At 35.9% G+C, this 122,207-nt stretch overlaps 10 protein-coding genes across 10 annotated transcripts; 4 read left to right on the forward strand and 6 right to left on the reverse strand.

Annotated features, from left to right (window-relative positions):
- Window positions 1-64: 64 nt before the first annotated feature.
- Window positions 65-3,648, reverse strand: LOC144452880 (uncharacterized). Its single transcript, XM_078144079.1, has one exon. It carries the CDS (start codon window positions 3,237-3,239, stop codon window positions 1,785-1,787), a length of 1,455 nt encoding a protein of 484 aa, XP_078000205.1. The 5' UTR covers window positions 3,240-3,648; the 3' UTR covers window positions 65-1,784.
- An 11,707-nt stretch (window positions 3,649-15,355) lies between these two features.
- On the reverse strand, window positions 15,356-17,833 carry LOC144452593 (uncharacterized). Its single transcript, XM_078143715.1, has 4 exons — window positions 17,748-17,833; window positions 17,027-17,209; window positions 16,610-16,810; window positions 15,356-15,521 (listed from the first exon to the last, which is right to left on the reverse strand). Exons 1-4 carry the CDS (start codon window positions 17,818-17,820, stop codon window positions 15,484-15,486), a joined length of 495 nt encoding a protein of 164 aa, XP_077999841.1. The 5' UTR covers window positions 17,821-17,833; the 3' UTR covers window positions 15,356-15,483.
- A 6,652-nt stretch (window positions 17,834-24,485) lies between these two features.
- On the forward strand, window positions 24,486-28,109 carry LOC144453150 (gamma-butyrobetaine dioxygenase-like). Its single transcript, XM_078144428.1, has 5 exons — window positions 24,486-25,195; window positions 25,772-25,877; window positions 26,255-26,451; window positions 26,976-27,142; window positions 27,867-28,109. The coding sequence occupies exons 1-5, from the start codon at window positions 24,486-24,488 to the stop codon at window positions 28,034-28,036; spliced, it is 1,350 nt and encodes a 449-aa protein (XP_078000554.1). The 3' UTR covers window positions 28,037-28,109.
- A 156-nt stretch (window positions 28,110-28,265) lies between these two features.
- On the reverse strand, window positions 28,266-33,613 carry LOC144452963 (putative oxidoreductase ORF334). Its single transcript, XM_078144199.1, has 5 exons — window positions 33,490-33,613; window positions 31,730-32,032; window positions 31,453-31,570; window positions 30,297-30,492; window positions 28,266-29,488 (listed from the first exon to the last, which is right to left on the reverse strand). The coding sequence occupies exons 2-5, from the start codon at window positions 32,030-32,032 to the stop codon at window positions 29,092-29,094; spliced, it is 1,014 nt and encodes a 337-aa protein (XP_078000325.1). The 5' UTR covers window positions 33,490-33,613; the 3' UTR covers window positions 28,266-29,091.
- Window positions 33,614-35,461: 1,848 nt separating this feature from the next.
- On the reverse strand, window positions 35,462-37,691 carry LOC144453151 (putative oxidoreductase ORF334). The gene is made up of 4 exons (XM_078144429.1): window positions 37,395-37,691; window positions 36,960-37,077; window positions 36,266-36,464; window positions 35,462-35,852 (listed from the first exon to the last, which is right to left on the reverse strand). The coding sequence occupies exons 1-4, from the start codon at window positions 37,689-37,691 to the stop codon at window positions 35,462-35,464; spliced, it is 1,005 nt and encodes a 334-aa protein (XP_078000555.1).
- A 24,664-nt stretch (window positions 37,692-62,355) lies between these two features.
- On the forward strand, window positions 62,356-69,201 carry LOC144453057 (putative neutral sphingomyelinase). The gene is made up of 8 exons (XM_078144330.1): window positions 62,356-62,483; window positions 64,023-64,125; window positions 64,519-64,595; window positions 65,199-65,382; window positions 65,904-66,119; window positions 66,813-67,050; window positions 67,290-67,293; window positions 68,508-69,201. The coding sequence occupies exons 1-8, from the start codon at window positions 62,434-62,436 to the stop codon at window positions 68,824-68,826; spliced, it is 1,191 nt and encodes a 396-aa protein (XP_078000456.1). The 5' UTR covers window positions 62,356-62,433; the 3' UTR covers window positions 68,827-69,201.
- Window positions 69,202-71,839: 2,638 nt separating this feature from the next.
- LOC144452629 (26S proteasome non-ATPase regulatory subunit 13-like) lies at window positions 71,840-81,752 on the forward strand. Its single transcript, XM_078143755.1, has 11 exons — window positions 71,840-71,977; window positions 73,041-73,119; window positions 74,127-74,217; window positions 75,134-75,177; window positions 76,622-76,708; window positions 77,103-77,274; window positions 78,182-78,261; window positions 78,634-78,759; window positions 79,856-79,999; window positions 80,517-80,633; window positions 80,908-81,752. The coding sequence occupies exons 1-11, from the start codon at window positions 71,880-71,882 to the stop codon at window positions 81,001-81,003; spliced, it is 1,134 nt and encodes a 377-aa protein (XP_077999881.1). The 5' UTR covers window positions 71,840-71,879; the 3' UTR covers window positions 81,004-81,752.
- A 1,117-nt stretch (window positions 81,753-82,869) lies between these two features.
- LOC144452846 (uncharacterized) lies at window positions 82,870-88,897 on the reverse strand. The gene is made up of 4 exons (XM_078144024.1): window positions 88,410-88,897; window positions 86,626-86,956; window positions 85,615-85,822; window positions 82,870-84,875 (listed from the first exon to the last, which is right to left on the reverse strand). Exons 1-4 carry the CDS (start codon window positions 88,631-88,633, stop codon window positions 84,667-84,669), a joined length of 972 nt encoding a protein of 323 aa, XP_078000150.1. The 5' UTR covers window positions 88,634-88,897; the 3' UTR covers window positions 82,870-84,666.
- Window positions 88,898-89,173: 276 nt separating this feature from the next.
- Window positions 89,174-95,965, forward strand: LOC144452922 (transmembrane protein 19-like). The gene is made up of 6 exons (XM_078144134.1): window positions 89,174-89,413; window positions 90,914-91,027; window positions 91,433-91,570; window positions 92,299-92,553; window positions 93,412-93,627; window positions 94,315-95,965. Exons 1-6 carry the CDS (start codon window positions 89,290-89,292, stop codon window positions 94,476-94,478), a joined length of 1,011 nt encoding a protein of 336 aa, XP_078000260.1. The 5' UTR covers window positions 89,174-89,289; the 3' UTR covers window positions 94,479-95,965.
- Window positions 95,966-98,108: 2,143 nt separating this feature from the next.
- Window positions 98,109-113,257, reverse strand: LOC144452859 (YEATS domain-containing protein 2-like). Its single transcript, XM_078144044.1, has 18 exons — window positions 113,146-113,257; window positions 111,428-111,543; window positions 109,372-109,469; window positions 108,974-109,066; window positions 108,468-108,677; window positions 108,020-108,129; window positions 107,413-107,491; window positions 107,103-107,185; window positions 106,367-106,478; window positions 105,961-106,005; window positions 103,067-105,264; window positions 102,348-102,424; window positions 101,618-101,836; window positions 100,978-101,256; window positions 99,899-100,131; window positions 99,507-99,581; window positions 98,875-98,948; window positions 98,109-98,414 (listed from the first exon to the last, which is right to left on the reverse strand). The coding sequence occupies exons 2-18, from the start codon at window positions 111,516-111,518 to the stop codon at window positions 98,282-98,284; spliced, it is 4,209 nt and encodes a 1,402-aa protein (XP_078000170.1). The 5' UTR covers window positions 111,519-111,543; window positions 113,146-113,257; the 3' UTR covers window positions 98,109-98,281.
- Between the last annotated feature and the right edge of the window lie 8,950 nt (window positions 113,258-122,207).

Consider the following 122,207-nt stretch of genomic DNA (forward strand, 5'->3'; position numbering starts at 1 on the left):
TACTAAAATTAGCATAATATATTCTTAGAAAGTAATTAAATCTTATTAAAATATGACGTAGGAATTTCTCTCATTTCTTTATTTACCTTCCCTTCTCAAATGTTAACGTTTGTTTTCGATTTAGTTGTTCGGGGAGTGGGCACCTTTCCAACACCTTCCCACGTCGTAAAGGCGCTCACTCCCCCATGTCCCCCGAACAATAAAATAAAAACAAACTATATAACGATGGGAATAGCGGTAAATAAAGAAATCGAGCCGTATTCCTACATCAGATTTTAATTAAATGTGCTTTGTGCAAATACTTATTTCATTTTTATGCAAAAATATGCAAATCAGTGCAATCATAATAGCAAAAGCGAATTTGAGTTGACGTTTCTGGATGCCCAGATCCGCACGTACAAGTTTTCTTTCGGCTTGTTCAACTAATTATATATGCATATATGTCACGTGATGTGACAAACCAGGGTTGTCTTTCATATTGCAAAGAATGGTGTGGATATTTACGGGAAGACAAATGCGGAATGTTACGTAAGAACAATGACCATTAATTTACATAATCTATGTTTTATATATATATATATATATTCATATAGATGCTCATGGTGTTTTAATTTTGTATTTACAACATCGTTGGGACGTGAACTTGTTGCCCGTATTTGGTCAATATCAAAGGGTGAAAGGTCGTAACACATGCCCAGTAACTGTAACAATATGGCAGTCAAACTGACTCCACTAAAAAATTTTCAAACATTGCTACTCTTACGAATTATCAAATTTACGGTAAATAATAAACATATACTCCGAAATTCAACTACGTCTATAATAATTTATGTCATGTGTGGGTAATAAAGCATGAAACTACGACAAAACAAGACATTTTATTCTGCAAACTTGTCGTCTGCAACCAGTCTCCCGCCTAAATTAAAATGTGTGAGATGGGTCGGTCGCATCAATGTATTTACCAAAAGTCATGCATTTTTCATGTTTTGTCTTTCCTCGATCCCAGAATCGAGCAAAAATTTGACGACACAAAAAAAAATATGAGTTTACATCTAACAGTATTTTTCTAACAAAATAACCCCCCTAACTATAGTGTGACTATAATGCATTTATTGTACACAAAACTCCACTGGATACTCACTCTAGCTATAGAAAAAACAAGTACATGCCACAAGTTACAGTTACTGGGACTTGGCACACAGTCACTTGTGGGCTGTGATTATATTATTGAACAGTCTTGCAGCCGAAAGTTGGCCTTCATCATGATATGATGATCTATGTGTACTCCTGTAAATCTCGCTCGTGACATGTAAATGCCTAACGAGATCTCACGACTTACAGGCGCACGATTTATACGTCGAATAGACATAACAATAAATCATCAACACAATAGCTGTTCAATACTGACAATATACATACTGTGAACGTATTTATTTTGGCAGACAACTTGTGACACTTTTAGCGCATGGACATTTTTTCCATTTAGGCGCCACTTTATTTTGGCGGATAAACACTTTTTGACGACAATATAATGCATTTAAAATATCGTTACTTTTGTGAGTACATGTACAGGTGGCTATTACTATTGTGAGTAAATATTGATTCAAAATTAATATGTATCTTTTAATAGCTAATTAGTCAAAGTGGTTCCCCTTTTAAGCTAACAGTTTGCTTCAAACACAGTTTCAGTTAAAATAATTTCGAGCCAAGAAACATACGTTCACAGTATAATCACTACCCACAGGGGATTGTGGGCTTAAGTTGTAATAATTCAAGTCCTCGCGTCATCCACATCCTTTCATCTTGCAATCAGTTGGCACATATTCATCACAATCTCCTTCCATGCATTTTAGTATTTTCAACGCCTCTCTTTTGCCAGAGAACAGTCCGGCTTCAATATAACCGTTCCATTCCGGGTCTGTCGCTTCACCGCCGAAATACAACCTTCCTAAATTAGCTTGCAACCGTTTGTGGCATTCCGTGGACACTTCAACTGGCCAGTTACTGTAAGCCCCAAAATACAACGGATCACGTGACCAACGATGTAACTTGATGTCTTCCGGGTCGGGGATGTCGTCACCGTAGAAATGACGTAAGACGGACATAGTTTCGAAGCGGATGACGTCATCGGTTTCGTACTCTATGCGTTTCGATTCTTCACCAGTTACTGTAACGAGGAGAAGGTTTGTACCGGCGTCGAACAAACCTGGAGCTTCCAGATTCTGCCAGATGGGATAAAATCCACGTCGTGGATGGGAGTGAAGGATAAATTCTTTGTCATCCCAAAATCGCTTTGAGCCGTTTGGAAATTTTAAGAATATTTTCGTATATTGGGCCATATCAAACTGCTCGATTTCCAACATTTTCCATGCCGGTATGCGTGGGGAGAATTTTACAACGTCACTTTGCAAAACACCGATGCTAAAAGTTATCAATGCAAATGGGGCGGTGTACGAGGTGTCGTCATTGCAATATACGGTGACTCTTTTCTTGTTCCAGACGACGCGAGTAACGACCTTCTTAAGAAGCAAACGCGGGTCTTCCTTGCGCAGAAACTCACCCGCGAGGGACTTCAGCAAGAAGCTGAAGCCGCGCTGATCCGTTACGAAGTACGCCTTTCCATTGTTGACAACAGCGGACGATTTCAATGACGTAACATATGGAATACCCCCATACTCAAAATCCACATGGAGATATTCCAATATTTTATCCAGGGGTGTTCGAGGGTTCCACCCGCCAAGTCGAAGAGCTGCACGAAACGATATATCGGATTTGTTATTGCGCAAAAGTTCTTGGGCCAGTGCGTGGGAGTATTCCATCGCTTGCAGCAAACCCTTTTCTTTGTCGCTACCCATCTTTGTTACGTCGACGCCATTAACATCTCTAATTATACGACTTGCCCAATCTGACACTTTCCCTTGGAGTTTGTATTTCCGAGCCAATTCCACCAACGGGTTTACCTTCGGATCTCCTGGTTGCACCCAGTTTGCACCAACTTCCAAAACTTTTCCACCAAACTCGACTTCCATGACTCTTCCTCCTATACGATTTGACCCTTCTAAAATAAGGAAATTTTTCATTCCATTTTTCTGCAGCGTTTTGGCTGCAGCTATCCCGGTCGCTCCAGCACCTAGAATCAGTACATCTGCATCATACTTGGGCTTGCTAGCATCTGTTCCCCTTGTAGTCCGAAAATAGCAAGCAATAAACAAAATAACTGTAAACGTTTGTATATACATATTTTCACAGTGGCTACTTTCACGGGTCAATATCGGTATGATTTATATTATTAATATCCTTTGCAACATTTAAATAACTGAATTTGGGTTCACAGGGTGGTTAAAATGACCTTGTTTCCGTCTCTGGATCAGTGTATATAAAAAGGTCTAAAAAGCGTGTGAGAACACATTCAAAAGTAATATCTCCCGGTATCATAACAGCGCTGCGTAGTTGTATACGTAAAAGGTATTCTTATTTCCATGAGACAATAACACAATTTGTACCAGACCAGACCACGCACACGGAGCCTGTTTCCCGTTGACCGTTGTTGATGTTGTGGAGCGAAGCAGTGTCCAGACGTTGACTGACCTTTGCTACGTTCACCAGGTTGTTACCAACTGTTGTGACACTGCTGTCAAAGTAACAGTAAGAGGAAATGCTTGGGTGCTGAATGCAACACGACCGGCACAATCCGGTCAGCTAATTTTAACTGCGCATATTACCATTGTGTATTCGTGCCAATGATTTGTTTACATCACAGCGCCATCTAACGACAAATTGGAAAGATCACGTGAAGGTCATGCGACAGTAAATATTGGATGAGAGAAATTAAAACGGGGCTCCCCTTAGTGATTCCACATATTTTTGTCTCAACTTTTTAGAGAAACGTCAACAAGGCAAGGGAATTCTTTATCTATATCTCTCCGTTCTAATTTCACCCTTGAAATATTAAATTTTGTATGGTCACTTGATATATTTTGATCGATACAAAGGCCGGATAACGTAATATGCAAATGAGCCAACATCTGTTGTCTGCGTATGATCAGGACATGTATATATTTACGGGCGTGAGGCCTTGAAAGTGGGTCACGTTTTCTGACAGCTACGGGGGATTTATTAGAATTATCATAAACACTATTAAAGATACGACTTGTAAAGGAATATGATACATGCAAAGACAAAGTATGTATATAATAATCCTATAAGTCATTGAGGCATGTGAAGCTAAAATTAGCAAATATTTAGATATTTGGATTGAAAACAAACGAGGAGACATCCGTATGTACATATATTCTCGAAGAACACACACAGTTGTGATGGTTCGAATACTTTGGCTAGCCTAGATATTTGACTGTCTTGCTTTAAATCATTGCTTGCCTACGTGTTCGAGTGGAGGACATTTCAAGTCAAGCCGGATAGCAAAGTCCCTGGGTTATTGTTTGGGTAGACATGTAATCTTTGGCCGTAAACTTTGTTCAACAAAACTGGTCGATACTACCTTTAAACTTGTCTGTTTTATCCCTTCCTTATAAATATTTCATTTAACGACTTAACGGAAGGTAACATGCCACTACTGATAATTATTGTGAGTTGGAATTCCTTCCATTATACTATGATTTATTAGTTTGTACTAAGAATACATTGGTAATGATGTAACCCTGATACAAGAAGGTCATATTTTGCATCGTCTGACCGCATGGGGGCGTCATATAGATAAAATCAAATACACCATGACGCGTGACGATCACAAAAGTTTTACGTCGTGTCAAAATTCTACTTCGGAACAGGTATTAAAGTGGGGTGACAAGACAGATGACATCGATACGCACGTATGCGCGCACACACACACACACACACACACCGAGCACACACGTTAGGAAGCCTTCAGTATTTACAGGGGGAAGGCCGGAGGAATTGGGGGGGGGGGGTCACATTTTACAAACCTATTCACATTTTACAATCCGTAGTTTTGTGACCAAATTGAAGATTTAATGATTGTCAATTTGTTTTGTGTGTTTTGAGATGTAAAAGTGAGATGAGCACTCAACATTTATTTTTACGACTACTTTACATGCCAAAGTACAAATACATATATAGTAAGAAAACTGTTTAATAAAACAAGTACATTTTATTGAGTGTACCATCTCACCTTATCACTCACATTGTCCGTGAATGTTGCTGTTAAAATATCTACATGATGATGATGATGATGATGATGATGATGATGATGATGATGATGATGATGATGACAATGTTATCAGGGAACTTTTACAAGTGATCAGATCAGGCAGAGTATGAACAACATGGAAAGCACGTTTTAGATACTAACTAGATTGTGTATGATGATAGAGAAGGGTAACTGGCCAGTCTTTTACTGTTTGTCACTTTATATGTACACATATTGCTTTCTAATACAGAAGCAAAATAAAATAATTTAATTTGTATGCATACATGGGAATATTGATTAACGTTCAATATATGCAATTGTCATGGGGAGGGTCATGTTTTACAAAATGGGACAAAGGGGGGGGGGGTCACTTACTGAAGGCTCCCTTATCCTCTCCCTACAGACTCAGATGAAAGTTCGCCATCAACGTTAGAAAGTTCGTATAAAAGCCGTAGCAGTGAGAATGGGAGGTCTACTATTCTATAGTCTATCTGCTAGACCCCGGATATTCTTCCGATACAATACGACACACGACCGAACATCGCTATCGGGGATGGAACATCCGAGTTCGGGCAAGCCCTTACTGTTCGCTTATCGTATCGGAAGAAAGTCCGAACGTCTCAGCAACAAGACTAACTATTCTACCGCCTTTGATGGCATCGTATGCTACGCGTACACAAGTCTGTAAAGAGCATATGTCTGGGGAAGATATTATTTTACCAGAAATGCGCATCTTACCTCAGACCACCGAACAAAAGGTATATAAGAAGAAAGCCCGAACGTCTCAGCAATCACTCTATCCTTCTTTCTAAACTTTCTCATATTGGTGTTAGAGGCACTCCTCAAATGGTTCGAAAGTTATCTCTCCAATAGACGCCATTATATATCTGCTGCAGCACACAACTCCTCTATTTTACAAAGTAAGTATGGGGTTCCTCAAGGATCTATTCTTGGCCCCCTATTGTTTCTAACTTACATAAACGACCTTCCAAACTGTTCAAACTTCTTTAACTTTAAACTTTTTGCCGACGATTCCAATCTTTTCCATGCCTACGAGAATAATTTTTTTTAACGCAACAGAGGCCAACGTCCATCTCACAAATTTTGAAAAATGGTGCAATGCAAACAAACTCACAATAAACTATTCCAAAACAAATTATATGCTTCTTTCACCTCATCATAAACATATCAATCACCATGATGATCTCTACATTAATAATGAAATACTGATTGAACATGGATTATTGTCATGGATTATGAATTACTTATGGCTTATGACACTGCGGTATAGAGCACTGTCTTAGCAGATTGATACTCACCGAGTTATATATATATATATATATATATATATATAGAGAGAGAGAGAGAGAGAGAGAGAGAGAGAGAGAGAGAGAGAGAGAGAGAGAGAGATTATCGTGTATAGATTATATGTTATATAGATTATGATTTATGGTTTATGGAGTATTGATTATGGATTACATTGTCTGCCCGAGTTACATGGTCAGTCACATTGAATAAGAATAGTAGGTGATGTAATGGTTTTCAAATTATTCAAACTATTTTACAAATCTAATAATCATGTGGGAAACTTGTGACCATGTTTGATTCAAATATAAACACCGTAAGACTTACTGTCACGATCTACTTTTCAAGGCCTGTGAAAAGACATTTAGCATTTTATCATTTTAATCAAATAAATCATTAAAAGACAACTTTTTATTTTTGGCGTGAGTCACATGTACATCACGTGACTGGTATGTGATACATATCACGTGTCTGCTATAGAGTCCTACTTTATCGGTATCCCTAACAAACCGTAAGAAGAGACTTAACACAGTGGCACAGAAATAATAATAATTATTATTATTAGTTTAATAAATATTATCATTTCTAAATTTCATATTATTAGGTCTGTCACTTCCTCTGTTACTGTAATTCTTTAAAATAAAAACAGCAACTATTTTCACAAAACTCATGATGGAGGGCGAGAGTCATAACAGTTGCCATTCAATGCAGAATTAATTAATTTGTTTATAAGCGGTTTCACAAACCCATGCTAGGGGGCATGAGTCTTTACTTTACCATTCAATGCACATATGCATGATATCCATTTGGTGTTCACCTCCCAGGCGCCCCGTTGTAAAGTCGATACATTTGTTTGCATTTCTTTATCAGGATATAATTCAAGTGTTCGTCTCATCATTGGTAGGGTAGGTACACATGAAATGATATATCAATAACATGGACGTCGTAGTTTCAACCATGGAAGTAAAGACAAATTTCACACTGTGGGTTCTACTTCAATGGATAAATTGACAGGTCTTTGGTGGACACACCTTTACTTCTTCGTACGTTTACTTAGATGGTTTTCTGGACACAGGGTCAAAAGCCTATATACAGGGGTAGGTAACAAATATTAGTCTAGAGCACGATCGATATAGTGACAAGTACAAATATAAAAGTTGCGGGAAAATTCTACATAGTACCTGGTACAAGTCGTTTAGTTACAAGTAAAGTCTATATTGCGACGAGTACAAAGTCCTGATTTTCCCACCGTCCATTGCGTATTCAACATGGCGGCAAGTAACATCGACAATCCTGATGGTAAGAATCAGTCGATTTCTACTACTAAAAATCGAAAATACGTATTCCTATACTATAGCGTGCGTTCTGGGAAGAATTGGTTGGAGGAACAACAGGGAAAATTTCATTGATCGATTCCACCATTTGTGGGAGGAGTTAGCGAAAAACTTTTTCTACCGACGGATGTCCTATTCTAAACACACGTCCCTACCCCTGATATATCCAAATCAGTTTGTTCTACAATCCTAATGTGCTTAAAACTTGGCTTGTAGTTAAATTGAATGTAATGACCCTTTTCCAGAAGTTGTCAACGGGGCTAGTTGCAAATACGATGGCTTGGAGGTACGACCAGTTAACGATGTACACGTATTTCAACAGCCCAGTGAACAGGCTAGATCCGTATATGTAGTAGTGGCTATCAAAGCTCCAAATGATATTAGTATTTAGTGTTTACCTCTCTATACGACTTATTGATTATCCCAACTGGAAATTAAAAACGTCCACTGATGATGTCTTCTGTGCAAAACATATGGCTCACATGCTCCCATTTTCGTTTGATCTAGGGTGATCTAATTTGCACGTACAGATATCAAAGTCTGACAGGATGCTTCGTCTCTCAGGTAATTCATTATATTCATAATTTAAAAATCAATAACGAGATAAATAAATCCAACAACAACAACAACATTAGTTTTATTCCAAATTCCTAGATCACATGGTCACACGAGTGGAGTTGGTAGTAAACATTGTTTCCATAACAACTGTCTGAATAAAGTAACCAATTAAGTACAAGCACTTGTCAGTGTGATGGATCAATATTACCACTGACATGCGCTGTTCATCCTTTGCACACCAAGAGAACTAACTAGATGTTTGATAGATGCTTTGTCTGACTACATGTAGAGAAACAGAAATCATACAGAATGACTAAACATAGAGTAATTAGACGTGATGAAAACTTGCAGTGAGCGTCGCATATCGTCTGTACGTACAGACGATGACGCTCATTGCAAGTATTGATGTATACTAAGTATCCAGCTCTTGCACCATATTTCACATTCCATTACGTTTACACGAACTGAGAAACTAACATAGAGACCCTCTCTGCAGACCCGCTGGCCTGGGACCAGTTGATTTTGGAATAACCACTTCTTGCTGATTTCATCAAAAACTGTTTTGAATAAATCATAAATGTGTAGATGTTGGCGATATTTTCATTTTAGAACCATACTTTAGCTGTCAGAATGACATTGACCTGTTTATAGTGCTGAATGACTTGCTCCAATAACACTTGGAATAAGATGGGTACTATAGCATTCGGTCATTAAGCGCCGTTAACAGGCTATAATGACTTGGAGATAACAATTAAAGTCAGAAGAAAACTTTGAATCATTTGTTTTATTATTAAAAGCAGCAGCTGCAACTGGAATCATTTGTTTTCTTAAAGTAGCACTACCTGCAACTGGAATATTCGGTAATTCTGACAAATCAAATTGATTTGAACCCAAAATCAGCGCCCCAAACGATGATTGTGATTTCATCCTGCTTATGGATAATATCGGTTAACAATGTACAATGTGCAATTATTGGTATTGGTTGGGTATTTTAACAGTTTCAGTGAATATGCTGTGGTTCTCTGATCAAAAAATGAGACTCAAGTTACAACTTATACAGTTTGACATGGTGACAAATTCAACACCAAACTTTCGCTCAAGATTTACACTTGCCACTACACTACCTACAGATAATATTGACCACTAATTAACAAATCCAATATAATTTTATAAGAATGCTAGAGAAAATATCTTTGGTGAAAGAAAGAAATATTCCAGTTGCAGCTAGTGCAGGTTTCCAAATCTCAACAATAAATTTGATAGTTTGGCTAAGATAAACACTCGTAGGGTTGCCATCTTATCAGTCAGTGACACGATCTCTCTCTCTCTCTCTCTCTCTCTCTCTCTCTCTCTCTCTCTCTCTCTCTCTCTCTCTCTCTCTCTCTCTCTCTCTCTCTCTCTCTCTCTCTCTCTCTTGTTTTAAATCCTACCGTAGATGGCGTCCACTTTTGTATCATTTAGCCAGATGGAAGAAATGTGAGGTCGGTCGGGTCATGAGAAATGGCCATACTTTTGACTGAACTTTTACTTCTCTTTCCTGTTTTATTGCAGGCTTACAATTGCACAAGATTCCAATAGGGTGTAAGGCCATAGGTCTGGCATGTGGTGTCGGTATTGGTCTTCTAGCAGTACGAGCACTACACCAAAAAGTTCCCCAATCAAAAACAGAGAATAAGGCTAGTTTGGTTCCTGGTGGACGGGAAATGTCGGCTGAAGAGTGGATAGCAGCTAGACTTCTAGATTTAGGGATATTGTCAAACTGTTATGTGCATTTTATAGAGTCCAAGCAACCAGTTACCATAGCAATTATAACAAGAGCTACGCAGATGATCAGAGCTAGACACCCATTACTACGCATGCGTATTGGTGACGTCATCGATGACCGTGGGAAGGCGAGGCATTACTTCATACCATTGGAGGAAGAAGTACTTGATATTGAATTGATTGCCAAGGATGACTGGCAAGAAGTACACACAGCTGAATTACTACACAATATCAATTCAAAGACGGGACCACTATGGAGTATAAAGATCATGCCAAATAATGAAGAAAATGGACTGTACCAAACGATATTATTTGTCACATTTTCCCATGCTATTATCGATGGCAATATCATGATGCATTTTATCGACGAGCTTCTCTCTAACATGTCATTGGTGGCTGAGGGTAAGGGAGATCTTCCAGTTAGTTTGCCAATAGTACCTCATGAGCTTGATACATTTGGTATACAAAGAATAACCTGGTGGGAGTGGTTTAAGTATAAATTCATACTCTTTTACCGAAATTTGCACCATCCCGTTAATCTTTACCTTGCCAAACTTGGCGCCGAAATCACTCGAAACCCAAACGCTAAAAAGGAAACCCGTATTATACCTCTAGAGTTTTCTCGACAAAAAACCAGTAAGATACTTGAAAAGAGTCGTTGTCATAAGGCTACTGTAAGTGGTACGTTGGCAGCAGCAGCGGCTGTAGCAATTTCTCAGATTATGCAAGATGGCGTCCTGAAATCACCGCTAACTGTCCCAACAGGTTATGCAGTCGATACAAGACGAATATGTAAGCCACCTTTGGAAGCAGCGAAAACCTTTGCATTGTATTCACCAATATTCGATAACAAAATAGAGATGAAAGTGGAAGCTGGTGCAAGAAACCCAGACAAGTTTTGGAGACTGGCCAAAGATTATACCAAGGAGAGTCATTCAATGGTAAGGGAGGGATGGGCACAGACATTTATGAAAACCGCGTTATTCTTACAAAACCAAGGGTTTTCAGTGGATGAGTTCGTTCTACCGACCGTGAAGGATGATAAAAATGGCAATAGACATGGAGATGGTATCTTCTTCTTTTCAAATTTAGGAAATCTTTCTTATTTCACAAGGGAAACTCCTCGCATTTTCGAATTGACCAGTCGACATTGTGCTTGCGAAAAGTCCAAATTCGGGCCTATCTTCAGTCATTACATTTGCACATTTCATGGCCGTTTATTTTGGAGCCTGGCCTACTACAGCCATGTCACTACCAGAGAACGAGCCCAGGAGTATGCCAACCTCATTGCTGACATCTTAGCAGAAATGTGTGGATTTTAAAAAAAATGTATTGGCTACCAGATATCACTGCAAGTTGCATCCTGGGAGGCAACATAGAAAATGGTCAACAACAGATGTATGTGACCGAATGGATGGAGTTTAGTTAACTAAATATGCCAGGCTTGTGTATGACAGGAGGGAGTGAAAAATCCGGACTGTCAACTTCCGACACCAAAACTGAACTGAACTAAATTCAGTGCCAACTACATGTTCTGATGTTTTAATGACAACAGTTGAACAAGAACACAGCTAGCAATTGCATATCACACTTTTCAAATTTAACATAAGAGTGGTAAGGTTTGAAATCAGAAGTACAGAGTTTTCTTAATGAGTAAGGAAGGCAGATATTTCCCGCCGTTTAAATTGATTCTATATATTTAATCTTCAATTTGTTGGATACTATATATCAGAATTCGCATTGGTGAAATAATAATGGGATATATTGTGTACCAATGATTACATTAAAATTTATGCTGATGAAGTAATTGTTAATTATAGTTTATAGTTATGGATTATGGTGTATGAATTTTTGTCATGGATTATGAATTATGTATTGATAATGATTTATGGATTATTGTATATGGACCATGTTGTCTGGATTATGGTGTATAGTTTATGGATATGGTTTATGGATTATCATCATGGATTATGAATTACTTATGGCTTATGACATAGATTATCGTGTATAGATTATATGTTATATAGATTATGATTTATGGTTTATGGGGTATTGATTATGGATTACATTGTCTGCCCGAGTTACATGATCAGTCACATTGAATAAGAAGAGTAGGTAATGTAATGTTTCTCAAATTATTCAGACTATTTACAAATCTAATAATCATGTGAGAAAATTGTGACACTGATTCACTTGTACTGTCATGTTTGCCTGTGAAAAGACATGTAGCATTTTATCATTTTAATCAAATAAATCATTAAAAGACCACTTTTGATTTTTGGCGTGAGTCACATGTACATCACGTGACTGGTATGTGATACATATCACGTGTCTGCTATGGAGTCTTACTTTATCGGTATCCCTAACAAACCGTAAGAAGAGACTTAACACAGTGGCACAGAAATAAAAATTATTATTATTTGTTTAATAAATATTATCATTTCTAAATTTCATATTATTAGGTCTGCCACTTCCAGCAACGATTTTCACAAACTCATGATAGAGGGCGTGAGTCATTACCATTGCCATTCAAGGCAGAATTAATGAATTTGTTTATAAGCGGTTTCACAAACCCATGCTAGGAGGCATGAGTCTTTACTTTACCATTCAATGCACATATGCATGATATCCATTTGGTGTTCACCTCCCAGGCGCCCCGTTGTAAAGTCGATACATTTGTTTGCATTTCTTTATCAGGATATAATCCAAGGGTTCGTCTCACCATTTGTAGGGTAAGTACACATGAAATGATATATTAATAACATATCCGTCGTAGTGTCAACCATGGAAGTACAGTGAAACCCACTGTGGGTTCTACTTCCATAGATAAATTGACATGTCAAGGGTCTTTGGTGGACACACCTTTACTTTCTACGTACAAGTGCTACTTATCATGATTTATCATATCAACCGTTTCCACTTAGCCTTGATAACCTAAAATATAATCAAAACATTAACGGGAATGACAAAGACATTTTTTCTTAAATCGATGCCTACAATACTGTGAAACCTCAATATCTCCCTCATCTATGCCCCCTCCCCTAGCCTGCCTTGATTGTTACTTTGTGCCAAAGTCTTTGCGATTAAAGTAATTGATATTAAATGCTAAGTAGGTTCAGTAAAATGATAACATTCGTCAGGAAAAATACTGTAAATTTAATTACTTTATACACCCCACAAAGTAGGATTCACAGTGTGAAATCTTTATTGCTGAGAACTATCAACAAATGCTTCCTTTCCTAAATGATATGGAATACCCTGATAACATAATTATTTAACCAAGCAAGTAAGAATAACTATTTTATAATGTTTATCTGTTGATGGAAATCTGAAACGTAAAGCTTGGAGAGACAATCCAGTTTCTGTTTGTTTGTGTGTATGTGTGTGTGTGTGTGTGTGTGTGTGTGTGTGTGTGTATAACTGTCTTACTTTTTGTACATGTGTGTGTATGTATGTATGTATGTATGTATGTATGTGTATGTATGTATGTATGTATGTATGTATGTATGTATGTATGTATGTATGTAAATGGATTTATTTAATAAATACATATCTATATTATAATCTATATATATCAATATTTGTGCATCTAATAAGAAATCACAATATACAACCAAAAGTGAATAGTTTCATGACGAAATAATTATATGCAAATAACATGAAAGTGCAAAGTCCTTTAAGTAATTAAAAACCAAGGATCTTTCCTATATTATTGTCTAATGAATATAGTATATGTACTACTTAAATTGTTAAGCCTGTGTATTCAAAACCAAAATTAAAAAAAAATATCCATAATAAATGATAACTACTTCACATCACTTACTTTTCATAACTACTACATTATATTCAAAATGACTAGAATGATAACCTTGAGTACTCTTGAACACTTCGCAGATCTAGAGTTAACTTAGTCTGGTTTGAGTCACAATCCAAGTGTTAAGGTTAATGGAGTGATACGACACTGGTAATCCAGCCTCCGGTTTACTAAGATAGATGCAAACTAAATATATTGTGCTTGAACAATGTAGTAGATTACACAAGTTGGTGATAACAGTTCCTCTGTTGTGCGATTCTAATCACTCTGTGATCACCATAGTATCAATATTGGAAGTCCCAAAGTAGCACCACAAGTTCAAGGACCTCTAACCAAACTAGTTTTCAGAGACTATAATTAAATCGATGTCCATTCAATAGTTTATCACTTTTGTATCAACCTGTTGCGACATTAGTTTTAGTTGTGTCTATCTTAGAAAACCAAAGGCTCAACTACCAGGGTAATATCTATCTTAGAAAACCAAAGGTTCAACTACCAGGGTAATATCTATCTTAGAAAACCAAAGGCTCAACTACCAGTGTAATATCTATCTTAGAAAACCAAAGGCTCAACTACCAGGGTAATATCTATCTTAGAAAACCAAAGGTTCAACTACCAGGGTAATATCTATCTTAGAAAACCAAAGGTTCAACTACCAGGGTAATATCTATCTTAGAAAACCAAAGGCTCGACTACCAGGGTAATATCTATCTTAGAAAACCAAAGGTTCAACTACCAGTGTAATATCTATCTTAGAAAACCAAAGGCTCAACTACCAGTGTAATATCTATCTTAGAAAACCAAAGGCTCAACTACCAGTGTAATATCTATCTTAGAAAACCAAAGGCTCAACTACCAGTGTAATATCTATCTTAGAAAACCAAAGGCTCAACTACCAGTGTAATATCTATCTTAGAAAACCAAAGACTCAACTACCAGTGTAATATCTATCTTAGAAAACCAAAGGCTCAACTACCAGTGTAATATCTATCTTAGAAAACCGAAGGCTCAACTACCAGTGTAATATCTATCTTAGAAAACCGAAGGCTCGACTACCAGGGTAATATATATCTTAGAAAACCGAAGGCTCGACTACCAGGGTAATATATATCTTAGAAAACCGAAGGCTCGACTACCAGGGTAATATATATCTTAGAAAACCGAAGGCTCAACTACCAGGGTAATATATATCTTAGAAAACCGAAGGCTCGACTACCAGGGTAATATATATCTTAGAAAACCGAAGGCTCGACTACCAGGGTAATATATATCTTAGAAAACCGAAGGCTCAACTACCAGGGTAATATATATCTTAGAAAACCGAAGGCTCAACTACCAGGGTAATAACGGAATTACTGAAGTTATATATACCTTCTTATATAATCAATAATCATAAAATCTATGTACCCATGATTCTGCATTGCATACACACATATTATGAGAATATAAGCGTTGTTTATAATAAGGATGTTATCAGAATAAAGTTTCTGGTATGGTTACACAATGTGTAAGCATAGATATTATCTGCAAACATTATCTTTCTAAGCTCCAACTGTTTCCCCTTCTTCAGGCTCCTCAACTAGTAAACAACAACAAAAAACAAGGAAGGATCAATGCATATGTTAATCAATTTTATCAAGAACGACAGAGAACGTATGTATTGTGTATTGTTTGAACCTTAACTTCATTACAGTACGTTATTTTGTCCCCAGCTTCTTGGGGACAAAATAACAGACATTTGCCCAAGACATATCCTTTTAATCCATTAAACAGACACGGAGCCGTACTAAAGCTGTCAGATATATCTACTTAACCCTTTCAGGACTAGAAACTTTCCCGCCAAAATTTTTGTACAAAAATTCTTGTTTCTCTGTAATTTTTGGAAAAAGATCAACTTTATTTTAGATCAGAATCCAAGAAATATTACTTCCCAATGAAGTAATATTCTTAAATTTTAGAAAATGTTCTTACAATCAAGTTTCTATTTATTCCAATGTCGTCTCTAGGAATGAAAGGGTTAAATGGTGAAGGTGAACTCCCTTAGTCGTGAACAAGAATGTCAAAGTAGTCATTATTAATAGGAGATTCAAACATAATTCCATTGTAATTAATCTCATTCTAAGTTATATTTAGATAGAGTATAGATTACTTGTTGTGAATAATTCCTTCCTGATATGTTTAGAGTATAGAATGTTGCAAAGTAAAAGGTAATTAAAATATACAATGTAATTATATAAGGCGCTAGAAACAATGGAACGTGACAAAGTGAATTATATAGAGAGGTATGCCACTATGTGAGTTTTAATATTGACTTTGATTGCGTGTGTGTATGCAAGTGGATTGGCCCTCACTGACGCCATGATGCTCTGTTATCAGGGCAAAAGCTAGTCAGAACTTTTGGAAACCCTATGAGTTATGACTAGTTTCGTTAAGACTATACAGTTTTTCCATATTATATATATATATATATATATATATATATATATATATATATATATATATATATATATTCACCTGCCTGTTTGTCTATACCTATATGTCTATATATACCCGTCTGGCTGGTTGTCTGTCTGTCTATATATCTGTCTGTCTATCTATCTTTCTGCGTCTATGTCTTTGTGTCTGTAATACAAATAAGTAAATCTAGTTCGTATGCCTCCAACTTACTGTTAGCGATAACTTTCCAATCACAGATACTGAGGATACTTGATTTCTTCTGTTTATTTATAAATACATATCTTGCTGTAACACCACCACAAGTCTTTACCAATCTTTCCTTAACTGCCTCTTCATTGGCTATGAAGCATCGCTTGGTGTGTGTCATGTCTCTGTTGTTGCCAGCACGAACGATCATTTTCTTGAATCCGCCTATTTTAACCAAACGATCAATTGTTAAGTATACAACAAGTTAGAAAATGTACTCAAATTTACTTAGGATTTTTGGAGCAGGAATTGAACAACTGTTAAGGAAAAGACATACATACATACATACATACATACATACATACATACATACATACATACATACATACATACATACATACATACATACATAGGGTTTTTGTTTCACAATGATTAACTTACTAGATAGATCACTGCCTACTTTTATTTTGATCTTTTTGATGAAGTATTCTGCACCAAGGTCCATGCCAATGTATGTTTCTCCAGTACCATGACAAGTTTTTTTATCATCATCAGCGACTGCTGAAAAGTCATGATCAAATAAAGTTCCAGGGGTAAAGACTTCTTTACCAATCGAAACGTCAACTGCAAAAGAAAGCATGTGTTTGCTACCTCTAGTGTATATCAAAGCACAGACGAATGCACCCACTGTACATAGCATTTTACTCCAACCAGATTTGTTCTTTTTATTTAATGTTACGTTAGCTGACATTAAAGTCTAAAATATTTGGTAAGATCTTTACGTGTTACGTGCAGCATAATATTATTGGAAATATCTTTGCCAGTCACCTTTGAACCCTAAGGCTTATAAAGCTCACGTGTCGGTAATGTCACGTGTTACGAATAATGGGTCAATCAAAGACGAAGTACAGAGTCGACAATAAAACAAACAAACAAACAAACAAACAAACAAACAAACAAACAAACGGACGGTCGGACGGACAGAAATTGACAGACAGACAGACAAACAGACAGACAGACAGACAGACAGACAGACAGACAGACAGACAGACAGACAGACAGACAGACAAATTAAACTGACTACTGAATGAGAAGCGGATTTCGCTATTTTTTTCTCGTTTTGATTGTATATCATGAAGGACTGTAGATTGACGTAACTTACCATATCTCCCCCATACAGTTGGCATCCATATGACCCCAAAAATGGTAACGATTGTAAATATCTTCATTGCCATCCTTTTTAATTTCTCCACCCATTTTTGAAAATGAAGTAGTAGAAGATTCGACATTAATCAGGTACAAAAATGTAAATCAAATTTAGCACATCAACACTCTTATATTTTCAGAGTTGAGAGCATTGTATATTTTTTCGTATCAACATTTTTTACCTGAAATGGCCAGGATTAAATCACTACAATGGAAGTAAACGAACAACTAGATGTGTATGTAAATGTATTTCCTATTTTGGGAGGTGTTTTGCCTTGAGAACTATTTGCACAATATTTTAGGAACGTGTCATTCGAAGACACTTCACATGTATTAAATATTTGATTCTAGCAATACATGACTCATGGCTAAATGAGGGCACCATTTGCTGCATAATATGTACAATTCTTGCATTACGATAACTTTCGATAAGCATGACTGCATTCAATCGATACATCAATCGTAGTCATGTCTCAAAATACGATAAATAAATCCCCCTTTGCTCTTTGTTTACTTTGGATATCAATGGGCTTATGCGATTCGTTGCCATTTTTACTCTGGAAAGCGGAATTCATTTTAACAAGACTAAGGTGCGCCCCAACAGCGGTATTCATCACATTCCAGCTTTATCTGGCAACCCCCCCCCCCCCCACCTCCCAGCACATATCCGGGATCTACTACAAAACAACCTGAAAACAAGAATGGTCTCATAGTCTCATCATCACGTCACTTCCGGTCCCTTTTCTGCATTATTATCACCTCATGTCTCTAATATTTTAATCAGGAAATCCATTTCCGCTTGTATCTCAAGTTGGCGATACTATACGAATTCACAGCTGCCATCGCAAACATGTCCAAAAGAGTTTCTCCCAGTCTATTGTTTAGGCAACATATTTCACCCAAGCTGTTGTTTAAGGTCAATAACTACAGATTCTGTACTGCTACTTTTCACTAATTATATAAGCTGTTAACAGTTTATCTTTTTTAATATTCAATGACAAAAGATGATCTACTGTCACATTTGACTTCACTGTTGACATTTGATCTGTTTAAGTGCACCGAGTACAGCTTATCCAGTGTAACTATAACTATAATTAGGATTCCATACAAATCGCCAGGCTGTGTCCCTAACAGCTCTTTTGATAAGTCGTCAAATATGTAATCGCCTGCAAATATGTGTCTCTGTACTTTTGTCGGTTTATATACATATATGTACATTGATAGCCAAAAGTCCAGTCGTGTGGATGATTTTTATCTCATGCTTAGGGGAAAAACGAAAACCAAACTCTACACAACTGGATTGTAAGCATTGAAAAGTTATCTGAGATGTCTACAAAGTAACTGTTGTTGTATTTATAGTCACTTATTAATGAAACAACTGTACTGGTCTTCTTTATCTGAGCTATCATCATCATCATCATCATCATCATCATCATCATCATCATCATCATCATCAACAACAACAACAACAACAACACCAACAACAACAACACCACCACCACCATCATCATCATCATCATCATCATCATCATCATCATCATCATCATCCGATCGAGCTAAAGCGGGCACTTTTGACAATTTCTCTCCATTGCTCTTATCCTGAAACCTAATTTCTAATTTCCGAATTCGATTTTAAAGCATGCAATCGTTTAATTGAATATTTCAACAAAGCATTCTTTGGAAGTGCAATCCGTTGTGCTTGAATAAGTATTGGTCAGGTTAAACATATGCATTACATCAAAGTTCAGCAGTTAGCTTTGTTCCTGTAAGAGGTAGGATTCGCATTAATTGTAATGTCCCCTTTTTAGATAGTTATATTCCTCTCTGATTCACCCTCATTAATGTTTCAAATGGGCTCTCAATCCCATTTAATATTAAGGGGACACTTTTCAGTTAACGGGACACTTTTTATACAACGAAATTGTCCTCAAACTCTTTAACCACGAATAAAACTGTCTGCATTGTTGTTAACTATTTCAATTTGACACTTTCTCCACCTTGTCATCTGTTGCAACCAACCCGTAAACACATGTGCTGCCACGCCTCAGACAGCACATGTTATTCAATAAAGTGTGTGTAAAAATAGTCTCAAGCTGGATCAGGTCTCGAACACAGTATGTCTAGCTCTAACGACTAAATGGACTCGTACCGGTACTAGAACTATCAAATATATCGTAAATTTATACTAAAAATATAACAATCACATGAAGATGGATGTTGTAAATCATGTGGACAACATGGTAGTTTTAATAATCAAAAACCCCATTAAACGAACACAGGTGGGAAAGATTTATGGAATGTTTGTTATACTGTGGAAGGTTCCTATTATAAACCAATTGTTGGTAAGGGGCTAATGTTTAACTGGCTGGGGAGACAGTGTTACTCCCGGGGGAGGGAGTCATGTCTAAAACCACCGCTTAAAGTGAGGGGGTCATAAGGAAGTAATGATTTATTATTTATTAAACACATATGGTAATGTTTTTTTATTCATTTCCAAAAGTTATTTGCAATATAGAAATATAGATTAAATAAATCACGATTGTACGATTGTACATATTATATACTGTTATTCCTAGCGGTCTTCAACATTAATTATTCATCGGTATATCTCTGGAAATTTGAATATCATTATAGAAGCACAAGCCGAGTTTATACATGTATACGCGTCGTGTGTAATGCATATTTAAAAGGTACTCACATTATTATACCTATTGAAGAAACACTTGCAATTAACTGAACTCAAACCCGGTATTAAGATATAACTTATAAACAATCTAATGACGTCATTTATTGTACTTACGTATAAAAATGTTCAGGAAATCCCTACTATGCAATCAACTGTTCTAACAATGCCAGAAGACAATTGTATTGTTATAGAAGACATGCATTTATATTAACATTATACTGGAATAGTTATAATCAAGGTTTGTGTAAGTATTTTGATTTGAGTAAAAAGCTTATAAACTCAGCTTGACCCTCTTTGAATATAAAAGTTTGTATCTTCCTTTCTCAATAATGTATTACCTCTTTGTTTTTCTAGATTGTTTTCCAAGCTATTTTCTAACTCTACCAAGGGCAGTATTTGTATAAACAATAAATGTGTGTTGTAAATAAACCGACAGATGCCAGTAATTACTCATGGACACGTATCACGGTTTGGTGAACACACGGTGCACATTTCCGTAGCCTTAACATAGGTTGCCCGTTGGATACTGTGCCAGCTTATATATATTAACAATTTGAATTAATATTAATAGTGCCAAATCAGCTGGAGAAATTATATAATAATATAACAACTTTTGTTGCCCTCATGCCCCCTGCCCAAATCACACATTTTACAAATACAAAAATATGTTACGGGACACAAAAAGAATAAACGATAAAGAGGAAGAATATATGAATATATTAAACGAATTCTTTTTCGTAATGTGGATCCTTTGTACACAAATATTGCCATGTTAAAGAATTCTTACTGTATAACATGACATGAGATATTAAAATTTGTATATCAGTGGATCACTGTACAACCATTTCGGTATTTATTGTCCTTAAATTGTGGTACAGGAGGCTGAAATAAGTAAAATTCAGCCTCGCCCTCTGTTGTATCTTCAGAATGAAAAAAAAAGATATTGGGAATAATGTATTTATACCTCCTCAAGTATTATTCTTGAATTATCAGGAAAAATAATGTAACTTTTAACTTATATTTCAACAACCGTGGACAAAATGACAGTTTCCTGCGACATTTTGTCTAAATAAAATGGACTAATCTGCCACCATACAGACATCAAATGCAGATATCAAAACATTGGCGCCGGCATGTCTGTGTCTGATTGCAGTACGGTTAAATAGTTATTATCATTTAGACAAAATGTAGCAAGAAATTGCAATCTTGCTATCTTTTAGTGTAGCATGTAAGTAGGTAAGTACGTACGTAAGTAAGTAAGTAAGTAAGTAAGTAAGTAAGTACGTAATTTTATTATAGTGACATGAGGTAATAAAATACCTCCCAGCCCATCGGGCTTATAAATCACCTTGAACATAAAAAAGGATACATTGACAATATAGAGAGGTTATAGTGAAAAAAGGAAAAGAAGTAACTGTACATACAGTTTGAGAATTTTTTTTTAGCATGTGTAGTTTCTGATTGGTTTCTGCGTCGCTGTATTAAACAGAGCCACTGAACACCAACATTTAAAAGGCACTACGACCGCAGACAGCACGAAACAGATGCGACGGATATACATACATGTACTGGGAAACTTCTTGAGATAATTGCTTTAAAAAACGAAGTCTCAATTTCTAACACTCTGTTAATAATGATTTTAAATCTAGAAATGCATGGTTTTCAAAAGAAGGACGTTTTTGTGGAACTGGGCTTAACCTTTTCCTTCAGGGCCGGCAAGATTCTTGCAACATTTTGCCTACAAAATTCGAATACTTACTCAAAATTAATTTTCTTTTGATGGATTAAAAACAGCAGTAGATTGACTACGCCACAAGTAAAATCACATTCAATGACATGAAATGATTGATATATCTAAAGAAATATCTAAATGTATCCTTACCTGGGATATGGTCCGTACAAGTTCGTGTTTTAAAAAAACGTTAAGCGTGGTATAGATGGGTAAAGGTATTCATTAACATATGCTAATTGGGTAAGCGACTTTCTATTGGTGGAAGCTGTTTTTGAAATGGATTCGTATTAGTAAGTCACGGAAATAGTGTATACATGCCCACAATAGACATGTATGTTATTTTTGTATTGGTATTAGAATTAAATGATTCATAGCTTTAGAATTATTTGAAGGTTAGGACTTCATCAAAATCTATCAATATATATTTCTTATACTGTTACATTTGTAGCTTATCATTACACTTTGTGTGTGAAGAGCCAGCCAGCGCAGAAAGACTGCCTGCCTTCCTTCCTGACTAACTGACTGACTGACTGACTGACTGACTGATTAAGAGCTGACTGACTGACTGACTGACTGACTGACTGACTTACTTACTTACTTACTGACTGACTGACTGACTGATAGATAGACAGACAGACAGACAGACAGACAGACAGACAATGTGATTTTGAGTTTTTAAGATGACGTCATAGCACAGATACAACAACGTAAAAGTTATCATATATGCAAATGGACGTTATTAATCGCTATATTGATGTGATGCTACCTATGTAAACGGGAAACATGTGTCGGATTTATCAATGATTTAAGTCTACAACATGTGCTATCACATGACTAACTCCAATGTATGGTATTTAGGCTATTTTCAGGACAAAATGGTACTTTAGCTTTCATAAACGTGTATAATTTTACACAGGTTGTATTGTCATCATTGGACGATAACACGTGACAGTACTCTTCATGTGAAAATGCAATATGTATGTCTGTATGTATGTATGTATGTATGTATGTATGTATGTCTGTATGTCTGTATGTATGTATGTATGTATGTATGTATGTATGTATGTATGTAACATGTATGTATGTATGTATGTATGTATGTATGTATGTATGCAGGGTATGTTTGTACGTATGTATGAATGTATGTATGTATGTATGTATGTATGTATGTATGTACGTACGTATGTTTGTATGTATGTATGTATGTATGTATGTATGTATGTATGTATGTATGTATGAATGTATGTATGTATATATATATTTATATATATATATATATATATATATATATATGTGTGTGTGTGTGTGTGTGTGTGTGTGTGTGTGTGTGTGTGTATGTGTGTGTGTTTGTGTACATGTTTGCGTATGTGCATGTGTGTGTGTTTGATACATTCCAGACCTTTGATTGAAAGCTAGCCATATTGGTGAGAAATGGGTATCTATGTTGGGTTTTTTATTTAAATAAAATCAACAAAAGACGCATGCGCTGAATGGACATGTCGCATTTCTTTAACAATATGCTTCACTATTTGCTTTGCTTCAATTTTTGTATTTGTAAACTTGACTTTTATTTCTTTACTTATTTCTACGTGCTGTGAGACAGCCAAGACGTTTTAATTATTCTTTTAACTTCCACCAATGTCATGATAAAACAATTCGCAGCCTCCCCCTCAAGCCGCTTCGATCATCACAAAATGGCAAGCCCCCTTCATTCTCCAGTTTTCACATACCACCTCCCTCGACACACATTTTTCCCAAGCCCCCTCTCTGCCGTAAACTAAACAGGGTTGGTTAGGCAAGTAGATGTATATAACCAACAAATGAATACATTGTCTACCTGGCAGCAAGACCACACCTATAGCAATAACCAAATGATGTGTATATGGCAAAAATAGCAGGGGTAGTTGGGCAAGAAGATGACTATTTATTTGTTAATGACATATATATATAATCACCCAGCTACAAAGACACTACATATAACAACACTAACAAAATGGTTCACATCGCATGGGTGACAACAAGGATGGATTTGCATGTAGATAAACATTTCTTAAAATTTTTAACAAACTTTACAGTTCCGCTACATTGCCATTGGCGCTAATGTCCTGTCTGATATGCACCGTTCATTACTATGCACACAAACAATTGTCCTTGTCTCCTTGTCCGTGTTATGTATGTTATGTTGATTTGACCTCGAAATGTACGTAAACAAGTAGAGATGGGCGGTACATGTGAACAATATACGTATACTGTTGTTGGACACATGAAGGGACATAATGTTTGCTGCTATTACACGGTTCGTTTTTCGTTGTAGGCCAATATTTTCAAATGCTTTGGTTCAAACTACACGAAATAGTACTTGGTGTACGATACACCTTTTCAAAAGAACGTCTGACAGCATTGGAACGGAAACACAAGTAAAAGCTATTGTAAGGTCACTCCACTTACAACGGGGTTCGCCATTAACTACGTGTGTCGCCAAAGCAGTGAGAACATGCGATTCTGAAAAGGTGGTCGAGTTAACATGGGAAGATGCTGTTGTGTTGAAATACCCATATGTATGGCTGAGAGTCAATTGTAGGTGTACGCAATGCTACCACAGTGCTTCGGGAAGTAAAATAGCATCGATCGAGGACCTTGACGTAGACATAGCACCAAGGAGAGTGTATTTATCGGAAAATAAGCACCAGTTGAACATTGTATGGGCGGACGACCACTACTCCTGCTTTGAAGTTTCGTTTTTAAGGAATTTTCAGTCTAAGAGCAGGGGGCGTAGTAAGGACGTTCGGTTGTGGGGTTCAGAACTTACAGACAAAATACCAACTTTCGAGTTTCAAAGTCTCCTAAACGACGATGGACATTTGTTGAGTTACCTTGAAGAATTACGAGACGGTGGACTGACCTTAACAAAAGGTTTACCTGTCAAAGAGGGACATGTAGAGAAAATCGCAAATCGCATTTCTTTTATAAAACAAACCTCTTATGGGTAAGTATTCTTCATTCCATAAAACCACTTCTTTAACTTCGTATAATATAGAATTAGTATTCAAACAATAAGCAATACTATATATATTGGTGAAAATTCTGTATTCATCGGTGTCGGTGATACCATGGATCTATTCATAATAGATCCATGGTAGTAAAAACACACATGATCGAAGCCATTGACATCCGAGCATACAAACCATCACTAAACAGAGAGAGGGCGATAAAACTTCCTATGACCCAATAAATAAATAAATTTCTTCCTTGTCTGTGGTGCAAGTAACTACCACAATTTTTTTAATTAACTCAACAAGTTGAATACACAAAGACACCATTTACATGTTTATACCCCAAAGATCAGCTTTCTTTTTGTACCTTGACCTTTGACTTTGACCTCCATATTCAAGGTCAAATAGCAAGTTTTGTATCTACAGACACCATTTGAATTCGCACAATAACATTGGCATAATTTCTTCTTCTTGGGGCAATTTCTTTTCTCTTTTTTGGTATTTTTTAACAATCATTGACTGTGATATACATGTGAAAGTATCTCCTGTTGGACTTCTTCATTTAATAGGTCAACAGTTTCACTGAAATGTGACGTCACAGCAGACTATCTTGGAAATACTGCACATAGACTTAGTTTGCATACGGACATTGCATACCAAAAATATACACCTGGGGTAAGTATCAGTGTAATAAAACGTATTGCGTTTGTATCAAATCTAATTAAATATTTTCATAGAGACGTCGTACAATGTATTCATATATATATATATATATATATATATATATATATATATATATATATATATATATATATATATATATATATATATATAATTGACTGGGTGTTGATAAAACCACATAAAAGTGCTCAATACGGTTGAGAGCGAATTATATACAGGTTTTGTAAATTTGAACAAAATTACATGCTATTGACCCTACAGAACTGTTTCGTGAGGTGTGTATTCCTCACATCAGGGGTAGAATTGAATATATATATATATATATACCTGTTTCAGAAGTACGAATATAACGACTAACCTCACTCTCATAGGTGATATTATTACACTGTATACAACAATGCGACAGTGGAGGTGAGAGCATATATGCTGATGGTTTCAAGACCGTCCTACAATTACAAGAAGAAAACCCCCAGGATTTCGCTACACTTTGCAACACTCACTGTGACTTTGTCCACAAAGGTGGCGGTATGGACGGGTATTACCATAAATGGTCATCGCCAACATTTAGGTAATGAATGCACAGTGTTATTCAAAAAGTTATGTTTGAAATATGAATAGCCAATAAGAAGCTTGTGTATGTGAATGTACTGTCACATGGTATTCAACAATCTGTGTTACAATACGGCTAAATCCACTCTGCAACAAAAAACCCAGATTTGCAGTATATTATCTGGACACCCAATCCATTCTTACTATAGCATAAAGTATACGCATTTCAAGCAACAACGAGCAGAAAACATTTGCAATATTTTAAGGGGAGTTGCTGCTCAAACACTCAACGTCAAAGTTGGCAAATAACTTGTCAAAGACCTATTTGAAAAGCTAAAAATAAAATGACATTTGCCGTTTTCTTCAGTGATTTACTGATTTCTGTACAAACATCATTTCATGTCAACTTGTAAACTTTTAAAGGAACTCATGATGTTACCACAGATATACAGGACGATTGTTTAAAGGAATAAATTAAACAGTAGAAACACAAGTAAGTGAAAGCTTCAAAATAACCCTGTTATTCCTGATTTCTCTGTTAAGTTTTGATAGACATGGAGATCTGGCTGAGGTACGCTATAGCAATGCCCTGCACGATGTAAGGCTACATATGCCACTTGAGAATGTATATCCTTTCTACAAAGCCATCAAAACGTATGACAACATACTCCATAGCCCAGATAATATGGTTATATACAAAATGGAACCAGGTATGTATGTATGTATGTATGTATGTATGTATGTAGGTACTTAGGTAGGTAGGTAGGTAGGTAGGTAGGTGTGTGTGTGTGTGTGTGTGTGTGTGTGTGTGTGTGAGTGCATGCGTATGTATGCGTGTGTTCATGTATGTATGTATGTATGTATGTATGTATGTATGTATGTATGTATGTATGTCTTTGGAACAAATTGCCACTGGAGCTTCGACAGACACCCACAGTCAAAGCCTTAAGGGAGAACCTTAAAATATACTTGTTTGCGAAAGTATTCAATAGTTAACTGTACAGCGCCCCAGAACTCTATACTACTTCGTATTCGATACAGACGCTTTATAAATTTTCAGAAGTATGTATGTATGTATGTATGTATGTATGTATGTATGTATGTATGTATGTATGTATGTATGCAGCGTGCATGTAATTTATGTATGTACGTGTATGTTGAAAGGTTATTGTATTGTATTGCAGTTATTGTATTATATTATGTCATGTCGTGTCTTGTTGTATTGCACTGTATTACATTGCATTGTTACTTTTATTGTATTGTATTGTATTGTATTGTATTGTATTGTATTGTATTGTATTGTGTAAACATGTATGCTAACAAACACATAGACATACATACAGTAATATTGTGCATATATCTATCAGTATTTGTTTACCCATAAATATTGAACATTAATTATTGAAAATCCACACGATCTGTTTTTCTTGGCAGGTGACCTGATTATGCTTGACAATACAAGGGTATTACATGGTAGAATGGGTATACACGTGACTGAAAATGCAATACGACACCTTGTACTTGCCTACATGGATTGGGACAATATATCGTCAAAAATGAGAACTTTACGTGAGAAGTTAGAATTGCCATTTCACGATTATTGAAATGTATTTATTGGGCTATATTTTGTACTGAGACACATAGATTAATAAACTACTAAAGATGATTAGTTTTCACACAGACCTATGGCCTTATTGGCATACATATCTTATTTCAAATTTGGGGTGAATCTATCCCACACCAGCACATGGACAAAGTCTCTCCCGAACACACACACACACACACACACACACACACACACACACACACACACACACACACCTCCTCTGGAGGCGATCAGGCTAAAAACGTAAACATCTACTACGAAGGTCAATTCAAGCTAAGTAACGATGGTAAGATAGCAATGCACGATTAGCCGACATCTACATCGGATTTTAATCAGATTGAACAGAATCAAGAGTTTGTACTGTGTGAAACTGATGGTGGTTGGTATTTGCAATTTTTGTGTTTCCCTCCTTTCATTTTTTCCTTACTTATATTATATTTCATTATATCTTTATATGGTTATGTCAGTACAATTTTATTCTCAATAAATTGGAATGTGATGAAACATGTTTTAGAGCTGTCTTTCCTAAAATCTAAAATTGCATTACAAGGGAGGACATGACGATTATCCGGTGACTATATATTTACCAGCCAACAATTTCAACCATGTACAAAGAGACGCATTCATGGACCAACTGGTAAAACTAACAAGTGTGCAATCGTCGTAAATTAGAGGTGTTCATTCTTGTAGCTGTCATCTGGAGTTTTTTGTAAGGACTTGGCAGACTTCGCATATGCACAGATGTCCAACATCATAATTGAACTTATGTTCTAAATTGCACCGTAATAAGCAAGCGAGACAATCGTTTATTGTTGTTAGTAGTCAAACTTCTAGTTACATTATTACAATTTGATTTCAACTGGCACACCATTTTGATTGACTGGTTTAAAGGGTACATCATCATTTTGATTGGCTGATTTCAACGAACACCATTTTGATTGGTTGATTTCAAATGGTACATCATTTTGATTGGCTGATTTCAACTGGAACACCATTTTGATTGGCTGATTTCTACTGGTACATAATTTTGATTGGCTGATTTCTTCTGGTACATCATTTTGATTGGCTGATTTCAACTGGAATACCATTTTGATTGGCTGATTCATGAAAGGCAATAATTGTTGCAATGACCTTTTTACTCAAATCTAATGACAGCCTTTGAGGTTTACCATCCAATACTGTGTCTTCAAATGCCACTATTTCTGATTTGAAGGGATTTATATTTTGGACAGTAATTTCTTGCACTGGTTGGCCCTCTATCTGTAATTCAAATGAGTTGGCTATGTCTCCTGTGTCTGGATGGTAACAGAGTGGTCTGTTTGACTTAATTCTTCCCTTTGTTCCAGCAATCTCAAAGGATGTTGACGTTGGGGAAATGATGCTTGAAGTTACACTTCCCTGTACTCCACTATCATACTGCATTAGTCCATGGAATAGTGCATCAACACCACTGGAATACAAGAAAATTTTGTCATACAAATATTAATATATTAAAGGAAATGAAATGAGTAGTATTTACGGTGGGGGGGGGGGGGCATAGAATAGTATGGGGTGCAAAGGGGCCTTAAACACACACACACACACACACACACACACACACACACACACACATACATACATACATACATACATACATACATACATACATATCAAATTCTTTTATTTCCAACTTACATGAGCATAGCATGTACAGGTAAAGTATTTACATAATTCCTTTATAGAATACACACACAATACCTTGCAGGAAATCATACTGACTAGTGAACGAGTTTCTCTTGGTCACTTATGACAAACGTTCACGTGATATCTGGTTGTTATAGTACCTACATCTCAATCTCTAAATTTTGTAAGAACCTATTATTGAGCTTACACTACAATATTTGGTGATGGATTTGGAATTCCTTCTATTTAAACCAGCTTTGATCAAACCACTTGTGGTTTTATGATGTACATTTCCGAGACTTCCAATGACAATAACTATTATTTCTGAACGAAAGCCTATAGTGTTTATTTCTAGGGAGAGTGGAAAATATTTGTCGAACTTCTTCTGAAAACACAATGAAATATGTGCATCAAAGGGTACGGACACTTCAACTAATATTGCATGTTTGTTCTGAAAGTTTTAGTGTTAATGCCATACTGAATAGAAGTATCTACATCTTACAAGCGTTATTTCTCATGTCATAAAGTAATGAAGTTGAAGTCCTCCCAATCTTTTTGTGATGCAAAGGAGTAGTGTGTGGAAAATATGATCTCACCTTTTGGTTGTCTGTTTAAAAGCAGTGACTGTTTGTGGAGCTGAGTCCATCAATGCCAACATAAACATTACTGGATAGCAGCCTACACTCCATAGAGAACCTCCATACAACTCTGGTCTGTTTATGATTGCATCAGAAGAACCAACAAATCGAAAGTCATATCCACCACTCATATGGACTATTTCACCTATAATGCCTGGATAACAAGAATATTTACACAATTAATACATTTAATGTTCTCTAGCTAGTTTGATGAGACTTATACCATGGAGTGAAATATGTGGCAGATTTAATTCATAATGAGTGAAAAGAAATTCAATGTTTTTAAAAAATATTTTGTACACAGTTTGTAAATTTTGATGAAACGTGGTGTAAACTAATGAATCCGATATGAAAATTATGCATGTCTGCGTGTATGTATGTATGTATGTATGCATGTATGCATGTCTATGCATGTATGTCTATGCATGTATGTCTAAGTATGTATGTATGTATGTCTGCGTGTATGTATGTATGTATGTATGTATGTATGTATGTATGTATGTATGTATGTCTGCGTGTATGTATGTATGTATGTATGTATGTATGTATGTATGTATGTATGTATGCATGCATGCATGCATGCATGTGTGTATGTATGTATGTATGTATGTATGTATGTATGTATGTTTGTATGTATGTATGTATGTATGTATGTATGTATGTATGTATGTATGTATGTGTGTATGTGTATGTGTGTCTGTGTATGTATGTATGTATGTATGTATGTATGTATGTATGTATGTATGTATGTATGTATGTATGTATGTATGTATGTCTGTCTGCGTGTATGTATGTATGTATGTATGTATGTATGTATGTATGTATGTATGTATGTATGTATGTATGTATGTATGTATGCATGCATGCATGCGTGTATGTATGTATGTATGTATGTATGTATGTATGTATGTGTGTATGTGTATGTGTATGTGTGTCTGTGTATGTATGTATGCATGTATGTATGTATGTATGTATGTATGTATGTATGTATGTATGTATGTATATATGTGTATATGTGTGTGTACGTAGGTGGGTGGGTAGGTAGGTAGGTAGGTAGGTATGTGGGATGGATTGTTTAAATGGATGGATCAATTACATAACAGAATCCACCTACCTGATTGTAACTTATCCTTAATTGCAAGGAATTGTGGGTGATGTGGATGAACTTGTGCTTCAACAATGGTTACTTTGTTTTCCTTTGCTGCTGACTGTAACAACTCAACATCAGACACCTACAGAAAGAGAAAAACAATCAACGAACACGTGACTTGTTAAAAAGACATATAGGTACAAGTACAAATATACAACAGTAGAAAGTCTGTTGTCTCATCAAAGCTGTGTTAACCAGTATGTACATGTATTTAAGTGGAGATTCAAAGTGTACAACTTACCTTAGTAACTAGTGGTTTTTCTACTAGGCAATGTTTACCACTCTGTGCAGCTTTGACAGTCCACTCAGCATGCATTGAGTTTGGTAATGGAATGTAGACAACATTAATCTCCTTATCATTCAACAAATCTTGATAACTGCCATAAGCTTTAGGAATATGATATTCCTTAGCATGACTCTGTGCCTTCTGTATATCTCGACTTGCAATGGCCACCAATTCACTTCTAGCACATTGTTTCAATGCAGGAATGAATCTTTTGTTGATATTTGAACACGACAGAACACCCCACTTCAACATTGCCATCTGTTAAACAAAGTGTAAGATTATGAGGTTAGGGAAATGTGTGACAAAAGGCCTTCATAGAAGACATATACCCCAACTGGTTTGCTGTATGACAATGTTATAGTGCAAATTTATATTTGACCAAAGTCAAAAGTAAATGTCTGAATCTTGAAGTTTACCTCTAGCAATGTGGATGTACACTTAAATGGAGGTGGCTTTATAAAACTTCTAAAGTTATTATTATTATTATCATATATATATATATTTATAATATACCTAGTGATAACGCTGTGCCATGATTCGCTAGAATCAGTCACGTGATAGGAAAATAGAATGACTACTTCCCTCGGGAAATAGTCCCATCAATTTTTACATGGTCACGTGACCACCGCGCGTTCACAGCAGGTCAAAATGGCAGCTTCTGACGATGTCGTCTGCCACCGCGAGTTCACAGCATGAGGTATATTATAAAACACATATTGCCTGGCCTATATTCGGGCTATAGCACCCGTTCATTACCCCCTCGTGACTGTGAGTTACCAGAATCACATGCTATTTCCCTCGGCCTTTGGCCTTGGGAAATAGCATGTGATTCTGGTAACTCACAGTCCCTCGGGTGTAATAAACGGGTGCTATAGCCCTCATGGCCAGGCAATATGTGTTCAATATATATATATTGGGTATACTTATATGTGCCGCCCTTTGAGAGCTAATGAGTCTAAAATGGGGTCCACATTTCACAACTTTTTATTTTGTTTGGTCTAACATGGGGTCCTGGAAGGAGCTCCTTAATAAATTCTCAAAGAGTTCAGGATTTTCCCTAGTCTATCAGCTAGCCCTCGGATGTTCTTCCGATAAAATACGACACACAGCCGAACAACGCTATCGAGGGGTGTTCGGGCAGGCCCTCACATGCGAACTTCGTTCGCTTATAGTTATAGCATCGAAAGAAAGCCCGAACGTTTAGCAGCAAGACTAGATTTTCCCCTGCTAATTCACTGGTTGAGATAGCATAGCATGTACACCCCTTGAAACGCTTGATATCGCCCCATAATGCATTGTTACGCTTGATATCGCCCCATAATGCATTGTTACGTTAACTGCGCATGTGCAACATTGCATCCATCGTTCAATCATGTGTTCAACATACGTAAGTTGGTTTAAAATGGGGTCTTCTAAAAAGTTGACGGTCTAAAACGGGGTATTGGTTTTGGGTCAAAATTGATGTAAAATGGGGTCTGGGGTTGACAGCATTGAAATTGGCCACACACCCCTACCAGACCTGGCCAGTAAACCCACTGCACTGACTACTGCCTCACGTTTTGTCCAGTGTATGTACATCGCATTGTCAGGAGAAGCTAAAACAGATACACAATCTCAAACGGTACATATTTTTTACCGGTTACGAGTTACTGTGCCTCTTGTCCCCATATGTGGTGGGGGAAACAAGTATCACAAATATAGAAAGCCATATTTACCTTGTGATAAAGTTCACTTCGATACTTGTGGTGTACATTAATCAGGTGGTGATGGCGGCCATGTCGAGATATGCCTGAATGCTGTTTTGAGTCAAAGGTCACGGTCACGCGATCGCCTGTCAAAATGCGTAGGTACAAATGTACATATTCTAGACTGTTCACTAACACGGAGCCCGGGAACCGTATAAAAACAAACAAACAAACAGACAGGCAGACAGACAGACAGACAGACAGATAGATAGATAGACAGATAGATAGATAGATAGATAGGTAGGTAGGTAGATAGAGATAGACAGACAGATAGATAGAGATAGATAGATAGATAAACTCAAATAAACAAAATATGCATGAGTAAATGAAAAAAAACAATACTTATACATGTATATTAAAGCTTACAGGACGCTATAAGCCCGGGAACCGTATAAAAACAAACAAACAAACAGACAGGCAGACAGACAGACAGACAGATAGATAGACAGATAGATAGATAGACAGATAGATAGATAGATAGGTAGGTAGGTAGGTAGATAGAGATAGACAGACAGATAGATAGATAGATAGATAGAGACAGATAGATAGATAGATAAACTCAAATAAACAAAATATGCATGAGTAAATGAAAAAAAACAATACTTATACATGTATATTAAAGCTTACAGGACGCTATAAATGTTTTTTTTTTAAATCAGCTTGTACTACTTGATGCAACACATCATATCTTGTTATAAAACGCAAGCTATATAAAATATTTTCGCCCAGCAAATATAAGAATAGGAGGAAGTAAGCGTGAGGGAGGACCTCGGGATCAGGGGGGAGTAAAGGTGTTAGGTAAATAAAATAATAGTGTTTCCGGTGGGACAAAAATAAAAAAATGTTTCTTTCCGATTATACATGACCAGAAAATAGGGTAGGAAGGTCGGAATTTTATTTTACTTTTATTTTATATTTCATTTTTTCTTCTTTTTCTTTCTTTCTTTCTTTCTTTCTTTCTTTCTTTCTTTCTTTCTTTCTTTCTTTCTTTACTTTGATGTATTATGTATTATTTTTTTATTAAACTTATTTATTTATTTGCTGACTATACTCTTTAAATTTAATATACAAAAGTCTTAAAAGACATGGAATATGATTTTAAAGAAAAATGTACATGGAAATAGAAGTAAATTATCACTGTTAACGTTTTATCTTTTTCAATGTGAAAGGTTTTTGAAATTTACATGGAAATAAAACAAAATATAGAGCAAACACAGGTCAAAGTGAAAGAGAGATACGATAAAAAAAAGTTCGTGGAACGTATTTGAAGTCGTAGAGGTTTGTATATTTGCATAATCTAGCTATTATGCCAGGCAGCAGCAAAAAATTGATGCATTGATTGAAAGTATCTTATTTTTCCTTCAAATAGAAATCTAAATTACTAGTATAGACAACTCATCGATAGGTTGACAGTGGCCTGTACTTTGCAAACTAATTTGTCCATGTTGTCTTCGGCTATATGTGAAAATCAAGAACGGATTTCATCCACAAGAGTACTAAAATGTCTTCAATGATATCACCAGTGTATATGGATACACCCTGATGGGGTCCTATTTAAACTGCTTAAAATAAGTTCCAGAACATCTTTTCTTCTGGCAAACTTTGAAAATGACATCCCAAAGAAAAATTTATTTTTAATGGGAATAATGAGAATAATATAATTCTACCTTTTTACATAATTTATGATAGAAATTAGGAAGAAGTGATGGAGAATTGGAACGTTTTGACCCATATATTTCGAGCACTGCAGTGACATAGACATGGGTTGTCTTGACTTTAAATGATCTGGATATATATTGTATATTTTTTGTTCAAAAGACAATAACTTGGCTTGTGTATATGGTGAGTAGGAAGAAATAAAATCGATTCTTATCTAATGTTAGATCATTAAACTACACTATCTTCATTCTTCTTATCACGTGCTTTACATTTTGTAACATTGTTACAATTTAACTTCAATGGGCAGACCATTTTGATTGGCTGATTCATGCAATGCAACAATTGTTGCACAAACTCTTTTGCTCAAATCTAGTGGTAGCTTTTCAGGTTTTCCATCTAGAACCGTGTCTTCAAATGCCATAATTTCTGATACGTAAGGATTTATATTTTGAACCATGATTTCTTTCATTGGTTGGCCCTCTACGTGTAGTTCAAAAGAGTTGGCTCTGCCATCTATGTCTGGATGGTAACCTAAATATCCATTTGATTTTATTCTTCCCTTTGTTCCTGCAATCTCAAAGAATGTTGAAGTTGGGGAAACAATGCTTGCAGCTATGCTTCCTTGTTCTCCACCAGCAAACTGCATCAAGCCATGCACTACTACATCAGAACCACTGAAATAAAAAAGAATTTAAAAAATAAATAAATAAATAAACAAATAAACAAATAAATAAATAAATTTTAAAAAACAGTCATCGAAAACTTTGCAAATCAACAGTCATTCATCAATTAAGTCTTTCAGTTAAATGTCAATAGCTGATAGATAGGTGTTTCTATCTGGTTGGGTTGGGTTGGGTTGGGTTGGGTTGGGTTGGGTTGTGTTGTGTTGGGTTGGGTTGGGTTGGGTTGCGTTGGGTTGGGTTGGGTTGCGTTGGGTTGGGTTGGGTTGGGTTGGGTTGTGTTGGGTTGTGTTGCGTTGGGTTGGATGGGTTGGGTTGGGTTGGGTTGTGTTGGGATGGGATGGGTTGGGATGCGTTGGGTTGAGTTGGGTTGGGTTGGGCTTCAAAACAAACTAAAAACCACCTACTACTGTGCAGTTGTCTTTTGAAATGCAGTGACCGTTTGAGGCGCTGTCCCTATCAATGATACTATAAACATGGCTGGATAGAACCCTAAGTTCCACAGAGCACCTCCATCAAATTCTCGTTTCCAAATAGTGTGAGGAAGATCTTCTGGAAGGTGATAATCAAATCCCGCATTCATGTAAACTGTTTCACCAATCATACCTGCAGTAATAGTATTTTTACAAACAAATTTCTCATTGACAAGTGTTCATTGGTACTGAGTTTGAACATTTTGATTAAAGGGAAATTGAACAGGAATAAAGATATTTTCATAAACTTTGGCTTTGCCTTCTGGAGAATCATTTCATTAATACACATCACATATATGTCACTTGATTGCCAAGAAACACCAAAATGGAACCATTTCACATATATTGTTCTTTCAGTGCTATACTTTTAAAAACATGAATATGGATTAGGTGAACAATGAATATTCATGATTCCAAAGTGCTGATTTCCTTCAGATAAACAACTAGATGTTCGTTCAGGCAAGGAAAATACGACTGACCTAAGGGGTCTTTTTTAAATTTGAATAAACCAAAACATTTTAACGATATTCAGTCAATGTATGGCTGTCTGGTCGATAAATAATACTCCAGTTACACTTAGACCAGTTTAAGTTAAACACTTTGTACGAGTACACACCTATACACCTACCTGATTTTAATATATCCTGAACTGCAAGGAATTGTGGGTGATGTTGATAAACATTTCCTTCAACGATGGTAACGTTGTTTTCCTTTGCAACCGACTGTAACAACTCAACATCAGAAACCTACATCAACACAGTATAATACTGGTATATTAGATGACCTGTTAAAGCAGCTAAGGATATTTAAATCATACAAGATATTTGTAACGTGAAAAACAATGCATGTACATGCATGCATGCATGCATGCATGCATGCATGCATACATACATACATACATACATACATACATACATACATACATACATACATGCATACATACATACATACATACATACATACATACATACATACATACATACATACATACATGTATACTTGAATAAATGCGCGCGTATGCTTACATGCATGTACGCATGTACTTTATAAGTGTACAACTTACCTTAGTAACTAGTGGTTTTTCTACTAGGCAATGTTTACCACTCTGTGCAGCTTTGACAGTCCACTCAGCATGCATTGAGTTTGGTAATGGAATGTAGACAACATTAATCTCATTATTATCCAACAAATCTTGATAACTTCCATAAGCTTTCGGAATATTATATTCCTTAGCAGATCTCTGTGCTTTCTGTATATCTCGACTTGCAATGGCTACCAGTTCACTTCTAGCACATTGTTTTAATGCAGGGATCAATCTTCTATTGACAGTGGCACAGCACATAGCACCCCACTTCAACATTTTCGTTCAGTAATACGATGTATGATGAATTGGTTTAAACCTTTGAGCACTGAAGGAAAGATAAAGTGTCATATTTACGTTCAGCTGGTCAAGCTTTACGCAGGCGCAGACGGTGGGCCTGCAAATGTAGGTCGTCCATGTAAACAGTGAAAAGGTTTAAGGGAGCCTCCAGGAATTTCGCTAGGGAATGTGGAGGGGGTTCATAATTTACAAAGTTGCAAATCAGATCAAAATAATGTTGAATGAATGCAGTTACTTCATACAAATTCACCACGGTGATAGTAGTGGGAAACAACCAATATCTTTGAAATTATCGATGTGTTGGCTGTGGTGAGATATGTCCTTACTGTTGATTCTGGATTCGTTTTCTGTTTGTACCTAACCTTCAACACTGGTGAGATGTAAATGTCATAATCCAAAGTTTGATTGTCTTAAACAAACAACTATTTAGATATATGTGTAGTTGTTTTTGAATGTTTGAACTGTGTTCGTTTTTTCTAAATCTACCAACAAACCTACTCGCACGCAGACGACAAACAAAGACTTTAAATGATGATCGAATAAGCTGTTGCAGGGCGCTGAGGAGAAATCATTGGACCATCAAAATTCTGATAGTCTGAAAGGGGGACGCGAAATGTTTTGCTCATTATTTGTGATTTTTGGAACCAAATTAAACTTCAGGAGAATTCATTTACCAACTGTGCATCTGCGAAATATCTTGCAGCTTTGTCACAACAAAATACACACTCCATAGCCAGAGTATTGTAAGACTTTAAATTATGTCTTGGTGATCGTAGAAAAAGTCAACAGGTATAGGATCTAGACTAACTTGTCTCTCTGGCGATGATCGTGACCTTGTGAGACTTGTATTTTTACAGACCCGCTTATTCATCGTAATTATACAAAATGTGTTACTATGCAACGGGTACAATGGCGTGCCCATTGCAGTTTGCCCATTGCCCATTTAACAAGGTGAAAACACGGTCAAAGCTACTAATAATAGTACAGTAACGTCAAAACATATTCGTGCCATAATTCTGTTACATATTTTCAGGTAGAATTAAACAAACAAAGTCGTGGAAAATTACGTAAAAGGTAATCCTTACTTTGCAGACATGAACCTTCGGGTTGCGTATCTCATAGGGGTGTGTTCGGGTCACGCACGGGTGTTGGCAGTACGATGTTGAAACAACTGATAACGTCTGTGACATACTAGTAAACCAACTATAAACTACCGATAACCTCAAACCACCAAACTTTGACCTGAGTAATGACACAGTAAAACATACTATGGTGTATCGATAACGTGATAACATTTTCTAACGTAAAAATGTAGTAAAACAGTCGATAATTTAAGCGAACACGTAGTAACATTTTCTAACCGATAATGCAGTAAAAATCTAACGATAACGTAGCGAACAAATACCCTTTCACCAGTATGCGATTTTCAGTATTTCAATTACTATATTGATATAATGGAGAACAAATATTCTGTTAACACAGAATAGTTTTCATGGTAGAAATAAAGGCAAATATTGTAGCCTAAGATATTTGATTATCAGTATTTCTGTTTCAATCTGTGTATAACGTTGCAAGTACAAAATATCCAGAAAAATATCATGACCATAAGAAGTTCTTTACAACGAGGAGCGTGAGCGTGAGCGCCGAATTCTATATCTTACTAATACCACGGGCCCTTTGTGGTAATGACTTGATGATATTCTTTATACAATTGACAGCTGCATCCTCATCTCTTATTCTCTCATATACACTCTCATCACATTAACACTCATTCACAATCAAACCAGTAACATTGATCGGTTGCCAGGGGCAACGTGGCATTGCTTAAATAATATGCCCGATACAGTTTCATAGATTTCTTAAATATCTCCCATCATGGTATAAGCTTCTATATTATATGGTATATTTTTAAAGACCAGGAACTTCTTTAGTGACAAACAAACAAACAAACAAACAAACTAACTAACTAACTAACTAACTAACTAACTAACTAACTAACTGAATATCACAAACACATGAATAATCAGCTATATATGTGTATGTAGACAGGCCTGTATACTGTTAAGGAAATGAGCAAAATTTACGGCAGGGACCTCAGGAGAAAATATTTTTGCGACCCCCTCCCTTTCGTGCTCTCAAATAGGTGCACCCCCATCGCGAAATATGAACACAAGAATTTCCGTTGCCCCAAAGGCTACACAGAGATTTCTATAACGCGGTGGTTCAGGGGCTAGTTGGCCTTGCACAAAGTCGAAGATCAAGGTCTCATAAGCAAGCTCTTTTTGGATAACATGGATTAGTGGGCGCATGTTAAATTTTATGATGAATATGTCCACTATTTGGACATTGTTGCGAAGGTCATTAAACAATTTGGTGTGCCTATGCACCAAGGTGACAAAATTGAAGTCACATACATATGCTCAATATAGTTGCACACAGTTTTGCAAAGTTCATTTTAAATCGGCTGGTGCATTTCAGAGATACAAGTGGACAAGGATGCACACATGCATGCAAGGACGCACGGTCGGACGGATGGACAGAGAGACGGATGGACCCAATACAATAGTCCTCCTTGGGTTTTGCCAGTTGAGGACTAAAAACTTCCGACCTACCTACCCCATCTTACCCAAAGTAATTTTTATCTTAAACCGTTTTTTTTGTTGCCATATTACAGATTTTTCATTTGCTCGCTATCGACTCTTACAACAGAAATTTTAAGAAAACTATCATGACAAATAAGTGTAACATTTTTTTCTTTATTTCTGATGCATTTGTAGTTGTAGATGCGAATTGATCGAAAGTCTCTTATTTTCCCTTCAAATACAAATTATAGAAATCTAACTTCAGTGGCAAACATAATGACGAGACTATTGCAGTTTGTCCACTGCTAGTCAAAACAAGGTGAAAACACTGCCGAAGCTACTATTAGTAAGTTACAGTAACGCAAATCATACATGTGCCATAATTATGTTACATTTTTCAGGTAGAATTAAACAAACGAAGACGTGGAAAATTACATGAAAGATAATCCTTACTTTGCAGACAGGAACCTCGGTGGATAGATACTGCAGGTTAAGCATTTGATAGGGGTGTGTTCGGGTCACGCACGGTTAACAGTACTGTTGTGACTGGAACAACTGATAACGTCTGTGAAGTAGTAAATCAACAAACAACGTATTGCCGTGTATTTATGTATGTATATATATATATATATATATATATATATATATATATATATATATATATATATATATATATATATATATATATATATATATATATCGCTCTACTACCCGTATTGAGCACTTTTATGTGGTTTTATCTACATCCAGTCAATTATATATATATATATATATATATATATATATATATATATATATATATATACCTAGATTCAACCATAGGGGGAAATGCCAAAAAAGTCAACCATAGGGGGAAATTTTATTTATTTGCTTGTAAAATCATAAGGAAAAGAATAATTCATAATGTTACTGTTCAGTTAACTAACATTTAGGTAGTCATTACAGATATCGACATTTATATAATATTTAAATAAATAACAAAAGATATATACTTTCTAGCCCTCCAAAAATTTCCCCTTAAGGTATTTTAACCCCAGGAGCTACAATAGGGGGAAGGTCCTTAAGGGAACTACATGTGCTCAATTTTCCCCCTAGGAATGGGTGAAAATATTTGACTTTATATGCCCTTAGGGGGAAATTTTGAAGATTTACTGAGAATATCCATAATTCTTTTTAGTGATCACAGACACATTTAATTTACCATAAATTGTTTTTGTTTATAAAATTCTGGGTGTGCGCAACCCCATATTAAATCATATGAGAACAACAAATAATAGCAACCTCCACTTAGAATAACTAGAGAGTTGATTTGTTGGCAAAATATATCTAGACATAGTAATACCCATATTTTCTCTGTTTTGTCGTGATTTTGTTCATTCTCACACGTTACCATAATACATGTATCCTTTGTGGAAAGGTTATGTTAGATAATTACTGTCTTTAAGAAATACTATGGCATGCACACACACACACACACACACACACGCATGCATGCACACACGCACAGACAAGTACTGTCTTTAAGAAATACTACGCACACACACAAGACATGCACACATGAACACAATATTTCAAAATTTCTGACAACAGTATGGGAAATTCTTTTCATTTATTATTCATTTTATTTTAACAACTTGCTGTCCATTATTAAGGCAACTACAACAATAAGAAAAAGCCTGGCTTTGGGCCAACAACCCTGAAAAAAACAATTGACAAAAATTAGACATTATGTTATTTTCACTGAATTTGAAACTTGTTTTAAAATTGTTGTACTCCTTTCCAACTCATCGCCATTGTTTCAACTGTGCTCCTAATTTCATTTAGCGGACACTTTTTTAGTTAATCGTACACTTTTTTTAGTTAATTGTACACTTTTTTTCAGTTAATTGTACACTATTTTTAGTTAATCGTACACTTTAAGTTAATTGAACACTTTTTTTTTAGTTAATCATACATTTCTTTTAGTTAATCGGACACTATGTTTATTTAATCAGACACAAAGGAAGTATCCGCATACCGTTAATCCATGAATGTAACTGGCTATGGCCCACTCCCTACCTTGTCACTGTTCAAATGCAATCAACATGTGCTACCGCACCTAATTTTGCACCTGTCTCTCAGTAAAGTGTTTGTAAAAAATCGACTTTACCTAAATGGGTCTCAAACACAGTACCTCTAGTTATGTACCTATTCATCTATCCAAAGGTACGTTCTCTAACTACTTCACTACAAAGTGAGATAGATATCATCTCCAGATATCATTTGTTCATTGACTTGACAATGCGTATGTTTACAGGGTTAATAAGAACTGTGGATGAGGAAAATGGAAATACTGCTTGATTTGGGACTGTCGTTTTGATACAGAACGAATCCTTCTGGGTTCATGGATTTCACGCTAAACGTTTGGGGGAAATTCAGATTATTTAGCCGAGAAATGCTGGATGGGATTTCTATAGCGAATTTTGTAATTAACATAACAATGGTGAGAGGTTACATAACAGAGCTCAGATACCTAGGTTGACTTTCTGGTGAAAAACCTAAAAACTCGTCAAACTCTAAGTATAACGTCGTTATAGTACACGTCCTCGGACATTAACAGTTTTTATTCAAACAGTTTTGGTTAACCCATCAGTTATTTAGTCCTCAGCTGTGCCTCGGACAAAATAACAGACAGGTTAACCAAAACTGTCCAAATAAAAACAGTAAATGTTCTCTGATGTGTACTATAACTATCAGTTATCCACTCAAATTCCTCCACTCAGGATCGAAACAGGTCGTTTTAGAGGTGAGGTGTTTCAAGCTCGCCGCTGTGTGTTTTGTAATACAGATTAAAATTGAGGACGAATCCCACTTTTTATTTCACTGTTGATTCTACTAGGTATTCAATTTTATAGTGACTAATAAGCCCGATGGGCTAGGTGATGTATTAACTCTCTGATATTGTTATTGGCAATTTTTAAATGTATATCACATGTCAACATCTCTTACTATCAGTGATATGCAAATGAGGGCTTGGGTAGTGACACTGGAACTTGGTGAGATGTTTCTAGAAGTGTTATTTTGCAGATGTTGTTCAAATTTTTTATAATTGGCACTGGCAACCATGACCATGCCAATGGCAACTTCTAAATGGGAGTACACTTTGGTCAAATAATGATATTCTGTGGGCAATTGAATACAAATTCATTAAAAATATTCAAATACCATGGCAACCATGACCACGTCCACAGCAACATCCAAACAGAGCTGTATTTCACAAAGATAGACAAGTGAACAAACATTCAAAAAGTGTATGCAAATATGCCTTAGCAACAACAAAATGGGAGTACATTTTGGCCAATAGCAACAGCTAAATGGTACCATATCTCATAAAGATAACATCGCAAATTCTTACACCAATGAATACACATTTCAAACATTGATAAAAATAGACAAGTGAACAAAGATTAATAATGTGTTTGCAAATATACCTAGCAACAATGACCACACCCATAGCAAAAACATTGGAGTACATTTTGGTCAAATAACAATATCATCTTGTAGGCTATTCAGTAAACATAAAAAAATTCATGCAAATATCCCTATCGACCTTGACCCACCAATAGAAAATGATGTGATGCCAATAAATTGACGATCAATTCAAATAAGACAAAATATACAATCTTAAGTATTGATTGGTTCCCTTGAATTTAAGGGGGTCTCACTAGATGAAGTTAAAAGTTCACCTTTTGTTGGGGTCAACATTGACAATACGCTGTCTTGGAAGCAGCATATAGCTGAGGTGAAAAAGAAAATTAGTAGAATGACATGTAGAATGAATGTGTGTTTTATAAGTTATGTCACACGGTTCCAGAATATGTACTTGTACTATTGTATAATGCTTTTGTTCTGCCCCATATCACCTACGGTCTCGAAGTGTGGGGTAACACGTGTCCGACATACCTGAATGAAATATTTTTAATTCAAAAAAGAATAGTGCGCACCATAACAGATAGTCATTGATGTGCTCACTCGGGGCCATTATTTAAAAGGTTGAATATTCTTGACATTTTCAAACAGCACAAAATACAGCTTGTCGTTATCATTCATGACGTTTTGCAACTCAGATTACCGGATACCTTTCAGGATTTTTTCACTCCCATTAAACACTCCTTCACAACACAACAGAGCGCCAGAAACGACCTTACCATCCCAAAAGCAAACCATAGGACTGGTCAGTTCACTGTCAAGTATTCAGGTGCTAAACTATGGAATTGTGTCCCTTACAACATTCGCAACATAAATAGCAGAAGTAATTTTCAAACAGAGTTCCAAAACTATCTCCAATCATTGTAAACTAGTTATACTTCATATTCATAGAGAATGATTACCGTTTGTCTGTATATTTAAGTAGGTCATTTGTTGTTTCTTTATATTTGTTTGTTTGGTTGTTGTTGTTTTTTTGTCCACCTATATTTATACAATGTATGATTGTTTTCTATTCTGTGAATATTGCAATATACTCAATTTGACCAGCAGCCCCAGTAATTAGTAATTCCTAATCCCTAAGATTGTAAAAGGGGACGGACTCGACTAGTTGCAAAGACAACTATTTTTCGTCTCCCTTTCCCAAGTTGAATACTTCATATATTGTAGAATTGTTATATATTTCTGGGAATAAAGATTATTATTATTATTAATAACAACAGCTAAATGGTAGCATATTTCATAAAGATAACATCGCAAATTCTTACACCAATGAACAAACATTTGAAATATTAATGAAAATAGACAAGTTAACAAACGTTCAAATAGTGTATGCAAGTATGCCTAGCAACCATGACCACGCCCTTAGAAACAATAAAATGGGAGTACATTTGGTCAAATAATGATATCATCTTGTAAGTAATTGAGTAAACATTCAAAAATAAATGCAAATATGACCCCACCCATAGCAATAGCTAAATGCAGGGCTTAAAACTCGGGTAGTCTCACATCCACAGACTACCAATGTGCATCTCTGGGCTACCAAATTATGGTGGTAGCCAAATTGGGCAACAAAGTTTTTAATGAAACTATGACAACTTGACTATAGGACCTGTGAGAGGTCACACTTAACATCTTATTTGATGCCATACTTGACGAAGGGAACCGAGATGAACATTTTTGGATGTATGGGTCACTATAGGGACACATGCATATGGGCTACCAACCATTGCTCTTGGGCTACCAATCTCAGATGATGGTAGCCCACCTGGGCTACCAAGAAACAAATCATTGACAATGACATAGTCCCAGCTCTGATTGGATTTAATGAACAGGCAGTTTATGTTGTCATTTTCTTGATATCAAGCATCAACACTTGTGAACCTAAATCAAACAGACTTAGATATGCGGCGGTAAGTTGCAGACGGTGACTTTTTAATGATTGACAAACCCGTACATCTGTAATACTACTATTATTACTAGGTTTTTTTTCGTTCGGTGGCAGTAGTAGCAGTATCATGACAACAATGAATAAGCACATGTATGTCATAGAACACTGTCCTAATACAAACTTAGAATAAGATCTGTGCAAGCACGTCTTGAGTTATGGATTTGGACATGGAAAAATCACAAACAATATGGCTGCCAGGCAGCCATATTGGATAGTATCATGATGAAAATAATTATGCACATGTATGTCATAGAACACTGTCCTAATACCAATATTGAATGAGATCTATTCAAGCATGTCTGAGTTATGGCTTTGGACATGGAAAATTTGCAAACAAAATAGCTGTTAGGCAGCCATATTGGATTGTAGCATGAAACAAATTAACATGCATATGTATGCCATTGTATGTTGCCCCTGTACCAAGTTTGAAAAAAAAACAGTCCAGGCATCTCGAAGAAACAGCTCTGGACGGACGGACGGATGGATGGACCCCAATCCATAAGTTCCCGTCCCGGACTGCGTCCAGCAGGGACTAAAAACACGAATTTTGAGCTCTGAAATGATAGCATATTTCATAAAGATAACGTCGCAAATTGTTACACTAATGAATAAACATTCGAAACATTGATGAAAATATATGCCAAGCAACAAGACCACACCCATAATACAAGACCACATCAATAATAAAAGTCAAATGAATTGCATAGATTACAACTATGTTGGATAGGCAACTCGATAGTCATTCAGGAAATGAAAACATATAACCTAACATGGCTCATGTATGAATAGATGTTTTAAAAAACAATACAGTTGTGCTTCAACACCATTGGCGCTATTTTCCTTCATCCAAATTTGAGAGAATTCAGTCTACTTATGTCCATGGTCAGACAATGTTAGTCCCACTGCTTTTTGTTTCAGTCTTTTTTCATCATTTTTTTCCTTTTCTTATCTCATTCATCAGCTTGGTAGAGGTTGTTGGTAAATCATGCCCAAAGTCTGTGTTCGCATTCAAACATTCACGAACTTGTCCTCTTCCTGTAAATAATAATGAGAAGAAACAATATCCTGTTTAAGTGTTATATATATATAGATATATATATATATGGACTTCTGCTCTTAACAGAAAAACTAAACAAAAAAAGAGTTATTGCAAATGGTGGCTATGTACTTTTTAACCCAGTGCGAATAAGAAATTGATTGGGGATATTCCATTATTAATTAAACCTTGTGACACCGTGAGGTCGTCAATGGCAGGTCGCGCGATCCTGCCGATGACAAACCACAGATGCCAATGCTGTATGATCCATCACTCCTACGTGTTGGTTTACATGAACTGATAAAGACGTTATGGCAGGATAATGTGGCAGGATCTACATCATTGTCTTTCGTCAGATTTCTTTAAACAAACGAAGTATTTGATATAGTCGTCTGTGAGACGTATCATTATGCTGCCAGACTCACATGTATGCAGTATTTGTGTATGCAAATTTGTTTGTATTTACTGTAAACATGATAAATATTTTACCCAACACCTATACTATTTGTCTATTAATTTTTACAGCTAATTTCCAATTGTAAATGTAATCCTTGTATTTATCAAAAAAATAAATTTCACATGCTTTTTTGACCAAAAATGTGTTTCATACCAATTTTCCCCAATTTCTTGGTAAAGTTACTGATCATACATTCATGTAAGTTAAAATTCAATATTTCATAATTATATACTTGTAGATGAGACCATATCCCACCTGTTTTGGTGTAAAATGATCACTATCAAAACATTGTGTACAATTGTGTGCAACCTAAAAAGTCCTAGGGGGGTCATTTGCATGGAATGTCTATGGCATCTTTAGGTAGTCCCACATCTAAAAACTACCAATGTTTGACTTTGAACCACTAAATAATGCAAATGGTAGCCCAATTTGGCTACAAAGTTATGAATTGAACAGTGACACTGTGTGGCACATTAAAAAAATAATGTCCCCAGTTTGGTATTATTTTGTGTTGATGGTATGTACCAAAACAAACCATTGTAAACATACTGGCATATACATAATGGCAGTAGATTCAAATCTTCATTCAACGCACATATCTTTCAACACTGACAGGACACACTATTGGACTTACTTCAACTAATCAGGTAACAAATTTAGAGCTCTACTATAGATCTGATGATTGATTTTTGTAGTGATCTCTGATGCAAAAAAAAAAATTCTTTTTGTGTTAAAACTGTCCTTGTCTTTCTATATATAGTTTGAAAAAAATTGTAACTTTCCTGAGAAAACTAAGCAAATGCTGACTAAAAAAAATGATTTGCAAAAGATTAGAGTTATAAATTTGCAGAGAAAGAACACTGGGCTCTAACTTAGTTTACTGCATGACAGCAGGTTTTTTTGTTTTTGTTGTGTTTATTTATGTTATTTTTCCTGTTTTCTTGTTTATTTGCTGTTTGTTTCTAACATGGTTCATGGGCTCCCTGCGGTTCAACAAACATCTCCTTTGCATATGAAAAGTAATCTTGTTCTGACTGGTAATGTAGTTGGTTATCACGGTTTTTAATGCATACCACATCTTAATTGCACATATCCACTGTAGTGTAGCTAATAGAAGGGGTGGCTAAAATAATTCTAGGGTTTCATTTGGAGGGTCTTAACATTTCAAGAGGAGCTACACAATTAGTTTAACAGTAAATTTGCGTTCATTTCCAAACTGTACAACTGGAAATTTATTGATATTTCAAGTGATAAAATTAAAATGAGTGAATAAAATCAACTTGGATTTTTTTCCTATATCATGATTACTATTTTTTTTTAAAATTGACCTACCTGCCCAATATGTTGGGTTTAGTTGCCCGTTGAGCATTTTTGTTTTTGCCATAAAGGAATATATTTGCTTATCAAATACCTAGTTAACTTGCTAATGTTATGAACCCATATTTACTTAGTACGCAAATACATACTAAATTAAATGTTAAAATCTGAGTAGTTTCGATTAATGTCAGCAGCAATGCATTACTCATTACCGGTAAACACAAAAAGAAAAAAAAAATAATTGTCCTTACCAGCATTTGTCTTGAAAGTATGATATTTGGGCTGTTCATTATTGGTTTTATTAGAAGCACCAAGATCCCCAACTGCAATAAAGGTAAAGTAATTATAATTGCATTATTGACTAGAATTTCACATGTATTCTGCAGGTGGTAATTTCAAAACTTCCCCAAAGTATTATAGCTAAGGTACATATTTCTACTACCACTTATTAAAGTCAAGAAGTCATTGGGCCAATTGTTTTGATAGTTGGTGAGGACATCACTTATGGTTTCTAGTTGATCACATTACATGTATGGGATATGGGTTAAAAAATAAGATTTTTGTTACAAAAAGATCAACTGATCTTGCTTACACTTGCTGTTGATATTTCTAGTGAATGTGAAAAACCAAAATATATTAGGTCTTGAAATATGCTTTTGGGGTTAGAAGTCTCAAATAAAAATTACCTGGGCATATTAAGCTGAAATATTTTGAAGGTATGTTCATGTGGTTTGGATATGAAGAAAAATGGTGATACACTGGCCTATCTGGTATAAAAATTAGCATAATACATTTTTCTAAAAATCAAAACTCAAAAACTACTAGACCGATTAAACTAAAATTCAGTGAGGGTATGTTTTAGGAATGTGAACGTTGTGATGAGTGATATTCACATTCTGTCTAAAATTTGCATTTCTGTCTAAAGTCTGAAATGTAAACTGTGGTGGGTTTGTTCTCTTGGGTGTGGATATGAAGACTTATCATATGTCTATGTCAATATCTCCCCATTACATGATATGGGAAATTAAAAGTCATTACATTCACATTATATGTCACCGGGAAGTGTCTCCTTAGTGAATAAGATATGGCGCTACCAAATGTAAAGAAACAAAATGGGGATCAATGTGCACAATTGATGTCACTATAAATTATTGCAAAAAATAAGATATGTTCCAGAACTGCTGTAGTAGTATAGAATGGATAATACAGACATGTATGAGCAGAATTTTTCCATGTTCCCTTAAATGTGGAAATTATTGTAAAATTGTGAATTTAAGGATAAGCTTTAAATTTTCAGAAATATTGCAACATATCAGTAAATTCAATTGTGCATTGAGGTAATTTGTCATATTGTGTATAAACTATAACCCAAACACTGAGTATGCAATACAAATATATGGAGTTATACAATGGATAAGATGGTGGTTAGCACTAGATTTCACATGCTGAAGTCATTTGGTAAAATAAGATAGGCGGTTATTGATAAATCTATGTAGACAATAAGTGTCATCTGTGTGTGAGAAGGATGCAGGTAAACTGGACTTAAGTATGTAGTGGTGATGTTATCAAAGCTGAAGTACCTGTACTTACCATCAACTTTGCCTATTGAATCACACATAGTTTGAGCTGAGACTCTGGTGGCTGAAACGAAATTCAATGTAAATTATTCTATTGGTCATAATAACACAAACAAATGTACATCATATACATACACTCCAGTACATATGTGCAACATTCAACATATATATACAAACAACAGAATTGTTACAACCAAGCAATGCATCAATATGGATAGTATAGAGCCTGGCTTTCATGATCAAGTTAAACTAAGTTACAGGTAAGTTATTCCTTAGTGTTCACATCTGTGTTATTGTGTGATTCCATGAATCAAGAATATATTAGTCTTGTATATACAAGAATAACGGTCAAATCTTACATACAGTAAGATATGTGATGATTATATATGCAAAGTAAAATAACAGAAATCCAGAGTCATGTATATATGTTCCTACCTGGTACTGCTGAGGAATTGTGGTCTGGATCACTTTGGAAGGAGCTCCCTCCTGAAATGAAATGATACATAGAAAAGGTTTGGTTTAGAATGTTTTGAGATGTCATTCATGGTTGTTTATTCATAAAGTATGCACTTTTCACATTTTATGACCCAAATTTCAAACCTGTGGTGTAATGTTTATTTGAGCAACATTCTCACGAGACATCATAAGTAACATCTCTACCAAATATTAAAGCAATCTGTGTAAGTTGTTCACACACACACACACACACACACACACACACACACACACATGTTTCCATGATACTGTAAAACACATTGAACCTGTCAAAAAAAGGAAAATTGTCCTCACCCAATATCATTGGCATTTCTCAATTGAAATTGTTCACACACACACACACACACACACACACACACACACACACAGATGTTTCTATGATACATACCGGTATAACACTGAACTGAAGTTCATCATATTTATTCAGAATGTAATGAAATGTTATACTCATGGCACAGATCAACAGGTTACACACATGGCACAATCAAAAGAGGTTACGTAAAATATCCTTCCCCTATGTACCTAGTGACAATATACACATTAAAATTTCTCCCTATGGTCACTTTCACCATAAGGGGAAATATACATACACATGTACCTAGTGAAAATATACACATTAATATTTCTCCCTATGGTCACTTTCACCATAAGGGGAAATATACATACACATGTACCTAGTGAAAATATACACATTAATATTTCTCCCTATGGTCACTTTCACCATAAGGGGAAATATACATACACATGTACCTAGTGAAAATATACACATTAATATTTCTCCCTATGGTCATTTAAACCATAAGGGGAAATATACATATACATGTACCTAGCGACAATATACACATTAAAATTTCTCCCTATGGTCATTTAAACCATAAGGGGAAATATACATACACATGTACCTAGTGAAAATATACACATTAATATTTCTCCCTATGGTCATTTAAACCATAAGGGGAAATATACATATACATGTACCTAGCGACAATATACACATTAAAATTTCTCCCTATGGTCACTTTCACTATAAGGGGAAATATACATATACCTAGTGAAAATATACACATTAATATTTCTCCCTATGGTCATTTTAACCAAAAGGGGAAATATACATATACATGTACCTAGTGAAAATATACACATTAATATTTCTCCCTATGGTCATTTAAACCATAAGGGGAAATATACATATACATGTACCTAGTGAGAATATACACATTAAAATATCTCCCTATGGTCACTTTCACTATAAGGGGAAATATACATATACATGTACCTAGTGACAATATACACATTAAAATTTCTCCCTATGGTCACTTGTACTATAAGGGGAAATATACATGTACCTAGTGACAATATACACATTTTAATATTTCTCCCTATGGTCATTTTAACCAAAAGGGGAAATATACATATACATGTACCTAGTGAAAATATACACATTAATATTTCTCCCTATGGGCACATGTACTATAAGGGGAAATATACATGTACATGTACCTAGTGACAATATACACATTAATATTTCTCCCTATGGTCATTTAAACCATAAGGGGAAATATACATATACATGTACCTAGTGAGAATATACACATTAAAATATCTCCCTATGGTCACTTTCACTATAAGGGGAAATATACATATACATGTACCTAGTGACAATATACACATTAAAATTTCTCCCTATGGTCACTTGTACTATAAGGGGAAATATACATGTACCTAGTGACAATATACACATTTTAATATTTCTCCCTATGGTCATTTTAACCAAAAGGGGAAATATACATATACATGTACCTAGTGAAAATATACACATTAATATTTCTCCCTATGGTCATTTAAACCATAAGGGGAAATATACATATACATGTACCTAGTGACAATATACACATTAAAATTTCTCCCTATGGTCACTTTCACTATAAGGGGAAATATACATATACATGTACCTAGTGACAATATACACATTAATATTTCTCCCTATGGTCATTTAAACCATAAGGGGAAATATACATATACATGTACCTAGTGAAAATATACACATTAATATTTCTCCCTATGGTCATCTAAACCATAAGGGGAAATATACATATACATGTACCTAGTGAAAATATACACATTAATAGTTCTCCCTATGGTCATTTAAACCATAAGGGGAAATATACATATACATGTACCTAGTGAAAATATACACATTAATATTTCTCCCTATGGTCATTTAAACCATAAGGGGAAATATACATATACATGTACCTAGTGAAAATATACACATTAATATTTCTCCCTATGGTCACTTTCACTATAAGGGGAAATATACATATACATGTACCTAGTGAAAATATACACATTAAAAGTTCACAGCAAGGTCAAAATGGCAGCTTCGAACGATGTCGTCTGCCAACCTCAAGAGAAGAGAGCAAGATTTTCATGAGGTATATTATAAAACACATATTGCCTGGCCTATATTTGGCCTATAGCACCCGTTTATTACCCCCTCGTGACTGTGAGTTACCAGAATTACATGCTATTTCCTGAGGCCGAAGGCCGAGGGAAATAGCATGTGATTCTGGTAACTCACAGTCCCCCGGGTGTAATAAACAGGTGCTATAGCCCTCATGGCCAGGCAATATGTGTTCAATATACATATACCTAGTGACAATATCCACATTAATATTTCCCTCTATGGTCACTTTCACCATAAGGGGAAATGATACATACATGTATACCTAGTGACAATATACACATTAAAATTTCTCCCTAAGGTCACTTTTACTATAACGAGAAATATACATATACCTAGCGACAACATATACATATAAATTTCCTCCTATGGTCACATTTCCTGACTTGAGTTTGTGCTCATTGATTGCCAAAAGTTTTCACTCGTCACTATATTGGGAATAGAAATTATATGTTTATGGCAACTTAAACCTTTTTCTGCTATCAGAGGTAGTATATTACTCGATAGTGAGATATTTTCGGCTACCATTAATTTTGCTATTTAGGATACAGGAGATTGCACCAACCTGTTTTTGCTCCCATGGCAAATTCTTCACACCATAATCACAGAGAATTTCTTCTCCTTCTTCAATATCTTTAATTGTGAAGAGGCAAAGCACTGGTGATCCATCCAATTTAAGTAATTTCATTTTGGAATTTGGTACCCCATGATTTACCAAACGCTCCATACATGAGTTTGGTTCTTCTAGCTGTAGCATCGATACTGTAAAAAAGAACACATATATCAGATTCCCTTCTTGCAACATGGTTTTTGTCAAGGGAAGTCATGTCTTACTAACTTACTAACTTACTTAGACTTTGCAAAGGCTTTCAACAAAGTATCCCATGTCAGATTAATTAACAAAATGGAAAACCATGGTATAACTGGTCCTGTCCTTCAGTGGGTCAAGGCATGGCTAACTGATCGTCAGCGAGTTGTCATAAATGGAACTTCATCAGCATGGAAAGCAGTCATAAGGGACTGGTCAGTTTCTTCAGCCTGGGGGGGGGGGGGAGGGGGTGGATTGGGAGGGGGGTCGGTCACCCTGTTTTTGACTTTTTATACAATGGCGTACCATGTATAGCTTTGTCTGAAATGTGGTACATGTAAATATTTGTTCTTCTCCCTGTTTCTTACATAAATTCTTTAATATTAATTATTAGTTCAAGCATAACTATAAATATACATATACATGTATTACCTAGCTACCACACTAGTTACAGAACATGTCAAATTGAACTTGAAGGTTTCGTAATGACCGATAATCTTCATAGATAGTTTATAAAAGAAGTTATTAGTTAATCTAAAATGTTCCCTACTCATCACTATGAACTTGTCAGAAGCACAGTCGCTTGTAAACTGTTATTCCTTTCCTAAATGGTGTTATTCTTGTCTATGACGGTCCTAATACAGAACAATGACATTATTATAGGGATTGGCGATATTCTTATAAAATTGGTAGCGATGTCATAAATACAACACAAGTTGGGAAACCAAGCTTGGCCAAGCCATTACCAAAACGGTGACATCTGATTTTCATCGATCCAAAAGTATTGCCAAAACACCAAATGTAACCAAAACATAACCACCCATGCCACACTTGCATATCACTGGACCAACCTGATCACTAATGTGCAACAACATCGATCTAAAATACGTTTACGATCGCGTTTCCGAAACAATACCCTCATAGTTGAAAAATACCGCGGAATCAGGTTGACCTGTCATGTTAATGAGGTGGTGCAACGTCACTACGTTAATATAGCATGATATATTCATTCATGATGAAGAGAACTATGGCTAAACATGTCTTACAGTGCGGTTTTTTTTGACGTGGGAGCGTGATATGGTAACTGTACTGTAATCAATAATGTGTCATCCACTATGTACCCGTGTTTGGCATGATGCAGTACTTTTCCAGACACAACAATGGCAACAAAAATGTGACATTTCTAAGTTTATACGTTGATTACAACATGACAGGACATACATTATCATATGCATCAAATTGAAAGCAATCAGACTACGCATTTTTTTTATTCATTACACATATACTCTTAATAAGCTACATTTCCAAACATTTGCAATGTCCCATATTTGTTCAATAACCACCATCTCCAATCCACCACAACAAAACACAAGAAAGACTACAAAAATAAGACATCTTTGATAGCAAGAGAGGGAGTGCCCCCTTCTCTTCAGTATCGACCTGAGAGGATGTCAGTAGAAGCTCCAGGGGTATTTTCCCTGAGGTTTCAGAGGTAATTTAATGAAGTATTATGTAAAGAAAATCAGTTTCTTTAATTTTCTATATACCTTTTTTGAAAGCTGTATTTTTTTCCATGTAGCCTCCCAAAAGATGGTGTTTGTGAATGCAGTATTACCAATAAAGATAAATATGTTTATTGTGTTAATGTAGCAGAGATAAATTGTGTTAGAATTCATAGTGGTTACTAGTTGATGCAGCATTATAGAAACTTCTTTCATCTTTCCTTTCTTTTTCCTTTACCAGGCTAACATTTTATCCATTTTTGGCAATCAATGAGCACAAACTCAAGTCAGGAAATGTGACCATGGGGGAAATTCATATGTATATATTTTCACTAGGTATATGTACAACTATGGAATGTAGAGAGTTGCGGTTGCTTGCATGAAGTGAGCTTCAAGCAAGGACAATTTAGGTAAAGACCAATCTGATTAAAATCCGATGTGGTGAAAGTGGCTAGATGTCCTTATTTACCTCTATTCATCGTGTTGTGACTTTGTTTTGTTCGCAGTGATTGAACAAAACAAACGTCACAACACGATGAATAGAGGTAAATAAGGACATCTAGCCGCTTTCACCACATCGGATTTTAATCAGATTGACCACACACGTTTGTACAGTCACACAATGTTTCGACCAGAATTGAAGTCATCTTCTTGCTAATCAGAGGATGTATGATCATAGCAAAGATGTCAGAATTACATGTACCAAGCGAAGACAACAGTACTTGATTTGGTATAGCATGTTTACAGGAGGCATCGTCTACCCTTGCAAGTCGATGGGAAAGCCAAAGTCAATTATTTACATGTCAGACAAACAGTTGAGTTTTAAATAATGATAAATCGATCACATGTCGAGTATTTTTTTTCAACTCTCCCAACTTTTGAGCGTAAATTTACATGAACTATTTTTCGAGGGATGACTTCATTTTGTAAAAGTAGTGCTACTTGTGCGCCTGTTGGATAACAAAATAAATCATTCGAAGTACATGAATAGATACAATAATAAAACCATTTCAATACTGATTTCAGTGATCAACAAATAACATGTTGTATGTAGCTTGAATTATAATAAGATGAAGTTGTTGTTGTTGTTGTTGTTGTTTACGAAATTGTATCTAATATTATACTTCATAATGGTATGAGCCTCTGGTATGAGCCACACTGCCCCAGTTGATCATTATCACATGCAGTGTCCTAATCAGTAAACAGAGTCGTTGGATGTTGGATCCCATGGTGTTTATACTTTGAAAAGTTACCGACACTGATTATATTGTTTGTCTTTGCTTGAAACTTGTCTCATTCTTCATTGCCACAAGCAAGCAACCTCAACGCTGTTATTTCCAGAGTATATTTCTCCTTATAGTACAAGTGACCATAGGGAGAAATTTTAATGTGTACATGTATATTGTCACTAGGTATAATATGTATATTTCCCCGTACAGTGAAAGTGACCATAGGGAGAAATTTTAACGTGTATATTGTCACTAGATATATGTATATTTCCCCTTATAGCAAAAGTGACCATAGGGAGAAATTCTTCTGACAAACCATAGGAATTATTCACAAAAGAGTATTGCAGCCTGCCAGCTGAAAATGCAAGACTATCTGCTGACTGGATCTATCTGATGTCAGCACACCATGATTTTTGTTTTCTTAATACTTTGCTGTGTACCAAAAATTATTTTAACATGACCCTTCCCCCATTCTCCATTTGTAAAAAGTAACCCTCCTCTTTGTCCTATTTTGTAAAACATGACAATTGCATATACTGAAGGTTAACCAATCTTCTCATTATATGTATACATACAAATTAAAAGATTTTGACTCTGTATTAGAAAGCAATATTTGTACATGTAAATTTACCTCCCGTTATTGGCAAGATATTTTGTTCCATTTTATATAAGAGACAGGATTTATGGTTAAATGAAAACGGTCCTATCATCGAACTACAATCAGCCTTTAAGAAATAGCGAAGTGCAATAGATAATATATTTATTCTTAATACTATTATTACAGATTATTTAGCTAAACCCAAAGGAAGAATGTTTTGTGCGTAAGTCGATTTTGAAAAAGCCTTTGATAGGGTACAACACTATCTACTCTTCTATAAGTTATTCAAATCTGGTATGAAGGGAAATTACTTTCGTACTTTAATGTCAATGTATAGCAATGTTCAAGCTTGTGTTCGAACACCTCATGGTTTGACTAACTTCTTTCATTGTAATTGTGGCTTAAACAGGGGTCTGTTATATCCCCACTTTTATTTTGCTTTTTTGTAAATGACATCGAAAGAGAACTACAAACCGAAAAATCTGCCGGAGTCTATATTGCTGGCCTAAATTTGTGGCTATTACTATTTGTAGACGATCTGGTCTTAATGAGTGATACCGTCGTTGGGCTGCAAAGATTATTAAATAAATTGTCCATGTATTGTAAACGTTGGCTCCTAAATGTAAATCATGCCAAAACTAAAATTATTGTATTTAACAAGGTGGGATAATTAAGAAAACTGAGAAATGGTTCTTAGATGGGCACAAACTTGACGTTGTCCCTTTTTATAAATACCTCGGAATCATTATGTCGAGTAGCGGCAAATGGTATTTAGCTCAGAAAACCCTTGCACTTCAAGCCAGCAAAGCTATGTTTACTGTTCAAAACCAACTGGCTAAACTTGGAGACATACCAGTCAATGCCGCGCTTAAAGTTTTTGATGGAAAAATATCACAGATACTCAACTATGCAGCAGAGATTTGGGGTTTTCATAAAGAAACTGACATTGAACGTGTCCATAGTAAATTTCTACGTTACATATTGGGTTTAAATCAACATACGCCAAACTGTGCTTCCCTTCCTGAAACCGGTCGTTTACAATTAATTGTTACCAGACAAATCAAAATAATCAAGTATTGGTTTAAGTTGTTAAATTTGAAACCAGACCGCATCCTGTCTCTATGCTATAAGTATCAGTACGGAACGGCTGAAAATGATGTAAATTGTTGGGCCCTTGACGTCAAACACTTGTTATGTTGTTTTGGTTTTAGTGAAGTATGGCAGACACAGGGTGTTGGAAATGAAAATAGTTTTATCAATATATTCAAGGACAGGTGCAAGGATATCAATAGTCAACTAATACACAGTGAAATGTTAGAAACCTCTAAACTAGACATGTATTGTAATTTCAAATCTTTATTGACCTATCATATGAGATTTACCTAGACGTAGTGGACAAAAAAGTGTTCCGCTATGCACTCTGTCGCCTTCGTACGTCATCTCATCAGCTACAAATTGAAAACTGTAGATGGGAAAGAACAAAACCCCCTAGAAGTGATCGAGTGTGTCCTTTCTGTCAAAATGGAACAATTGAAGATGAATATCATTTTTGTCTGGTCTGTCCTACATATGATGACATACGAAGGAAGTACATTCCAGATTATTTCTTCGACCCACCTGCTCTACAAAATGTATTTAAGTTCTTAATACTATTATCAACAAAACATGAACATTTAATTAGACAACTCTCATGTTATGTTCACTTTGCTTTTCAGAAAAGAGCTGAAATGATTGAAAAATCTGGATGACGGTAAACAACTGTACAACTTTTGGTTTATAAAGTTTTGTACATAAAGGCCGGTGGCCTAATATTATACGAATAAAACATTTATTCATTCATACAAATTAAAGGATTATGACTCTGTATTAGAAAGCAATATTTGTACATGTAAAGTGACAAACAGTGAAAGACTAGCTAGTTACCTTTCTCTTATAACCACACACAATCTAGTTAGTATCTAAAACATGCTTTCCATGTTGTGCATACTCTGCCTGATCTGGTCACTTGTAAAAGTTCCTGATATCATTGTCATCATCATCATCATCATCGTCATCACCTTCACCTTCAGTATTGCCATTATCAGTGTCACTCATCTGACTCACTGGTACTACTTAATTAAGTCAGTACAAGTCTCACTGTCCGTGTTCTCTATTACATTCAAAACTAAATCACCACCACCACCACCACCATCATCAGCATCTACATCAGTATATGGTACGTCTCAATACTTCTTTTGCTGGCACTCATTAGAAGTTGATGTTTGTGTTGGAGTTGGCATGGAGGTACCTTGTTAATATTGGCTTAACGCTCTGTGCATACTATTCCTTTTACCTCCATGGAGTTGGCAATCCAGTTATACCTTTGTTGTTGTTGTTATTTAATATTAACACGTGTTCTTCTGATGGCGAGCCCTGTGACCTGGCAAACTTATGCTGTTCACGAAGAATTCTGTCCAACTCTTCCTTCGAGTCTATTGTCTCACAGATACTATCAATTTTGTCATAACCAAGATATATCGGGACATCCATAACTTTATCTAAATTGTGCATTCGACGTTCGACATGTCGCGACACCATGTCTGATAGCAGGAGGGACGAAAAGCTTCAAAAGTTCAAGCGTCACTCGACTCTGAACTCCAGTATGGCACAAACAAATCACCAACAAACTAACAGAGTCAACAACAAAGGTCACTCTGCGAGCGATATTCTTATAAAATCGGTAGCGATGTCATTTCCACAGTCACACACACAACACAGTGTGTGACTGTGGAAATGACATCGCTACCGATTTTATAAGAATATCGCCAATCCCTATAATAACATCATTGTTCTGTATTAGGACCGTCATAGACAAGAATAAAACCATTTAGCGGTGAACGAACTTACGCATATCGTAAGTACAGTACTAGCAGTAGTAGTAAGAAAACCGTCTAGAAACGGGACAACTACCGATTACCAGATTTAACGATTTCGATATTACCGTATCACTTTCTTCTAACGATGTCTTTAGACCTTAAAAAGTACAAAGATCCCCCCCCCCCCACATTTTGGAGAAAACTGATACTCAATCAATGAATTGTACGGTGTACGCCGGCGTACAGTTTGACGTTGTACTGAACGATAACAGCTGATAACAATTTGACGATTACCTATTGCGCTGACATTGATCATACCTAGTATTCAACCGAAATAGCTATAAACATCATTTGATTCAAAAATTAAACTAGAATTTTGAGGGAATGCTATTGATTTTCGAACAAATGCAAAATTCAACACCAAAATTTATTTACGGACGATACGATGGCGGCCAATGTACAACATATTATAATGTTGTTCAGGCCCCGGGGTCCAGACGATCGGGATTTCTTTTTTCAATCGTTCTCAAATCGAACAAGACTTTATTTCTGAGTGAAAAGTATTTTCGACTTACAGCTCATAAACAAATCCAGTGAAAAAATGTAAAAAACTTTATACTTTCAACAATTTTGTAAGTATACCGCGCAACTTAATTTTAAAACTTCGGACACCCGGCCCACCTGCCCCTTGCACTGTGCCCGCCATGTTGGATACGATACGAAACTCAGGTTTCAGACGCATCATAAATATATGTGACCGAAATAAAAGTTAAATTGTTTTAATCAAGATTAAATTATATTCATTGGGCTTTGAAGGAAAAAATGTCCAAGATGCAAGGCTTCAAAACAAAGATATGCTTTATACTGTACAACTACTAGTACAAGGGGGCATCCAGTTTACAAGTTTCATTTTGAAGCGACGGACATTTTCTCAATCGATCTAGAATTAAATAACTTCATTTCTGCCAGAATATTTTCGTCACACAGCCAAACCATATACTTTTGTTTTGATAGTATTGGGGTTTGTATTTCAAAAAGAGGTTACGAAATATTGGCTTTGAAACAGTAAAATACTACATTACGAAGAATGAGGCAGTGGTGTTCAACAATGTCCGACCGACTGCAGACATGATTTGACTTCTGACTGAATAATCTTTTTAGCTTAGAACTATCATAATAAACTATCAAATTTCTCCAAAAAAGGGGAATTATACTTACAATTTTGGAATGATACTTACTGAAAAAGTTCTTCACTCAATCACTGTGGTCAGCCGAGCTCTGCACTCCACCACGGACTGAATCTGACGCGACAACTGTAAGTCACGTGACAATTTACGTTCGATGTAGCAAACAGAAGTTTTCAGCGCATTGTCAAATATATAACTTCTGAGGAGCAATTTTAGAAGGGCCCAATCACTATATATTTTGGTTTTTGGGCGTAAAAATTAACAATAATCCTCGAGACTTGGCGAATATGTCCGTTTGAGTCTCGGTAACATGTATGTGGAGAGATAATACAGATATTATATGAAAATTAAGATTTAAATTTAAAAAAACCTCACTTCCCCCCATGGTTGACTTTTTATGCATCGAACATATAAACTGTCGATTTTGGAGTCCCTGATATCACCAATTTAAATCAGTTCCTGTGGTTGAAACCTGATATATGAGATTGTATTATCATTCCCTGTTGTGTCAATCTTTAACACTTCAAGAGGCACATCGGAAAGTATTGAATCATAATCTCAAAACGTTAAGGGGAAACAAAATTTTCTCCCTAAAGATGATTTCCCCCTATGGTAGATTTTTTCCGCATGTATATTCCCCCTAATCCTCAGATAGGTACATATATATATATATATATATATATATATATATATATATATATATGATGAAAATACAATAACAGCCATGTATGACGACTGAGTACATAGTAGGCCCACAGTCACTTGTGAGCTAATATTTTATTCAAGGATAGTCATAATACAAAATACTAGTAACTTGTTTAGTAAAAATACAGGTGACAGTAATATTCGTAACTATTTTCTACCATGTTTGAATAGAATATTAGCCCACAAGTGACTGTGAGTCGGCCAATATACATTTTGTAGTATGTGTTTTATGGCATATTCATTTACTCGTGCATATTATTATTGTTGTTTTTTTGTAAAAAAAAATTCTTCGTTTGCCTGTTTGTAAATTGTAACGCGGCATGATGTGTAGGAGAGTCAAGTCGCGCTGTCCCTTTGGTTCTAAAGGTGAAAGGTGAAAGGTTATTTGAGGTCACTATCTTCTGCAAACGTATCAAAGTCCACTCTACAGCTAACGTGTCAAAGAGCTCGTTTTGAGGCCATTTTCCAACGTGGTAGGAAATTTGAAGTCACCATGGACAGTGGAAAATCGACAGAGTTGCGAGTTCTCAACTTAAACTGTTGGTGAGTAAAACAAATATTGTAAAAGCAGGGCGTATTTTCTGGCGACGATCGCGCGACAATGAATAAATTGCAAATGGCTGCTCAGCGATTGTGATAGAATTTGCACACTCAAAGCAATGAAATCAAAATGTGTGTGTGCACCCAGGGAATGTAAATCTGATTATAAGGCGTGATATAGAGAGCGTATACATAAGTTGTATTTGCCTTTTTTTTTTTTAAAGATTTCGTTCTTTTCGCTCCCACTGCCAAGTTCCCGTTTGCATCTCGGAATCTGCTCCAACCCGGAAGTCTAAATACACGCATAATACCTCCACTCACAGTCTAGTTCCTATACAGTATCATTACCATTTACACCTCCTCTCACAGTCTAGTTCCTACACAGTATCTTTACCATTTACACCTCCACTCACAGTCTAGTTCCTATACAGTATCTTTACCATTTACACCTCCACTCACAGTCTAGTTCCTATACAGTATCTTTACCATTTACACCTCCACTCACAGTCTAGTTCCTATACAGTATCATTACCATTTACACCTCCTCTCAGTCTAGTTCCTACACAGAATCTTTACCATTTACACCTCCACTCACAGTCTAGTTCCTACACAGTATCTTTACCATTTACACCTCCACTCACAGTCTAGTTCCTACACAGTATCTTTACCATTTACACCTCCTCTCACAGTCTAGTTCCTACACAGTATCATTACCATTTACACCTCCACTCACAGTCTAGTTCCTATACAGAATCGTTACCATTTACACCTCCACTCACAGTCTAGTTCCTACACAGTATCTTTACCATTTACACCTCCACTCACACATGGTTTAGAGACCACATTGGCATCCAGACTAGTACAAATCTGATACCATTAATTTATTACATCAAAGAAACTGCCGAATGTATACCTTGCCTTTAGTTAGAAGACTTAACCTGTACACACTTGTTAAATTTACATGCATTATAATGCAATACTTTCCTTGACTGGCAAGTTCTCCATGTATAGGCTGGTTAAGTTCCTATATTGGCCAACTTCTCTTGATATCATTCCATTTATTTACTTGGTTCTTTTTCTCAACCATTTCAATTCCATATAGGGCAGCCCCACTCCGGGAAATAGAGGTATTTTAATAAACTTTGTGTTCTCGCAGTCACTTCATGATTTCACAATTGCAAAGGAACACCAAATTGAAAGTTTATTTCACCTCTCGTTCTCACACTGGGTCACCATAGCTACATGGGACATACATATTTATTAGAATTCTTAGTACTTATGAAATTTAAGATAAAAATTCATGAATATTCAGTGTGCATCTAATAACTATGTATGTCTGGTAAGTCCCATGATGCAATGGTGACCTCGTGTGAGAAAAGTAGAGATGAAATAAAGTTCCAATTTAGTGTTTTGTGACAATTTCCCAAAAATTGTGCGATGTGAAATCATGAAACGACTCTCCAGAACCCAAAGTATATGAAAATGCATATCTTTCCCGATGTGGCACATTCCCCTTTAATAATATACTTTTACCTCCTTCAGGGGCGTCCCCTACTTCAATGTGAGTAAACTACGACATGAAAGAATGTCTGATATTGGTCAGGAGTTATCTAAAGGACTAGTGGACATCATCTGTCTCCAAGAGGTATGTACTCTACTCAGTTCTCTTATGATGAACTACAAGAGAGCTGTCAGTATCTCTGTTACATTGCTGAGGATGAATATGGAAACTACAAAATAGCTCAGTGTCTCTGTTACATATGTAATAACAGTCATTTATCAGAAATTTAGAATTAATGTAGTGTTTAAGATATTGATATGATGTAGATTATGATGTGATATATGATATGATATGATATGACATGACGTGATATTATAGTTATCAAATATTACATTCAAAGACATATTTCTTGATGTAGTTTAATCTTTAGACCTTGTCATGGTAGTATTATTTGACAAGATGTACAATTTACTATAAAAGTTAATCACTTAACCAGTTTCATTCGACTAATAGCTAAGCCAATATTATTCTTTACAGCTATGGGACTTTGCAGATTTTGAAAAGATCAGAGATGCCATCAAAGAGAAATATCCACACTTTCATTATTTTCACAGGTAATCAGTCTATGTATGTATGTATAGTGTGTATGTATGCATACATGATGGTGTGAGTGCATGTATACTAGACTCTCTTACAGTCCTCTGAGTTTTGCTTCACTAAAAGGGTTGTCTTGTATGTACTGATATCTACTGCATAATAGGGAACTTGCAATCCAGACTGAGCATGCTCAGACGTAAAGGATTATGGGATTATCTGTGGTTATCATAATACCTAATCTGGATCTACCGATAAAATTAACCTCCCATAATTGTAAGGGTGACTATGAATTGATCATTCGTGGTTGCAAACAATGTAACGGTACTGTTTACAATACCAATTCATTAGTATTTATTATCACATTTCCCATGATGCAACATTCAAAATGGCAGGTTTGCAAGTTCCCTATTGTACTGCATAATTGAATATCCATGTACTGTGTGCCCTCATCGATCACATAGGGTTAACCATTCATTGACGTGTTACTGCGACACTCCGTGTTATCACGAAGCAATATGTAGCTAATGTGTAAAGTATTTGAAATTACAATTATATTTTATATGATTTTACTTTCATTTATTGTATTAACTAACAACGATTCTTTATTAATGGTCTTTCAGTGGTGTTATAGGAAGTGGTTTGAGTGTTTTCTCCAAGTCTCCAATTATTGATGCCTTTTTTCATCATTATTCCGTCAATGGTTATCCTCATCGGTATCGTCATGGTGATTGGTATGGTGGTAAAATGGTTGGATTGTGTCAAGTCCTCCATCAAGGTTTAACCATCAATGTATATGTCACACATGTAAGTTAACCATTGACTCACATATTTAACACTTATTGCCTTGCCTAATTCGGGCACTAGTAGACATCAATTCATCCAATTCTAATGCTGATATATCCTTAACACTGCTGATGAGCCATAGCACAAAATGTCTTTTAATACAGTTTTTCCTTGTTTTTCAGTGACTGTTTTATAGAAAAGTCCACCTTCTTTACACCACACATCATAAACAATGTATTTCTCTCTCAACTTTTTCACATGCAATATAGTATACTATGGTACAAATACCATGACATCATGTCTCAGTAAATTAAAATTTCTTAGTCTATTTATGTCTATTGTGTCTATAAAATATCAGCAATTCCTAGTCTTATTGTGTCTATAATTCCATGCATAGTATAATTTAATATAGCCACCATTCCATATCTATAAAGTATATTTATGTAAATCTGCCAGTCTAATGTTGTCTAATAATTCAGTATAGATACCATTCCTTGTCTATAAAATATCTGTCAATCTGTATGTCTCTATTTTGTTTATAGTTTCATGCTGAGTACAATTATGCTGTGTCACCATATCGTTTCCATCGGTTGATTCAAGCCTTTGAACTGTGTCAGTTCCTGGAACACACTAGACACACTAGTGATATCAGCATAATCGCCGGTGATTTTAACACAGAACCAAATGAGATTGGATATGAGTTATTCTGTAAACTGACTGGTGCTAAGGACTGCTGGATATCTCAGACCTGTAAACAGGTATGTATGAGTTATTCTGTAAACTGACCAGTGCTAAGGACTGCTGGATATCTCAGACCTGTAAACAGATATGTATGAGTTATTCTGTAAACTCACCCATACTAAGGACTGCTGAATATCACATGTACTACACCATGCCCAGTATTACATCACCTTTAGGTAAACACATTTTTTATACACTATCAATCAAATCAAATCGATTTTGGGGTCTGCACCAAAAAAACAGCGCCCTCAGTGGCAATCATAGTTTTAACCTGTTTTTGTACAGCTTATGGATAATATTGGCCCCTGATTAATAACTACAATATCTAATTATTGTGGGTTATTTTAATCAATTATCAGTGAACATACTGTCAGGTTGCCTGATTGAAAAATGGTACTCCAGTTACATCTAGGTACAGTTTTAACATGGTGACAGATTCAAAACGGAGAGATTTTGCTCAGGATTTAAACTTGTCACTACACTACCTACAGATAATACAGACCACTAATTAACAGATACAATGTCTTTTTATAAGTACTTGACCAATTTTAGATATATTGTCTTCGTTTATTTGATGAAGAAATGTCCCAATTGGAGATAGTGCCAGTTGAACAGTTGTTGTGTCATGTTCAGACTTTATGTTGTTTTGTCCTGATCTGACTGTTGTGTTGTTTGATTGCGGTCTGACTTATGATGTCTTTTTCTTGAAGGATTCCGATGACCCAGGTTACACCAGCTGTTTACCTCATAACTCATTCACTAGTCGTACAGCTAGGCAGAAGAGAATTGATTATATATTTTACCAAGCCAACAAACAGTGCAATGTAGAATGCTCCGAATGTCACGTTACCATGGGAATAGTTCCAGGAAAATCTCACAGTTTTTCTGACCATGAGGCAGTCAGTGCAATATTTAAGATAACTACTGATCAGGAGAAATCAAAACCAGGTGATTATTTTGTATATGTTCATTTTGTTCATGATTAGGCCTAATAAAAAAATTGTGTGGTTCCGATTACGCTCAATTTTAGAATAGGTGGGGTAGGTAGATTTTTAATTTTATTTTATTATATATTTTTTTCACTTGTGAGTGTCTAGTTCAAGTAGTTATGTTTTCCGTTGTTTTCCAAATGGTCTCTGTGTTATTGGCTTATTCCTATCAGATGTACAGCCATTACAGATTGGAAGAATAGTTTTATATTGTCTTTTTAAGTTGATGTTAATTTCTGCATCCACTATTTCTCGCGAGACTTCCAAGTTTTCGCGATTTTATTATTTTTTTCTCAAATATGTAAAAAAAAAGTTAGGGTCGATAGTGAAAAACTAGGTGGGGTTGGGTAACTGGAACCACACAGTTTATTTTTAGTAGGCCTTACAACCAAGATCAGAGGTTTTTGCAAAGTACAATCTATGTAATATTGCTAGAATTGAATGCGTCATCCTTTTTCCCTTTGAAACAAACACTCAGTGAAAGCATACTTACAGACATGGTTTAGTTGGTACTGACATTGCTTTGAATAACGTCTCAGACACTGTGTTCGTTATCTGAGATCAAATCAATTAATCAATCAATCAATCAATCAATCAAATTTCTATAACACCCATTTCCAGAGCAATGTTCTGTTCAGTAGCACTGAATGGCTAAAGCACACCATATGCTTTGGTGAACAAATAAGTCTTCAGTTTTGTTTTGAAACAAGCCAGGTATTGGAATTATTGTGTCTGGTAACCCTGATAGTAGACTGTAAGATACGTCGTGACGTTTCGCCCTCACCGGCCTCCTCTGTTAGGGGTTGGCCGATGGTTGAGGGTGCCCCGTCACGGCATACCTTATAGACTACCCTGATAGAGCACTTGGGCACTGCACAAGTGGTGACTAGATTTGAAAGTCTGAATTTGATTTGTATAATTTTGTTTAATTTAATTGAATTTATTTTTATTATTACACATGTACAAGAGATTAGTTACACCAGTGTGTTTGCATACCAGTGGTATTTGCACTGCAATGCAATACCAAAAACATTATTGCATACCTGCATGCAAATGATATGCAAATGAGGAAGCAATCGTTTGTTCTTTCAACATAATAACATGTGATTGCATAGTGTCATTTTTATGGAAATTTGTTGTTTGGGATAAACATGTGTAATAATAAAGACCCCATGCCATGTGAGTTCCAGTGTGGGTACTCGGGGGTATTTGTAGGAGTGCATGCAGTGTTTTCTATTGCACTTTCGCTCACTACACTCATGCAAGTATTGCCGCAGAGAACACTGCAAGCACTTGTGCTAATACCCCCTGAGTATGCTACACTTTCACTCACGCGTCATGGGGTTCTGTCAATTTATTACTCAATGCCAAAACTTCTTTTCTGAGTTCTCTTCATTTGTACCTTTCAGATGAGAGTAAAGACCAATCGTGTGAAGATAATGCCAGGATTCTAAGAGAAATGAGACAAGATTTAACCATGGCCCTTGAAGACCTAAAAAGTCGACAATTATGGACAAGAATCGGATTACTGTTATCTCTTATGTTATCCTTGATTTGGTTCATTCCTTTGTTTGACAACATCAAAGTGATCGTGTTGCTAGTGGTTACGCTGATAATAGCGTACTTATTTGGGAAAGCAACTATAGGTTTAAGAATGGAAAGAAAGTCATACAGGGAATGCCTCAATAATATGACATTGAAAATTAATAGTCTAGAGAGAAAAAGGAAGCAATGAATACACTGCCAAGATGAATTATTCAAATTTACAGTTTGATGGAAACTTTCACATAAATGTTCATGTAAATTATGATGTAAATTAAGCCATTTAGTTTACTTAAATTATGAGGGATTAATATGATATTGCTCTGGTAGTTGAGCATTCAGTTTTCTAAGATAGACACAAACTAAAACTATTGTTGCAACATGTTGATACAACAGTGATAAGCTATTGAATGGACATTGGTTTAATTATAATCTCAGTAGGGAGGTATCACAGAGTTTTATTGACAGAGTTCCATAAACTTACAGTGTAGTTGTTTTGGGACTTCCAATGTTTACACTATGTTGATCACAGGGTGTGATTAGAATCACACAACAGAGGAACCATTATCACCCACTTGTATAATCTACCACATTGAAGAACAATAGATTTAGTTTGCATCTATCTTAGTAAACCAAAGGCTGGATTACCAGAGTCGTATTTATGACATGTGCAAGTAATCTAATTGTCTGCAGTTTATAAATATTCATAAATTTATTGTAACATGTTTTTATCTTGGATTATATTCACTGTAGACACCAAGTCTCACCTGAAGTATTTGCTAAGTTGTAGTTTAAAGGGGCGCAAGCTGAATTTATATATTCTGAAATGTAATGGTTTTTTTGCATATTAAATTACTCACAATATTCTACTTACTGATGTACACTTAACCATCACTTGCGATTGACTGAAGTCAAACCCGATATTAAGATATAACTTATAAATGATCTGATGACGTAATTTATTATACATATCAAAAAATGTACAGGAACTCCCTAATATGCAACTAACAATGCCAGAACACAACTTGTAATGTCATGAAAGGTGTGGATCGGCAGTTTATCAAAGTTTTTTTCAAAGTATTTTCACATAAGTGAAAAGCCACTTAAAGAGAGAGACTCTCTTACCATCAACCAATCACAAACAGGGAGCACAAAAGTGATTAATTTCAATTCGACAATAGGAATTTCCAAATTTGAAGATAGCAAAACTTGTGTATTTTGAGTATGGCTACAGGTTAGTATAACAAAAACACTCAGTGAATATGATCCAAAGAAATGACTTTAGACCAAGGGTTTTTTATAAGTGTGTTGGACAAATTGACAGGATTATATCAAGTACATTTACTAGTTTATGTTATTTTCATACATGTTGACTTCAGAATGTAGTGGTTTATGTAATGTATCATGGTTAAATGTGATGGGAAACATTTTAAAGCTGCACTAGCTATAACTAGGGTGCTATTTTTTTGGTCAGACAACCAAGAATATATTCACTGAAAATTGTAAAATGCCAATAATTAGACACTGTACATGTCAATTAAAGGTCTGTTATATCTATAAGTAGTATAGTAATGAGTTGAAATTGTGATTCATTGGGGGTGCTGATTTTTGGGTATGGACCTAAAAACAATTTGACTGGATTTATTGCACCATAGTTTGTGTACTACTACACAAATGTATTTACCTACAGGTGATTCAATACTGTATATGGTGTACGATATTACGATTAAGTCATTCAATTTAACAAAACCAGTTTTAAAAAAAAAGTTACAGTTACAGCTAGTGGAGCTTTAATAGAATTGCAATTGTGTCACAATGCTTCATGCACTCCTCCAACTCTCAAATAAAATTCAGAAGAAAGGTATATGTTTTAAAAATAAAGGTTGCATAGTGTCACAAAATATCAATTACCAAACATGTTCATCAGCTTGTTAGATCAAATGATTTGCAAAGGTTGTAAAACACAAGCAGATCGGATTGAAACCTCTATGCTAAAAAAAAAACGTGAACTGCTTGTTTGTTATAACCTTCGTAAATCAAAATTTTAATAATTTTTCTAATACCGCTCACTTGTGCAGTTGTTTAGTTAATCTTTCCTGTAAGGTTTTCAGAAATATATTAATTTTACTGTCGAATACTATATTTTTAATTCATTTAATTTTCACAGCGAAAAGAAATTTGCTATTCTTCCTGCATCTAGTGTTTGCTTATTTATGCTTGGTAACTAGGAGTAAAAAGTACTTTCAAGTGATTTCATTTTAGTGTGAAAACAACACCAAAGAAAGACTGCAAGATACATCATGTCATTCTGCCCTCACAGGCCTTCTCTCAATGAGGAGTTGACTGATGTGTGAGGGCGCCCTGTCACTGCATACCTTGCAGACTACACCAGAGATAGCAATGAAAATATCAAAATTTTAAGCGAAAATCATATTTCATAGTATATTGTATTGTATTGTTGTTTGGTTTATAAAGTGATTATAATATACATATATGGTTATGAAATAAAGTCCTTGAACCGCTTTGAATGAATTGTGTTTATTTATTTATTTACGATATCTATATATAACTTCATTTTTTCCAACTTAGCAACTTTATAACCAGTATCGATAAATGGGCACAAGTTGAGTTTACACATGTTTGGGGGTAGTTTATGCTGCATATTTATAAGGTACTCACAGTATTGTACTTACTGGAGAACACTTAGCCACAATTTGCAATTAACTGAATTCTCACCTGGTATCAAGATATGATTTATAAATGATCCATCCGATGGGTAATTAATTATACGTATCAAAAATGTTCATGAAACTCCAATTATGCAATCAATTGTTCTAACAATGCTAGAAGATAATTGTAATGTTACAGAAGACATACATCGACAGTAAAGTCATTTTAAAATAGTTATAATGTAAGAATTTCCACCTGAGTAAAAAGCTTATAAACTCAGCTTGTACCACTTTAAAGATTACTATTTTTGATTCAGATTTTATTTGCATTTCAAGGCCACCACTCCCTGTGCAAGGAAGGGAGTTACATTATAGAATACAATATATTATGTGATACCGCTGCACAGGAGCTCAGTTGATTCTTGGTCACCATTGCGCCCTCTGTCGTCCAATGTGTGAATCTGATCCTTAGTAAGTTCATTGACCTTTCCATGTATCTGTAACATCACGCATGATTCGAGATCCGCCGAGAGTTGATCCGCCATATTGGAAAGAAGTTACAACGTGAGTTGCCAAAATGAAAGACGTCGCCGGGTATTTGAGTGAGCAACAAAGTAAATCAAGCCCAGAAGTCGCCTCAGAATGGGCTAAAATAGAAGAGTTTTATAACAAGAAGTAAGTACAACAAAAACTGCTCCATAAAACTACGCGTTGTATCAAATGTCGACTGTATGCCACACGAGTTACATGCAGTACATTGTTAACTTTAGTGTTCATAGGCTTAGCATTGATATTGCAGTGACTTGTATTTTTGGACGTGTATAAATAATGAATTGAAAAATTGGACAAATTATTGGTCAGTGATAAATGGCTTTTCGAAAATTATTTAGACTTCCTCGAGTGAGATATTTCTTCAATATTGCTCCTCTTCTCATCAAGCAGTCTTGACATAATGTATTGTAAGCTTAGCCAATGACAATAACATATTTTGCCCTTAGAAATTGAAGTTGAAAGAAACAGCTACAAACTTCATAATTTATAAAATTTAATCAGGAAGTATATAGTATTCGAAAACTTTTATTAAAAACGAATCAAATGGATTTATTAAAGCATTGGCAATAATTCATTATAAAATATTAAATTACTGTTCAACTTCAAGTATTGTACAATTGTTGTGTAAAGCAAGATTCACTTTTGGGTTTTCACATTTGAATAATTCAAATATATGTATTGCAATTGTTTGTATTCAAACTATATCTGTGATATTGCGTTCTCAAACTGAAGAAGTGTAAAAAAAAGTATTCAGAAATTAGAGATATGTGACTATCCCAGGACTCAAACCAGGGACTTCCTGAACAGTTACAAATGTACAATATATCAGTGTACAACAAACTCCCACCCAGGTACTACCAACTGTGCCATCCATGCCACCCGTACATTACTTACCATGTCACCCAGGCACTACCAACTGTGCCATCCAGGCAATACCATCCATGCCACCTGGACATTACCCACCATGTCACCCAGACACTACCAGCTGTACCACCCAGGTACTACCAACTCTATCACCCAGGTACTACCAAGTGTACCACCCAGACACTACTATGCCATCCAGGCATGATATTAAACCCCTGAGTCTTACCACATACTTAGAAGCAGTCATAAACGTTACGAGTTACACACAAACCAATAATGCTGTAATGTCAAATAATGATGAATGTTTTTATTTTATTTTCAGACTCTGGCATCAGTTGACTCTACATCTGATGACATTTGTAAAGCATCCATGCTTTGATCAAGGGGATGGACTACTACAGGTATGTTGTAATAACATAATTATGTTTTGATCAAGGGGATGGACTACTACAGGTATGTTGTAATAATAACATAGTTATGTTTTGATCAAGGGGATGGACTACTACAGGTATGTTGTAACAATAACATAGTTATGTTTTGATCAAGGGGATGGACTACTACAGGTATGTTGTAATAATAACATAGTTATGTTTTGATCAAGGGGATGGACTACTACAGGTATGTTGTAATAACATAGTTATGTTTTGATCAAGGGGATGGACTACTACAGGTATGTTGTAACAATAACATAGTTATGTTTTGATCAAGGGGATGGACTACTACAGGTATATTGTATTATTGTAACAATAACATAGATATGTTGCACTTACACGTAACATAGTTATGTGGTACTCGCACATAAAATAGTAATTCTAATTCATAATCGTACTTTAACAGTCTGGATTAAAGGCTGAAGGAAACTATAAACAACTTGTTTTATCAAAGTCCCAAAGTCAGCTACAAACGATAATTTTCATACAGATAGTGTGCTTGCGGGAACACCATTTTACTATCAGGGCTTGAAATTAACTTTTTCTTTGGTAGTCCTATTGGGCTACCAGTTTCAGAAATTGGTAGCCCAAGGATTGTGACCTGTAGTCCGACATTCCTGAACTGAAAACAGATTTCCTCTATTGGAAAAATGTGTATTATTAAAATACTTTCATCTCCATAAACCTTCCATCCTCATCACATAATCAGTGATAGCCTTAGTGGGCTACCAGCTGTAAATTATGGTAGCCCCATGACAGAATATTTGTAGTTTGTGGGCAGACTGTTAATTTCAAGCCCTGACTATCAATGACATTGTAATGTATTTTTTTATCCTGCCATAGAGGTTTTAATTTTAAAAATGATTTCACTGAACTGAAGAAATGTAGGGTTGTTCGGGTTATGAAAAAAATTGAAAAACAATTCAACAATTCAACAATTCAATTTTAAAAACAATTTTTTTTTTTTTTGCTTTCAGCTATATGAGAATGTTTTATCTGATTTTGAACATCGAATTAATCCGCTGTCATTAACAGAAATGTCTCTGATTATCATCAAACAATGCAAAGGTAAGTTAAAAAAGTTAAAAACATTTGACCCTGCACATTTTTGACACCAAAATTGACTTTGCCATGTGCTCGAATTACAGATCGTAGATTCATTCCGTTTTCGGCCACCAGCCGCTAAAGGTCCAAGCACCTGCTGGTATGCAAAACGAGTAATAAAAGCAATAGATTGCGGAGCACACTTGTTATTATTATTATTAAACCACACTCAAGCCAAGTTATTGTCTTTGAACAGAAACTATGGATTATATACCCTGGTTTTTCTAAGTCATGACATGTCTATGTCTTTGATTCTGAGGTAACGGAAAAGTGAGTCAAAACATTCCCCCAATATTTTTGCTTCATTCAGCCAGAAAATGCTCATGACAAAGGGGTCTGTCACTAGTTGTCTATCAACTCAGAGTGACAAGGCCGCTTAGGTCACTCATGTTTTCCAAAAGGGTCTGTCACTACTTGTCTATCGACTCATAGTGACAAGGCCCCTTAGGTCACTCATGTTTTCCAAAAGGGTCTTCACTACTTGTCTATAGACTCATAGTGACAAGGCTGCTCATGATTTCCTCAACTGAATAAAGAAAAAGACAAGGGATTAATATTTTGATTATTAAATACCTAGTATATTACTTCCAGTGTAATCCAGCGGAGAACACATGCATAGACCCTGTTGGAAATATGTTTGTTATTAAAATAGTTTACGTACATTTGTAAATCTGTCATCCTTTAAATCATGACATAAATCAATAGTAGACTGAGTGGGCTACCAGCTGCAAATTATGGTAGTCCCATGACAAGAATTGGTAGTCTGTGGACATGGGACTATTTTTAATTTTGAGCCCTGTACATCTTCACTCATATATTATCTTGTATGCTATTCTTTGTATACTTACAAGCATTTGCTTTTGGGTTTTTTTTCGTTCAGAAACAGATGATGCCATAGCATTTCTTGAAAAAATAAAGGAAAAGGTAAAGAAACAATGTTGTTACATCTTACATGTTATTATACTGTGCATAAGTTATAAATATGGAAAATATACTCTGGTCGTTCTACATCACGACAATGCACGTCTACGCGTGTCTACATCACTGGTTCCGCTGTGTTCGAAATATGAGTCAAAACGTTCAAAATTGTCATTACTTTCCCTGATTTTTCTTTGATATTACTGGCGGTGGTGTAATTATGTTATTCACCAATATTTTTTTTCATTCAGCCAGAAAATACTCGTGACCTAAGGGTTGTCACTACTCGTCTAGCGACTCGTAGCAACAAAAAACCCTTAGGTCACTTAACGTCACAATAACGTTTCATTGTATGCTTTGACTCAAAGTACATATTTACATTACCATACATTCTTAATAGTCAAAGCTGTTTTATGTAATTTTGTGTTCTTGTAGTACATAGATTCTAAAATAAAATTTATGTAATTTTGTGTTCTTGTAGTACATAGATTCTAAAATAAAATTTATGTAATTTTGTGTTCTTGTAGTACATAGATTCTAAAATAAAATTTATGTAATTTTGTGTTCTTGTAGTACATAGATTCTAAAATAAAATTTATGTAATTTTGTGTTCTTGTAGTACATAGATTATAAAATAAAATTTATGTAATTTTGTGTTCTTGTAGTACATAGATTCTAAAATAAAATTTATGTAATTTTGTGTTCTTGTAGTACATAGATTCTAAAATAAAATTTATGTAATTTTGTGTTCTTGTAGTACATAGATTATAAAATAAAATTTATGTAATTTTGTGTTCTTGTAGTACATAGATTATAAAATAAAATTTAGCAAACTTGCAGATAACTTGTACATCGTTCAAAAACAATAAAACATTACAAACGTACTTTCTTGTTATTGGAAATAGTTTGCAAGTTTTAAAGTTTTAAACATTACACTGAAGGCTCGATTTCTAGAGTCGTATTCTCCTCGTGTAACCAACGGTAACATATCAAACAGCGGGAGAGCCGGGTGATAAATATCACCGTCTTTGACTTCCTGGTAGTGCAGGCTGTAAAAAGAGACTCTAAGGGTGGGAGTTCATTGCCAATGAGCTTAACTGCTGTTCTAACTATTCTGTTAAGTTTAAAACGATCTCTTTGAGTTGTACTACCATACATGTACCAGACTGTAATAGAAAATGTAAGGACACTCTCAATGATAGCCTGATAGAATTTCATTAAAATCACTTTGTTAATACCAAACCCTTCCAGACATCAAAGGAAATAAAGGCAAACAACCATGGTGATATATTCTCCATCACTCAGCCTGTATCTATATCTTCAACTACATTTGAAGTTTCCAGTAGTATTATGATTCAGCATGAAAAAGTCCAATGCAAGAAATTGATGAACAGAATTCAATGCTATATACTTACAAACATTGACCTTTGACATTTTGTAATTTATTCAGGTCAAAGGTGATAGTGAATCTGTGGTTTTATGTATGACTGCAATGGCAGGGATCAGAATATCAACAAGAAGTTTAGAAGAATGCAAGGTAAGACTATAAATTAACTGATAGACACTTTGAAATGGCCAAATTTTTTCACCAAAAAAGGTAAAGGGATGCATCTTATGGAGTCTTTAAATACATTCAACAGGTCGGTAACCATAGGAATATTACTTTCTTGTATCACGACCGAGGGTTTCTAATTACTCATGAGTAACGTTGTGCCAGTTCAAGTCAATAAGCTTTGTCAAGCTGTCCGTTTGCTGATTTAGCATTTGATGAGAGGGCATACCAATTACATTATCTCTTAAGACTAGGTCATTGCTACTATGCCGTTGGAGATTTAAGAAACATGTAATGTGATTTGTATTGTAGGTATTGGTACAACAGGCCAGTGAGATGTTAGACATTTAACAAACATGTAATGTGATTTGTATTGTAGGTATTGGTACAAGAGGCCAGTGAGATGTTAGAGCAACTAGATGGGGTGACTACAGTACACAGTCGATTCTATGATATTAGCAGTAATTATCACAAACTGATGGGATCACATGCCGACTATTATCGTGATGCACTACGATATCTTGGCTGTGTAGAAATCCAAGACATTCCAGGTAAATTGATGTGAATAATCTTTATGGACCAGTATGGGCTTTGCAGACCATGGGCCACAAACTTGACTAGTTTGTTTCAAACTATTTTTGTGGTCCAGCCATAAACTCTGTATTCATCCATCAGTTTATGTGTAATATTTATTCCACTGTCTTTTTTACTTTCTCTCTTGTTATGTTGATATGATTTTGAGTTTGTGGCAAATAAAATACTATATATATATATAGGTTGAAAGAAACGCTGAAATGAAAAAGTGTTTTCATTTTGTGTTTCTTGGCAATCAAGCGAGATTTATGTGATGTGATTTATGAAATGACTCCAAAACCCAAAGTTTATGTCAATACCATTATTTTCTGGAGTGGCTTTCCTCATTACTTTTTGATTGCATGTTGGATGGCCTATCAGGTTAAAGGGGCACAGGCTGAGTTTAGACGTTTTTTGGACGCAATTTTTGTTGCCTACGAAATGTTACATATTGTATTCTACTTACTGAAACACACTCATTCGTTACTTGATACTGGTATAACTCAATCCTGGTATTTAGATATAATATATGAAAGATTTGATGACATAATTGTTGGTATGTATCAACAAATCTGAGGAAAGCCCTGTCATTACATGAACAATGCACGAGTTGGATGGTTGGTAAAAAGTGACACGTCATGGCTACATGAATCGTTGTAAACACTATACTTGATTAATTTAGCCATAGTTTTATGTAAAGTATTTTGTATTACTAACCAAAGTAAAAACCGTCTAAACTCTGCCTGTGTCCCTTTAACTGAAATATGTTTTCATACACTTTGATAGACAATTGATCATGTTAACTACATCTATTCTAAGTCTATCTTATAGAGATCTGTATTTATAACATCTAAATTGATTTTGTATTTATCTTGTCACTTACAGCTGAAGAGCAAGCACAGAGAGCCTTTAATCTCGGATTGGCAGCTTTACTTGGTGAAGGGGTCTATAACTTTGGTGAATTGGTAAGTTTAATGTCTATACCTTGACTGATGTCTTTAAAGGACCGTGTTTCAATCCCAGGTCATTGCGTCACAGTTACAGTAATAAGAATTACTTTGGATCATTCTTTAGTTCTGGCCTGTCTCTTTTTCAAAGCGAGTGTGTATGTGGGACAGATGTCGTGTGCTTGTTCATGATTGGCTCTACAGTTGTCTTCACTGAAGTAGGGAGGGTTACATTTGTGTTTCTTCCCCAGATCTGCAGACTACATAGGCTGGACAAACACAGCAAAAAAAAGACCGACATGATAGTATTTAAGTGGTGTGTGCACTGACCACAAACAATTCTCTCTTTTTGTGGCCTTATTGGTATTTTGTATGTTTGATTATTTTCAGCTAGCACATCCAGTATTAAATTCTCTAAAGGAAGGAGAGAAACAGTGGTTAGTGGATTTATTATTTGCCTTTAATAGTGGTAATCTACAGAGATATGAAGATCTTAAAGCTCAGTGGAACCAACAGGTAAGACATCTTATTTTAGTTTTACAGACAAGTGAACTGTTTTGTACATGATGAATCATCTTGAATATTCAAGGCATATAGCTATGGTATCTATCTCTCTCTCAGCTGTTTTGGAGAAAAGTCGTTGATGTTCAATAATCAAGGCATATGGCTATGATATCTATCTCTCTCTCTCAGCTGTTTTGGAGAAAAGTCGTTGGATGTTCAATAATCAAGGCATATGACTATGATATCTATCTCTCTCTCTCAGCTGGTTTGGAGAAAAGTCGTTGATGTTCAATAATCAAGGCATATGACTATGATATCTATCTCTCTCTCTCAGCTGGTTTGGAGAAAAGTCGTTGATGTTCAATAATCAAGGCATATGAATATGATATCTATCTCTCTCTCTCAGCTGTTTTAGAGGAAAGTCGTTGATGTTCAATAATCAAGGCATATGACCAGTAGCAGTGTGCCCCCTAAGCCAATTTGATGCATCACTGACACACACAATTTGCTAGTGACACACCAAAATTTGGTGTTCCCCTATCTCTTACTATGTGGTGACTCATAAGAAATGCCATTTTGACTCAACAACAATATTTGGCTATCATTAGATCACTGCTCATGACTACAATATCTATCGGTCTGTCAACTGTCTTGAAGGAGAGTCATCGAAACTTGTATATCTTAGATCACCCTCAAGAAATTAATAGGATGAGCTGCTTTCGTTAACCCAATACCCAATTGGGGTCAGAAACTTTTAATATGTTGCTTTTGAAGATGTGTCAACGAGGCACTTTTTTCAACAACTTGAAATTAAATTAAATTGGATAACCGAGGCAGCCATGTTGAAAATGAAATCAACATTGATAGTATAAAAGGAATGCTGTGATTGGTCAATTTACTGCTGGATAATGACATATTGTAACTTAGATTGCGTATTGATGTTGTAGTGATAATGCCTTGATTATTAAAGTTGATGTTGAATCTATAGCCAGACTGGGCCACAATGTACATGTAATGGAGAATTAACCATATGATGTATTTCTATTGGTTACCAGTGAATTATTCTCTATTAGAGAGAACCAATCAAATGTTGTATTTCTATCCACAGCCTGACTTGGCAACCAGTGAAATAGCTCTCCGTCAGAAGATCTCTCTACTGTGTTTGATGGAGATGACATTCACCAGACCAGCCAACCATAGAAATCTTTCATTTGATGAAATTGCAAAAGAAGCAAGACTTCCAGTCAATGAGGTATGTAATATTTATTTTGATATAAACAAGTGAAATAATTGGTTGAACATCCCAGGTGGAAAACTTAGCTTGTTTTGATTGGTTGGTTGATATTAGCTTGTTTATACCAGATGTAACACTGGAAATTGGGTCGGTTTATTGGTCAATAAGACACCTCAATATGACTACACCAGGTGTAACACATTGTGTTTGTTTGTTGATTGGTTAGTAATAAAAAGGTAACTACACCAGGTGTGTAACACATTGTTTTTGTTTGTTGATTGGTTAGTAATAAAAAAGTGACTACACCAGGTGTAACACATTGTGTTTGTTTGTTGATTGGTTAGTAATATAAATATGACTACACCAGGTGTAACACATTGGGTTTGTTTGTTGATTGGTTAGTAATAAAAATATGACTACACCAGGTGTAACACTGAACATTGTGTTTGTTGATTGGTTAAAGGATAAGCTAAGATTTGAAGTAAATTTACATGTGGAAATGAGTTGTCTGTTTGTTTGTTTTTATTTTCACCAGGTTGAACACTTAGTGATGAAGGCATTATCACTTGGCCTTGTCAAAGGTTCCATTGATGAAGTGGATAAAAAAGTACACATGACATGGGTACAACCCAGGGTATTAGATCTACAACAGGTGAGGAGAATTGTGTGAAATCATATCAAATCAAATCAAATCAAGTTGGTGGTGCGCATGATGTATGTTAGTTTACATCAGTGCCTACCTCTTCTATCAAAAATGTCATCCAAAAAGTCATTTTATTGCACCAACCAGGCTGAAATGTAGTGAGACTGACTGAAAAGCCACCTCATGTGATCCAGGTCATGTGACCTGATTTGACCAATAAATGTTCAGTATTCAGTCATGTGACAGTAGCTGTAACCAATCATTGTGTTTGTTTTCTTGGCAGATTGCCAGCATGCAGCAGAGACTAGAACATTGGTGTACAGATGTGAAAAATATGAAAGTAATGGTTGAGGACCAAGCACAGGATATCCTGACATAGAAACCAAAATACCTAGTTACTAATTCATGTCAAATTTGTACCCTGTTGTTATGTATAATATACAGTTGAGAACCTGTCACCCGACCCCCTTGCATGATGCCCTGCAAACAACAATTGAAACACCAGAACGGGTATCATGTTGGAATTGTACGTCTTGTATCAGACCATTTTGATATACCCTGGGATGCCCATAATCCCAATAGACAGGTTTTACTGTTACAGTATATAAACTCAGACCCCCCCCCCCCCTCCAAACATCAGATATACTGTCACTCCATACACTCTGTCTCACAAACGACGACAACTAAAGTGTCAGTTTGTCTATGTTAGGATTGTATCTCTCTTTTCAGACCACTTTGGTACAACCTGGGATGTCAATAATCCTGATAACCAGATGTTACTGTTATACACTCGACCCCTCCCTCTTCATCAGACCCACATCTCCCCCCCCCCCTCCATATCAGATATACTGTCACAACACACATTCTTGCTTTTGCTGTCACACAACAAACAAACAAACAACTTGCCCTGTTGTACATTTGTAGTTCTATGGCGCCAGCTTAGACAGTCCTTGAAGTTTGTCATGACGTATAGCACCCTCACAGTTCACAGCTCTGAATAACTATTTGTATGTGAACTGAAATTGACAAAGCTAAGATAAAAGAGAAAGGGTAAATCTACTAAATGTATTATTTTGTATTGTGTTTTATTATCTAGTACTGTTGTCTATTAGAAAAACACAGTTCAATAAAAGACTCAAGTTTAAAAATGTCGTGATTTGGTCTGTTTTCTTGTAGTTTTATGTTCAAATCTCTTTAAAAGTGGGAGAGCCACGCCAGGAAATAAAGTTGTTTTCGGGAATTTGGGTTGAGTCATTTCTTGATTTTACATCACCTACATTACACATGATTTTAGAGAAATATAAAGTTCTAGTTTAGTCCTTCATTTGGAGGTGTTTGCTGTGTCTTATGCAAGTCAGCAAAATTGTTGACGCAGTGGTTGAACAATGAATATTCATGTTTTCATTGAAGGTAATAGGCGCTAAGGATTCATGTATACATGCATGCCCACAATTTGCAGTGTACACTCTAATAAGAGACAAAATTTTGTGTTGTGTGGGTCAGAATAGTACATGTAAGACCTGGTTTGCTTCTGAGTTCTGACGCACAAGTACGAAATTAATTGCCGTGTCAGGTGCACATCAAACTGGCTTAGGGGTGCACTGGTAGAAAATGTACATCATCACTGTTAATTGTAAGGTAGGAGCTATTCTAGTCAAGCTGCTAACTTTAAAAGTGACTGAAGGTTGCCACTAGGTTGTCTATTCAGACGCGGATCATATTTTGTCATATTATTAAATATTTTATTTATAACTAATTATGTACACATATATAACCCATACATGTGACATAACGGGTGAACAAATCATTTTGTGAACTGGTGGTCCCTGGACCAGTGCCTTAAAAAATCCAGTGGTCCTGCTGAAAAAATTAGTGGTCAAAGGTCCTGCTAATGTGAAACATTAAATCTTACCTATGAATCTGTATATTCAGACGACTTTTTAACATAGTTATTAACAGTAAGGTACTGGTCCAATTTGTGTGGTCCGCCCAAAAAATCGCTAGTCCCAGACCCAGGACCAGTGGATTTGTTCACCTCTGAATAATCAACATGTACAATGCACAGTCTCTGTTTAATTTGATATCCATGATACAGAACATGTGCTACTCACTAAGGATTTGAACACATAAAATATAATCCGACTATTCTAACAGATGTTATAAAATAAAAGACTCCAAATACAAAACTTAATGATAAAGATTGCTTTTATTAATTTATCATACAAAATATAAAAATTGCACATTTTTTGTGATTTTTAAGTACCTTAGCTTAGAATAGTTTTGTTTGAAAGATTTCAAATTTAAAGTGAATCAAGACTTTTTCAAGTGTCCAGTTAAATGCATGCAATAGGTAAAAATACAATGAAATGATTTTCAAAAACTTGCATGTCTCATGAATATGAGATACAGTTGTTAGTGTCTCTTGTAAGCCACATTCCACACAATTGTACTTTCTACAATCACAAAAAAATTAAAGATGCACTAGCTGTACCTGGAATATTATTTTTTCGACTCGGACAACCAACAATATATTCACTGGAAAACATTAAAATACCAATAATTAGACATTATACAGGTTAATTAAGGGTCGATTGTATCCATATGTTTGTTTCTGAGTGGCCAAAGTCCTTGGGCAAGATTTGAACCATGGCTGTGCCTCAGTCAACCCAGCTGTATAATTGGGGACCTGGTAGGATGTAGGTTGCAATGTGAAGGCTTTAATCCTATGCGCTTAAATGGCTGCAATGGATTGTATGCTCCCTGGGGAGTTGAGGAAGACTAAAGGGCCGTTGTGCCGTACGTTCTGATCCGAGCCAGGGGTAATAATTGTAAAGTGCTTTGAGCACGGAGTGGGAAAGCGCTATATAAGAACCAATTTCAAACATTATTATCCAGAAATAGTACAATTTTTAAGGTGTGGATCAAAAATTCACTTTGATTGGATTCATTGTACCATAAATAATGTGTACAGCTACACAAGTATGTTTACCATAGGTGGTACAATACTGTTTAGGGTGTACGATATTATGAGTATGTCATGATATCTAACAAAACAGTTTCAAAAAATGTTCCAAGTTTCAGCCAGTGCAGCTTTAAAACAAAAGTGAATAAAAAAAAATTCTCTGCAAATTTTTGGTTTAAATTTTGAAATGACTAGAACGCCTACTTATTGCACAGCTCTATGTACATTGGAAATGAAGAACAGGCACTGAAGTGATGATTATTTATGATTGCTATGCTATGATGGTATGAGATTACTGGGTGAAATTAACTAGTATGAACACATACACTGTACGAAAAACCAACAATTAAAAATACTACCAGTATATGAAGTAGAAGTACTTGATCCTCTCTGTACGGTTGAGAGTTGCATCATCCCATCACCCTCATTACCATGATAGTGTGTAGTACATATACATGTACACTAGTATACACATTGCCTAGTACTAGTGCCTAGGGGCACTAGTACACATCTATTACCAGTGTGTTCCACTTATGATAGTCAAATTTTGTTGAATCAAAATGACAAAAACTGGGATTTCTTGTGAGTCACCACATACTACATAGTAAGAGGTAGGGGAACACCAAATTTTGGTATATCACTAGAAATTGTTTGCATCAGTGGCACATCAAATTGACTTAGAGGGCACACTGTTTATAACCCAAGGGCTGCAATGTTGCAAATTACCTAGGGACTGATAGTTGCCACTGTATATAATAGAAAGAGGGGTAATATGACATCTACTAGTGCCCGAATAAGGCCAGGCAATAAGTGTTTTATAACACATCACATTCTCAGGCATGTAATCTTCCATAGTAAATCACTGGTTAGACTCCCATGCTACATGAACAGTGCCCTATGGAAATTGGAATATGACTAGTGCGTACTCTATGCAAATTCAGGCCAATATGGTCACTAGTCAATACTATGTGACAGGATCTAATCCAATCACTGAAGGCTGTATGGAAACCATATGTTATAATCTGATACACTGAGTTGTTTATAATTCTGTGATTAATTTGACAGTTTGTATAATGTCATTTATCGTGGTCTTCCCCAGATAGTTAGATTGTCTTCATGTGCCCTAGCTTTAAACAGTAATGGTGGCGATGGTTCTGAAACACGTTTTGGTTTACTTTTCCCTCGTCCACAGTTTTTCTTGGTTGCTTTGGGTTTTGGTACTGCAATTGGTTGCCATGGCATTGGGTTGTAGAAACTAGGAATGGGGTAGGCTCCAGCATCATAGTAACCTAGGGAAAAAAAATGAATTTTTAGATATTAGTAAATTGCTGTCACTTATCTATGAGCATAATGACATATCATGAATAGGTTTAGTTTTGAAATAAAACTAGAGTAAGCTTTCCACAGTAGTATTAGCCTATGGTTATCTTAGTTTGTCTATAGTTAGCTTTCCATAGTAGTTTTGGTGTATATATCTTAGTTTGTCTATAGTTAGTTTTCCATAGTAGTTTTGGTGTATATATCTTAGTATGTCTATAGTTAGCTTTCCATAGTAGTTTTGGTGTATATATCTTAGTTTGTCTATAGTTAGCTTTCCATAGTAGTTTTGGTGTATATATCTTAGTTTGTCTATAGGTAGCTTTCCATAGTAGTTTTGGTGTATATATCTTAGTTTGTCTATAGGTAGCTTTCCATAGTAGTATTAGTGTACGTATACATGTATGTCTATAGTTAGCTTTCCATGGTAGTTTTGGTGTATATATCTTAGAATGTCTAAAGTTAGCTTTTCATAGTAGTATTAGTGTACGTATACATGTATGTCTATAGTTAACTTTCCATAGTAGTTTTGGTGTATATATCTTAGTTTGTCTATAGTTAACTTTCCATAGTAGTATATATCTTAGAATGTCTAAAGTTAGCTTTCCATAGTAGTATTAATGTACGTATACATGTATGTCTATAGTTAGCTTTCCATCGTGGTTTTAGTATAATGTGTCTATCTTAACTTGTTTCCATAGTAACACAAACCTGTAAGAATTCCACTTGTATACCCAAAACTACTCTTCTGTGGTTTAGGACGATTCCTTGTCTGGTTTTTCCATTCATTATATTTTTCCTCAGCTTTTGCTTGTTTGTTTTTCTTTTCCTCCTCTTCTTTCAATTTCATCTGTTTTTCTTTCTCTTTCCTTGCCTGTTCTTGTTCCTTCTTCTTCTCAATCCAGTCATCAAAATTCTCCTATGAATTCAAAGAATGAAAATACAAAATTATTTATAACGTAGTGAAATGATATAAATGTCCAACTGAATAGAGTTAAAGCTGCACTAGCTGCAACTGAAACATTAAAAAAAAAATATTGCTAGGTACAATAACTTACTCTATCATACACCCTGAACAGTATTGCATCACCTGTGGATAAACATATTTTTGTAGCATTATACACAACAAATCAAATCAATTTGATATGGGGTCTGCACCAGTGTGTTGTCTAAGCCAATTTGACGTGCCACTGATGTGTGATGCACACAATTTCTAGTGATGCACCAAAATTTGGTATTCCCCTATCTCTTACTATGTGATGACTCACAAGAAATGATATTTTTTCTCATTTTGACCCACAACAACAAAATTTGGCTATCATTAGAGGGCACACTGGTGACTCTGTATTCAATTCAAAACCAAATGTCCCAGTTGCAACTAGCTCAGCTTTAATCCCTGTAGCTGCATCAGTATATAGCCTGTTCACTGTGTTCTGTTAGTGGTCTCAGCTCCTACTAAGATCTCCAAAATAATGTTTGTATTGTTAACCATGAAGAAGTTGGTACATGTAATTACAATTTGAAAATGCGTGTCCAATAACCTGTTATTAATGCGACTGTGTTATTCAAATGAAGTCACTATGTAAACGTGTACACACAAACACACACACACACACACACACACACACACAGTTTGACATCCATATTGCCTCCCCAACAACTTGATGTGGAAACTGTTGTAACTCACAAAGTGAAGTCAAAGGTCAAAGTTCACACACGTACCTTAGACTTTTCTTCTATTTTTCTCTTTTCTTCTTCTTTCAATTTTATCTGTATTTGTTCTTTTCTAGCTCGACTCTTCATTCTCATTTGTTCTCTCATATTTTTCTCCTCCACCCATTCTGTGTATTTTTCTTTTGCTTTACTATGTAGTTTCTCTTTTTCCCTTCGTTTCTCTTCTTCTTCTTGTTTTTTTCTTTCTTCATCTCTGAGTTGTTTCTTGACGTTCACTCTGTCCTCTTGTTCTTTGCGTATCAGCCATTCTTCCCAGGCTGATAGGTGATGTTCATTGCCTTCACCTTCTGAGTCATGAGTCTGTGTGTCTTCTAGTTGCCTATGTGATTACAAAGTCGGTGTTATTACTATGGAAATAGCCACAAACTAAAAACTATAAATAATTGACAAAAAAATGTTCATCACCTTGGTAGATCAAATGATGTACAAAGGTTATAACACACAAACAGTTCAAAGGTTTTAGCATTGAGCTTTCAAACTGTCTTGGATGATGATCCTCATTAGAATGACAAATTTTATATTTACAACTATCCACTAAAATTATTATTGTTGCCAGTGGTAGACAAGTGGGTGATAGTAATGTCTTGGTTACATGGATATAATTTATCCTATAGTCAAGATAGTGTAACTGTAATGAGGTTGAATGAGGTTGAATATGCTACCACAAGGAAGCCATCAAAAGATTTATTTTTACTGGTAAACCCAGGGTAGTCAGGTGACAACTATCCCCGTGTTTTATGTACAACCCCCACCCCCACCCCCGCACTTGAATAAAACATGGTGATGTATGAGATGTGCAATGCCGTTTTGAACCACCAAGTCTATTGACTGCCCTGATACACACAAACACACCATGACACACATACACATACACATGTGCACACACACGCATACATACACACACACACACACACACACACACACACACACAGTGACACATACAGGTGTATAGAATTCAGCAAAGTGATATGAGTAAACAACAATCAGCTGTTGACTACAATACAAACAAATGAATTGTCAGTTAAAAAATGCTGGCCTGCTGCCAAAAGAATCACATACATGTATTGCAAAAAAAAGTCTAATTTACCCTAACTTCAACAATCTTGTTTCCTTTTACAAAAGTACACCAATATTCCATGACTATTATAAAATGTTGCAAATGACTAGAATTACTTTGTCTGTGCGTTTGTGCTTAATCAATGAACAGGACAGTCCCTTGCCCAGTACTAGTACTGGGTCAGTATACCACTGTGTATTTACTATTTGGTTCTTATTATTTTATCACTGTACTTTCACACTATTTGAGATGAGCAAGCATTGTCAACTGTCAAGATGAAATAATGTGGAAATATACTGTAGCTATAACATTATGAGATGTTCATCAAACAGACTGAATTTAGCATGGGGGGCTACATTTGTATATCCAAATTCTGTATTTCAGCTGACAATATTCTTATGTTACCATCTCTCTTATTTTTTCCGTCAGTTTATGAAATATTAATAATAAATTAGGCAGAGTCCAGTCGAGTGGGATATTTTTATTGTTGACACACAGTGACTCTCTTAGAGCCAAAAATACCCCCACGACTGGACTCTTGGCTGACAACAAACCAGTCCTGCTGACAGACAGAGTGCGGGACTCGATTCTGACATTGGAGAAGGGGCGTTTGTCAGAGTCCCGACTTACACCGTCTGCAAGCAAGACTAAAGTTTAAAGTTTCAACATTGGTAAAAACAGAAAAAATGCAGAATAAAATGAGTAGTAACTTTACCTGTCGGAATCTTTAGTTTCTTCATCATCTGATATAGACCCTGACGATATACTGTCCACAGAACTATGTGATAAAACGGACAGAAGGGACCTTGTTGAGTCACCGGTTGAATCTAGCGAAAATGATCGATCACCAGAACCAACTCGTTTTGTCCGGCGATGTTTCTGTCTTGACTTTGCTGGATTTGGAGTTGACTGTGGACGATGTTCTATTCCTTGGTCCATTTTGAGTGTTGTCTTCAATTTTGCAGATGCTGTATTTTCAGATCGTTAACGTTGGCAACGGTATAGCGTCCCCTACAATTCCTTATCAACAGCGACTCATTCACTTTTTAACTGTAAAAATGAATTTCGAATGGAAATAATTCAATAACATTCAAAGTCCCTTTCACATGCACTCTTTTCGAAGAAGTCGGCTTGGTGAAAAATGACAATTGTGTCCGGCAAATCATCTGCGACTTGGAGTTTCACAGTTTTTTTGTCGTTGAATCTTTCTGGAAATATTTCAAAATGGCGCCCTGCCAAATCTCGCGAGAATTGCTATTAGCGCGAACGACCGACCTTGAACGGCTCATAAAATGAACACCATCAGTAGTTGATGGCCATCGATTTCACAGTGGGTAAATTATCTAAGTTTTTGTTCTCTCCTGCCAAGAAATTTAGCCAAGTCTTCGGAGATAATATTCCACAGGTCTCGCATGTGTTCTCGTGTAACCTTTGCCCTCAGTATCTCGAGCAGGTATTGTTAGCATGTAATATTGTTGGGTAGGTTGTCGAAATCACAGGTGTCTTTACGTACGTGTGTCTCTCTCTGCAGACACTCTTACAACTCAAAGACGGGAGTCAGAAGTCCGCGGAAAGAATGTTCTAATGGAAATGACATGACAGTTTGTCACGACTTCGACTTTGTGGTTGACATGATGATTTGGGCCTTCTTTATCAGCTGTGTTATTCCAATTTCCTTAACGTTTTGGGTCGTCAGTCTACGCATGAATACTTTCTACGGTAAGTCTCAAATTTTACACAAAATAATTTTAGTACCATGTGTTCAGCAAATTGTATCAACTCCCACAAGATTATTTGAAATGTTATTCAGAAACATTCGTGAAAAATGTACCCCATCTCAACTCCGGCCTCCCCTTAGCAATTTTGCACCTCGCCTCGTCTGCATGTAACTGTTTTGAGTGTTTGCCTAGATTGTATGGAGACAATAGGATGTCATTGCGTCACCAATCTCATAAAATTCTAAACTGTAATGTGATGTAACTCTGCACGTATTTTTGTTTATTCTGAATTAAAACGTGTCAGAAGACCATGGCCAATTTAAATGTGTTAAAAAATAAAATGAAAATCAAATAAAATTATCCAGTGAACATTAACAAAATTTGTGCAATAATGGAGCTAAATTATATTCTTACACAATTTCCTCACCCAGTTTAATTTTGGAAAATACTATCAAAATTGTGAATTAAATCTAGAACTAAATCTCAAAGTCCGTTCTTACAATACATTTATATTATAAGTTGTATTTGTAAAACTAAATGTGGATATTGTGATTATTATCTCTCCAGTAGCTATATTATAATATAAGTAGTCTACTTCCTGACGACTGTGTTCCAAGTTACACTACATTATCTTCACACAGTAATATCAGAATATGATCATCAGGAACTAGACTACATTTTGTGTATGTATTTACTTTACCATGCTTTCCATAAGTATATATAGCATGTTGTAAGTAATCAAGTATGTACAGTACATCACTGCATATATTATTAACATTACAGAAGAGTTATTTGATTGAGGTGGATGGGGTAGGGATGGCTGGAGAATGTGTTAAAACAGGTATATGTGCAACCTTGTACACTGCAAAATATACATGCACAGTGATAGATTGTCGAAGTGTCTACTTAAACAACAATCTTGCATGTTGCAACTTGACATGTTTGTAGCATAAGTGTCCAGTTAGCAGTGTATAGACTGTATACTATAGACCCTCCACCCACTGCACTGTCGGAGTTTATCAGCTTTGCGTAAATTAGTAGCTTGCTAGAACAAACTCACTATTTGCCCAAATTAATGCATTATGCCAGTGAGTGTAAACATCCACTGATCCGACTAATGGAGGTAACACGTAAGCTGATAAACTCAGATAAGACAGTGATATCAGGTAGGAAATAGAATGAAAAAAAACAGTGAGAGGAAACAGTGTTTCAAACTTTATTTGAAATATACAGAAAATAATATTAGAAATCCAGAAAATCGTGAGAACAAAATTGATTATTGTCCTTTTCCCTGTGGTATAGCTAGCCAGAGCTCTTGCACACTACAAAATTTCAAATTTCAGTGTGTGTGTGTGTGTGTGTGTGTGTGTGTGTGTGTGTGTGTGTTGGGGGTGATTAATTTTTGGTGGGGGTTAATTCATTTCCAGTATTTATCATGTATGTGAAATGGATGCAACATATCTTATTGTGATCCACATTTTCCAATATCAAATTATTGCAGGAAATATTCATCCCATATCACCATGGCGATATCTGTTTGCACTCCTTTTGCCAATCTACATTGCCAAACGTGGTTACAGAAAGCAAAGTCTTGACATGGGAGGTGCTGTTGCTGGTAGGTGTTAATGTACATCATATTTGTCATTATATGTGCCCATGGCTTGAAATTTAAACCTTCTTGTGTCCAATATGACAACCCTAAGGGCCATAGAGGGTAAACTTATTGGTGTCCAATAGGACAACCCTGTGGGCCATAGGGGGTAAACCTATTGGTGTCCAATAGGACAACCCTATGGGCCATAGAGGATAAACCTATTGGTGTCCAATAGGACAACCCTATAGGCCATAGAGGATAAACCTATTGGGGTCCAGTAGGACTATTTTGTAGAGAGTAGCCTGTAGAGAAATCAATCAGTCTGTATGTTAGTCACTGAGTGTGTGTATGCCATTACTAATGTAAAAGCTAGAAGTATTAAGTATTGTACCGTAAATACATTTAATTTATTTATTTATTTTACAGCATTAGCAGTTGGCTTTATCATGACAATTAGTAACTACTGCTTCTGTGCAGCTCTGTTGATATTCTTCTTCACCGGGTCAAAGATCACCAAATTAAAGGCTGAAAAGAAGAAACTTTTAGATCCTGAATATAAAGAAGGTACAGACCTAGTAGTAAGGACAGTGTTACCATGGCATCCAACAACATGGTAGCCATGGTAACCAGATAAGATTCAAACCTTACAAAGTTATACAAAATACCATGTTCTTTTTATATGGTGGAACTATATTTTTGTTATTTTGAATAATAAACAATAAAATTTGCATATAAAGAAACAAGAAAATTATATGATAGAACCTCATAATGCACGAGTGTAAGTGTGGCATACTCTTGGGGTATTTGCACGAGCGCTTACAGTGTTCTCTGCGACCGTATTTTCGTGAGTGAGGTGAATGAAAGTACAACAGAAAACACTGCAAGCATGAGTGCAAATATCCCTTAGCACCCACACTAGAACTCGCGCACCATGGGCAAGATTTGAACCACGATTGTGCTTCCATCAACTCAGCTGTGATAATCTGGACCTGGTAGGATAGAGGTTGCAATGTGAATGCATTAATCCTATGTGCCCACAGAGACTGAAATTGATTGTATGCTCCCAGGTACATTGTGTAGTTGAGGAAGTATAATATGTGTTGTGTCACTATAGGTCTGTGCCAGGGATAGTAATTGTAAAGCTCAAAGCACAAAGTGGGAAATTGCTTTATAAACACTAACATTATTATTATATTATAAATTATAATAGTAATGTCAACCATAATTGCCTCTTTTGGAAGTAAGATGCAAAAGTAATATTATAATTTTTTAAACAATTTTTGTTTGCACAGGTGGTCAACGTACATGGCACCAAGTTGTATGTAATGGTGGCATAGCAACAGAGTTGGCAATTATCTTTATGCTAGATAATGGAAGTCGTGAACAGATTCTAGATTTTGACCACCAGTACACAAGTACATGGCTATGTCTATCAGTACTGAGTACGATAGCTTGCAATTGTGGCGATACATGGGCTTCTGAGATTGGTAGTGTGTATGGAAAATCACAGCCCAGACATATACTGTCTTTTGAAAAAGTGCCAGTAGGTAAGAACATTTAACCTTTGACCTCTGGTATATGGCTAATCACAATCCATACATATACTATCTTTTGAAAAAGTACCAGTAGGTAACCTTTGACCTATAGAATGCCTCAGGCTCATTAGTAGATTGTAATACGCCATGTATTACAGATTCAAATCTCACTGCTACCATTTGCATGCTAATGGCTTAAGTTGTTGGGCCAAAGTTTGAATTGTGTCCCTGTCAACCCAGCTGTATAATTGGTGACCTGGTAGGATAGAATTTGCAATGTGAATGTTATAATCCTATATGCATACAGAGGGTGTAATGGATTGTATGCTTTTGGGAAGATTTGGGAAGTATAAAGGGCTGTTATGCCATGACAGGGATACTAGATGGTAATTTTATTGTAAAGCACTTTGAACTGTGTGTGTGTGCAATCACTATGTATAATATCTCTAACATTACTATTATTTATTATAATCCAGTGTTTTTGCTAAGGTTCGGAAACCCTGGTAAGAGAAAAGAGGAAATATAGTGAAACAGGCATAAATTCCCATATATTATACCATAATTTTGATGGGGAACGCCGGTAAAACGACAGGGGTACTCTTGTAGATTTTACCTTCTTCCCGTCCTTAACAAAAACACTGGTAAGGAAACCTGGTAAAATGAAAGGGGAACTAAGGTAGATTTTACCTGCTTACCGTCCGTAACAAAACACTGTAATCTATAATATAGTAATAAATGTTCTTTGATACACAACCAAGTTATTTTTGTTGATATCTACGTTTCGGCAATGTGACTTGCCTTCCTCAGGACAAACTAATGATTTTACTGAGACCGTGATCTGTAACCTTTATTTATTTATTTCATTTACAGGTACCAATGGTGGTATTACATTAGTGGGTACTGTGTCAAGTTTCCTAGGTGGTTTGGTGGTCGGACTTGGTTACTATGTGACTTTACTAATGATGCATTCCTATAAAACATTAGAACATGCCCCACCGCAATGGCCTGTAGTCATAGCTGGGGGAGTGGCTGGATTGGTTGGAAGTTTAATTGATTCTGTACTTGGAGCAACATTACAGTATTCTGGTAAGTGAAAGATAGAGAGGGGAGTAGTGATAGTGATTGGAATAGCTGATTAATTGATTTCACATTGTAACAGTTTAAAATCTCCTTTAGTTACTTCGTAGACCTTACACGAGTAGGGTCTATGGTTACTTGGAGCTACAACGATCATCAACCAACTGTATCTCTTAGCCTATCTCAAGCTGTGCTAAAACTTCCTACTAGCAGCAAGTTTCTCGATTGATCACAGTGTAATCTTTCACTCCCTGATGTTTACTTAGAATACATTTAACCAGTGGAGTTTTAAGTAGATTTTTCAGGATATCAACACTGTGGGATATCTTATCTGGTATTTTAATAAACAAAAGTTGTAAAGTTGTATTGTGTTGTAGTTGCTAATTTAACATCAAATGTTGGAGTTGTTTGTTTACAATCTGAGTGATGTTAGAGTGTATGTGTGTCATATTATCTGTGTAGTGACTAGCCAGCCTTGGTTTTATCAACAATTTGTTGACAATTAAACATCAGGGAGTGAAAGATTACGCTGTGACCAATAGAGAAACTTGCTAAAAGTAGTTAGTTTTAGCACAGCTTGGGACATTGAAAACACAACAGTATGCTATATGGAAGTACTGCAGTAGTATTATGTCTGACAAGCAACTGAAAGATATATTACTGTATTTCTAATCTAGCATTGTTGTTATTTTGCAGGCTACAGTCCAGAGAAGCAAGTAGTGGTAGACATTCCATCCCAAACAACTCAGAAAATAAGTGGCATTCCTTTACTGGACAATAATGGAGTCAACTTGTTCTCAGGATTAATTACTGCCCTCGTCATGCCCAGTTTCTTCTTTTCCTATTGGCCACAAGCGTGATGTTGTAAAGTTACAGTGCACTCATTGGCCAAACAAATATGATGTCACATTATGCCAGAGTCAGATGATGTCATCAAAATGTGGTATTCTACTGCTCTCATTGATGATGTCACATTATGACAGAGACTGGTGATGTCATCGAATTGTGTTCTTTTGCTTACATATATGTCACCTTATGCCAGAGACTGATGATGTCATCGAAACATGTTCTTTTGCTATCATTGATGATGTCACATTATGCCAGAGTTGGATGATGTCATCAAAATGTGTTCTTTTTGGGATGCTCAGCAAGTATGGAGTATGACATACACTCTTTATGAAATGTAGCATCAAAATTTATTGTTCATTTTCTATGACATTTACTGAGATTTGTGAATTGAAATTATTTTTCCATTGCGTAAATTCATTGTTCACTTTTATTACTGCCAAACTTGTTTAAAGTACAGGCTAAGAATACAAAGCATATCAAGAAATATGTTTGCATTTCTGTCAACTCTTTCCAGACTTTTTCAAGTATGATATAACATTGGGCTTGGTCAAAGAAATGACTAGTCCTTTTGTCTACATTAACCTTTATTACCAACGTTTTAACCTCACACAGGAGGTTTCAACCTCACACAGGAGGTTTCAACCTCACACAGGAGGTTTTCTTCAGTTTAGAGTAGTATGGTGCATCAAGCTACTAAAAGCCGAGTTGGCTCACCATTGTAGTTGGACTGAGTGTAGCTTCTGCAACAAACTAAATATATAACACAGTTTCTTAGAATGTATAATTCTCAGTACCTGAAATAGAATATTACTGCGTAGGTGCATCATAAAAAATAACGAACGTTCGATTTCATAGTAAACACCATAACTTCTGCTCCAGATACTTCACATGCATTACTATAGGCACGTGTGAGAATAAGTCGACCGTCTTGTTCTATTTTGACCCTCTAGTATGAGATAAAATGCTATTACAGGTACCAAGAATAGAGCACTCTTCATAGACAGTACACATTATCAGGTTGACCAATAGTACAGGCACTGACTTTTAAATTGACCAATAGCACTGGCAGTGGCTGTCGAATTGACCAATTATAGGGGCACTGAGTGTCACATGATTATAGTTATGTCTTGTGTGATGCACAGTTTTGAATAATTTGTATTGATAGAGGGCGCACTGATTTAACATCAGCTAGTCCAATTAACTATTAACTTGCAAAAATATTGATGGCACAGACAACACACTAATGTCACATGATAATTGATATAAATGCACTGATAGAGGGCGCACTGACTCATATGATCAACCAAAAGATAAGGACATGTGCGTGTATGTCTGAAAACAAAAATTTATGTGTGTTAACTATAGTATTACATTAAAAACTTTTGTTCCAACAAATTTCAAGCAGGGATTTTATGTTTTATACTAAATGCGTCTGCCTACTTTTTTCAGGAAAACTTTCTAAGATAATTCAATAGTTGCTATGTGAAGCAACAAAAAGAAAAATTAATTTCAATATGATTTGGTAACTAAAAAATATGCAAGTTATTGAGTTTGTGATTGAGAAAAATAGTAAAATGCAACGTTCATTTTAAAATGTCTTTATTTGAATACAGGAAATAGTTTTAAAAGGGGGGGGGGGGGTGCAGCTCTTTTGAGTTAAGAGCACAAATGCGAAACTGCTTGTTGAAATCACCATATTTCTATACAGTAATGTAGTAGTCTGTAAGGTATGCTGTGATAGGGCGCCCTCACACATCAGTCAACACCTCTCAGGTGTAGACCAGTGAGGGCAGCGTGACACAGCATATCTTACACTACACGTCTATAACAGAAGGAACTATTAATGAAGAATTGATTCATTTGCTAGAGAGGTTAAACCTGCACTAGCTGTAACTAGGATATTATTCTTTTGATCCAAACTATATTCACTGAAAATTGTTGAAATACCAATGATTATTAGATGTTATTTCCTAATATATTTCTTTTGTTCGGCCAAGGAAAATATGAGTGGCCTAAGGGGCCTTTGTAACTGTGAGTCACTAGACGAGTAGTGACAACCCTTAGGTCACAAGAATTTTCCAGCTGAATGAACAAAAATATTGGAGAATAACATTATTATACCAGTACCAGTATTATCAAAGAAACATCAGGGAGAGTAATGGCAATTTTTGAATATTTTGACTCATATTTCGAACAAAGCAGAACAAGTAACATAGACACATGTTATCTTGATGTAGAACGACCAGAGTATATATTCCATATTTTTATTGAACATGGCTCAAGCATGGTATAAAACATTGTACACATCAATAAGATGTCTGTTTTATCTAGAATTAATAAGTTGAACTTGTGATGCAAATCCCAAAATCATGATTGGCTATATTATGGGTATGTGTATTGCTACACAAATACGTTTCTACACAGATGATTCAATAGTGTGCAGGGTGTACAATATTACAAGAAAGTTATTATAGTCAACAGACCTATAGGGAAAAAAATATTCCAGTTGCACCTAGTGCACCTTTTATGAACATTTTTGTGTGTATACATATAAACATACCAGGTTTGAGTTCAGTTAATTGCAAGCGATAGTTATAGTATTCTTCAGTACTGTGAATACCATTTAAAATATGCAGCAATGACACCAACAAATGTATAAACTCAGCTTGTCCCCCTTTAATTTTTATTTCCATTTGTTGATATTGTAATATTAAGAGTTGGCCTTTCTCCATGTGTCGCACAGTGAGAGTGTTGTTTTACACAGCTTCTTCAGAGGTTTATAGTACTCTCAGACAGGGAATTAAGCCTTCAGTTTACTAAGATAAGACACACACTAAAACTATTGTCACAACATGTTGACATAACAGTGATAAGCTATTGAATGGATGTTGGTTTAATTATAGTCTCAGTAGGGAGGTGTCACAGAGTTTTATTGACAGAGTTCCATAAACTTTAACAGTGAAATGTTTTGGGACTTCCAATGTTTACACTATCTTGATCACAGGGTGATTAGAATCACACAACAGAAGAACCATGATCATCCACTTGTGTAATCTACCACATTGAAGAACAATAGATTTAGTTTGCATCTATCTTTAATAGTAAACTGAAGGCTAAATTACCAGAGTCGTATTAGATTGGATACTAGACAGGAAAACTATGGCTGACAATAAATCTTGATATTGACTCGATCATATTCTGAATATCGTCTGTTAAATCACACCTCTCATGATAGTGTTGTTTGTACTTGGGTTATGGACAGTCTCGTAATGTTGAATATAAAGCTAAAGAAGCAAAATTCTTTCCTTTAGGTCATGGTCAGCGCTAAACAAACGTGCAATATTGTGATTGCTAATAGTCTACTAATCGCCTGTACATGTTTCATCATCCCACTTGCTGTAAACTAGACTCATTCACAGTCCACTGGTTTATCTACATTGTCATGGCACCTGAAACATTATATGTTAATCGTGACATTTGTTTCTATGGCAATTTCAATCATTCACTTCGAACTTGAACAATTAGTAGTTTCAGTTTCTGTGGTAACTTCCATAATTCACTTTGAACTTGAACAATTAGTGGCTTCTGTTTCCATGGCTACTTCCATCACTTTGAACTTGAACAATTAGTATCACTTTCTGTGGCAAATTCAATCATTCACTTTGAACTTGAACAATTAGCAGTTTCACTTTCTATGGCAAATTCAATTATTCACTTTGAACTTGAACAATTAGTAGTTTCCGTTTCTGTGGCAACTTCCATAATTCACTTGAACTTGAACAATAAGTGGCTTCTGTTTCCATGGCTACTTCCATCACTTTGAACTTGAACAATTATCTTGCGTTTCCATGGCATCAACTCCAAGGTATTTGTTGGTCAGAAAGCTGTATTTTTGTTGGTTTAGTATACTTTGATAGACGTGAATAGGTAAGATTTCACCCGGACACCTAGTAAAGACAGATATTAACAATGTTATACCAATGTTTGAAGTTTGTGGCCACTTGTGATGTCATCACCAGAAGTATTCCCATAAACCCTTGCAGGAAATAGCCAACTTAAGTGGCCAAACAAATGCAAAGTGCAGTAGGGTTTCTTTACAATATTTCAAAGTTGATTACATTATCAAGATGCTATTTTATCACCCCAAATCATATGCAAGTTGATAGCAGAAATCAATGCTAGTGTATTACAGTGTGTTGGTAATCCTTGTGTGCCAGTATGTCATAGGACATCACCCCCTGTGTTGGTAATCCTTGTGTGCCAGTATGTCATAGGACAACACCCCCTGTGTTGGTAATCCTTGTGTGCCAGTATGTCATAGAACAACACCCCCTGTGTTGGTAATCCTTGTATGCCAGTATGTCATAGGACAACACCCCCTGGAAATAGAAGTAGTAGAACTCTCACCTGTTATCAGTTCTGTTACCATGGGCAATGGCTAAAGAATCTCTCATCAGATCATTCATAAACTCTAACATTGCCTGTATAAGAAACACAAAGAATTTAGAGTTTCCCAAAGCTTTTGTGTAGAGAATTGGGCACCCAAACACCCCCCCCCCCCCCCACACACACACATACACGCACACATTGCCAATCATTTTGGAGGGCTCGGTACTTTTTCAAAAACTATGTCCTAATGAATCTGTCCTAATGAATTAACTCTTTGATAATAGTCTCAATGTTTACACTTGGATTGAAGGTAAATTTGTATTTCTAAATACCGTTGCCAATTGTAAATGACCAATTCCATGAACTTTTTTGCAGTGCTAAATAATGTGCACTAAGTAATCCTACACAAAAACTCAAGTTTGCCGATGAAGTGAGAATTCGTGGCCGCCATCTTGGCTTTTGGCAAGTCACCTTACTCTTCCGCCTTCCTTCGTCCCAGGTCGCCTGCTATAAACTATGACAATTAGTCATTCGGGAACAAAACGTTTTGAAATATCCGCAGGCGTTTTGTCTACCGAACACGCCCCTGATTTAGTGTCGTCTAGCGTTAAGATAGTATAGCGCCCCCAACGTCACAACATGGTACTTACTGTTAGCAACATTTCCTCCATAATTGGTGCATGTGTATCCTTGGTGATTTCAAGTGGAGGCAACTTCACCCCAATCTCCATGGAAACAAAAAACAGTATTGTCATTAAAAACGCTTTTTTGTCAGGAACACAGGTAAATGACTTTTTTTGCTGCACAAAGTCATAAGTAGACATTTTTAAGACTAGTAAATTTTGTCATTTAAAATTTTCAACTACTTCTAAAAGGAGACACTTTATATTAGTCACTACTTATTTCTGCCTTTTTGTTTTCCAAACTCAGCAAAAAATTAATCTTTGATAGAAATCTCTAGGTTTACAGAAATGTTTAGGTCAAAATATGTATAGTATAATGGCAATACTATATGATGTCAAAGGTTCAGAGTTCATCTTACCTCTTGACATGTATTCTGTATGAACTCAGAATGCACAGTTGATGGTAAATACATCTGTATAGTATCACTTCTTTCAGTGACTTCTTTTTTGACAAAGACTTTGTCACCTGTGATGTTGACAACATCAAGTTCAAGTTCATCGTCTGTGTCACCAGTCTGTAGTTCAGATTTTACTCGATCTACTTCATCCACCACACTTTTAGGAGTTGACAACGATGACTTGGCAATCAACCCTAGTAAATAAGAACATCAAATAAAAACAGTTGTCAACGATAAATCGGCAATCAACCCTTATATATAAAGACATCAAATTAAAACTGATAGTGTAAAGACTTGTCAGTAACAAGAATTTTATTCAAAAACAACAACAGTAAAAGAAGTTTTAGTACATTTATTCAAGTGCAACTTTGACTTTTTTGAACTTTCTAAGTTTAGTTTTCCATTTTGTAATCTTTCACATTGCCTCATCTCTTCATGTTTGACCAAGTAAACAGATAAAGCGAACAAGATATCTGTTTACTTGGTCTCTTCATGTTTGTTCTCTTGCGAAAACATTATAGATTCTGTGATCATATGTTTTAGGCACTAGACTTATCTTAGCGGAATACATAAAAAAACTTTTTCCATGGAAATAAGTCCTGCTTACATACTTTACAAGTTGTCATATTTCTATATTCAGTTGTTGTGAAAAATGTCACTAACAGTTGCACTGAATATGGTGGACAGACCAGATAAGTTATTTACAAGTAATGTCTGTGTTCCTCTTGCACTGTCCCAAAATGTGCCAAGAAAGACCTAAATTTGCCATTCCATCACAATTTTTCAAGTGCCAAAATAATAATAATCGGTTTATTTACTCCAAATAAATATAACAGTGGGTCGGGTAAATAGGGAGTCAGGATATAGCTTACAGCTAGTCTGGGACTGTCCACTCACATATCTATATCCAGAAATTCACAGCAAGGTACTCAATATGACTCAAAATATATAATGTATTATGTACACATGATGGAAATTACAAATATACAGTTGATCAGTTATACTGTGTCAGTAGATGTTACTTGAATACATTTACTCACCATCTTCATTCAGCCAAGTCATTTTACATTCATGATTCTCAATGTCTTCCTCCTCCTCCTCCTCCATCTCTTCCTCCCCCTCCCCCTCACTCTCTTCATCATCCTCATCATTATCATCATCATCTTCTTCTTCCCCCTCCTCCTCATCTTCCTCTTTGTCATCTTGCTCTTCTGTATCTTCAACTTCCTTCTTGATTTCCTTTGTCTGTGTTCTCTCACTTTCTATCATTTCAACATCTTCACTTTTGACATCCCCACACACTTCACATATACTGAAGACTGGTTAAATATTAAATATAATTAATATTAAGGTAGATCATTGGGGACAAATTTCTCTGAAAATCAAAATCTCTCCAAACATTGCCAAATGATATCTTGTTCCTGATTCTTTTCAAATAATAAAAAAAAAATTGGGGTTTCACAGTCTTGTTTTCAAGGAAATCATCAATCTGGTATTTCCCCCATTGAGTTGACACAGTATTCGGTGGCCATATTGGATTCTGCAATGGCTTAATTTTGATAACATTTTGATGTCTATTTCAAAAATTTGTATGGTAACCTCAGATTTTTTTACTGAAAAAACACCCTGCACACCTGACACACCTCACATAAACTGTGGACTGAACACTTAATAACTTACCATAATCTGGTATAGTAAATCCATGTTTACGACACCACACCACAATCTGTTTAGTACTCCATAAATCACTTAGATTCCATTTGTTTGACATCTTGACAATTTCATGTAATGTTTTCCTAACTCTAGTTGCTCTCTGCCACTCTGCAGCTCTTTGTTTTCCTATTGCCCATGCCTGGTACTGCTCTACTGTAGTGGCACAGAATGGTGCTTCATGTATAACTAAATATTGGATAAATAGGGTTATGAAGATTAGCGACAATGGCACAGTAGCACAACTGAAATAACTTAAGCAGTGTTTTATTGCTAAGGGTGGGGACCTTCAGCAACAGAAAGGAGAAAGGGGTAAAAGTTGCATATAATCAACTATTATTTTTTCGGGTACTCCATTAAATTGACTATGAAAAACCCAGTTCGATTTTATCATAGACGTTGGAGAGAGATGAATGAATATTCATGACTCATAAGTTCTTTTTCACTTTAGTGTAAAACATCTCATGAATATTCATTGTTCAACCATGAATAATTATTTCTGCTGACTCCCATGATGCATTAGCCCACAGCAAAGATACCCTATAAAGGCACAAGATCAACTTGATGTTTCTCTGGAATCACAAGTAATTGTAGGTGATGTAAAATCATGAAATGACTCCTTAGAACCCATAGTTTATGAAAATGTCTCTACTTCCTGGAGTGGTGTTTCCCTTTAAACAGTATGAATACAACCTCTTACCTCTGTCTTTCTTGACTAGTGGATTTCTTTTGACTAACGCATGTACGATATCTTCAATACTATCTATATTGTTAAGACTGTAATAAAACAATTCATTAGTTTAGAAAGTGAACCAATGGACTCTTAACGTAGAATGCACCTCAGAAACTTTAATCATTTGGCACCCATATTTAATTTTTGAAATGGCATCATTTTAACTTCTATTTCAAAAATGGGTGTGTAACATCTGATTTTTTTTCTTGATTTTAACTGAGCATGAGTTAGTTTTATTGTACAAAGTACCAGCAAAAGTTTAAAACATTAAAATTTCCGAGTCCTACAAATTCACATGGTGACCTATCCAAAATAGCATATATGATCTCTTTCAACTTTTAGCATTAAAGAATAAGTGAATGTACAAGTACTGATCATTAGTGTGTCCTCTAAGCCAATTTGATGTATCACTGACACACAATTTCTTGTGACGTGCACCAAAATTTGGTGTTCCTCTATCTCTTACTATGTGGTGACTCACAAGAAATCCCAGTTTCTATCATACTGATCCACAACAACAAAATTTGGCTATCACTAGAGGGCACACTGCTGACCATGATTATCTACTAAACTAAATCACCGTGGAAACCAACGGTATAATTGGTGCGATACATTCAGATTGAACATTCAAGTTTCAGACATTAATTAGAAAGACAATTCAGACAAAACAAAAATTGTAAACATACTTAATTGTTTTACTTGTTGCTAGGCAACCCTCCTGGATTCTTCTCTCTGTCACATTGATAGGTAATCTTGGACCAATGATGGTAGTTACAGGTTTGGTTACCTTGGCAACAATTTGAGGATGAGGTGAAACCAAGGTAAGCTTGGAAGTTCCTGGCTTGACAACGGTTGTCAAGGAAGAGAGTGGTTTTAATAATGATACTGATTTTGTGATTTTGATTGTCTCTTGAATTCCAGGTTTGTCATCTTTACTTGGATTTACTTGGATTTCTGGCATCACAGATTTTGTAACACCAGTTTTGATTGGTGCATGTGTTGCTGGCTGTGTAACAAGTAATTTGGTTGGCTGTACCGGTTTGCTGCCAGGCTGAGTTAGAATTGTCCTTGTAGAGGTACTGGGCATGCTCAGTATACTTTGCTGTGATGTAATTGTTGTAGCAGTACTGGGCATGCTCAGTATACTTTGTTGTGAGGTAATGGTTGCCGTGGTACTGGGCATGCTCCGTACACTTTGTTGTGATGTCATAGTAGTTGATGGTCTGATAGTTTGTAACTGACTACCTGCTGGTATTTGTATTGCAGTTTTCATTAAACTTGTTGCAGGTTGAGTTCCGATCACAGGAACTGCTGTCATACTTGCTGGTACTGTTGCAGCTGGCGTTAACTGTACTGTTGTCTTGGTAACGGTTGGCGGAGTGCCGAGTACTGGAACTGCTGTCATACCGGCAGGCACTGCTGAAGCTGGTGTCAGCTGGACCGTTGTCTTGGTAACAGCTGATGATGAGGTGTTAGCAGCTCTATGTGTTGTTGTATGTGCTGTAGTTGAAGTTTGTTGCTTAGACACTGGAACAGTTTGCTGGATTTGAACAATGCTTCCTGGTTGAATTCCCGGAATATTAGCTCCTTGAGGAATCAATATAACATTTCCAGGTGGGATTGGGAAGGCTCCTCTGACCTGTACAGTTTGACCTTTCGCCTGTGGGGTTTGAACTCTGACCTGTGGAGTCTGAACTTTAGCCTGCTGTGTAGTAACTCTCTGGATTCCTGTAGTGACTTTTCCAGCAGTCAGTTGACTTGGGGTTGTCACTCTCTGCATTGTTGTCGTGGTTCCACGAGGTCGGACACTCTGCGTTGTTATTGGCTGTGCTACTGGAGCTACTAATCGTTGTCCAGTAGCTTGCACCAATGCCTGATGCGGTATCAAAATCATTTTACCTTGTAGATTAGGATCGGTTGACTTGGCTGCTATAAAATATTGAGTTCCCATAGCAACACCTGGAGCTGTCATGGTAACACCAGCTGGCATTGCAATAGCTGTTGGCATGGCCACTGGTGTTTGTCCTTGAGGTCTAGGAGCTGTTGTGACAACTGAAGATTGTGTTTTAATAGTGGACAGTGATGGAGCTGGTAATCTTGTTGCCATGGTAACAGTAGGTCTGGGTGTCTGCACAGCAGGTGTGATTTTTGCAATGCTAGTATTCTGGGATGGTACTTGGGGAATGATAATTTCAGTTTTGATACCAGGATTCAAACTACTGCTAACTTGTTGATCTGACATCTCAACTTTCCCTTGGTTAATTCGGACTTTGGTTGTCATGACACCACCTGTTGCTGTAGAAACTGACACATTGCCTGGTGACTGAGATGGTGTTTGCGAGGACAACATTACAAAACTTCCGCTGGAAGTTGCCTGTCTCTGTTGTGTTGATTTCTGTACCTGTATGACTTTGCTAGTAGTGGAACTCGACGTAGTTGCTACGCTTGATGTATTCGTTACGTTAGTCTTCGCGCTACCAATGGGTGCCAGTGGAGGCATAGAGAGTGTTCCTGTTGCTGTGGAAACAGCTGCAGTTGTTCCCTTGACAACAACCTTTGACCCATTCTGTGTTTGCTGACTCTGTGTATCTGTAGATGGTTGCAGTTTAGTTGAGACTTGTGTTTTTACCTTTGGTATACATAGTTGTTGTGCTGCAGTAATACGCTCTGCAAGCTGTACTGCAGTTGGTGGTTTAGCTGTATTTTCAATTGTTGAATCTTGTACTGTGAATTCAGAACTAGTTTGGGAATCTTGAGACTGTGAATGACATGTTCCAATGTCCTCTTCACTCATCTCCATCTTGTCAATTTGTGATGTCATTGGTTTTGTAAGTGTGGTCCCTCTTTCCTCCACTGAATATCTGTCTAATTCTACATCAACAACCTACAGGAGCAACCAGATCAATGAGTCACTAAAATTAAACCTATAAGTTGTGTTAATAGCAGGAGTGCCAACTCTTGGAGTAGTATGACCTGGACATTGGTGATGCCATGTTGTTTGAGGACATAGTCAATCACAATACATGCCCATATCATTCAATAGACACTGGGTAACAAAGTCAATGCCCTCCAGGGGACAGTGGGTAGCAAAGTCAATGCCCTTCAGGGGACAGTGTGTAGCAAAGTTAATGCCCTTCCGGGGAGAGTGGGTAGCGCAAGTAAACTCACTTATGGGGACAGTGGGTAGCAAAGTCAATGCCCTTCGGGGGCCAGTAGGTAGCAAAGTCAATGCCCTTCAGGGGACAGTGGGTAGCAAAGTCAATGCCCTTCCGGGGACAGTGGGTAGCAAAGTCAATGCCCTTCGGGGGAGAGTGGGTAGCGCAAGTAAACTCACTTATGGGGACAGTGGGTAGCAAAGTCAATGCCCTTCGGGGGAGAGTGGGTAGCGCAAGTAAACTCACTTATGGGGACAGTGGGTAGCAAAGTTAATGCCCTACAGGGGACAGTGGGTAGTGCACGTCAACTCACTTCAGGGAACAGTATACCAAAGATCACATTTAGCTTGACTGTGAGATGAGCTGCACATACTAATCTTGTTTACAATACATGTACTTTATAAATATTATTTGAGAATACTTACAGTTTCAGCTCCTAGTGTCTGAAGTCCAGTATATGTTCTATCAAGCTATAAACACAATGTATAAAAGATTGGTGTTAGCGAACAGCGCCCTCACAGTCTATACATGTACGATTGGGTGAGAATTAATATTTATGGACTTTGGGTTCATACATAGTAATGAAAATTTCTACTCACAGAGTCAAAACAATTGTCTATTTCTTTTGTATTCATTTTGTATATTTGTATCATATGTTTCTTTGAAAGTGTAGCTTATTTTTGTTATCTGGTGAAATAAATTTCATTCATTCATTCATTCAAAATCTCAGAAAAAAAATCAAAAATTTTCGCCGAAATCACATCAGCGCCATACACATCGTCAAGAAAATCCATGTCTGGGCTGTAAAGCTGAGCATAAAATACCACATACCTTCAAGTTATGAATAATGTCCACTTTTTTATTCCTCTGATCAACAAAATGGAGTTGTACTCGTACTGGGAATTCTCCCCAACCTCTACGAGTCAGATGAAATGGTGGTTCACTGAAAAAAATACAATGTTAATGAAAGTATTATAACACATCAAACTATGTAAGTATTGGTCCTTTAAGACTGCATTAGTGGCAACTAGAACATTTCCTTAAAACACTTTTGTTAGATATCATGAGTAACTTGTCAATAGTTTACACCATGAGGTGAACTGAATCAGCTGTGAGTAAATGTATTGTGTAGTGTGGTGAAATAAATCCAATCAAAATCGAATTTCTGGTCCATACCCTAAAATCAGTGCCGTCAATGTGATCATGATTTCAAACTATTTATAGATAAACTTGACCTCTAACTTACATGTACAATGTCTGATTAGTATTTTAATAATTTTCAGCGAATATTTTGTTGGTTGTTTGATCAAAATAATAATACTGCTAGTGAAGCTTTAACGGTTGTCGTGAAATTACAACACTTACTAAGTCATCAGGTCTGTAACTATGGAAACTAAACACCTACATCTTTTGTGCAACTTCAACTAAGTCAATAGGTCTGTAACTATGGAAACTAAACACTTACCTAACTTCAACTAAGTCACTAGGTCTGTAACTATGGAAACTAACCACTTATCTAACTTCGTCTAAGTCACTAGGTCTGTAACTATGGAAACTAAACACTTACCTAACTTCAACTAAGTCATTAGGTCTGTAACTTGGATGCAGAAAAAACCAGACTTTCTTGACAAAATGGTCAATACGTGGTTCCTGAAGTGAAAAAATAATGGAAATATTGAGCAAGATATCAGTGACCTTTGAACTCTGACCTTGAAAGCTGGCAGCCTGTAATGAGCAATACAAGAATACTGGGTATATCCTGCCGGTGATCAGTTCTTATTTGTGATGTATGTGAACATTTCATCTGAGCAAACAAAATGTTACCCACAGGTAATGTAACTTTTAGCTATGTTAAAAAAATTGACTTGTACTCCTACCTCTAGAGGGCCTCGTACATAAACCATCCACTTGTGGGTAGACGGATCATTTTCTTCTCTTTTATCAGGTGCTATGTACCTAGGATGTCAATAAACAACCAATCAGAACGTTTGTATCTGAGATATGACATAATACAACCAATCAGAAGCTATATACAGTTTGTAGCTGTCAAAGAAGCAACCAATCATGTGATACGTACTTAGGTGTCAAATAAAGTAATCTATCAGGTGTTCTGTGTCTTACATATCAAATAAATTAGCCAATCAAGTGCTATATATGTTGGATATCAAAAAAAAGCAACCAATCAGGTGCTATGTACCTTACATATCAAATAAAACAACCAATCAGGTGTTGTGTACCTTACATATCAAATAAAGTAGCCAATCAGGTGATATGTACTTTACATATCAAATAAAGCAACCAACCAGGTGTCATCTACCTCAGGTGTCATAAAAACAACCAATGAAATTTCTTACCTATAATCTAATCACACACACACACACACACACACACACACACACACACACACACACACACACACACACACACACACACACACATACATGTATCAATACTCCTACTCTCAACAACTGTATCAGTACTTACTTTGAAATATTACCCACTACTATTCTCTTCTTCACATGAAATCTAGACGTTCCATCTCCTGACAACTCGGGTAGATTCACTATAGGTGGTGTTGAAATACCAAAAGTATCCTGGAAAAATAACAAATAATTTATTCATTTAACAAATTAATTTCTGATGACCAAAAATATTCCCAGTCTTGGTAAATCAAACAATCAAATGCAAGATATTTATTTATTAAAGATCAAATTATATCTTAATTAATTCTTGTGATGATGCTCATTAAAATGACTGTCGTTTCTGTAGTTCAACTGACAACTCTCATCCACTGTTCATACTGCCACCTAGTGGTGACAGATAACTATTTTGACGGCTGTTATCTCGTTGCGCCTGACTAAACTGATATCAACTGTTCATACTGCCACCTAGTGGTGAAAGATAACTACTTTAATCAAGGGACATTCCTTACATGTCCTTGGTTACGAGGACCTTTAGCACCAGATGGTTTAGTTTCTATGGCAACAGAGGTCTCCATCTGAATCTCTGCTTTCTCCTCTTGTTGTTCTTCACTAGTTGTCATGATTTCAGTTTCCATAGGAACAGAATGTGATGATGATTGTCCAAGTACTTTCTTGACTGCTGGGTGTAGTCCAGATTTCTCACTGATAGTTGGCTGCGTCTATGAAATGGGACAAAATGTCAAACTTTTAGTAATGAAGGAGAAGTTAGGGCAGTGGTTCTGCGTGTGTCAAAGTCTGTGTATTTTATCATAAAGGATTTGAATGGGTAGAAGTTGGGAATCTGAGCTGCAAACCCTCATACACCCCCCACCCCACCCCCACCCCACCCCACTCCGTGTTGGTATATGCCTCATGCAATCACTTCTTTACTTTGAATAATTTTCCATCATGACAAAAGAGTATCCCTGCTATCTCCAATCATTTGTTACATGTTTGGCTGTTCGTGATATCTTACCTCACCATCAGAGGGTTGTCCTGGCATCCCATAATATGTGGCTACAACACAGGCTCTAAGGCGATCTAACATAGACCGAACTTGGTGAATACGCTGGTAGGAATAAAAGAGTGACAAGTTCAATATTACATGATCAAGACTATAGGCTTGGGGGAAAACACATACCCAAACGATACCATATTTTACTTACAATACAATGTAGTACATATTTCACCAACAAACTAGGGTAGGTCGAGTTACCGGAAACACATCATTTTTATTTGACCTTAGTAAAGGTATATATTTATTTCAGACATGTTCGTATCTTAATAATTGTTCCGATTACAATTACGATTCAAGACATGATTTTTTGAAAATGACAAATCTTCCAGAAAAGTTGTTGAAACATTCTACTTTACCTGGTCAATGACTTCGATCTCTTTTTCCTTGTTTTTCATTTCAATACTAAATTGATGTCGGATAATTGATTCTATTTTCTTGACAGTCACTTCCTTGGCTGTAAAGTAAATCAAATAAAAAAACAAAACGAATTTGATAGCTAGTCTTTGAGTTTGTGGATGTAGGATGTCCCTAAATGACTAATTTGATGTCCAGTCAGTAGGAATTTTGTAATGGCCTCCAGTTGCCAGCCTCCTATGTATACCCATAGACATTAGAGAGGGATCAGTGGAACAGAACCTTGTAATGGCTTCATGTCACCCCGACATACACTGTATATCCAATCAGTGAGAACCTCATAATGGCTTCATGTCACCCCTACATACAAGTTGTATATCCAATCAGAGGGAACTTTGTAAAAGCTTCATGTCACCCCTACATACATTGTATATCCAATCATTGGGACCCTTTTAACATCTTCATGTCACCCCTACCCATATCCAATCATTGGGACCCTTTTAACATCTTCATGTCACCCCTACCCAGGTCCAATCATTGGGAACCCTGTATCAGCTTCCAGGTGCCCTCTATGTACGTCTGCTGACATTGATTTTAAGTTAGTCATCCATCATATGTCATGGGACACAGTACTGTGCAGAATGATTCACTACCTACAATGATTTGGTTCATGAGTCACCCTCTCTCTCTCTGTGTGAATAAATCAATCACCTGTACACACTACTAACACACTTTACTCATTCATTAACATTTCATCAATGATTGTTTTGTCAAATCGAAAACTGGAAACAAGTACAATGGATGAGCGAGAATGAATGTTCATGGACTCTAGGTTCAAAGTTACAAATGAAAATTTCTACTCACAGAGTCAAACATTTTTTTAACATGATTCCAAAATTTTCACTGATGTCTCATAATTCACTTGTAATACACCCTGACAATGCTGATGAGACGACAGTGAACATTTGGGATTTACTTCTAACAATTTGTGACTCTGTGAGAAGAAATTTTCATTTGTTAAAATGTAGGTGCAGTATTCACTCATTTTTGACTATCTATGTCGCTTGCAGAGGACTAAATATTTTATATATGGACAGCATCACCTTTCATCTCTAAATGTAATTACTATAACTTGACATTACATTCCGTTCTAAGTATCACTGACTTTTTCTTTAATGTATTTTTTGGGTGCTGGAAATTGCTCCCAATGATTTTCGTTTTTAAGCAGACATACATACACACATATCAATGCAATTACACATTTCTATAGAACTCCATTCAAGTTTGGGACAACGTGACAGTGCTATGTTGCACACTCCATATCACATCGCTGTGAAACTATCAAGGCTTTCCCAGTCAGTTCAAAGTCTATCTCGGAGTCACCAATGCCTGGCAAACATAGCATCTGTGGGCTCTGTGTGAGTAATTGTCTGTGACTGCGTAAGTCATTACTCAGGAGTACCCCCCCCCCCCCCTAAATTTGCACTCAGGTTGTGAGTCGGCTGAGTGATGCAGCCTAATAACCAAGTCTGTAGAACACTCATCTTTAGGTCACAGAAAAATCCCCTGTCTCCAGTGGGATTTGACCTATGACCTCCAACCACTAATCCTGAGCTCTAACCACTATACCACAGGGAGCCTTAATGTGTCACACATTCCATTCTAAGTATTACCACTATGCCACAGGGAGCCGTAATGTGTCATACACTCCATTCTAAGTATGCTTGGTATATTCCGTCTACAGTCACTCAGCACACTTACTTTCCTATAGTACATTTTACTTCTTTTTTCTTGATTTCTGAAATTTTTTGCTAAATTTTCAGTTTTAAATTTTCAGATAAAACTGTCAATTTATATTTGTATTTCTAGTATTGGGGCTCAATAATTCATATCTATTAGTAAACTTTCATCAAAAATGTTTATTAGAAGAGCAAATTCCAATTGCCTAAATTGGAGTGTTGCAATGATACTAATTAATTACGTATTTTTTTCAAGAAGTTGTCATTTTCTTGGAGTGCTTCTCTCTTTTAGAAAACACTATGACTGTCTGTTACTTACCACCTTCTTCCAGAAATCGTTGTCGTTTTCTTGGAGTGCTACTGTCTTGGTAATCTGGATCTTGATCTTCAGCGCCATGTTTGGTTGCCATGGTGAGACCAAAATATTAAAATTGTCTATAATGCCAATAAAAGTAAAATGAATATCACTGATTGTAACTTTGTAAGCAAAGTGAAGTGTAGTAGGTATGGCTGTATGTATGTATGTATGTATGTATGTATGTATGTATGTATGTATGTATGTATGTATGTATGTATGTATGTATGTATGTATGTATGTATGTATGTATGTATGTATGTATGTATGTATGTATGTATGTATGTATGTATGTATGTATGTATGTATGTATGTATGTATGTATGTATGTATGTATGTATGTATGTATGTATGTATGTATGTATGTATGTACGTACGTATCTATCTAATCTATCTATAAATCTATCTATCTATCTATCTATCTATCTATGGAAATAAAATGTGTAGATAAAATCTATACCCAGACTAGCTTCAGTTTTAGTACAAAATCATTTATTTTCTCTCGATACTTCTTTAGACCAAAGGAAGGAGGTTAAATATAGGCCCACCAACAACTGTTCTGTACAAATGTACATTTATAATTGCCTCAAGATTTGCAATAGTGTTTCAGTGCCAAATTAAAAACCTTTCATCGACTAATCATTTATATGTTTATATTTGTGTACTATTCATTGTCAAAAAATGTTGTCAGAACTTGTTTAATTGTAAAAAATATATATATTAATAATATTACTGTTTTGCTTTTCATTTTCCTGATTCCTTGGATTTCGATGTTATTCATGTTTGGGGCAACTTGTTTGTCTGTTTGTATATATTTACTCAAGGGATTCATTACCAATAAACACAGTCTCTTGTGAGTTAATATCAAGGATGGCTATAATACAAATATTAGGTATCCATGGATATTAAAAAAATATTGTCACTGGTGTCTGCATCGGAAAAGAACACTTTTCAAATCCTGAAAACTGTGACAATATTTTTTTTTAATATTCATAAGTAGTATTTTGTACTATGACCATCCTTGAATAGAATATTAGCTCACTTGTGACTGTGTCGATATACCATGGATGCGGGAAGCAAGACCAACGTTTATATGTCCTGTGTTTGCAGATAGTCACAGTAAATGAACATTAGTTAGTTGTGTCTCGATTCAAAGTCAAAATACAGCCCAACTCCATCTGCACACGAGACAATATTTACCATACACATATAACTGACTGTGTGGGCCATTATGATGGTAAGCTACTTAACATTTCACATTTATCACTTCCTCGAAATTTCTGAGTTATTACTTTAGATTCAAAGGGGGGGGAGGTATTAAAGATAATAGCCCGTCTCACACAACCGCTTTGGCCTTGAACAACTACGTTCACTTCCTACTTCTAACACGTACTCATTACGATTTACAATATGTGTTTGCGGATACGAAACCACTTTCTACCGGATTCTTGGTGACTCATCGTCGGTCTGCGCAGAGGGGACACTATTTTCATATCTCACAGAGCACGCCACACACTGGCAATCGTCTGTGACAGTGTCAGCTCATGGAAGTACGTACACGTATCACTCATTTCCACTGGCTTCCAGTCAGCTGCAGCAGTTATATCGGTCACCATATTCTGTTTATATTTCGAGAATACAAGCAATGCACACCATGCAAAACAAATGTTTAATACACCTACCACCTGCTTGGATAAGATACACTGAAACATCGACAGAGGGCCTGAAATTCGGAACTATCTATATCTCGTTCCTTGTGCAAACGATGTTGGCACCTGTATGGAAGTCGCCATATTGACTAGAAAGACTCCCTAACTTCGCTGATGTTAGCGTTAGCGCAGAATAAGATCACGTATCAAATGTGCAATGAATGCCGCGTATTCAAAAAGCAACTCATAGAGTCATACACACAATTAGTTTGAACATAGACCCACGTATGGTTTGAAGGTGCTATATCAATATATATGTACCTAGTACCACAGGGGCGTGTAATATTGCATAGATTGTTGTTTTCCAGGTCTACAGACTAAATATAACAACCTTTTGAATATATATTCCTACCTGTATAGGGAAAGAGAGAAGGGAAGACACGATTGTCGACCCTGTATGAACTCCTCTGTACGTCTAGCTATTTTGAATAACCCGCTCGTTGCCGATTGGCTGCTCGAACTACGCCTACGTAAAAAAGACCCCCTAGCTTACCTGAAGATTAGACGCATAGCTACAGTAAGGAATGACTTCCGCGTTCGAAACAAAAAGGGATTGTTTCATCAAATTTACCGTATTTCGACCCAAAACGTATTCATGGTTTATACAAATCTTTTTGGCGATTTATGGTGGACCGAGTCAGCCTAAATATATTTTCTCTCTCTGGAAACGAAATGTCTACGGAAGCGTATTAGTGCCAAGTTGTAAGGAAAAAAATAAAATTTCAAGTAAAATCTCGTAATACGAGATTTCAATTCTCGTAATTACGACTTTTTTCTCGTAATTACGAGTTTTCAATTATCGTAATTACGAGTTTTCAATTCTCGTAATTACGACTTTTCGATTCTCGTAATTACGACTTTTTTCTCGTAATTACGATTCTCGTAATTACGACTTTTCTATTCTCGTATTTACGAGAATCGTATAGCGTAAAGACATTTTGATTCTCGTAATTACGAAGCAATTCTCCGGTAAGTTGATATCTAACTGGGAAAATCACACTGCCATTTTAAGTATATAAGCAACAGCTGAGTTCTCAACAACACCCGATCATCGGGTAGTAAGTACATTTAAGGTGAACTGAACACTCTAATATAAGTCCAGTGAAATTACATAACACCTATAGGTTAAAAAAAGAAATGGCAATGAAATAACGTGTTCACATATGTACACACATGTACTGGATGCAACAAGAAGTTAGTAGGTTCACTGCAATGTTTAAACAGGCAATCTGTCAATGAACTTAGCCAAATAATAAACACAAAACAAGAATTCCAGAAGAACAACAAGAATTCTTCATCAGCAAAGAATTTGTTCAAATAATGGAGTCCAATATTAAACATATAGATGTTCTTCTGAAATTCGGACACAACTCCAACTTATATCCAATGATGAAGATGTAGGGAAACTGTCCAATACAAGACAGGATTACGACTGATGAAGGACCTAACGGCCGGTCCGAAACGTCTTAAAAGAAGGATCAATAAAGTTTCTATCTGGGGAGTCTCGCCAATGTCTTCCTACTAACACCCTGATATACCAGGGTCAATAACCTCGACAAACCGGTCACTTGGCTAACTGACCCTCATCAAACCAATATTATTATACCATACCAAATACATATATTCAAGTATTTATCAACCGTGGAAAAGGTCTCCACACATTTTCAAACTTGATCGAACGACCTACGGTGCCACGTTATTGAATTTTAAATTTCAAAACCGTATAAATCTGATTTACCTTAATGAAGAAAATTCTAAACTAAAGTTGTGAATTTTACCAAATATCAGATGGTAAATACTATTTTCTTCAATTTCAAATCCATTATTGATTCATTTTGCCGACATATAATGAAAGAATATTCTTCGCTGTTTTAATGCACTCGATTTTTTTTTAAAGAAACGAAAAACGCAATCAAATCATACAAACCGTTTACCGTGTCAAACACTCTATAGTGCATCTGCTTAGTACATCAAAATCATAAGATTCAAGGCGTGTCTGAACAATTCAAAAATTCAAAAATAACAAACAATAAAAAATCATAATTTCAAAAAGTCGTAAATACGAGAATAGAAAAGTCGTAATTACGAGAATCAAAAAGTCGTAATTACGAGAATCGAAAAGTCGTAATTACGAGAATCGAAAAGTCGTAATTACGAGAATCGAAAAGTCGTAATTACGAGAATCGAAAAGTCGTAATTACGAGAAAAAAGTCGTAATTACGAGAAAAAAGTCGTAATTACGAGAATTGAAATCTCGTAATTACGAGATTTTAAATTTTATTTTTTTCCTTACAACTTGGCACTAATACGCTTCCATAAGTGTCAGATTCACAGTCACATGTGAGCTAATATTCCATTCCACCATTTCCAGGATGGTGATATTCTAGTCTAATATGGCTGTCGACAATAAGACCTTCAAATCCCCCGGAAGCATCACTACTTTATGGGCCACCAAAAATGAAATTAATTTCAGTATACACAGATTCACAGTTTGACATAGTAAAAATGCATTTGTATTGGAAATCGTATAAGTATACTCAACAGGAAGCTGTCGTAAACTTTTCGAGATCCATGGTTCCGGGTTTAGTGATGGCCGTGCTTCTAATTTTGAAATGTAGCGGTAATCTGACGTCATTAGTCAACGCCTCTTTCTTGGCCAATCAGCAGTGAACATTAGACGGCTATGTCATTTGACCTGCCTTTGACATACAGAGGACTTTATACAGCGCCCGCTCATTGTAAAAGGTCTATTTTTATCGTTACAAAAGCATTTTTGCCCCCCAGTGATAGTGTATAAGTTTACTTGGCACATATTCTTCATGCAGGTATGTTTTTGTTGCAAATGTGCATGTTTTATTCAAATTTGAAAGGTTACGAAGAAAGATGACCCGGAAGATGACCACCCTTCTCATATTTATAGTATACGTAGTACTATAGATCGATACATTTGTAGCAGCAAGATTCGTATGATATTTTCCTAAGAAAACGGAAATCTAAGCAATAATACACGCCCCTGTGCCTAGTACCAAACAATATAAACTCGGGGGGGGGGGGGTAGTTGCGTTTATTTTTTTTTATGAGATTCGCATATTTCCAAGTTTTCACCGCAAAACGATAAAAGCGCACAACAAATAACACTACGATTATTGCGAAGGGGGTTGGGTACGGAAAGGATACCCGTGGGGTGGGGGTAGTTGCAATAATTGCAGTGTTATTATCTTATTTTGAGCTTTTATTTCCTCGTTTTGCAGTCAAAAATAGCAAACCAAGATGTGATGAAAAAGCTCACGACAAAATACAACTCATTGCAACTGGGGGTTACTTGTTTTTCTTTTTCGATGGAGGCGATATTGAATATAAAATGATTTGAAAACAGTCCTCAGCCTCACACATTTTCTTAAAATGGAAAATATAATTGTCTAAAGGTTTACTTGAATGGGTAGTAAACAAATACCCAATGATTGTACCCAATGGGCCAATTAGTATATAATATGTTTACAGGGATTGGGCACGAAGTGTCTCACAATATAGTTGTTTTTTTCATGTGAACAGGCTCAAAATAACGGTGTGGCCGCAATACATTGATCTTATATGCAGTGTATCTAAAACACATAGAGTGTACTGTACATTTGAAGTAGCAGGATTCGTGTGATATTTCCCCTATAAAAGTATAATGGCAATCTAAGAAACTCTAAGTTGCACGTACATGTGCCTGCGTATATGTATTTACATTATGATGGACGTAGAGCTTAAAATTAATGACATGCACGCACATGAACATCAAGTTTTCAAGGTACTACACTGTATACATATACAAATAAGTTAACTAGACGTTTCGACACACCGACATGTGTTTGGTTTTATTCTTTACAAAAAAATTACTTTCACCAAATATCGTGAGGAAGAGATTTACTCCCAGACTATGCAAAATGAATAAATAATATAAATTGAGCTTCTATCTGATATTGATGAGTTAACTAGAAGACTTACTTTCATAACGAGTTTTTGATAGCTTACGTCTCAGGCTTATCTGAATCGGTATGAGAAATTTATACGTCCTTCAAAATGAAATTTAAAAAACACCGTGCAGACAGACAGACAGACAGACAGACAGACAGACAGACAGACAGACAGACAGACAGACAGACAGACAGACAGACAGACAGACAGACAGACAGACAGACACACACACACACACACACACACACACACACACACAGGGGAGAGAGAGAGAGAGAGAGAGAGAGAGAGAGAGAGAGAGAGAGAGAGAGAGAGAGAGAGAGAGAGAGAGAGAGAGAGAGAGAGAGAGAGAGAGAGAGAGAGAGAGAGAGAGAGAGAGAGAGAGAGAGAGCGCGCACCATGTCCCTCGGGAGATTTTTTGTCTCAAGTAATCTCTAAATTAATGTTTTGAATTTGTTATTCATTTCAAACTTTGAAGGGACTTGGGAGGTTACAAGTAACTGGGATAAATAAAAAAAAAGTTGACGACACGTTTGCCAAAATGGAAATGAATAACATATTTAAATTCTAAAAAAAAAATCTCCCAAGGGCAGGGGCTGGTACCATGTCTGTACATGAAAGGAAATACAAGTTAACGGCAATGACGTATTTATTGATACCAGTACATGTTAAAATAGACAATGGTATTACAAATTTAATGTTGATCAACTCTAACCTACGTATACGATATATAGACCACAAAGCCTATATTCAACATTTAACCAATGACATATAAACACAGTTGGAAGTGCAGCTAAACATGACGCTAGGGTTTGTTAACACTTGAAAATGTTCGACGTTAACTCTCATTCTCGCAAACCAGAGTTGTTATTTCTTCCGCTACACTCCAGTGGGACGGCTCATTAAGAACGGTAAAAAAGACCGTGGTTTGCGACGTACGACGTCAACCTGTCATGATACAAATGTAGATTTTATGTATTGATATATGTCATAGGGTATATCTATTTACCTTGATTTCATATTCATTGTTTCCACTGATGTTTCTGTTCTGTGCTCCCATATAGTAGTACAGTAACTGTGAACCTGGTAATTTTCACTGAAGACTTATACATTTGTGGCTATTTCGTTTGAAAGCAAAAACAAAGGTCATGAGTATGCCTTCCTACACATGAACACAATGAATGTACCAGTCTAGTAATTAGTCAAAGTAGTCTTTGAGATCTATATAGTTGAAGACTGTCAAATCATAAAATTTTGCAGTGACGTTGGCGAAAATATCTAGTTTTACAGTAAAAGCTAATATGCAAATTGATACATAAATTAATGGACATATGTACTTTCTTTCTTTTAAACTATCATTGTTTTATCGAGAATCAAAACACAATATTTGCCTCGTTGTTATAGTAGTGGTTCCATTATCATGAGAATTTAAAATTGAATCCATAGAAAATGGTATGCCGAGAGCACATTAACCCCCCCCCCACAATAAATAATATATAAATAAATAAATATATAATAAATAAATAAATAATATATATATATATATATATATATATATATATATATATGAATAAATGAATAAACAAAATTTCACAGTAACGTATCTCTTGCATTGATATCAAACTCAGTACAGCAAATGACATTGAAGCACTAAATTTGATTATTTTCCCTAACAGTTTAATATCAACTTGACCTTATTGCGAGGGCTTGGAATACCCCCTGGCACGTTGTTATATATCAACGTGAACTCATCGGCAAGGACTCTCAATTTGTTCCGAGAATGCCGGTTGTTAAATAATAAATCCGATAGTAACATCCAATATTTAGAATACCAGTTGAGTTTATCATAAGCGAGGACTCTCAAGTTTATGCTCTGGTGAGAATGTCGGCTATCAAATGATAATAGTTGGTCGTATTCAAGGTTTACAATGCCAGCTGGGTTTATCATTCGCGAGGAATCGCTATTTGTTTGAGAATACCGGCTATCAAATGACAAACTCAGCAGTAATGTTCAATATTAACTCTGAGAAAACCTGCTGGGTTTAAATGCTTTTAGTACAGAAATATAGACTACGAGTTAGCCGCGAAACGTTGTCGTTTATAATATCACAGGGACATGCAATTGCTTGGATGTGAGGATTCGTACTAGACACGTTCGAACAATGTTACGAATGAATATATTATATGTACACTGACATATGCCTGCTTGATACAATGAAAAAGAATTTAATTTCTTTATATACTGCAATTTGGCAATGGTATTTTATGTATCCCTCCATCCATACATACAAGATGGAGTATAAAGCAGTACGAACATCGTTCATATTCATAATGTTATTCTGTTATCCACGCATACAAACGAGATTATATCCCTATGGTCGTGATTTAGAAAAGTGATAAAGGTTAAGATGCTGGACTGGAGACACTCCTAGATGTGTCAGTGATGACGATCGTCAGACAATGTTAAGATCATCTTGTCTCATAGGCGCCAAAGTATAACAGAGTAGCAAGCTAGCCGGGAGGAATGAACGGTCATGGTTACAGTAGAAATGACTCATGCTCCAAACATTCGAGTCCCCAATTCCATTTACTATCCCCAACGTTATTAAGATTCCACATATTATAAACAGTGCAAAGATCACCCACTCAAGTTTTTACTTCGGCAACTATTCGTCTTCGCTCTTTAGATGCCATGCACTTAGGGGAGAACCATTTGATTTCTGGTCGGTTCCCAATTTTGTAGCATATCGCAACAATTTATTTTTACTTCTGTCTGTTGGAAAAAAATTTCTTCTCAAGCCATTCCGGGATCAAATTTTTTTTTCTCCTTCACCTGCCGACGCGACAATTTCTTTTCCAAAAATCCTCCTCCCCCAGCAAATGGTTCTCCCCTTAAGAGAACTCCGACAGAGCACGGAGATATGCCAGCGCACATTTCTAAATAGAGTTTATTTCGTCTATGGCAAATGATTCGAAGTTGAAAATGAAAACGAAAATTACGATACTACAACCACAGGACACTCAGGCTTAGTTAGTTGTGTTTACGAAAACAAACAAACAAACAAACAAACAAACAAACAAACAAACAAACGAACGAACGAACGATCGAACGAAGGAACGAATGAATGAATGAATGAATAAATAAAAATAAATAAATAAATAAATAAATAAATAAATAAATAAATAAATAATTAAATAAATAAACAACAAAAATTGATATATGTTTGCCTATATGCGAAATGGTCACAATTGTACATACCCCATATGCACAATATTGTGACCATTTCGCATATAGGAAAACATATAGCAATTTTTGTTGATAATGATTTGTAACTACTTTCTTGTTGATGCTTGTCAGTATTCATTTGTTTATTTATTTTAGCCTGAGTACCCTGTGCTACAACTGCAGACACCAGACAGTGCAGTGGACGAACATAACCTGTTACAAACAGCAGGGGTAGGTAACAAATATTAGTCTAGAGCACGATCGATATAGTGACAAGTACAAATATAAAAGTTGCGGGAAAATTCTATATAGTACCTGGTACAAGTCGTTTAGTTACAAGTAAAGTCTATATTGCGACGAGCACAAAATCCTGATTTTCCCACCGTCCATTGCGTATTCAACATGGCGGCAAGTAACATCGACAATCCTGATGGTAAGAATCAGTCGATTTCTACTACTAAAAATCGAAAATACGTATTCCTATAGCGTGCGTTCTGGGAAGAATTGGTTGGAGGAACAACAGGGAAAATTTCATTGATCGATTCCACCGTTTGTGGGAGGAGTTAGCGAAAAACTTTTTCTACCGACGGATGTCCTATTCTAAAACACACGTCCCTATACGAATGCATGTACATACGTATATTGAACCACTGATCTTCTATCAGCGTACTGTGGGGTTTGTTATCTGGCTGGCTGTAAATATTGTATGCTTTACTTTTTACATAGAATTTGCAGGCAACATATGGGTTTGTTATTCTGTCTACACAAAATATAGTACTACTGTCAATATTGTACATGCATTCGTATAGGGACGTGTGTTTAGAATAGGACATCCGTCGGTAGAAAAAGTTTTTCGCTAACTCCTCCCACAAACGGTGGAATCGATCAATGAAATTTTCCCTGTTGTTCCTCCAACCAATTCTTCCCAGAACGCACGCTATAGGAATACGTATTTTCGATTTTTAGTAGTAGAAATCGACTGATTCTTACCATCAGGATTGTCGATGTTACTTGCCGCCATGTTGAATACGCAATGGACGGTGGGAAAATCAGGATTTTGTGCTCGTCGCAATATAGACTTTACTTGTAACTAAACGACTTGTACCAGGTACTATATAGAATTTTCCCGCAACTTTTATATTTGTACTTGTCACTATATCGATCGTGCTCTAGACTAATATTTGTTACCTACCCCTGAACAGGGAAAGTAAACAAATTAATTTAATTTGCTTGAGCATGTTGGAACAGCAGAGCCGTGGTTTGATAAGAACAGTTTTATGGCCTGTACACATAATATGTGTACATGAAAGGCCAGGGAACTGGAAATTTGTTTGTGAACATGAACTATCATGTAAAGTGTCCATATATAAAAGTATTCTTATTAAATGTAATATAAGTCTATGTATTTCCAACATGTTGTGCCAAGTGTTATCAGTCCAATTCAGTTGTTTGTTTTCCTTGTATGTTTCCTTGTATGTTTCAGGTTCCGTTTGATGTCTGAAGTTGTATCACTATTAGCTTGGTAACAATAAGTCTAATAACCATGATAACTGGTTTGAAATCGTCATGGGTGAAATCGTGTCAATAAAATATGTAGTATTCTGTTCCTTTGATATCTCAGATCATTTGTTTTAATTCTAAACGTGAGTCAATTCCTCCTGTGACCTTTAACCTTATTTTTATCTTACCTTTATGCTTATACGTACGTACAATATTGCATCCTTGATATGAGTCGTTCGCGGGAACGCCTAAGATAAGAATTACCCAGGGGAAGTGAATAGTGTTGGTTAGAGGTCACGTGTTCTGTTGATAGGTTCTCCTACCTTTAAAATTAATTACGTTAATTTAC

The sequence above is a fragment of the Glandiceps talaboti genome, chromosome 23, assembly GCF_964340395.1.
Source record: "Glandiceps talaboti chromosome 23, keGlaTala1.1, whole genome shotgun sequence".
Taxonomy (NCBI): Eukaryota; Metazoa; Hemichordata; class Enteropneusta; family Spengelidae; genus Glandiceps; species Glandiceps talaboti.

Excerpts from the sequence above, each read along its gene's own strand:
- LOC144452880 (XM_078144079.1), bottom strand. The coding sequence starts at position 3,239 with ATGTATATACAAACGTTTACAGTTATTTTGTTTATTGCTTGCTATTTT.
- LOC144452593 (XM_078143715.1), bottom strand. The coding sequence starts at position 17,820 with ATGGCAATGAAGATATTTACAATCGTTACCATTTTTGGGGTCATATGG. Across the intron at positions 16,811-17,026 it reads AGTAGGCAGTGATCTATCTA|GCGGATTCAAGAAAATGATC; the intron begins GTAAGTTAATCA and ends TGGTTAAAATAG. Across the intron at positions 15,522-16,609 it reads TTGGAAAGTTATCGCTAACA|TTGAGGAGCCTGAAGAAGGG; the intron begins GTAAGTTGGAGG and ends GTTGTTTACTAG.
- LOC144453150 (XM_078144428.1), top strand. The coding sequence starts at position 24,486 with ATGTTTGCTGCTATTACACGGTTCGTTTTTCGTTGTAGGCCAATATTT. Across the intron at positions 25,196-25,771 it reads ATAAAACAAACCTCTTATGG|GTCAACAGTTTCACTGAAAT; the intron begins GTAAGTATTCTT and ends TTCATTTAATAG. Across the intron at positions 27,143-27,866 it reads TATATACAAAATGGAACCAG|GTGACCTGATTATGCTTGAC; the intron begins GTATGTATGTAT and ends TTTTCTTGGCAG.
- LOC144452963 (XM_078144199.1), bottom strand. The coding sequence starts at position 32,032 with ATGGCAATGTTGAAGTGGGGTGTTCTGTCGTGTTCAAATATCAACAAA. Across the intron at positions 31,571-31,729 it reads AAAAACCACTAGTTACTAAG|GTGTCTGATGTTGAGTTGTT; the intron begins GTAAGTTGTACA and ends CTCTTTCTGTAG. Across the intron at positions 29,489-30,296 it reads TTTAAACAGACAACCAAAAG|TGGTGTTGATGCACTATTCC; the intron begins GTGAGATCATAT and ends CTTGTATTCCAG.
- LOC144453151 (XM_078144429.1), bottom strand. The coding sequence starts at position 37,691 with ATGTTGAAGTGGGGTGCTATGTGCTGTGCCACTGTCAATAGAAGATTG. Across the intron at positions 37,078-37,394 it reads AAAAACCACTAGTTACTAAG|GTTTCTGATGTTGAGTTGTT; the intron begins GTAAGTTGTACA and ends GTGTTGATGTAG. Across the intron at positions 36,465-36,959 it reads TCAGGATATATTAAAATCAG|GTATGATTGGTGAAACAGTT; the intron begins GTAGGTGTATAG and ends CTATTACTGCAG.
- LOC144453057 (XM_078144330.1), top strand. The coding sequence starts at position 62,434 with ATGGACAGTGGAAAATCGACAGAGTTGCGAGTTCTCAACTTAAACTGT. Across the intron at positions 64,596-65,198 it reads CACTTTCATTATTTTCACAG|TGGTGTTATAGGAAGTGGTT; the intron begins GTAATCAGTCTA and ends ATGGTCTTTCAG. Across the intron at positions 66,120-66,812 it reads TATCTCAGACCTGTAAACAG|GATTCCGATGACCCAGGTTA; the intron begins GTATGTATGAGT and ends TTTTTCTTGAAG.
- LOC144452629 (XM_078143755.1), top strand. The coding sequence starts at position 71,880 with ATGAAAGACGTCGCCGGGTATTTGAGTGAGCAACAAAGTAAATCAAGC. Across the intron at positions 73,120-74,126 it reads AAGGGGATGGACTACTACAG|CTATATGAGAATGTTTTATC; the intron begins GTATGTTGTAAT and ends TTTTGCTTTCAG. Across the intron at positions 78,760-79,855 it reads AAGCTCAGTGGAACCAACAG|CCTGACTTGGCAACCAGTGA; the intron begins GTAAGACATCTT and ends TTCTATCCACAG.
- LOC144452846 (XM_078144024.1), bottom strand. The coding sequence starts at position 88,633 with ATGGACCAAGGAATAGAACATCGTCCACAGTCAACTCCAAATCCAGCA. Across the intron at positions 86,957-88,409 it reads GAAACTAAAGATTCCGACAG|GCAACTAGAAGACACACAGA; the intron begins GTAAAGTTACTA and ends GTAATCACATAG. Across the intron at positions 85,823-86,625 it reads AAATAGAAGAAAAGTCTAAG|GAGAATTTTGATGACTGGAT; the intron begins GTACGTGTGTGA and ends TTGAATTCATAG.
- LOC144452922 (XM_078144134.1), top strand. The coding sequence starts at position 89,290 with ATGACAGTTTGTCACGACTTCGACTTTGTGGTTGACATGATGATTTGG. Across the intron at positions 89,414-90,913 it reads ACGCATGAATACTTTCTACG|GAAATATTCATCCCATATCA; the intron begins GTAAGTCTCAAA and ends AAATTATTGCAG. Across the intron at positions 91,571-92,298 it reads AGATCCTGAATATAAAGAAG|GTGGTCAACGTACATGGCAC; the intron begins GTACAGACCTAG and ends TTGTTTGCACAG.
- LOC144452859 (XM_078144044.1), bottom strand. The coding sequence starts at position 111,518 with ATGGCAACCAAACATGGCGCTGAAGATCAAGATCCAGATTACCAAGAC. Across the intron at positions 107,186-107,412 it reads ATGTACGAGGCCCTCTAGAG|GAACCACGTATTGACCATTT; the intron begins GTAGGAGTACAA and ends TTTTCACTTCAG. Across the intron at positions 98,949-99,506 it reads TGGAGGAAATGTTGCTAACA|GCAATGTTAGAGTTTATGAA; the intron begins GTAAGTACCATG and ends TTTCTTATACAG.